The sequence below is a fragment of the Brassica napus genome, chromosome C7 (genome assembly GCF_020379485.1).
Source record: "Brassica napus cultivar Da-Ae chromosome C7, Da-Ae, whole genome shotgun sequence".
In the NCBI taxonomy this organism is placed as follows: Eukaryota; Viridiplantae; Streptophyta; class Magnoliopsida; order Brassicales; family Brassicaceae; genus Brassica; species Brassica napus.
In genome coordinates, this window is record NC_063450.1 from 19,930,243 (window position 1) to 20,074,421 (window position 144,179).

Here is a 144,179-nt window from a genome sequence, read left to right on the forward strand (position 1 = left end):
TTGAGGGTGATGCCATTAATGTCGCATGCCAAAACACCAGTTGGGTGATTGATAGTGGAGCTACTACTCATGCAACATCACAGCGGGATTTGTTTTCTACCTATACTACGGGTAATTATGGTTCTGTGAAGATGGAAAATGATGCGATGGCTCAGGTTGCTGGCATTGGCGATATATGCTTGGAGACTAGTCTTGGGACTAGGTTGGTGCTTAAGGATGTTAAGCATGTTCCTGATATTAGGATGAATCTGATATCGACGGGAAGACTTGATGATGAGGGTTATTTCAGTTTGCACGGTGGTGGTAAATGGAATCTCTCTCGCGGTTCTTTGATTGTGGCTCGAGGTGAGAAGTCTTCATCCTTCTATTGGATGCAAGCTAAGGTCTCTAAAGACGCTGTTAATGCGGTGGAGAATGATGGTGTCATGGAGTTATGGCATAAGAGACTCGGTCACATGAGTGAGAAGGGAATGTTTGTGTTGTCTAAGAATGAGGTGATTCCAAGAATCTCTGGTTTGCACCTGCAGAAGTGTTCGCATTGCTTTGCGGGAAAACAACACAGGGTGTCTTTCAAGTCTTCTGCGCCTTCTAGGAAACCCGAGGTACTGGATTTGGTACATTCAGATGTGTGTGGTCCAATGAGGACAAGATCTCTTGGCGGCGCATCATATTTTGTGACTTTCATTGATGATCATTCAAGGAAGTTGTGGGTATTTCCTATGAGGACGAAGGATCAGGTGTTGGGATATTTCAAGCATTTTGTGGCGTTGGTTGAGAGACAAACGGGGAAGAAGCTGAAGTGTATCTACAATGATAATGGTGGAGAGTATTCTGGACCATTTGATGCTTATTGCAAAGAGCATGGAATAAGGCATCAGTTCACGCCACCTAAGACTCCACAGTTGAATGGGTTGTCTGAAAGGATGAACATGACGATTGTCGAGAGGATGAGATGTTTGATCTCACAGTCAGGCTTATCGATGATTTTCTGGGGAGAAGCTTTGAACACGGTGGTTCATGTGCTGAATTTGTCATCGAGTGCTCCACTGGATGGTGATATTCCAGAGAGGGTTTGGACTGGTAAGGATGTTTCTTACAGTCACTTGAGAGTCTTTGGGTGTAAGGCATTTGTTCATATTCCCAAGGATGAGAGATCGAAGCTTGAGATGAAGTCACAGCAGTGTGTGTTCATTGGTTATGGTCAGGATGAGTTCGGGTACAGATTTTATGATCCCGTTGAAAGGAAGCTCGTAAGGAGCAGAGATGTTGTGTTCATGAAAGATCAAACAATTAAGGACATTGACAAGTCTAAAATTTCAGCTCAGGTTTATGAGAGTTTGATTGATTTAGAGGCTACTCCTTCTACATCGGTCCACGGTGAGGTTGAGGTTGAGGTTCAGGATGATACACCCAGTGCAGATGCTCCCGCACATGAAGATGGCAGTGGTGATCATGATGACGATCATGGTGAGACACCAACTGCTGAGAACCAACCTACTGTTGTTAGAAGATCCAAAAGAGGTCTTAAACCGTTGACAAGGTATGATCTTAGTGAGTATGTTTTACTTACTGATGGGGGAGAGCCGGAAAGCTATGATGAAGCTTTGGAGGATGAACACAAGGATATGTGGCTTGGAGCCATGGATGAGGAGATGGATTCTTTTGAGGAGAACCATACTTTTGAGTTGGTGGAATTGCCTAAGGGCAAGAAGGCTCTTCTTAATAAGTGGGTGTACAGAATTAAGAATGAGGATGACAATTTTACACCTCGACACAAGGCTAGATTGGTTGTGAAAGGCTACAGCCAAAAGAAGGGAATTGATTATGATGAAATCTTTTCTCCTGTTGTGAAGATGTCATCCATTCGGGTTTTGCTTGGATTGGCAGCGAGCCTTGATCTAGAGGTTGAGCAAATGGATGTGAAGACTGCGTTCCTTCATGATGATTTGGAGGAAGAGATCTACATGGAACAACCGGAAGGCTACGTGAAAAAGGGCAAAGAAAATTTGGTTTGCCGCTTGAAGAAAAGCCTTTATGGATTGAAGCAAGCACCAAGGCAGTGGTACATGAAGTTTAAGTCTGTTATGGGGGAGCATGGTTATGCTGAGACTGATTCAGACCATTGTGTATTTGTGAAGGTGTTTGGTGAGGATGATTTTATCATCTTGTTGTTGTATATGTTGACTGTGGGCAGGAACATGGACATAATTAAGGAGCTGAAAGAGCAGCTCAGTGAGTCCTTTGCCGTGAAAGATATGGGTCCAGCGAAACAGATTCTCGGTATGAAAATTGTTCGAGACAGAGGTGAGAAGCTGATTCACTTGTCTCAGGAGAAGTACATTGAAAAATTACTTAAGCGGTTTCACATGGACAAGTCTAAAGTGTTGAGTACTCCTCTTGCTCCACACTTAAGACTGAGCAGTCAACAAAGTCCGAAGACATATGCGGAGAAAGAATATATGGCGAAGGTTCCATATGCTTCGGCAGTGGGTAGTTTGATGTATGCCATGGTCTGTACAAGACCGGATTTAGCTTACGCCGTTGGAGTTGTCAGCAGGTTTATCTCCAATCCAGGAAGAGAACATTGGAATGCTGTGAAGTGGATTTTGAGATATCTCACAGGGACTTCTGATATGAAGATTACAATTGGGGGTAAGAAGCCTTTACTGGTCAGTTTCACTGATTATGACATGTCTGGAGATGTTGATTCTAGCAAGTCTACTTCGGGTTACTTGGTAACATTTGCGGGTGGAGCTGTGGCATGGCAGTCAAGGCTGCAAAAGTGCGTTGCACTATCTACCACTGAGGCAGAGTTCATTGTTGCAACTGAAGCTTGTAAAGAGTTGTTGTGGATGAAGAACTTCTGTGATAGTCAAAGTGCCATCTGTCTCGGGAAGAACCTTACATTTCATTCGAAATCAAAACACATTCAGAGGAGGTATCATTGGATACGAGATGTGGTTGCTTCTAAGGAAGTGGAACTTGAAAAAGTTCATACGGAAGATAATGGAGCTGATATGATGACAAAGTCTTTGCCGAGGGGGAAGCTTGAAGTATGCCGAGGGATAGCTGGAATGGTTGTTTCCTCCACCTAGTCGGAGGGGGAGTTTGTTAGGTTCCTTCTAGATGGAGGAAACCCATTGGGTTTGGTTGGTGATAACCAAACTTGGAAGTTGGGCCATTAGTATTAGTCCATGAGATTAGTATTGGGCCTTGGAGGTTCTTAGGGTTATTGAGACACATATATATAGTCTCTTGACCTAATTTTTATGCTGAGATTTACTAGAATCAAAAAGAGAAAAGAGAGAAAAGAGGGAAGGACGCAGAATTTCGTATGGGTTTGTCAAGGAAGATTTGGAAGGTCAAACGGATCTTGATCGGGCTGATATTTTGTGGGAAGCTTATTCAGTCAGTGGGTTAAAGGTTTACCGAAGGGATTTGGATTTCAACGGTTAGATCTTCTGTTGTCTAGGTTTTAGTGAAGCTGGTCGTCACAGTTCTTCAGCAGTGCTGTCTTGAGTGTTTGGTAAATCCGACGGTGAGAGCTTCTCTGATTGAGCTGAAATTTGGCAGAGGTGTTTTTGACTGGTTTATCTTGGATTTGTACGGTGGGAGTAGTCTCTGGTTTCTGGAATCCTTGTGAGCTGAGGTCGTTTGGTTGCTGCTGGTTTTGAAGCTTTGTGTTGCTCTCTTGTTGTTTTTGTTCTTGTGTTGGAGATAGTTCTTTGTAGCTTGAGTGTCTGTTCTGTTCAGGTTGTTGAACATGGAGGACGTGGTTGTACTCACATACATTTATATAGTGGATTGTTGAGTGGACTACGGTCCTGTGGTTTTTTCCTTCTCACATCGAAGAGGTTTTCCACGTAAAAAGTGCTTGTCTCATTTAGTTATTGCTTATACTATATCCTGCTATCGTCGAAGTATTTTCTTCACAGGTTCACACAAGGTCAGGAGAACACGATCGATCATATTCCACTGCGCTCGTGTCGTGTGTCCATATTTTTCCCCAACATGGGAGCCAAATAATAATAGTAAAGGAATTTGTTTAAAAAATAACCGTAAAGGAATGTTAATTATTTTCCAGTTTTGGCCAACATTCAAAATACTTAAAAAATTGTTATTGGTGGAGAACCGCTAAAAATGATCCGATATGATATTTGATGAATAAATAAAATAAGGGACCAATGACATAATTATATAATTTTTTAAAGAATATCAAATGAAGTAGTATTTATTTTGACAAAATAAGAAGTAGTGTACTATAAGATTCTTTTATAAATAGTCTTCCTCATCATCAGAACCATAATCATCTTTCATCGTATTGCCTGACCACCAAAACCTCTTCGTTGTCTGAAGAAAAGGCACCATCTCTGATTGTGGGTTTTCACCGTCACGATCAACATCTTATTCCCTTCTTTCATTGTTTCTTTATTGAACAAATATAATCTTCTTCTTTCAAATCCTCAAATTGTTCTACATCTTATTCTTCCTCCATTGGATACCTTCGGACCACCATGTTCCTGCATAACCGGAGAAAGACTCATTGAATAACAGGAGGAAACACAACGATAAAAACAGAGGTGGTTGTGCCTTTGGAACCTCAGAAATAAGGAAAAGACATCCATAAGCGTCTGTGGTGGCTGCTATAACACGACATAGTCAAGTATATAAAAGTAATCTTAATTTAGAGATAACACGCATATAATACAGTGATTTGACACCATCAATCTTTTTACGTGTTAACATCACAAATCAAGATCAGTAAAAGGAGTATATAACATTTAAAATCAACTCTGTGGTCTACCAAATTCGAAGGGTAATAACAGATTGATGAGCTAAGATTAAAGTGACGTGATGGAAACATGGGAAAACAGAAGCCTTAAAATTTAGCTTGCCTTGGAAGTAGAAGTTTGGAGTATAATGCACGGTAAAAACTATCACTGACAATCTTCTTCTTGGAACGGAGGGGAACCTCCCGCAAATTGGGTAATGCTAGTAATAGAGGTGGTAGAATGTGTTCTGGGAATGGAAGAACCTTGGAAAAGAGGTGAATGAAAACAATAAGAGTGTGAATATATGTGTGTGAGTTAAAACGATTGTAAAAGCTTATCAAGCAGACACATACCTTTCATCAAGAAGCTGCATGTCCATGACCATGAGCTCACCCTCTTTTTACATCAAGCTCCTCTAAGAAGACGTGTGACAGCTGAGAAACAAATGGACAGCTTGTGGTGGGTGTTAAGCCGATGCACATTGACAGAAACTTGCAGGAGAGTGGAGTTTGAAGAGTGAAAACATGAACCGCTTTTGTAAGTATATATGGACGAATGGAAAAAAGATAATGCATAATCAAGGAGAAAATATGAGCCTAACCTTCTCATCAAACAGAAGCATGTCAACTCCCTCCCTCTTTGCTTCACGTTCCGAGGTACCCAGAAACGCAGAAGAGGTGTTACCACTGCCTGAGAACAACGACCGGACTTCAAATCAGTAATAAATTTATGGGATGGTACTATTGTTGCAAGTTGTCTTTGTAAGGAAGCAGAAGGGTTGATATACCATGGATTTTACCCACTTTCAGCCATGGTATATAAGTGTTTTAAGATATAATTTTTGGAGTCTTTTTAGAGTATTTACAGGTTCATGTATGTTCTGGAGAAATATGGTGATTTTGGAGTCTTTTGAGGTGCAGAGCTGCACAGACGCGTCAGATGTTTAGCGATGGATGGAGACATTCCCACTGTTATATTGAGCCCATATTATGATACAATATATAGCTTTGAGTTAGCTTTCCAATGCCGCCAGTTTGAGATCAATCTGCATCCTGTATCAAACGTTATGCATGTTTTACTGAAGATTGGTCAGTCTGCCTCGCGAGAGGAAGCTGTCGAGGAGATGAAGAACTGTCGATCGATGAAACAGCATTAGTGTCGATCGACGGTGATGACATAATATGGGCTGAGCATATTTTATGACTCCTGAAGCCCAGAAGCAACAAAAAATTACCAGAATACCCTTGGACAACCTAAAACCCTATTTATGTGTTTTCTAAGCCATTGTTGACGGCTAAGCTTTATTTTTAATTCATAGTTCTAGGTTAGGAGAGAAAGGATGAACTCCTTTAGAGTCCTCCTGGAACTCCTTTGGTTTTTATATTTTATTCTATTGCAATTTCATCTACGATTTCTGTGACAAACTTCACGCTTGAGTAGATCCACCTGTTAGGTTTAGGGTTTAAATAGGTTATGAGGGATTATTCCCAACTATAGATTGCTAAGTTGTGATATTCATCATTAGGATTGTCATTAAAGCTTAGCTACCTAGAAGTTGATCTATGAGTTTGAGGTAAAGAACATCACTTGCTTCTCATCCTGAATTCATCCTAATTGAGCTAAGATTGCTAGATGATAGACCATGGATTTGACCAATTTTCATCCATGGTTTATACGTGTTTTTACTAATAATTATTATATTATAGAGCCTATTTATTAAATTTATAAGATGAGGAGTGATTTGGAGATAAGGATGATTTTGGAACATTTTGGAGATATTTGGAGCAAGCACCCGAGATGACCATCGAGCTCGACCATCGGTCGATATTGGAGAGGAATAATCGATCGATGATCATATCTTGACATCGATCGACAGCGAAGCGCGCAGAAATCCCGTTTGGTCACAGCCAACTTGAAGCCCAAGTCTTCACCAATTGACAAGATTTCCCCTGACGAGTTTTAACCTAATTATATTAGCTTTGCCACCATGTTAGTGGCAAAGTGTGCTTTTCTAGTTTTATTATTTTCACAGCAAGGTTTTCTAGGATTTTGATAGATTGGAGAGAAGATCAAAAGTTATAATTTGTGATTGAAACTCCATTAATATCTATTTACTATTCTAATGAAGTTTTCTTACCTAATTGTTGTTATGAATTGCTTAGCCATGTCTGAGTAGTTCTATTGTTAGATTTTAGGGTTTAAATAGGTTAGGAGGGATTAGCCCCAACTATAGATTTTTGAGTTGTGGTAATTGTCTTTAGGATTGTTCATTAATGTCTATCTCTAGATTAGCTACGTAGAACCTGCCCTAGGATTGTTAGATAAAAGCGAGAGCTTCATTCTCATCCTGAAAACATTCTACCTGAGCTAAGTTTCTTGCTATGAGTAAGGCGAGAGCTGATCTAGTGAGCTTAGTAAGCATTCATTCAACCCGCACATAAAGCTTAACTAGAAGCGCGTCGATCAATATCATTATTGAATAATCAATCGACGGAGCGAAAGGTGTATCGATCGATATCCCTATAGGATCATCGATCGACACTTTCTATTGATCGACATACAATAGTTGAGATCATTAGATCTAGTTAATAGACAAGTCCAAACATTGCGAACACTGATGGACTTGTTGACTAAGTAGTTGAGCTTTACATTATCATGCATGCAACTCATTAGGCATCTGTAGGATTATAATCCCAAGTTTCCTGAATAAAAACCTAAGTCTAACTATTTACTTTTTAAGCACCAAAACCTCAATCAACCTATTGAACAAATACTTGTTCAATATAAAACTGCAATTTACATTTAAATCTCTCGAACCATCTAGCTTAACAAATCATATTAGATTTCTTAGGTTCCCTAGCTCCCTGTGAATTTGATCCCTAAGTACTACAACTCAACCTCTTATTTGAGAGAGTATAAATCACTCCTTAGGGTAATTTGAGTGATATCAAATTTGGCGCCGTTGCCGGGGAGCTTTGATCGCCTAATCGATCTAATTTTTGTTAAGTTTCTGACACAAAATTTCTTTTCTTGGATATTCAGGTACATGTCCACCAGCACTCGAAGCAACAAGGAAACCTAACTACTATTCTCACCAGTTCCTGCAAGTTTGGAGCGTTCAATCTGCAAAGAAGCGCGCTCCTCATCGACCGACAACAACACCCGTTCGTCGCTCGATTTCGTTTAATCACCGTCGACCCAGACACTAGTCCCATCGACCGATACTCGTTCACCACTGTCGACCGAAGACACTCATCTTTCATCGACCGACATCGTCCATCCGACATCGATCGACACTCCATCCCAGACATCGATCGATACTGAACCGCGAGACATGGTTGCGACTTTGATACTGGTACGAGATGATAATGGTGACCTGCATGACAGGAGGGTCATCTGCGTAATGCAGCAGGCCAGAGGATATATGCTCAGGGGGCTGCAATCCCTGAGTCTGATGCTAATGCTACAGGTGCTACTTTACCTGTAGATGAGGCTGTGCGACCCAAGACATTGGCTGACTACAACCGTCCAGATCAGTTCTACACCAACAGATCAGCCATTCGTCCTCCCACTATTCAGAGGGATTTTGAGTTGAAGGCGCAGTACTACACACTCGTGGGACAGATACCCTACCATGGATTGTCTCACGAGCATCGTATTGACTATCTGGAGAGGTTCGAGGATCTGATATCTGCTACTAAAGTCAAAGGAGTCCCAGAGGACTATCTCCTATGCAAGCTCTTCAAGTTCTCTCTTGCTAGAGAAGCTTCGCATTGGCTTAAGCAGCTACTGCCAGAATCTCTCACGTCCTGGAGCGACATCAAGAATGCAATCTTAAGCAATTTCTTTGATGAAACACGCACTGAAGACTTGAGGAGCAAGATCGCTACCTTCTCTCAGGGACCTGCAGAATCATTCAGAGGCTCTTGGATCAGATTCAAGTCTTATCAGAGAGACTGTCCACACCATGGATTCAATGAAGTACAACTGCTCAGTACTTTCAACAGAGGCATCGCGGTGCAATACCAGATGGCTCTTGATGCATCCAGCAATGGGAACTTCAACACCAAGAATCCAGAAGAGGCAGTAAAGGTGATTGAAAACCTAGCATCTAGCAACATCACCTAGAACACAGATTTTGAGAGAAAAAAGTATGCCACCATCCTTGGGAATGATCAGATGGATGAGGTGAAAGCAAAGCTGGATAGTGTTCACAAGCTTCTCAGGAAGCAGGTTTCCTTGGTTGAAGATGCAGAAGTTGTAGACACAGAGGGTAGAGCAGAGGAAGAAGAATAAGTGAACTTCATTGGTGGAACTGGATTCCAAGGTTCTGGAAACCAGGGTGGAAACAGAAATTCCTATGAAAATAGGGGAAATTTCAACCAGAGTTCGCAATACCAGAAACCCTACAACAGCAACTACAACAACAACATGAATTATGGAAGTTCCTACTACCAGAAGCCACCGCCGCCTACTCAAGAGAGCAAGATTGAAGAGATGCAGGATAGAGTTCTTGAGACACAACAGCGAATGACAGTGGACTTCAATGGGAAGATTGACTCTGTCTACACCAACCTGAACACAAAGTTTGAGACTTTGAGCACTCATGTGAAGAAGCTGGAGATGCAGGTTATGCAGACAGGAGGTGCTGTCAAGAGGCAAGAAGCCTCGACAAGAGTGGTAGGGGATGATGTGATGAAACACCACGTGAATGCCATCATTGAGGATGATTTTTGGCAAGTGGTGAAGGAAGAAAAGCTGCAAGAAGGAGATTTCGAAGTAGAAAGTTTGATGAGTTTCGGCGGATCGCATTGGTGTCGATCGACGCCAGACTTAGAACATCGATCGACTTCAGCTAGTCCAAATCGATCGACAGGATCTCCAAAGCATCGACTCATGACACCAACGGAGTCAACCGCATCTTGTAATGCCGTAAAGATTCTGACTCACAAGGAGTTCGCAGCGAAACACCCACATCCGCCCAGCCCTGATAACGTTCGAATCGCTCGACGAGCTGATACCTCCATCGATCGACATGGAAAATATAATATCGCTCGACAAACAAAGGCCGCCATCGATAGACAACCTCCAGCGCCTATCGATCGACGAGCACCTATTACCTATCGAGTGCAGATGCCAAAGATAGATGTTGCACGTCTTAATGCACTCAAGCCCAAACCAAAACATTCAGAAAACCCACCAGAGACAGTCAGAACACCTTCAGATGATGGAGAATATCCTACGGAAGAGGATATGGTTCCTACTGGAAGAACCCTAAGGAGAAGAAAGGAAAAAGTGGTGAAACATCTGAAGAGGGGGGCTAATGAAAAGGAAAAGGAAAATTTCCGAAAGAGAGTCTTCAGAATTTCTATAGATAAGCCATTCGAGGATGCTTATTATACTAACAGATTGTGGATGTTCTTCAGAGAAACTAGAGAGAAAGAAGAAGACATCAAGAGAATGTTATGTAAAGCTAGAGAAAACATGAGAATGAGGATTACATTGAAGAAGAAGAGTGATCATGGGCAATTTGTAATACCATGCACGGTGAAGGGTATTGAATTTCTACATGCCTTGTGCGACACTGGAGCGTCAGTCAGCATCCTACCTAGGATTATGGCAGACCATTTGGGTCTGCAGGTGGAGCCTTCACAAGAACTGTTCACTTTTGTGGATTGTTCCCAAAGGAACTCAGGAAGAATTGTAAGAGACCTAGAGGTGCATATTGATAATTCTCTAGTTCTAGTTGATTTCCATGTCTTGGACATCAAGCTAAACAGGAACTCTTCTCTACTACTTGGGAGATCCTTCTTATCAACAGTGGGAGCAGTGTGCAACTTGCAAACCAACCAGTTGTGTCTAACACTCATAGATCCTAATGCCCACTATGACCCCATTCCAGTCAAGAAGCCACAGATGTCCTCCAGAAGAATCAATGAGCCAGGAATCACTGTAGCTTGCCATTGTGGAGTCGAGTACGAGACGGAATACTCAGCATCGATCGAGACTCACACAGCAACATCGATCGACAATGGCCATCAAAAATCAACCGACATACCACATAAAGAATCGGTCGATAGTCGTCCAGATGATTGGGAGAACGACTACTACAATCCCACTATTGCCGCATACACCAGACAACACATGCATACAGAAGAGTATGATGAAGACTATGAGGATGAACGAGCTACCGAGTACAAAGCCATCCTTGATGAGGAGGATACACTTCTACATCATTCCTCTTGGAAAAGGAATGCACCATCGATCGATACTCAACCTCCTCAGAGAAACCGAAAACGTGCATCGACCGACATCGCCAACTACTCATCGAACGACGCGGAAGTGAACCGAGTAAGAGAGGGAGACTACTCGATTGGCAATTGGGCAGATGATCACCATCACGAAAGCTATGCAGTAGAAACAATAATTGAAAAGCCATGAGCAGATGAACTACATGAAGGTTTCACTTATGGGGAACTTCTCAACAAGCAAAGACGAGATCAAACAGCTAAATATCAATCAGAAACTGCTTGGGGAAGAACATGATACACGTATCCGATCGACAGAGCACACCTTCCATCGATCGACATAAACCCTTCAACATCGATCGACAGAAATCCTTCAACATCGATCGACATCCGCTCTAAACCAATAACCATTGTAAGCGAACGAGATAAATTTAATAACGAGTATCTAACTCCAGACGAATTTGGTATTTTCAGGGACCCAGATGGGCATGCAAGAGAAATAGATGAACGTATATTGAATGTATCTCGAAAAGATATTGCAGACATCTTTCAGACAGCCAATGGAGCAGAAACTTTGTTCGTTCATCAACGCAACATTCCAGAATACCAACAGAATGATACAAAGGAGTTCTATGACGCAGCTGGTGGCATAGACAAAAGCTTCAAAATAAGGTCTCGCAATCCCACTCGACCATCGACCGACATTGCCATCCCAGCATCAATCGACAGACAGCCAGAATTCTGCAGAAGAGCTTTTGATTCCCACGGTACCAGGAGATTCTACTGGGAAGAAAAGGATCAGTATGGCGTCTACAGAGATGAACAGGGATACACCAGAGATCTAGATGGAAACATCATTCGTCTTCATAACACGAATATCAGAAGAGTTCTGGAAAGAGCTTCGAGAGATTAGCCAAGCTATATATGTCTTCCTGAACATGCTAACCTATTCACATAGAAAAAGCTGGTACCAGAGATCTACACCAAGGACGAGATCAATGAGATGATCTATGGAGTCTGTGGAGAACAAGAGAATAACAAAGAAGCTTTCCAGAAGAAGCTTGATGGTGTCTACTATCCATTGAATGATAGTATCAGTTGGCTAACTACTTGCATGGAGAAGATGAAGCAAGACATAGCCAGAATTCAGAATGCGACTGACGTTGTTCGATCGTCATTGATCGTCATCGATCGACATAGATCAACATACATCAATCAACATTCGTCAACGAACATCGATCGACAACCTGATGCCAACATCGGTCGACAATGATCCACCACGCCCATATACGATGAAGTCTCAACAAAAATTTCACACCAGGGAAGAGATAGATTAGTTGGTAGAAGAGATCTATAGAGCTCTGGAAACTACAGAAGAGAGGCTTGATGGGAGATGTGATGACATCTATTTCCCAATGGATCTTAACATCAGTGCTTTGACTTCCAAGATTGAAGCTATGCAAGGGTAATTGGTGGAGATTCAGAGTTACATTTCCCGTCGACCAGAGGGATCGACATCAATCGACAGAGGCAACAAAAAATCAACTGACATTCATCATAGAACATCGGTCGACGACGCTACAACCGAGGCCGGCTAGTACCAAAGATGACATCAGACATGTCCGACACACATTACCATGGAGAGGAGATCTCAGCTGACACTTATGCCACACTTAGGAGACATCAGTTCGACGTGGAGAGTCTTGAAGAAAGATTGCAGAGGATGGAAAACAAACTACAACAATGAAAGAAAAATGGCGAGAGGGGATGAAGCTATGAGAGACTTCACTGGTACATGGTTCAACAACCGCAAAGAAGAGATGGATACTTGTCTTCCAACAAGTTCCAGCTTTCAACACTACTAGCCCAATCACCTCCAAAGTCAAGCTAAATGACTAGAACTTGCCTATTAGGTAATATTTATTCAGTTTTTATTGATATACTATTTATGTTGGTTTTTAATTATTGCAGGTCATAAAAATAAAAAAAATAGATCCAAGTAGACGATTTCCGTGAGTATCGACCGACGAGAAGTTGTCGACATCGATCGACATTGCCTAACCTGCCGCGACCGATATCAACATCCCTACATCGGTCGACATCCATTCCGGTCTGGTATATCGTTCTTACTTGTTACATTGAGTCCTTATGATTTAGTTTTCACCATAACTCTGACTGAATTTACACTGGGGATAGTGTAGTTTAAGTCTGGGGGAAGGTTTACTGATAGTAATTTATTTATGAGTTTTATTAAAAAGTTTTTCAAAAAGTTTTATTGAGTCAAGAAGAGGATAATGAACTTATAGATTTTGCTTGTTATCTAACAACTCTTTAGCACCATTCTAGATTTACTGATTGCAGATAGTACTAAAGATACTAAAGTGGATCAACCTGTCAACTATTCACACTTGCTGAAATTTTTTGAAGGAACCAAAGCTGACCTCCAACACTAAACTTGACACAACTGCTTGTCTTGGGGCTTGGTATGCATGGGATCAGATTCTTCAAACAAGTCTGGAAGGTAAAGCCTTGTGTAGATAGATTAATCACCCTTTATCTCTCTATTTTTGAAATTATAAATAGATAGATAGATAAAAAAAAAATTATATATTATCATTATATTAGAAATTTATTAGGAAGGAATTCGAACATGACTTTGTGGCTACAACCATTAAGGCTTGCTTCGTAAGAATTCTATAGTTAAAAGATTAGAATATGATTTGGTGGCTACAACCATTAAGGCTTGCTTCACAAATAATCTTAGGATATAGGTCAAAAAGAAGTGAACAGGACTTAGTGGCAACCACCATTAAGGCTTGATTCATGGAAGTCTGTCCAATCTTGGTCAATGATCTTGCTAAATAAGCAGATTTTGACTAAGAGAGAAAATTAGTAGAAAGAGAGGATAAGAACTAATGTTTACCTGCAGGTCCAGATACTTGTTTGAAAGTCCTTGCATCTTGTGATCGATACTCCCAAAGTTAAGCCTATACTTTTATTTATGCTAAGAAATGAGGTTGGTAGAGGGAAATGTCAGACAAGATTTGCTAAGTTGTTGGCTAGATGAATTTGGTTGCTAAGCTAGGATATGGTATAATGTGCTTTTGTGATTAGGACTTTTTAGATGTGGATTGCAATATTGTAGAGATTATGATTCTGAGTTTTAAATCATGTGAGTCCCTGCTGTTTTAAAACCTTTTTCAGAGAGGCTACCTGTTTGTTTTGCTTAAGGACAAGCAAAAGGGTAAGTCTAAGAGAGTTGATAGACCATGGATTTGACTCATTTTCATCCATGGTTTAAATGTGTTTTTACTAATAATTATTATATTATAGAGTCTATTTATTATATTTATAATATTAGAAGTGATTTGGAGATAAGTGATGATTTTAGAGCATTTTGGAGATATTTGGAACAAGCACCCGAAATGACCATCGAGCTCGACCATCGGTCGATATTGGAGAGGAATAATCGATCGATGTTCATATCTTGACATCGATCGACAGCGAAGCGCGGAGAAAGCCCGTTTGGTCACAGCCGACTTGAAGCCCAAGTCTTCACCAATTTACAAGATTGCCCCTGACAAGTTTTAACCTAATCACTACGGGAAATGTGGGTATTAGTAGCATTAGATCATAGCGTTTATGACATTTTTGCTATTATATAACAATACTTGCTTTTTTTATAGCGTTTTTCAATTCTAAACGCTATATTTTTTTATTGCGGGAAAAATAATTTTTTTAGCCGCCTTAGCGAAAATTTGGCTTTCACAAAATATTTCGATATGATAAAAATTACTTTTTTTTTTCTTAAGTCATTTTCTTGGTGCTGGTTATGAACGAGCCTCGAACGACGGCGTACAGACTGGTGATGATAACGACGCACGCCTCCATCCTCTTTCACTGAGTTTGCGACCATCAACTCAGATCTCGCCGGTGACGTCCCAGCCGCCGCTTCGTCTAGCAGTGGCACCACCATCAGCCGCTGCTCTCTCTACCACCGTCTGAACCTCCAGAGCCACCAATGTAAAAGTTTCTTCAATCCCCTGTTGATTCAACCTTCGGGATATTGATATTTGGGTTTGGATTATCTTATTGTTGTTTGTGGGTTTGATGCAGCGGAACCATAGGAGATATTGAGGAAGTTCTCGGAGAAGAACACTCGGCGTTCAGGGACTTACTTATGTGTTGACAAAGGAGTTACTTATGTTGTCATTAAGGTTTGTAAAATAACCTTAAAAGTTTCCAACTTTCTGGTGAGTTTCTCTTGGATGCTTGATGGCTGATGATATGATTTGTGGGTGTTTTGTATGTTTGATTTAGAAATGGAAGTGGATGATATAACTATGCACACAGGCTGCAAAGGTGGACTTGAGACAAGTAGGTTTCTGAGAAGCAGAGTTGGAAATGGTTGTGGACTGGTAATGGGTCCACACAATAACAAGAAGAAAGAAGGATCCAGAATTCATCAAAAACATCTCTTGTTTGTCTTTAAGTTTCATATGACACAGAATTCTCCGAGAACAGCTTGCTAGTTGCTAAGTCTTCCGGCAATGATCATGGTTTGTTCTCTCATCTTCCATATCTCAGTTCAATAATTTAATCATTTTCGAAGTCTTACAAACACCAGAATCTCTGTTTTTGGCTAAAGTTTATCTTTTTGCCCTGTTCTTGGCTAAAGTTTGGCTTTTTCCTTGTTTTTGTTTCACCTATATTCTCTACGTTACGATTTTAAGTCTTTGCTTGGCAACATTTTATGTATTTACTCTGTTTCTTGTCTGTTTTGGTCATGAAGAACACCTGACCAAAGTTTTTTCTTTGCTTTATTCTTGTCGTGTTCTGGCTTGTAGTGGCGGCTTCAACTACGGATAAAGCTGTAGCTAAACTGCCAAATGCACCAGTTTTCTCATGTTAAGTCTGGTTTAGATAAAAGTATGGTGCTTTGATTGTTACGACAGCAGAGAGGGAGCTTGGAACCATGAGCTTGATTCATTGACACAGGTTGATCTCAACAACTGCGAAGTTTCTTTGCTTTCATTTTAGTGGTTTGCCTTTTCCTTATGTGAGAAAGTGGGGTTATGGTTATGCTTAAGCAAATCCATATTTGGCTTAGGTATGTATTGAAGCGAGATGTGGGACTTGTTTTGGTTAACGTAATAGTATTTTTTTATGTATTTTTAGATAATTTATGCATAAAAAAGTTAAATGTATATTTTGGATAATTTATAGACAACTATATCTTTGCTGAATCTTTCTTCCCTTTAAGGCCGGGTTGGCTCGAAAAGAGGCTGAAGAGAAGAGCTTGATGCTTTTAATTCATGTTTTCATGTATTGACTTTGTGTGTTTTAAATTTTTAATGGAAAACTATATGATTGTTCAATAAGTGGAATCAGGCTATATTTAAAAATTTGATTGTAAATAACATTCTTTTATGATTTTTCAATGAATTTGAAATTTCATAATAAAATAAAAATAATGTTTAGGAATTAAATTAGCATTTGTGGTTTGAGGTTTAGATTAAATATTTGAAACTAATTTTATAAAATATTAAATTTTGAATTTAAACTTAAGATTTGAGATTAAAATAATAAAATATCTAAGTTTTAAGAGTTGTGTTTAAAGTTTAGGGTTTCAACCCTAACCCCTAAACCTAACTTTAAAACTTCGATGTTTTCATGATATAACTTTAATCTTAAATTTGAATTCAAAAATTAATCATTTTAAAAATACAATCTAAACTTTAAATTATAAACCTAAAACACTAAATCGTAAATTTACACCATAAACATTGCATTTAAAACTCAAATCTTTTATTATTTGACTTTAAATTTTTAAATTTAATCATAAAGTCCACTATTAAATCATAAAATCTAAAGATAACACAAAAGTAATATGATAAAAAGAAAATCCAACACTAATAATAAATTATAAAAATAAAATAAAAAACCTATATACTTTAAGTTCTAAACCTAAACATGCCTTAAACCCTAACTACATATCTCAAACCCTATATCTTAAATTCCATTTTATACATAAATCTTCAACTTTAATCATTTTAATTCAAACATTTGGATTATGTATCATACAAATATATTTAAGTTTAAAGATTATAATACAAACCCTACATATACATACCCCTAGCCCTACTTATAACTCCAAACCATATATCATATTCTAAACTCTATACAAAAAGTATTAAATCATAACACTTTAAAATTATAACACTTATTTTATACTAAATTATGAAATTATACAAAGTATAAAATCTAAATAAAATCAGTATATTCATAATATAACTTCAATCCCTAAACTCCAAAGCACATATTCATAAGAAGATAATTTGTACTGTTTTTTACGAGCTATTGATTGATTTTTAAATCAAATGTCCAAAATCAATCTCCTATCTATCTTTCCCCCTTGTTTTCTATTGGTTTGGCGCGGATCACCCTCTGCACCGTTAGATCATAACGAACCAACGCTTGAGATTGTTTTTTTTTTTCAATTATTTTCTGAGAACAGATCGCGTGGGTGATGTGCTCGACGCCCTAGCAAACCTCGGCCTCCTTCACTTCTTCTTCCTCGTCGGCCTCCTTCTCTTCTTCTCTTCTTCTTTCTTTAAACTCTCTGATTTTTAATTTATCTCTTCATATTCATGCTAAGAACTGATAGATCTGTGTTGTGGTTGTCGAAATCTGATAGATTAAGGTTCTCTGATTTTGTTTTTGTGTTTAATCTGTTCTCACAAGTCTGATCGAAACTTCTCTTCTTCTCGAAATTTCTCTTTGATTTATACTTGTCTTTGGTTGAATTCGAAATTGATCTGAGAAGGGTGGGTTTGATTTTCGTTTTGATCTGTTTCTGTTAAAGTGTAAGATTGAGCGCTTCTTTTCTATTGTTTCTGTTTCTAATTATCAACTTGTTTCTGATTATCAATCTGATTTATTAAGATTTGAATTTCGTTTTGAATCTGTCTCTGTTGGTGTTTTCTGTTCTCTCTGAGATTATGTAAGAATCAACGTCCATCTCTGTTTCTTTTGTTCTTTACTCTTAAACTGCAGAAACTTATATTATGTGTTTGTGTGTTAATTAATAGGGAATGCTCAAAGGTTCGTGCTGTGTACAAGAAGTACTCAAAGATCGAGAACGGAGGCGTTGCTTTGGTTTCACCAGCCAAGTCGCTATTGGGTTCTGCTGCTGCTGATTCGAAGAAGCCTTGAGTGATGGCGGAAGAAGGCGATGGACAGGGCTAGAGAAGAAAGAGACAGGAAGAAGCAGACAACGTAGAGTTTAGGTTTTTGGTTTATTAGGTTTGGTTCAATGTTTTTGGTTATCAAGTTTTGGTTAATTAGGTGTTGGTTTAATTTTTTTTGGTTAATGTATAAACTGATTTTATTTGTAAACAAAATTTTAATAATAAATAAAATTTAATTTTTAAATTATAAAGAATTCTCTATTTAATTATAATCTGATTAATTGTTTTTATTACAAAAATTCAAAATAAATATTACATTTTAAAAATAAAACCAATTCATTATTATAAATATTAACAATTACGTAGAAATTAATGCTATTATTGTACAATTAACTATAGCATAAACGGAATTCACTATTAAAAGTGTTGGACCTATTATAACGGACACTGTCAGAGCGGACAAATAATCGCTATTATTCAGGATTCATAGCGTTTTCCGTCCACTATTACTACCTTTATTTCCTGTAGTGAATTATATAAGCTTTGCCACCATGTCAGAGGCAAAGTGTGTTTTTCTAGTTTTATTATTTTCACAGCAAGGTTTTCTAGGATTTTGATAGATTGGAGAGAATATTCAAAGTTATAATTTGTGATTGAAACTCCATTAATATCTATTTACCATTCTAATGAAGTTTTCTTACCTAATTACTGTTATGAATTGTTTAGCCATGTCTGAGTAGTTTCATTGTTAGATTTTAGGGTTTAAATAGGTTAGGAGGGATTAGCCCCAACTATAGATTGCTGAGTTGTGGTAATTGTCATTAGGATTGTTCATTAATGCATGTCTCTAGATTAGCTACCTAGAACCTGCCATAGGATTGATAGATAAAAGCGAGAGCTTCATTCTCATCCTGAAAACATTCTAACTGAGCTAAGTTTTTTTCTATGAGTAAGGCGAGAGCTTATCAAGTGAGCTTAGTAAGCATTCATTCAACCCGCACATAAAGCTTAACTAGAAGCGAGTCGATTGATATCATTATTGAATAATCGATCGATGGAGCGAAAGGTGTATCGATCGATATCCCTATATGATCATCGATCGACACTTTCTATTGATCGATATACGAGAGTTGAGATCATTAGATCTAGTTAATAGACAAGTCCAAACATTGCGAACGCTGATTGACTTGTTGAGTAAATAGTTCAGCTTTACATTATCATGCATGCAACTCATTAGCCATTTGTAGGATTATAATCCAAGTTTCCTGAATAAAAACCCTAAGTTTAACTATTTCCTTTTTAAGCACCAAAGCCTCAATCAACCTATTGAACAAATACTTGTTCAATATAAAACTGCAATTTACATTTAAATCTCTGAAACCATCTAGCTTAACAAATCATATTAGATTTCTTAAGTTCCCTAGCTCCCTGTGAATTTGATCCCTAAGTACTACAACTGAACATCTTATTTAAGAGAGTATAAATCACTTCTTAGGGTAATTTGAGTGGTATCACTAGAGTAAGCGAGAGCTGATCTAGGAAGCTTAGTGAGCACATTTAGCATGTGCATTAACGCTTGACCAAAAGCGTCGATCGATATTCTAACCGAATAATCGGTCGACGGTTCAACAAGTGTATCGATCGATATTCCTATAGAATCATTGATCGACACTGGTCAATAGACAAACCTAGAAAGCGAAAGCCTAATGGTTTGTTTATAAGTGTTAAGTTCTATAATATCATCCATACAACTTGTTAGGCATCTATAGGATTATAATCCTGATTACCTGAATATAAACCCTAAGTCTAGCAACCATTCTTCCATCAAACCCCAATCAAATCAATCGAGCAATTACTTTGCTCACAAAATTTCAACTTTACATTTAAAATCATTAAATCAACCTAGCTAAATCAATTTGATTAGATTTATTTTGTTATCAAGCTCCCTGTGAATTTGATCCCTAAGTACTACAACTCGATATCTTATTTGAGAAAGTATTAATCACTCCTTAGGGTAATTTGAGTGATATCAAATTTGGCGCCGTTGCTGGGGAGCTTTGATCGCCATTAGGTCTTGTCTAGTTAGATTTAGTCTAGGTTTTACTATTGTTCGAAAAATTTATAAAAAATTTTCTTTTGTTTCAGGTACAAACATATGAGTACCAGCAGCAACAAGGGAATAGGGCTCTTCCTAGTAGAGCCACTGGATTTGGAACGAGTGATCCATAAGCCTAAGAGGGCAGTCGACACCCTCCAAGCAGCGTAGATATCCAAGCATCGATCGGCACTGTTCATCTCGCGGCGATCGACTGTTCATTCGGTACTGTTCATCCCGATCCTATTCATCCCAGTACTATTCATCTCGATAGTATTCATCTTGACACTATTCATCCCACGTCGATCGACACTGTTCATCAACCGTCGATCGACACTGTTCATCAACCGTCGATCGACACTGTTCATCCACCGTCGATCGATATTGTTCATTCCCCGTCGAGTGATACTGTTCATCTCGCATCGATCGACATTGTTCATCGCGACACTGTTCATCATGGTAATGTTCATCATGGTATTGGTCATCCGATAACCGACACCACTTGTGTGGAGACAGAGAATGTCGAAGTGCTAATACTTAAAGTTGGCGAGAATGGGATGTTAAGATACGAAGAAGATCGCACTCGCAACAGCGATGGACAATTGATTAATGCTCAAGGTGCTGTGATCCCTGATGTTATTGTTGTTGCTAAGATGAATGACTTTAACCTGAGCCGAGAGTGGTATGATAGGGTAGGTCAAGACCCCTTCCAGGGTCTTCCTCACCAAGATCCCTGAAACCACATCGAAGAGCTTGAGGATCTCGTGTCAAGGAGTGAGCAGAATGAAGTGTGTGAATACTACATGCTCTACAAGATCTTCCCCTATTCTATCTCTGGGGATGCATTCAGCTGGTTCAGTCAACTACAACCAGGATTTCTAACCCGCTGGGAGGACATTGAAAGAGCATTCCTTTACAAGTTTCTTGATGATGCTGAAGCAACTCGAGAAGAGGAGAAGAATGATAAGTGGGACAAGCTTGTTGAAAGTTGGCAGATAAAGAGGGAAGATCAGATTCCGAGACAGTTGCTCGACTACATTATGATATAGGGTGATGAACAACATGCATCTGGAGAGCTGAGCAGAGTAGAAGAAGCCGACATTAGTGACACGAGCTGAGCATCGATCGCCATTACAACCATAACGTCAACCGATGGTACGACTTCAACATCTACCGACAGCACGACCTCAACGTCTACCGACGGCACGACCTCAACATCTACCGACGGCAGGAATTCAACGTCTACCGACGGTAGGACTTTAACGTCTACCGACGGCACGACCTCAACGTCTACCAACGATACGACCTCAACGTCCATCGACGGTACGAACTCATAAACGATCGACAGCACCTCAGCAATGATCTACACAGAATTTTGTCATCGATCGATACCACTCCAAATCCCTGAAAGATCGATTTGTCCTCAGGACATTGCAGACTCGACACTGAAGAGCATTGATATATCAAGTTGTGATCCTACCTCAGATGGAGAAAGAGAAATCACCATGGAAGATTTCTTGGAGCTAGAAGAGTTCTTGAAGTTGGAGGATGGAGAAAAGCTTGAAGACTTGGATTCGAGTAGAGAAGTCATTATGGAAGACTTCTTAGAGCTGGAGGAATGGCTTGAAGATATGGATCAGATGTCGAAGAAGAAGCTTGATGACGATCAACATACTTCGAGAGGAGATTTGGAAACTTCACCAAAGGCTAGCATCGATCGACAACCACCCTACATCATCTATCAACGCCCACCTTATATCATCGATCGACAACCATGGTTGGATGAACTGCCAAGATACATAGTCAAGCTGGAACAAGTTAAGTAAAGGATGTACATGTCTAAGGCCTCACATCCTGCTGTCCACGAACATCAGAGACCACCTATCTGTGCAGAAGAAGCTGATGGGTTTCACAAAAGAGTGAAAAAGATACATGACCCTGTGAAGATTGTGGTTCCTTGTGCAGTATTTGAAGTTTAATTTCCTATCCCACCAGATAAAGGTGCGCATCTGAGTTCTTACATTGAGGTATTGGATGATCATCAGCACGTAGAAGCTTCTCAGACAGGACTACGATTTAGAGATGAAGTCGATAAGGGCCCAGCAGAAGCAGCATCGATCGACACCGACCGGATACCATCGAACGACACCAAAGATGCAATATCGAACGACATCAACAAGCCGACATCGATCGATGCTACCACTTCTCCATCGATCAACACTGGGTGCGTATCAGATCAGAAAGAGTATGAAGTGTGTCAAAATCTTTTTGATGGAGGCACCACCACACGACCAGATAAGTCTGGGAGAAAGAAGAGGAGGAATTGGAAGAAGAGGAAAAGGACCAAAGGAGGTTCTTAGTTATCATTGATTCCTCACTTCTCAGATGGTGTCAGGAAATCTAGAGTGTGCAGCAGATGCTTCTCAAATCCATTTGCAAAGCTTTGAGCACTCCTTATTGCTGAGATGATAGACAAAGGAGAAGAATCTATGGAGGAGGCTTTCACACAAGAATGATAAAGCTTCAGAGAGAAGACATTGAGACTTGTTTTGGAGCATGTTTTCATTCTCATCCGAACTAAATCAGATCTCCAAAGTTAGGCTAAATGACTATAACAAAGCGCTGAGTGAGAGGCAACACACTATTAGATAATTTTATTCAGTTTATGTTAGATTGTTACTGATTTTTGTTTTTATTTTCATGCAGGTCAAAAAAAAAAGTGAACTGTAACAACGGTACTGTAGCAAGAAAATCGAGCGACACTGTAGCAAGAAAATCGAGCGGCAATGTAGCAAGAACATCGACCGACACAGTAGCAGAAAATCGGGAGTTACTATAGCTGCGATATTGTAGCAGGGTTAATATATCAATCACTGTTCATTGAAAAAAAAATAGATAATTGGTCTTATTATTTATGCATTACTGACTTTTAGTGTTTTATTTATATTAGGTAAAAGGAAATACATACGAGGAAGATGAGTTTGCACGATGATCGGTGATGGTTGCGCAGCATCGACAGAGCATCACTAGCATCGATCGATCGCCACTTAACTGTGTCGATCGACAGAGCTTCAATAGTATAGATCACCACTTAACTGTGTTGGTCGACACTCGCATCAAAGTCAGATCCGAGTAGACGTTTCCTTAGCACATCGACCGATGAGACCAGCTCGATATCGATCGACAGCACTTCAGATCCAACGATCGATTGTCTCTTCATTGTGTCGAATGATTGCTCTAGCCATCGACCGATGAGACCAAGTCGATATCATTCGACAGCACTTCAGCAACAACGATCGATTGTCACTTCATTGTGTTGATTGACGCTGAGCATGTCATCGTTCTTACTTGTTCAATTATGTACGTATGATTATTTCTCACCATAACTCCGACTAGATATACACTAGGGACATTGTAATTTAAGTCATGGGGATGTTTACTGATATTAGTATGTTCATGAGTCTTATCAAAATGTTTTCAAAAGAGTTTTATTGAGTCAAGAAGGGGATAATGAACTTATTAGATTTTTTATTGTTATCTAACCACTCTTTAGCACCATTCTAGACTTACTGATTGCAGATAGTACAAAAGATACTAAAGTGGATAAACTTGTCAACTATTCACACTTGCTGAGATTGTTTGAAGGAACCAAAGCTGACTTCCAACACTAAACTTGACACAACTGCTTGTCTTGGGACTTGGTATACATTGGATCGGATTCTTCAAACAAGTCTGGAAGGTAAAGTCTTGTGTAGATTATAAAAAAACAAAAAAGAAAGAATGAAAGAAAAAAAATATATATATATATATATATATATAATAGGTGTTAGTTAGGTGGAATCCGAACAGAACTTGGTGGCTACAACCATTAAGGTTTGCTTTATAAGGATTCCAACAAAAAGAATTCGAACGAGACTTGGTGGCGGCAATCATCAAGGTTCGATTCACATGAATTCTTGGATATAGGTCAAAAAGAAGTGAACAGGACTTAGTGGCAACCACCATTAAGGTTTGATTCATGGAAGCCTGTCCAATCTTGGTCAATGATCTTGTAATGGAAGCAAACTTTGACTAAAGAAAGAAATTAGTAGAGAAAAAAGATAGGAACTAACTTTTACCTGCGATCCAGGTACTTGTTTGAAAATCCTTGCATCCTGTTATCGATACTCCCAAGGTAAAGCATGTACTTTTATTTATGTTAAGAAATGAGGTTGGTAGAGGGGAATGTCGGACATGATTTGCTAAGTTGTTGGCTTGGTGAATTTGGTTGATAAGCTAGGATATGGTATAATGTGCTTTTGTGATTAGGATTTCTTAGATGTGAATTGCAATATTGCAGAGGTGATGATTCTAAGTTTTAAATCATGTGAGTCCGTGCTGTTTTCAAATCTCTTTCAAAGAGACTGCTCGTCTGTTTTGCTTGAGGACAAGCAAAAGGGTAAGTCTGGGAGAGTTGATATACCATGGATTTTACCCACTTTCAGCCATGGTATACAAGTGTTTTAAGATATAATTATTATGTTTTGGAGTCTTTTTAGAGTATTTACAGGTTCAGGTACGTTCTGGAGAAATATGGTGATTTTGGGGCCTTTTGAGGTGCAGAGCTGCACAGATGCGTCAGATGTTTAGCTATGGATTGAAACCTTCGCACCGTTATATTGAGCCCATATTTTAAAATAAGATAGATATTTGAGTTAGATTTCCAATGCCACCGGTTTGAGGTCAATCAGCATCATGCAGCAGAAGTTATGCATGTTTTACTGAAGAGTGGTCAAACTGCCTCGCGAGAGGAAGCTGTCGAGGAGATGAAGGACTGTCAATCGATGAAACAGCATTGGTGTCGATCGACGGTGATGCCAGAATATGGGCTGAGCATATTTTATGACCGCTGAAGCCCATAAGCAACCACAAATTACCAGAATAGCCTTCGACGACCTAAAACCCTATTTATGTGTTTTCTATGCCATTGTTGAAGACTAAGCTTTATTTTTAATTCATCGTTCTAGGTTAGGAGAGAAAGGAGGAATTCCTTCGGAGTTCTCCTGGAACTCCTTTGGTTTTTATATTTTATTCTATTGCAATTTCATCTATTCATCTATGATTTCTGTGACAAACTTCATGCTTGAGTAGATCCACCTGTTAGGTTTAGGGTTTAAATAGGTCATGAGGCATTAGCCCCAACTATAGATTGCTAAGTTGTGACATTCATCATTAGTATTGTCATTAATGCATGTTTCTAGTTTAGCTACCTAGAACTTGATCTAGGAGTTTGAGGTAAAGAACATCACTTGCATCTCATCTTGAATCCATCCTAATTGAGCTAAGATTGCTAGAGTAAGCGAGAGCTGATCTAGGAAGCTTAGTGAGCACATTCAGCCTGTGCATTAATGCTTGACCAAAAGCGTCGATCGATATTCTAATCGAATAATCGGTCGACGGTTCAACAAGTGTATCGATCGATATTCCTATAGAATCATCGATCGACACTGGTCAATAGACAAACTTAGAAAGCGAAAGCCTAATGGTTTGTTTGTAACTGTTGAGCTCTATAATATCATGCATACAACTTTTTAGGCATCTGTAAGATTATAATCCTGATTACCTGAATAGAAACCCTAAGTCTAGCAACCATCCTTCCATCAAACCCCAATCAAATCAATCGAGCAATTACTTTGCTCAAAAACTTGCAACTTTACATTTAAAATCATTAAGTCAACCAAGATAAATCAATCTGATTAGATTTTTTTGGTTTCCTAGCTCCCTGTGAATTCGATCCCTAAGTACTACAACTCGACCTCTTATTTGAGAGAGTATAAATCACTCATTAGCGTAATTTGAGTGATATCAAGGGTCGAATCAGGTAACACTGTGAGATTCTGAGTTTGCTGCATCTCTATTTATAGTGGAACAAATTAGGGTTTAGCTATAGAGGTTAGGAAATGGGTAATAACATTCAACGTCATGGTAGAGCTTGAATGAGATAATTAATGGTGAATCGTAGTGATAAAGTTTCAATAAGGAAGAAAACCGTTAGGCAGAGCCGGTGGAATATAGGTGAATCGAAAGGTTGACCACTGTCGACGAAGGAGACATGTTATTAGGGCTTTTTATTCAAAAGAGAGACGGGACTTGTTATCTCAACACAAACATAAACAGCCCAAATAGTCATAAAAAAATGGCTCACGGAAATAGGAGATGGACACGTATAGAGGTCTCCTTCCCCTATTTTCTTAGGTGGCAAGAGGAGAAGAGAATAAAGCTCTACTTTATACTAATAGATGTCTCATTCATTCTTTGATAGCTGGTTTAGAAAAAAGTGGGCATGAATGTCCGCTTGCATGCTTCTGCAATTTACCTCTAATTAAGGAAACATGTTTTGATTAAAATAGGAAACATCATCAATACATTGAAGAACAGTAAACAGATAGATCCCAAAGGTTTTTCTAACAGCTTTACAAAAAAAAACTTCATCTCTATGCCAGGTTAGTCAGGTATCTCACCAGGTACTGGAGCTAACTCGTTCATACTGAACTTCAATTCATCGTAGAAGGTTGCACGTACCGTCCTCCCTCCAAAGAATCTCCCATCCAGCTGGGCAACAAGGGCTTTCGTTGTTTCCTCGGGTCTTGAAAACAAAACAAAGATCCTGACTGCTTCGTGTGTTGGGAAGTTGGGTTGAGTGATCTCGAATATGATTACACGAGTAACTGTTCCGTATTTGCCACACTCGGATACCACGTCCTCTTCTAGTTGTAGCTCGTCATCTACTTTTCCTGGTCCAACCTTTTTAAGCCGCAGAATAAAATAGGTCAATCGAAAATTGGAGAGCGCAGTAGATAAGAAAAGATATATGCAACAAGAGAGTAGTTGTTTATGGTCGACAACAATCAGAATCACAAGTGTGATGCCAATGTGAAGAAGTATTCAGATTACAAGTAAGTAAGAAAAAGATACCAACAAAAATTCCTTCAAACACACAATGCCAACTCTCAAGTTTCGTTCAGTATTTTTATTGATTCAACATGCTGCCAACAATGAGAAGTAAACAAGGACATCATTTGTTGAAATACAACATATCATTCTGACACAAGCAGAGACCGTACTAAATGATTGTAGCAGAGTGTGTGCCTAAACGGCATACCATGTTTCTAAGAAATCTAAACGGCAGTCACAATCGAGAAGTCTAAATTCAATACGTTTAGAAATTAGAAATGTGGTACCATATGTTTCTAGGAAGCAGAAGAACCCTGGTTGGTCCTCCATTCTTGAACTTGTTCTTCTCAGTAGCATTAACAATGTCTACGATCAGTCGAGGAGTAGTGATTCCTTTCACAGACTTTGTCCTTGTTTCTATCCCAATCTTCTCCTAAACCCACTCGTCTCCGATGTTCGTTGTGCTTAACCTCAGCTTCCATTGCTTGCTTCTTCTGTAATCGTTGGGTCTCGCTGGATACTACTTCTTCAATCACTGAGTAGGAGCAAACAGATTGGGAGTGCTTGACCAGACGGACAGTGGGTTGGTAATCATCTGACGGCGGAGGAAGATCTCCGTACAATCCACCTACCATTTTCCAATTGAGAAATCTGTTGGGTATGGGCCTGACCCTCCCAAAAGGCCCACATGATAGTTGTCCTAACTCGTAACCGTGTAGAAAAGACTAGGCTCACCGGCTCGTGAGCGACCGATCGGCTCGAATCAAGACTACTTTTAGTCGATCAAGCGAGCGACTGAAAGCAGTCGACTCGAAGACTCGAAGCAGCGGCCCGACAGCTCGGCCCAATCAACGAAAGGCCTATCTGGTGAAGGCGAGCTAGGTTATCGAACGACCGCCTATATAAGGGAAGCAAGAAGCAACGAGGAAGGGATCCAAAAAATCACCACATACTTACTTTCGGCTAGAATTAGGGTTTTACATCTTACTCTCGCTGACTTGTATCTTCCGGCGAACTAGCTTTCGCCGCCTTACTTTCTTCCGCATCTTTCCCCTTTTGTAACTCAACCAAATGATTCCCTGATCTAATAAACGCTTTTGTCTCGACCCACCAACGAGTTCTCGTCTCTTCTCTTTACTAGTTTATCAACTTCCGGCGAACTAGCTTTCGCCGCCTTACTTTCTACCTCATCTTTCCCCTTTTGTAACTCAACCAAATGATTCCCTGATCTAATAAACGCTTTTGTCTCGATCCACCGACGAGTTCTCGTCTCTTCTCTTTACTAGTTTATCAACTTCCGGCGAACTAGCTTTCGCCGCCTTACTTTCTACCTCATCTTTCCCCTTTTGTAACTCAACCAAATGATTCCCTGATCTAATAAACGCTTTCGTCTCGATCCACCGATGAGTTCTCGCCTCTTCTCTTTACTAGTTTATCAACTGTTCTCGGTTCAAACAAAATCTGATGAAATTAGGGTTTTCATTTTTTTTATCCTCCGTATACTAAATCACAAGTCACTCAACCACTCAGAATTTACCACATAATTAAAAAATAAAACTAATTGAAACTAAGGAAAGCAGAAAAAAATGACATCAATCTAATAGTTACCAGACAAAATCAAAAAAGAAAAAAATCACTCCACCTTCCCGTCGGTTATTCTTTCTACAAATCCACGATCACCGTTACTAACTACCTATATTTTACTATTTATATATATTTGTACGAGGTTATTCTACGACTGCGCATTTGTGAGAGAAATTTCTTTGATAGTTTTTTTAAAATTTTTGTCATAAAAATAACTTTGAATGAAGAAAATGATCAAAACAAATTTTATTAAAGAGAGGAAAAAATATATTTTTATCCTAGGGTTAACTAATCTAGACGTAGGGTTTAAAGTTAGGGGGTGGGGGTTTGGAGAGAGGGTTTCAATTTTTTTTTCAAAAAAAAAATTAAAAATTTCAAAATAAAAAAAACTATTTTGATCATTTTCTTTTTTTGAAAGCTATTTTTGTGACAAAAACTTAAAAATTGTTATTCAAAAATTCTTCTTTTTATTTTTTTGTAACTGAAGATCTCTCTTTTCTTTTCCTTCTTGTTTTTTATGCTCGACTGTGGCAAAAGATCCATTCAAGCTTATGATTTGCGTTTATGCATGCAATATTTATTTGTTTCCTTCTCGGTTTAAAACTCTTTAATTTTTTTTACATGATTCAGGGTAAAGGTTGAAGATAGGTCTTATGTATTACTCATGTTTCAAAACTCAATTCTTCAAAAGAAAAAGAAAAGACTCAAAAGTTTTGTCAGCAACTTAGGTAACAAACTAACACTGAGTATGTCGTAATCTACTATATGCAAATTTATTCAACTATTTTACAAATCTGTTTATGAGTATTATATACAAATTGACAATTTTATGCATGTTTTTTTTTTTTATCTTTGAAGTTTCAAGTTGTGTCGATGACGGCACATGAAGAGGAAATCGAAAAGAATCCTAAAATGTAAGTTCAAACAAAATATCCTAAATGCATATTCTTAAAAAAAAAAAAATAGTTTGCCATTTATCTTTCTACTGCATCACATATACTAATTTTTTCAATAAAATTTTAATGGTTTTCATAATTTATTGTTGGTTCACTGTTTTATTATATCTAAAATAATTAGATTGATATTTTAAAGAAGACTTATATATAAAAAATAGAAATAAAATTGAATGAATAAAATGTAGATTTTTTTAAAGTATAATTAAATGCTTTATAAAAATTATTATCTCTATTCGAAAAAATTATAATAGGTGTTTTAGCCCTTTTGCGTTCTAACTGTTGTTTGGATGCAACACTTCTAATTATAGGTGTCCATTTTATTCAGCTCTAGAATGTGATTAAAATAATGTTTAGCTTTGATCAAACAGAATGCTAGAATTTTACTCCCTTTGTTCCTAAAAGTAGGATTTTCTAGATTTATTTTTTGTTCCAAAATGATAGATTTTCTAAAATTTTAAGGTACTTTTAGTAGTTAATGTTGAAAAGTTATACTTTTAAGAAACATTAATTGAAAATATTTGAATTGGTTGAATACTATTGGTTGATATTTATTGGAAAATATATATTAAATAAATAATAAATTTAATTGTAAATATTTATTATATTTTTAATATGCGTGAATACTATAGAAAATATTTATGAGAGAATATAAACAAGATTATTTAAATGAATCAAAAACTGACGCGTGCTTAGCACGGGGTCATAATATTAGTATTTAATAAAACACCAAATACATAGGGTAGGGTCCAAATAAAATAAAAACTTTATTTTCAGTAGTATTTCATAATAGTAAAAAAAAAAAAAAACAAATATCAGTTTGTTCAAAAAACCGACCTACATGGAGAATTGATTCTGTTTTTCTAAGACTATTTTTATAATTCTTGCAAAGCTTTAATTCATAAATTTTGCATAAACCCTAGAAAAGTCTTCTTCTTCAGGTGCGATTTCTCTCTCTCCCTCTTCCTAAAGTATTTGCTTTTCTTCGTCGAGGCTAAATCCCAGATTTTCCTTAGTTTACTTTCCGCCGATTCTTGATGCTTTTAATTAATAGAATTTTTGAAAAGTTATGAAATCCTCCAAGTTCGTATAATCGGTGCTCCTTTTAAAGATTTAATATTTTCTTGGTTTTGATTGTTTATCCTTTTGCAGATATGCGGGTGGTGAATCCATCCTTGTGTATCGACGGTGCACAACCATTGGTGTACCTCCCTCCTCCTCCTCCTCCTCCTCCTCGCTCTATTCATTTTCCCGCTAATGGTATCTTCACTTTTCGATTGCTTCTTGGCAACTTAGTTTATTGAATTGTTGGCATTGAGAAAGTGGTTTTTCATCGGTTTTGAAGTTGTTACTGATGTCTGAGAATTGAAGCTGTTTTATTTTTTGATCACCTAATGATTATTGCTCAAGCTTTTGATTTTTGATTTTTTTCATTTTTGTTGTGCCTTGTAAGTGTTAAAAGCTCTTCTTCTACTTGTCTCCTGTGGTAGGAAAATTCCATGGGCGTTGTTACTATCCTACGAGCGTTTCTATGCAATCCCAGAGCCAGTCAGTTGCAAGTACAGGAGCCAAAAGATTTGGTTTCAGCTCTAAGAGCAAAAGATCTGTCTTTGCATGTAAAGCTGCGCTGGTTGGTTCTATCCGCTAGTTACAATTTTTTTTTTTTTTTTTTAACTCTTTTCATCAAACACCGTCTCAGTTCTCTCTTCGTTAGGTATTTTACTTTGTCTGATTTAATTTGTTTGTGCAGAATGCAAAATGCAGTCAAGGGCAAACACAGACTGTTACTCGGGAATCACCGACAATTACACAAGCTCCTACACATGGTAATCCTTCCTTCTCTTTCTTGACTTGTATTCATGCTTCATGTGAAATAAACTTTGTTTTATTGTTTCTAACAAACAATAAATCTAGCTAATAACCAAACACTTATTCACAACACATTCTTGTTGATAACCTGATACGGGAACATGCTTTGAACAGAAACCTGACTGTTCCTAATGGCTTCTTTTTTTTTTTTATTATTATAGTTTGCATCCCCTAGAAATAAAGCCTTTTTAATTTGATTGAAACATCAGGAAAGGAGAAATCCCCAAAGCTTGATGACGGTGGAAGCGGGTTCCCACCCCGGGATGATGGTGGTGGTGGGGGCGGAGGAGGCGGTGGAGAGAGCTTCTCAGGTGGATTCTTCCTTTTCGGGTTTCTTATGTTCATGGGTTACTTGAAAGATTTGGAGGGCGAACATGAAACCAGCCACTAGCTAGAGAGGGGAGGAAGGGGAAACATGATGCTCCAACAGACAGACAGACAGACAGATCTCTAGACGAAGTTCTGAAACAGAGATAGTGCTAGTATGTTTCATCAATTTTGATCATGAATCAGACAGATTTTTGTTATCTCGACATAAAACAAAATGCTTCATCTTTATAACAAATGTTCAAAGATTTGGAACTGAGGTTTAGGAGATGCAGAGTTTCGAACTTGAATGAAAATATTAGAAGTGTATATATATTCTCTTCTTTGTTAACAGGTTTGGCCTAAGACTTTGGAAATGTTCAATGCCTGCAATTGGTGGTAAAAGTGACAACAAGTCCACTGAAAAAAAAAAAAACCATTCGTTGGCTTTAGTATAGTAGCGTCAACGGAAACAATAAAGAGAATAAGTAGTGGAAGCCTAGGTGGGCTATAAATCAAAGCGGTTCGAGTCACTTGTTGGATCAGTTTTCACTGGCTGCATGTTATCATCATCATCATCATCTGATATTGAATTTATTGTTCTTCTTGTGGCGTGATTGGTCCATGTGGAATCATCATATGAGGTGGAGGTCGCCTGTGGCAATCTAGTGGTGGCATTGGCTAAAGGATTGCAATGATCATTCAGAACCAAGATGAAAAGACGCACATCTTTAAAAAGCTTTCAATTTTTACATTTTCTTTGGAGTGCTTGCTTGACCTCTTCTTCATTTGCTCTTTTATCTTCTGGTTTCAACACTACACAATTATGACAAGTAAAAATGCTCATTTTGCTAGCAATGCTCTGTGTACTATGGCTTACACTTGACTTCTCTGTTTATATAACATTCTCTTGTTTCGTAATAAAGAAAGCATCAAGTTCATTTTAAATCTATTTCGTAGGAACAAGAAGATGCAAGAGACATGAAATTGATATCTGATTGTTTTACCGTGAAATCATTATCTGCGGCTCGCTCAGGAACAACAACTTTTATAACATACTACTACTTAATGAGGTAAAAAGAAAAAAAAACTATATAGAAAAAAATGATAAGCTAGTGACAATTTTGGTCGACAAGAATGTTAGACTGTGGATTTGGAGATGAAAGAAAAGAAAAGAAAGAACAATAAATGGTACCCGTAACAGATAAATGCCCTTTAACCAAAACTATAGCATCTTCAAGAACTTTGTTCGACTTTAGTCCCGGTTTTTGAGTAGGGCTCACACTACCTTCTCTTCTTCCTTCACAGCCTCTTCCGTTTCTGCAGCAACATCTGCTTCCTGGCTCTTCTTTGTCTCCTGCGTGATTGCAGGTTCCGAGCTTTGAGCATTCTCATGCGACTCAGCAGCCGCTACTTCTGACGCATCAGGACCAGAATCTTTCAATTTCTCGGCTATTTCATCCCCACTTGCTGCATCTGGTGACTTCTCTGCGGTTTCATCGCTACACGCACCTGTTGCTGAATCCTCTGCACTTTTTTTATCCGTATCATCACCAACACCCTCTTTGTCGATTTTAACCTCGCCATTGGGCAATGTCGTGGCTTCATCTGGGTTTGAAGAAGGCCCAGTCGACTCGGATGTCTCTCTCCATTCGACCCAAGCTGCTGATTTTTCTGCTTCTGGTTCACTCGGATTTTCAGAAGGATTCTTTGTTGTTGTAGAATCCTCTGTTTCCATACCAACAGGCGGGGAAGAGTCTACAGTGTCCTTGAAGTCTTCATCGGCTTCACCTATGACAACATCATCATCATCAGCATTGGGTCGAGGGGAAGCCATTGAGCCTTCATTCGCAGTTTTTTCATCATCGAAAGCAAACCAGTTTGAGTTTGTGAAGAGAGAACTGCTACAAAGACACCATGTTACAATTCGTAAGTGAAGTGACCCCGCATCAACGATATGATAAGAGTCAACGGAATTGAAATTCTACCAGAAAATAAAAGTGGAAACCGATTACCTCTCCTGGTCATCTCCAAGGCGCAACGAAGATATGACGACTTCTGCAGATTCGTCATCAAAGTAGACATCCTGCAACATAGACTTCATATGAGGCTTTCATGTCTACCTTAATCACTAAAGCTTTCATATAAATGCGAGTGACTTCTCAGCAATAAATAACACAGAAAGGACATATGGGGTACGAAATTAAAACTTGTTCCACATATGAAATCTTCTCGTCAAAAGGCCTAAAACAGAAAGTCATGTCTCAGTTCTTCATGATAAGGAAAAGACAAATAGTACCTCATCATCGCGTTCCACAGAGCCTTGGGTCTGCAGTGGATAAATAAAAGCACGTAAATGGTAGAACAAATGTTCACAGCACGTAGTCTTCTAACAGCTTCAGGAAAAGGATGCAACCGAATATCAAAAGCTCTAACATAATATAGTTGCTCTGGTAAACCGACTTAACCAAGCTACATCTAGACTAGGAAAAGATGATATAGGAAGAGACGACTCTAGGAAACCCGCATGCTAACTATACAGAGGTCAACCAAGTAGAATGATTGGAGAAAGAAGTGACGGTTTAAACTATCCACCATTTTAATAACTACATCACTCCCCGTGGTCCAAGACATCATCAGAACTCTAGACACTCTTGCATCAGATTTCACTATATACCATCATATTTTAGGAACTATAGCAGGATTAAAGACAACCAAAAACAAAATGATTTTCTAGAAAATTCCTGAATCGATTTCCCGGGGCTTAAATATATGATAATAGTAATATGCAAAAAATGATCACCTAGCTGCTATGACAAGGAAACACGAAAACATCACCTCTTCCATGTCGTCGTTGCTGTACATGCCGAATCTAAAGGCCTGGCTCAGGTTGTTTGCTAAGGCAGCCACATCATAGTCTCTATCGTGGTAATCGTCATCATCACTATCTCTATTACGATCATGGAGTGAACTTGGCCTCCTGTTAGGGAGGAGAAATTAGCGAAAGGAATGATCTATTTACTACACCAACCAACCATCACCAAAAGAAAGCTCTTATTAGCATCTACCGGGAGTGTGCAATCACATTTAACTTCTTATTAGCATCTACCGGGAGTGTGCAATCATATTTAACTTATCATATATCTTGATTACTATTATGGCAAATTCACACAAATGTTACAAAATTCTACAAGAAAAATACTATCTATAATGGTATAACCTCTGCTTTTGGTGATAAATTAAAAACAGAACCATGTTTCATAAAGTTTCTTTCAGCCAGCAAATCTTACTAAGATAAAAAGTACATAGCAAAACGCACACTAAGAGAAACAATACGTACCCGCAGGCCCAAGAGTAGACATTTTCCAGTGTATTACGCTTCGACAGGACATCTGTGTGCCAATCCACCCATTTGCTATTTTCCTGTTAAAAATGTAAAACAAAAAATAACAGGAATTGAAGGAGATTGGAAGAGATTGATAACAAAGACCAGCGCCCTACAAGGCGAGAACCCCTCTGAACATTTCATATGCCACCAAGCTATCAAGGAAGTAGCTTGAGAGAAATCAAACAGGTATAAAGTACTGAGCAAATTTTTTTTGACCATCGGATCTTCTATAAAAATTAGACAGTAACAACGAAGTACCACACTCTCATAAAAACTCAGAAAACTAGAATACAAATAAACAAACAATTTGCGCTTCATATGGTATACCTGCAAATGTGACTGAATTTCGGCGTTGCTATTAGCTAGTTGAAGAAGTTTGTTTGAGATACGAGTCAAATGACCTATGTTTCCAATCCTAAGTGGCTTTCTACCCTCCGCAGGGACTGTAGGCTGAAGCTGAGACATCACATGTAAACCAAGTTAATTGATAATGCCAACCCCTCACATTAGGAATTAAGTATCTTCACCTTATCAGAATCAGCAGCAGTTAGTATGGAGTCTTTTTCCGCCTCCAGTATACTCCCAATAAGATTGCACTCACTGAGAAGATGGTCAAGAAGTTGAGAGTTTTTGCTCTCCAAACATGAGAGGATTACATTCTCCACATGGTGATGCAAGAAGTTATTGTAGGGATACCTGAGAAAACATTGCACCAAAACTTAGCATGGCAGGCTGTATATCAGAGAAAATATAATCTCCCACTTACTCGAAGAACAAGTCCAACACTCTTTTCACCGCTCCAAGTCGAATTACTTCCTTCTCTGCTGCTTCACTACCGACTGTGAGTAAGACTGAAATAAACTCTACAACCTAGGAAAAAAAAACAGAGTCATATTTTTATTTGTGGTTGAGGTATTTATAACCATTACAGTGAAACATACTTTTTATTTCGGAAAGCAAATCAGACAAATATGAACAACAGAAGTACCTTTAATCTGTGTTTTCCAAGAGGTGGTTGCAACTTGCCATACGTTGTTAACAGAACACCCTCAGAAGATGATACATTCAAAAGCACGAGTAAATCACCTGCCCAGTAGAAGCATATTACTTGGTGTTCATAGCAGCCAAGAGAGTAATTAACATTGCAGATCACAAATTAACAGGAAAGACCTATAGAAGTTGTGAAAGCAAAATGCCATAAATGCTATTCTAGTACGCCTCGATACATCATTTGTAGATAAAGGTTCACCAATTTCTATACAAACTAGCAACAAATGTGCATAGAAATATGTTGGTAGGATTTGAATCCTACTTACAAACCTAATATTACTTCTTCCCAACCTAACCACATCCCTCACAATAGGAAAATAGCATTTAAGAAGTCAACACAACAACACACAAGCGCAACTACGTATCAAAATTTAATAACCATACGTATTTGCCCACCTAGACTACCAAGCATTCCCTCCACTGTCTCGGGATTAGGTACCATGTTTCCAAGGGTTAGTTGACGACCATATATAGGATAAGTCCCCAATGTAAACCTCTTAGGATCGAGCAGAGATATGCATACGGACAACGAATTAACCAGTACAGACTTAGGCCGCGAATCTTCTAACGTATGTTTTAGCAACCTTCCAGTGCAGCTGCATCAAATTGTACAGAGATGAAAACAATAAGCCAATAAATTATAAATTATGAAGTGTATCAACGACTAGATGAAAACTATAGCCAAAGCTGAGAAAGTCTACCTGGGGCTGGAAAGTTTTGTTGCAAGACCAGGGGGTGCGTATCTTGCTACAGTACAAAGAATTTCGGCTACGTTGGCATGTACCTCGGGACAATCCTACAAAACATAATATAAGCCTCCATGATATCAGTAAATAGCATTAACTGGGACGATATAATAAATCTAAAATAAAGGAGGAAAGCCATAAGACTAGCCCATATTGAAAGAGAAGTAATCTACTGAGTGAAACTTACGGAGGAGCCAAACTTGTCCACAATCATCTCTAAAATATCTGTATCTTCCACCCACTGCATTGCACTTGTGTAGTTGGCATATAGGTGTTCATCAGTACCCACCAGACGTTTTACAACCTGACCAGCATCAATAAGTTAGGGTCTACAAAAACTGGTATTTTACAGATATCAAATAATCTACAACTTATGAGTATCTCCTGTAAGAATTACAACCTTCATTGTTCATAGAAAATAATAACTGAAAAAAAAACTCGTGTATAAGTAATTATTAAACAGCAAAATCACCGTGACAATGATGAGAGCAACATCAGCAGTATTTACCATTGTTCTCACCGTCATAACCGGGTATATTACTATTTCTGTCGTAAACAGAATCATAAGTACTTTGAAGGAGAGGAAAACATGACATTTTTCCAACTATTCAGCGTGTTCTCACGTAGATGTGTAATAAACAAAAGCCGAAATCTTGAGTTCCTAAATAACAAATAAAAGTGCAAACTAACCTCCATTATAGATGTAATACCAATCAAATCAACAAGCTGCTTCAGTATTTCTTGATGATCCTGGTAGCACGAGAAAGTCAAGGTCAATATTAAATGATTTCTTTATGAACTCCAGATGGTTAAATGTTGTTTAACGGATTGTTAACTTGTGTGCCAGTTCTCAAAACTGTATCAACAGAGTTAGATTGGATAATGTTGATTAGGAAAAAGCGCTGTCAGAAATCAATAGCAATACATAGCTTTATCAATATCTCTGACTATTCGACAGCACTATCCCAAATAACACGAACAAGAAAGCAACTAGCTAAAGGTTTAAATTTTTACAAAGTCATATACAATACAAAGCTTTATCAATAGCTCAGACTAGAAAGATAAGGATAATAATACTATTATGCTAGCTAGGTTATCCTTAAAAAGATATCCTTGTTCGGGAAACAAAATCAACTTACTTTTATGAATTGCATGAACGGGATGGTCTTCCGCACCAGCAGACAAATGACAACCTAGTAATACAAGATGTAAGAGAAAACACGTAGAGGAAAAAGAAATAGAGCCCTATATATGAGCTTTCTGATATAAAAAAAAAGCATCGAATGCTATCTACCTTGCTGAAGTAACCGGCAAGCAATGAGTTATGGGTTTCTTTAGCTTCCAAAAACGAAAAAAGTAATAACATCAACTGCAAAAGGAAGACATCACGAGAGGTAAGAAACGCTAGATCCCTAACCATTATAAAGTAAAAATATAGGAGGATGTAATAGAGTCAATGTCTACCTCCTCATCCTCGACTAGTGTTTTCAGTATCATTTCAATCTCACATGTGAAAATTTCACAGGCAATGAACGGAAACCTGGAACACAAATATAAAATTGTTTATTCATCAAAAACAATCAGCAAAAAAAAAAAAAAGAAATAATAATTTGTTTAAAAGACTAACTTGAATGTCCGCTTCTTTTCGACATCCTCGGGAGGCTCCTCAATTATGTACCTAATGAGTTGTTCAACTTGGACTCTTTCTCTCAAGCTGAAAAATAACGAATCCAACAGTCATAAATGATATAAGAGAATATAGTTTAAGACATGAGGTTTGAACATCCAAAACAAGAAGATGAAGATTATTATGCTCACCCTGATGACAATATATTATATGTAATGCAAAAAAACTAGCGGCCGTAAGTAATGTGCAGACTTGGAAATACTGGTTGCAAAAAAAAAAAAAAAAAACTAAAAGTGTATTTAGCCAAGCATACATCATATTTCAGGTAATATATTCAAGACTCTAACGCAATGCATTGCCACCTCACGTCCAAACTTGACTGGTGGATAAAAAGTGCATTTTCTTTTCGTCTCCCAGAAAAGCAATGAAGCAAGAAACAAGGTGGTTAGAGAGAGAGAGAGAGGGAGCATACAAATTTAAGAGACGGCCATTGAGGGCCTTGCATTCTTGGATGAGTTCATCCTCGTCGAGAAGATCCTCTAATGTAAAACCATCTCTGTCCAAAATTGCCTCAACCTGCAAACAAGAAGGAACAGGAAGGCACTTAGTTACTTATAATCCAAGAAACGAACAATTACAAACCCTATGCTCTAACTAAATCCATCAATCAACAAGAAACGCGAAACAAACAGCCAAAACTCGTTTCAGAGATATCGTGAAAAGAGGCTACGGAGGAGAAGAAACTCACGGCGGAAGCCGTAGACAAGCCCGCCATTCGCCAGAACATCTTTCCAGCTGAAGAAAACGTCGAATTGCTCCCGTCGACACAGAGATTCGGATCTCCGAAACCCTAAAACGAAATGAAAGAAGAAGACTCCACTGGAAACAAGTAATCCGAACTCTAGAATCTGTCGAAGAAGAAGAAGAAGAAGGAAAAAAATCGGAGGAATTGGAATCTGAGATGGGGATGGGAACGACGAAGAGGCACCTTCGATTGCGGGAGGGTAGTGACGAGACGAGACGACGACGACACACCCAAAAAAAAAGTAGTTTTATTTTATTTTATTTATTTATTTATTTTGCTATTTCCGTCCCAAGTAGTGGTTTGTATTCAACATTGCGCGTTCGTTAGTTAGTTAGTTATGAGACCAATTATAGTTTACGCATGTAGTAGGTTTTATTATAAACAGACCACATTACTCTATGTTGACAAAATAGATTTAGAGACCACATCTACTTCTTTTACAACCATATTAATCTTAGATAATATCAGAGGATAATGATTATCCATATTCATTTCTTTATTATTTTTCAAATATCTCAGTCTTGATCGACTAAGTGTTGCTATAAATAAACGTATGTTTGAAAGATATAACTAAGACAAAAGTCTTTATTCTCTCTACACGTCCAACTCTCTTTTGTTATTTATTTTTTTCATAAACATAGATCAGAAGTTGATTGATAATCAACATCAACTCTCTCTCTCCATCACATCCCTACTTATTTTACAACACGTTATCAGCACGACCTCTCATATATCAATCCAGAAACTCTAACCAACCGAAACTTATCAATCCAAAAGTTCTTAAACCAGTTGAGGTAATGTTTAAATTTATGTATTTCAATATACTTAATTTATTTAAATTTTGTTTTTGTTCCAGAGTGAGAGGCTGGGTCTTCTCCGTTCATTTTTCGGGATGATAGGCGCTGCCTTTCCCGACTAATCGTTATGGTAGGCTATGCCTTCACGATCAGAGAAACATGTGGTAGGCTTTGCCTCCGTGAATAAAAATAAAAGGTCAAAAATGGTAGACTAAGTATCCTCAGACCTTGAAATAAGTAAAAATCAAAATGGTAGATCATGTCTCCTCGGACTTTGAAAAATGATCAATATGGTAGTCTAAGACTCCTCGGATCATGTGGCAGGCTAAGCCTCCAATTTTATTTATTGCTCTTTAAATTTTTGCAATTTAATTTATGCTTTTAATTTATGCATTTAAATTTCCGTCTTTATATATTATTATTTTATGAATACGGTTATCATGTCAAATTTGACAAAACTCAAAATAAATGCCCTTAATATTATGAGACTTGGGCAGTGGGTGCAAAGATGTACTTGAGAGAAAATGAGCTTTGAGAAATCATCGATAAGTTGAAACGATATCGGATGAGAAAAAGAAAAATCATGATATTTTACCCCACTTCAATGATGGTTTATAAGATGAGGTGTATCATGAGAAAAGATTTAGAACATCTCTGATAGTTAAATCCTTGAAAGAAAGGATCGAAGTTGATGTAAATCCTCCGAGTAACCTTGAAAAAAAATGAAATCATGATACTAAACCATCAAGTCGGTCCTACTAGAAAAGGACGAGGGTGTAGATGCGGTTGAAACCGCTATCATGGTCGTGGAAGAGGACGAGGAAGAAGATTCCGTCCCTATGAGAATAATGAGAACTTCCACGAAAATGAAAGTGGTCGGGTGATAAAAGGCAAACAGAAAAGGTTTGCCATAGATACGGCCAGAAAAAAAATTGGGTACGTAGTTGTCGTACGCCAAATATTTAGCCGATCTATATCGAGAATCAAAAAGAAAAAGAGAAAGGAAGTATATTAAACTTCGTCTCTTATGAGCCCGAACCATTTTTCGTAGCTTGAATACTCATCTTGATGATTCAGATTTTCTAGTTGGTCCAGAAAATGAAAATAAAATATCGATGTGATATGAGAATTATCTTCCTGAATAAGATTTTGAGATTCAGGATGAAGATAGATATACCTGGCAGATATTAGGTCATCGTACATGACTACTAAAGGTAACAAATAGTAAGTATAATATCTATTACTATAAAAATTATTATTGGTTCTAGAGGAGCTTATGATGAAAAGACATGCATAAGAAAAGGATGGCAAAAGTATAAATGAGTGGTAAACTTGAAGTTCACCGATATATAGCCGTCTCCAATAATGTTATCAACATTATTGTGAAATGCTGAAAAACTAGAAGTTCACTATATGTGATTTCTTTAAGCAGATCCCAAATTAAGATCTCAATCGAAAGGATTTGAAACTTAATTCATCCCAAATGGGAAAACTGAATATGTTATTGGTTCTAGAGTGGAATTCAGTACGAGATTTTAGACATGGAGTGTCATCATCTCGAGGGGGAGAATTAAAGAATCCTAGTAAATGGAACATTGAAAAAATTATGTTCGCACTCGAAAAAGAACTTGATAAAGTAAATTCAAGTAAGATGATCCCTATGATCGGGTGTAAACATGCAGTTGTGCATGTAATAAAGACATATACAATCCAGAAGGATAAAGTATATGGATACTTAGAAATATGCTCGCAAGTTTGCTAGAAGCATATGATAAGCTGATGTAATGAGATATGTGAAATGGATTACAATGAAAAGTAGGATAATCCATTTATAAAATGGCTGCCAGACATTTTGATGAAATAATGATATCTCATATTCCAGCCGAAAATGCTCCAATAAGAAAATGTGTCCTAAAAGGACGATATATGAGTTTATAACACGCAGGAGACGTGATAGACCACTTTGGTTCGAGAGAATCTTCGAAAAGGAGCAAATATATGAATAGAGGATGAATCTCGTGAAGAGACCGTTGATATGGTTAATATTACAGTCAGGTACCTGGGTAAATCATCGATGATGATAAAGAGATCTCGATTAACCATATCAGTACAGGTAAAAAGATGGAACCAAAGACATAATAAATTGTCGACAATAAATGAGAAAGCGCTATATAAATAAGGATAATGAATCTACTTCTATGTATGAGGGTAGAGTGAATTGATTGGCCATCAATTCGATATAAAGCTCGTTAGAAAAACGAGAAATTTTTGGACCATAAGTCCAAGGTATATATTTCTCCAGAGAATGAAATGAAAGATGACCTTGAGGTATGAAAAACAGCTTGTTCTGAGATCATTGGAGAAAATTTAAAATAGATGCATTATATTGAGATGTCTGGCAGGACAAAAAAAACGACTTGAGTTGCATCTTGATATTTTAGTAGTCCCTGGAGAATTAATGATGTTCTCGGGAACGATAATACTCTGGAAGAGTTAGAACAAGCCGTATATAAGGTATCTTGAACCAGTAACTGGTGATATGTTTATGGCACAGTTCGCCGATTGCCATTTTAGTGAGAATGAATTTCCGGTGTTTGGGGGAGGAATTAGAGAAATTCCTAAAGATATTATATGGTGTACACAATCGTTGTTACACCTTGACTCCCCTATGAATTAAAGAGAATAGGAAATTCAGGAAATTGTGCATTTGCATAATTTGGCAAACTAGTTACCAAATGTGTTAAATCTTGTTTATAACGCCTGAGAATATAAATCCTTTTGGGTATAAGTGGGTAGTTGTGAGAAAAGTAACACGATATAAAGCCTGATTAATTGCTCAAGGTTTTTCTCAGAGACCGGCAATTGATTTTGAAGAAACGTATTCTCCGGTAATGGATGCAATTACGTTTAGATTTTTGATGAGCCTAACGGCGTCTAAAAATCTTGAAATGCATCTCATGGACGTTGTGACTGCATATTTACATGGATCGTTGGATAACGATATATATATGAAACTCCCTGAGGGATTGAAAATGCCAGGGGCATTGAAAGAAAAATCCAGGGAAATTTGTTCGGTCAAGTTACATCGATCACTATACGGATTAAAGCAATCCGGATGCATGTGGTACAATCGCTTAAGTGAATATCTTTTGAGTAAAGGATATGTGAATAATGCGATATGTCCATGCGTTTTTATAAAGAAATCGTCAACTGGCTTTGTGATCATTGTTGTATATGTAGATGACCTGAACATAATTGGAACTCGAAGGAGGTTGATGATGCTCGAACTCATATGAAAGAGGAGTTCGAAATGAAAGATCTCGGCACGACAAATTTTTGTCTTGGGCTCCAGACAGAGCATCTCCGAGAAGAAATATTTGTGCATCAATCAAACTATACGAAAAGGTTATTGAAACGCTTTCGTATGAATAAAGCGACTCCTTTGAGTACCCCAATGGTAAATAGATCTCTCGATGTTGAAAGAGATGTTTAAAAGATCCTAGTAAGATCTTATATAAATAAATACTTTGGAGATGCTAATGGTAATAAAGCATATATGAGCTTATATATCTTGCGAGTTGTGTTTGATTAAATATACTTTTAGACACTAATGTCTTTGCGAGATATAGCTCATTTCCTATTTATGGAAATTAAAACGTCGTCGAGAACATATCCGTTCTCTCCAAGGTACGTATTGATTTATGATTGATTTATCCTAGAAACCCCGAGTTTAGTATGGTTTTGCAGATACATGATATTTATAAAGTCGAACACAAACCGGCTATGTTTTTACAATTGGTGGAACCGTGATCTCTTGGCGGTCCCATAAACAAACTTTGGTTGCGACATCTTCGAATCAAGCATAAATTATTGCGCTTCACGAAACATGTCGAGAATGTGTGTGGCTTCGGTCAATGAGTCACCACATACAAGAATCAAGCGAAATAGTTAACAAGAAAGAGCCGGCGATAATATTTGAAGACAATTTGGCTTGTGTCGCTCAACTCAAAGAAGGTTAGATCAAAAGCGACAGAACAAAGCATATCCCTCCAAGATTTTTCTCGTACATACGAGAATTCGAGAAAAATAAAGAAGTGGACATTGAGTATGTACGGTCATGCGACAATCCATCTCATTTATTTACAAAAGCTCTTCTGACTACAACATTCCGAAAACACATCTATGGTATCGGAATACGGCATTTGCGTGATCTGTGACAAGAAAAATATGTCTAATATTCTCAGGGGAAGATTATGGGAGTGTACTCTTTTTTTTTTGTCATGGTTTTTGTCCTAAATGGTTTTTCTATGACTAGGTTTTTAACTAGTCACTACGTAGTATAAGATGGATAATCAAGGGGAGTCTTAGATAATATCAGAAGATGATAATGATTATACATATTGATTTCTTTATTATTTTTTTTTGGAAAATATCTCAGTCTTAACCGACTAAATGTTGCTATAAATAGACCCATAAACATTTGTGTGTTACGTATGTTTGAAAGATATAACTAAGACAAAAGTCTTTATTCTCTCTGCGCGTCCAACTCTTTTTTGTTATTTATTTTCTTCATAAACATAGATCAGAAGTTGATTGATAATCATCATCAACTCTCTCTCCATCAGATCCCTACTTATCTTACAACAATTAACTAATTTTATTTTATTTTTGACGTAATAGGGAACTTACATTGTGTACCTTAATGTAGCTTATTTTAGTAACTAGTTCTTATTCTCGTTGGAGTTGGATTAAGCACCGGTTTACTAAAATCTATTCAAGATAAACAAATTTAACAAAATATCTATGATTCAAGGATTAGCTCAAATCTTTGAGGTACCGAACTTCAGATCAAATAGATAATGATCATGATCAAGTTACTTTGAGAGAACCACATGAGGTGGTTTAGTGATTTCCACTAAAGGAGGAGTTGTCCTATTAGTTTAGACGAGAGATATTGTTCTCTAATGCGAAATTATTAGCTCTACATATGGTTACGCAGATATAAACTCATTGTTTACGGCCTATTTGAATAATCGGAAGAGAGTCTATCTGTGGGCTACACCTCCCACCTAGAGATTAAGTTTGTGTTTTTAATAGACCTCGATTTAACTATTTTTCAGTAAAAAAAATTACTTCGAGATCAAGCGGTTACTCCGTAATCCAAGATATGTAGAATAAGGTGTGCCACATGCACCATATATATATATATATATTAATTTGATTAAGTTCACTAGTATTAAAGACAAGTCAAACTCATCACATAAACCATCCTGAAATTATGAGTTTAATAAGATATTTAGATATACTTTTTTTTTAATTGTATTATCCATTTTGTTGTCTTTGGTATTCTTTCTTAAGATATATTGTTTCCACAAATTTTACATTTTGCTATACTTTTTTGATTGTGGATCTTAACTCCTACATCCGTCTAGTTGATTTGGCAACCTAAATAACTCAACGGTGACCAACCATGCCAAATCGGAATTATGCAGTGAGTTTTTTTTTTCTTTTAAGTTAAATTGTTATTCGTTTCAATCTATAAACCGAATAATCCAATTTTTAAGAAGTTTTGACAAAAACAACAAGAAAAAGCTACAAAATGTTAAATGTTAAAATTTTCAAGAAAAATTTATGAGAAAAATTAAACTAATGTTAAGCATTTTAATACTCAAACTTTTTGTTATCCATCTCAAGAAATTATTTTGTTCAATTTAATTCACTAACTTTAAATTTGTGATAATTTTAATAATCAAATTATGCTTATTTTAATCAAAATTTAATAAGTTTTAAACGAAATTTAAAAATCCCAAATTTGAAAACAAATCTTAAGATAACTAAGTTAATTTTAAATTTTAGGAATAAAAGTAACTACATTTTAGATGTAGTTTTAAATTGAGAAATTCCATATGATACTTTTTTTAGCTTATTTTCATAAAAATGACATTCAATGAGGAAAATAACCAAGACATGTTTTATTAAAAGTTAAATACATATTTATACCTTATGATTAACTAATCTACACTTACGGTTTAGAGTTAAGGGATGAGGTTTTGAGGGTGAAGTTTCAAATTTTTTTTAAAAAAATTAAAATTAAAATTTTCAAAATAAAAAGGATTATTTTGGTCATTTTTATTTTTGAAGGCTATTTTGGTAACAAAAACTTTAAAATGACTATTTGAGAGAATTGCCTTTTTAAATTTTAGAAAAATTTAATTTCAAATGAAACAAATTATTTTTGAGTTTCACAAAATTAATTAAATTTGATAATAAAATAAAATTCAGTTTATTTTATTCTTAAAACTTAAAATAAAATTAGAAATTTTTAAGATTTTTTTTTGAGTTTTGAATTTTTTTTTTAAAAATGTATAAAAATTAATAATATTTTTTAATATACTAACATACTTAGAATATTAAAGTGGAAACAATTTAAAGGTTAATTTATGAAAATCAAGAAAATAGTTTTTTTATCAACATCAAAATAGTTAATTAAGTATTAAACTGGATAGTAAAAATGTTTGGGTCTTATTTTTTTTTTTTAAATAGTTGGGCTATTTTGTATGAAATTTTCTTAAATTAATTTTAGGAACAAGTTATTCTTACAAAGCTACATACGTATTACCGCTTCAGTATGACTTAACTGATCATCCGATTCAAACTAGCTCTGAGCGTTTGGGTCGGGTTCTGGCCGGTTCCTTTCGGATCCGGATATTTTGAGTTCTAAATATTTAGACCCAATAGGTCTTAGAAATTTTCGGTTCGGGTTCGGATCGGTTCTTCTCGGATCCGGATCGGTTCGGGTATATAATTAAAATACTCATAAAATGCCCGTAATTTTTCGGATCCATATCGGGTTCGGGTATTTAAGATCTGAAAATGACATGACATACCCAATTCCATCAAATTTAGTTGATATTTGTCATATATATCTAAAATATTACAAAATAACTTAAATGAAACTATTAATAATTAAATTAAAACATTTTTAAATTCTTAATTTTACATTTTAAAACTTCATATTACTTCAAAATATTAAAAATAATAACAAATGTTGTTAACAGAAGATATTTCAACTAAATCATAAAATAATATATATAAAATAGAACGCAAAGCATCATAGTTTTAGATATACATGTTTTTAAATCGGATACAAATCGGTTTTTATCGGGTCGGATCTATTTGGGTCGGTTCTTTTCGGGTCCGGGTCTATTCGGGTCGGTTCTTTTCGGTTCCGGGTTTTTTGGGTAAAAAAATTTAGATCCAAAAGGTATTTGTAAATTTTCGGTCCAATTCTGGATCGGATATTTTTTGGTCGGTTCCGGTTCGGGTCTTCGGATCCCGATTAAAATGCCCGGGCCTAATTCAAACCTCGGCTAATTTTCTGAACATGGGTTAAATATAAACCACCCGGTTCAATCTCCGATGATCAGAGCTCCTAAGAAGCTCAAAACTCCGAGATTGATCTCCGTTGGCTTCTTCGATCGAAACCCTAAACAATGGAGGACGCGGACGGTCTCAGCTTCGATTTCGAAGGCGGTCTCGATTCCGGTCCCGTCCATCCCACAGCTTCAGTCCCGGTTGCTCCACCCGAAAACTCATCCTCCGCCGCCGTAAACCTGACACCAAGCTACGATCATTCCTCCGCGACGGTTCCCGGAGCTGGAAGAGGACGGGGCTTCCGTCAGACTGTTTGCAGACACTGGCTTCGAGGTCTGTGTATGAAAGCCGAAGCCTGCGGGTTCCTCCATCAGTACGACAAAGCTCGTATGCCTATCTGCCGGTTCTTCCGGTTACACGGCGAATGTAGAGAGCAAGATTGCGTCTATAAACACACCAATGCAGATATTAAAGAGTGCAATATGTATGTCTTGTTGTTTGATTCTACTCTATGCAATGAATCAGATTGTGTTTGTTTCTTAGTTTGGTCTTGTAGTCTTATGAAAGCTAATGGGTTATATCTACTTATTCAATGAATGAGATTGTGTTTGGTTCTTAGTTTTGTCCTGTTGTTTTTTATAGGTACAAGCTGGGGTTTTGTCCGAATGGTTCTGATTGTCGGTACAGACATGCGAAGCTGTCTGGACCTCCACCTCCAGTTGAGGAAGTTCTTCAGAAGATACAGCAACTGACTTCTTACAATCATGGGCCTAACAGGTTCTATCAACCGCGGAACGTTGCTCCGCAGTTTGGAGATAGTAAGCCTCAGGTGCAAGTTCAGACGCAGGGACAGCCACAAGAGTCAGGTAACTTGCAGCAACAACAACCTCAGCAAACACAACATCAGGTCAGCCAGACTCAGACACCAAACCCTGCTGAACAAACATCTCATGCTCATCCGTTGCCTCGGGGGGTAAATAGGTGTGTACAGAGCCCCACGGTTTTTAATTGGGTTTTGTAAACTGTATATCTATCAAGACGTTGGTTTCTTATTAGAGTGATCAGATACAGATACTTTATATATTCAGACACAAATGTATATAGCTTTTATCTTTATATATACACATATACAAGTTTAACTTCATGTTATATATTCTATCTGATGTTAGGATACTTTGCTTTGGTAGATAGGTAGATTCAGAGATTGTTATCTTCCTCAATAAAATTGACCTGCGTCTGGACTGTCTTTGCATTCTGATCTTTCTTTGACCTATTACTAGTCTCCCTCTTTCCATCAGTTCCCCTTCTTTCTTCATTTGATTTGTGGAATTAGGCTTTGAAATGGTAGCGTATCCATATAGTGTCTTCATGCATAGTAGATTATAGTTTGTTAAGATCTATTAAGAAGCATATGAAACTTTAGAACCATTATCTTTTATTTAGTGCTCTGGCTCAGTGGTTTAGCAGGAATCATGCAACCGTAAGAGTCATGCTCTGTCTTGTTGTTTCAGGTTTACAAATTATACTAACAAACATTCAGTGGCTAGAGGTATTAATAATGATTATGATGTGAGCTGTTATGATTACTGCTAAAAGAGATCCAAAATTTGGAGGTTTCATCTTTCTGTTTTCTAGCTGAATAATAATTTGTTGGCCTCTCTGGTTGCTTGTGTGAAATAGTTAGTATTCATTGTCAACATTGATGTATTTTCGCTTCTTCACGAGTATCCCTTATGAGCTTCTAGTCAACATAAATTGTCTTGCTTCCTTTGATCTATATGGCTTATTTTAGTCATCCTTTTAACCTACACTCTCAGTTGCTAACTTTAGGCATAACTTCTTGCCGAACTATTGTGCTCGCAGTTGTACGTTATGCAATTTTATCAGCCTTTATTTGAAAGAACTTTCTTCCTTAATATGATGCCACTGAGAGTTCTTTCGTAATTGGTCCCTAAGAGTTCATTGCCTAAGTCTTTGCATTTGTACATTAAGATTTTATTCACTTATTGATTAGAAGCCTTGTGATTCATGTAGAAGTATCTTCTGGATTCACATTCAGTTGATGTTAAATTCTTAAAACGTTGTTTAGTGTTTCATCTTTTGAAAATGCTTTACTGGGGTTATAGTTTGATGTAATTATGCGAACTCCTCAACGATATTTTCCCTTTACTACATTCTCACTAAGCTTCATCTGCCATATCTGATACTTTTTAAAAAAACTTGGAGTTTTCAGGTATTTTGTAGTAAAAAGTTGCAATCTAGAAAACTTCGAGTTATCTGTGCAACGAGGAGTATGGGCTACACAGAGAAGCAATGAAGCGAAACTTAATGAGGCTTTTGACTCTGTGGCAAATGTGATCTTGATATTCTCTGTCAACCGGACACGGCATTTCCAGGTAGTTCATTGGGCTAAACAGGAACCACTTTACTTATGTTGAAAGACTTATTAATTACCTTTCTTCATCTGTATCAATGGTTTCTTTCTGTAACCTTCTTCGTCCTAATTGTTGTATTTGGTAGGCAGCCTTATGAGCCTAACTTATCTTTCTTTTCACATGACGCTATAGGGCTGTGCTAAGATGACATCCAGAATTGGTGGTTACATTGGTGGAGAAAATTGGAAACATGAGCATGGGCACAGTTTGGCCGCAACTTTTCAGTTAAATGGTTAAAGGTATAATGTTTGCTAGTTCTTGCTCTGAATCCCGGTTTTGTTTACTTCTTCCCTATGCGATTGAGCCTATATGGTCTTGCAATTATGGTGCAATATTCTTATACAGAAGTCTTGCTTGAAATGTTAGTGTGCCCTTTTACACCACCGATCTTTATACACACTTTACTACTTTTTCTATTTTCTCTGTTCTCTGTTCTGGTATTGTTAACAATGAGCTCTGGTATATGGTACTGAGAGCTAATGGAGTTCTTAACTTGATTTGCAGCATTCACATGACTTATCTGAGTGATTGTAATTCTCATCATTGTAGTTGTGCGAACTGTCCTTCCACAAAACTCGGAACTTGAGGAATCCTTACAATGAAAACTTACCTGTCAAGGTACGTTGTTACGCTCTCATAGCTGGTCTCCTATTCAGGAGTAGTATCGTGTTTTTAGATACAATACAACTCAATTACTAAAAAAGGGATGTTTATATCAATACACTGGCTGCAATGGCTAAATTGTCCCATGCTGACCATACTTGCACGATAACACAAAAGACGTTTACTAGTCATTACAAGTTACTATTGGTGCAGTGAGCCAGTGATAACGAAGTATTAGCTAATGGTCGTTGCGTAATAGTCACCTTTATCTTACTGTTTTGGTGTTCATTGTTCAATGATTGTAGATAAGCAGAGATTGTCAGGAGTTAGAACCCTCCGTTGGCGAGGAGCTGGCTTCTTTGCTTTATCTAGAACCAGATAGCGATCTTATGGTATATACTCTCTTTTTGTTGCTCGCTTTTGTTCTTTTGATGGTTCTTAAGCGTTTAATTTATGATGACACATGGAAGAACTAAGCTCCATGTGTTTTTACTTTTTACTAATGAGCTCTGCCTCTTTTAGGAGTTTAGTTACTTATGGTATATGCTCTCTTTTTGTTGCTTAATCATATTTTGTTTTGTCTTACATTCAAGGCAATATCCATAGCTGCGGAAGCCAAACGCGAAGAAGAGAAAGCAAAGGGAGTGAATCCAGAGAGCAGAGCTGAGAATCCAGACATCGTCCCATTTGAGGACAATGAAGAAGAGGAAGAAGATGATGATGAAAGCGAGGAGGAAGAAGATGGCATGGCAAACGGTCCCCAAGGCAGAGGCAGAGGAAGGGGAATGATGTGGCCTCCTCAAATGCCTCTAGGACGTGGAATCAGACCAATGCCTGGCATGGGAGGTTTCCCTCTCGGTGTAATGGCCCCTTCCGATGCTTTTCCCTATGGACCTGGTGGCTATAACGGTATGCCAGATCCGTTTGGTATGGGTGGTCCAAGACCTTTTGGACCGAGGTTTGGTGGTGATTTCAGAGGACCTGTACCGGGGATGATGTTTCCTGGTAGGCCTCCCCAACACTTTCCACGTGGAGGTTATGGGATGATGGGACGTGGACCGGTTATGGGAGGAATGGGAAACGCTGCTCCTCGAGGAGGAGGAGGCAGGCCAATGTATCATCCACCAGCGACAACAACAACATCAGTACGTCCTGCCTCTTCTAACCGGAGAACACCTGAGAGAAGTGATGACAGAGGAGTGGCAGTGGATGAACATACATCTCATGGGATGGAGCAGTCTGAGGGTGGAAACAGTTTGAGAAACGAAGAGAGTGGAAGTGAAGATGAAGACGAAGCTCCAAGACGATCGAGGCATGGAGAAGGAAAGAAGCGTCGGTGAAAAGTATTTTCCAAAGAGTTAGAGAGACTTACAGAAGTTACGGTTTTCAATATTCTTATAAAAAAATTGTATTTTCAGACAACAGACAATAACTCTCACGCCTCTAGTGTGATTGAAAAGTAAACAAGACCCCATAGTCTTTTAACAAATTCACAGCAAGTTATAGTTGCGCCCATCTTGGGCTAACAAAACCAGTTTCTTTCGGGTTTCGACCGACGGTGAGAAAGAAGAATAATTTGCAAATTCGTTTCACTTCTGGATAATTATCAGTGTAAGAACTTAAATTCTGTAATGTTGAAAAGATTTCTTTTTGAATGAGAAAAATGATAAACTAGTGAGCGGTGTGTCACCATATATAGTGTATGTGCATAACCAAAAAGTATAAAATGAAGCTAACCATAACAAAATTTGAAGGAAAAAATCTATAGCTCGCCGGAATATCCCAATTCAATCATTTTCAACAAAATGGAATTATCTGTACTACAAGGTTAAAATTATATATAAACTGTAAAAAATATATAAAGAGGAGAGGTTGGAAGAGGAAAAGAAGAAGCTGGCCTTGAAGAAGGACAGGGTCTTTGATTTTGTTGGTGGATATTATCAGGAAAAGATATGAAACTAAGTAAACAAAGTTACAACATCTCTGTGATACCCTCTCACGATCAACATCCTTGGAACATTCTCCACCAGCAAATCCATATACTCCATGTAGAAATACGCCGGGTGGTTCAACGGAGGCGGCGGGAGACTCACCAGAACCACCGCTGCCATCCTCGAGTAACTGAGTATGGTCGAGTTCAGTTTCAGCATTGTATACAGAAACTTATCCACTTGTTGCTCATTCACCACCATCGCTTTCCCATTCGCCAACCGAGGAGTCGAACCTTGACTCTTTATCTCTCCCAAGTAATCTGAGATTCGTCTCTGTGCAGCATCAAACGCTTCCAACGAATCTTCTTTGCTGTTTCCTTCTGATCTTATGTCCCATGATTTCATCGTCACCACGATTACTTCTGCTTGCATTCTCAGGTCGTAGAGGAACTTCTTCACGTCGGCTTTTAGTGCTTCGGCGTCTGAATCCTCTTCAGCTATGCAGAAGAGTTGGATCTTGCAGCTCTCGAAGCTTTCTTTTGTCAGAAGAAGCTGCGAGAGGAGAAGCATGAGACCACCGTCTCTCACAATCCAGTACAAGTCGATTGTTCCGTACTGTCTTTGGTACTCGTTTGGCCATTCGTCTAACCCTTTGATGATGACAACTGCTTTGTTTGCTGTTATGCAGTCGTTGATTATCCCAACGAATGTGGATGGAATCTCTGTTAGATTTTCTCGCCGCCAGATCTCAGGGTAACGCATTACCACGATGTTGGGTTTGAGATTCCCGAGTCCCATCGTCTGGATGATCCCACGGAACCCTTCGGTCATGTTTGGGGCTACAACGATTTCAGCTACACCTTCACAACGCTTATACTCTATGTACGTGGCTAGTTTGTTGCAGGCTTCCTTTGCCTCTTCAGCACATTCATAGTAATCACCATCTAATATGTCGACAAAGATAGACATTCCACGACCTTTTTTCTTCATACAATTGGCAAAATCAGCCAGTTTAGGGTGGCACGGAACATTCTCTGGGAGCTGTCCCCATGGTCTGCAGAAAACAAGAGGGATTGGATACCAGTTCTTGGGGTGCACTTGATTCGCTGCAATTAGGAGAGAAGACAAAGCATGAGAAAAGCTTAGATAAATGGACCATCTCATATTAGATAAGGCAGGTTCGGTGTAACAACACATAGAGAATGTAATTATGTAACCTTACCTCCGAGTGACCTGAGACTACGAAGAGCCAGCTGAAAATATGCACTCTTGAAACCATCTCCCCAGTCCCCGGCCTTCCCTTTTAGCCCAACGTATTTGTATATAAGACTTGCAAGAGCGATGGCAACCACAGTGAATGACCAAGAAATCAAGAACATGATCACTGCAACCGTAGAGGAAAAAAAACAAAGGAAAAATCAACAAGAGTCTTCACAATAAGACATCTCAAGCTTCAGGTGTGATAAGACAGTCGGTAGAATCAATTAGAATTTTGTTTTATAGGAATGGACTACAAGACTGCGCAGAAGGCATCTTCTCGAGCGAGTATTTTAAAAACTCATACCTATGCAAAGTGCGGCTCCGACAAAGGAAAGGCTCCAATGATGATATTTCCACCGTGGACGCCAACTTGGAGCATCAAGAATATCGAGCAGGAAACAAGACAAGTTTACTCCCGAATAGCATAAAAGATAGAACATAGTCACAGTCGGTGTGATAAGATCCAGATTTCCGATAACAACACATCCGATGCAGATCAATGCAGTGAAAAGCGTAGCTATGTGAGGTTCACTCGTATCTGCAACTTTGAAATAATTCAGGATGGGGAGTATATCATCATTTGCTATAGCGGCAAGTAACCTAGGGGCCCCTGTCAAACTCTGGAGAGCAGCCCCTAAGGTTGAAAGGATGATCCCAACATGAACAATGACAGGCCACGGCCAAGCAACTGTAGCAGTAAGTAGCCTGCAATGGTGGAAAATAATTCATTGCATGTATACTCCATGATATAAGCTAGGCGTTCAAGTGCTAAAAGAACAAGTCTCAGCGAGCAGTATCAAACATAAATATTCTACCCTGACATAAACTAAGAAAATTATAGCTTTTGTAGGCCCCTAATGAATTTGCGTAGAATATTCAGAACTTGAATTCCTTACTAGTTTCTTTCAAATCATGATAAAAATAAGAAACTGCAAGCGATAAGTGGGTTTTTATTTTCTCCAGGACACTTAACAAGATATAACAGATCAGCTGTAGAACATAAAAAAAGTAACCACGCGAGGAGTAACAACGTTACCTATCAGTCAAAAGTTTGTCACGGGTCGCAACAGCTCCAAAAAACAACACAGAGATCACATACAGTGAGGTAGTAGTCAGAGTGGCAGCCAACGTTCCAACAGGAATTGATCTTTGTGTATCTTTCAGTGAAGCTGATCGATTTGAACCAGCCATTATTCCTGTTACAGCAGGGAAAAATAGACCCACCAAATCACTGAAAATAAAACAAACAAAGAGAAGTATAAATAAATTTCAGACTAAAAACTGAGCAAATAAACTTAAAACCAAAACTAGAGTTTTACAATCATAGGCAACACTATTTCTGAAAGTGACTCACTTGAAACTCCAGTATGTGCCTCCAGTTGGATCAGGAATTCCCGCATTATTTGTCATCTGATAAGCAGAACTCCAGTTATCTCTAAAACTTTTAAAACGCAAGCCCGTAATTCCAGCTGGTCCGATCATAACAGGGTAACAAAGTGAAGGTTAAAAATTTGGGGAAAAAATGAATCTATTTCCAACAATATTCAGAAACGGCTTACTGTCAGGATCATCTGTCTTTGCCAAAAATATCCCGATGAATATGCAGAATATAGAGAGCAAAACCGGTATTAGGAACGCAGGTGCAACCCGATTAATCATCTGAACGCCGCCAAACACAATGAAGCATAGAAGGATAGTCACAACAATTCCATAAATCTGCAAGTCATGTGAGTTTGGGCTTTGTATTGGTTCTGCAACTGCTGTTCCATTAACCTTCGTGATAGTTTCTGCCATTAGAAATAAGGCACAGCTAAGTGACTAAATGCGAGTAATTGGCTATAGATTATGTCCTCAGGGAAAACAAGTAAACGTTTTTGTTAAATAGAACTCAGAAGTTGGTAGGCAAGAATATCGTTCTTGCAAATCCTGTTTTGCATATACGCTTTGCCACTTCCAACAATTGATGAAACAAGTCTTTCGAGTCAAGACTAGCATGATAAAGTGGTGACAAAAACTGACAGATTACTAAAGGGTTATATGTCCTAGAAGCCCTTTGGTTTGGTTCCAGGTTTCAATTCTTACAAGTTCCACAGTAATACCTCTAAAAATCCCAGCAGCCGGAAATGCTTTTAGAAAAGTCTCCACAGCACCCAAAACGTACCTACAGTTATAAGGAGGAAATAATATAAAGTAGTTACTAAAAGCAACTTGGAGGCCATGTGAAACTGAAGAGAGCACCAGCAACTCAAAAGAATGGGTGTTGGGCTTAAGACTTTCTGCAAGAGAGTTTCCTTCAAAGGATCCAGAATTTACACTTACAGAGCTCCAGCAACTGCGTTGCCAAGGAAGAAGCATAAACCTATGCTAATCCCAACCTCCGGACCAAGAGCACGACCAATGAGGTAATATGGTCCACCACCCTGGAAGTAATGCAAAAATTAATTACAGAATTAACTTGAAGTCCTGACTATTGTTCATCACACAAGAAAGAGAAAAGTAATAGGGGTGCCAACTATGGACCAGAAACCCAACGCACGGAAGGCTACTTATAACTATAGTTAAAGAAAATTCAAAACAGAAAAATTAAGAATTACCTTCATTGCGCCATTTGTCGCAATAGCACTCAAAGATATCGTCGTCAAGAATGTACATAATCCACAGAGCAATACCAATACTAGGCTTTGTCCAATACCAGCCATGCCAACAATCCTGAAAACTGAACAGCTTAAGACCAGCCATGATGACTTTGCAGACTGGTGTACAACATCAAGGACTTTGCAGTCTTACCATGTGAAACGGATGTAGTATATAATTCCTAATATGTTTTGTAAGCAGGGAACGAAAACTCCCATCATTGTACCCATCTTGAGAGCAGGCTACAAGAAACATGCAGATATAGTAACATCGTGAAAAACCATAAATGCAGCGATGGATGAAAACCGCCAGACTATATTACCTAAGAAAACATTAATTTCGCAGCACCATAATAGACAGAGTCAACAACAGAACAATGAAGGATATTTTCAGACGAAGGAAAACAATCTAATCACCCTGAAACAATGATTGCTAAACACAGAGCAGTTAAACAAACAGATAAAGGAACGCGACCTTTGCAATCTAACAGATTAAACTTCAATACAGAAAATGTTCACCCATCTACGTTTAAAATTGTATAACAAAGGAGAGAAAACTGGAGGAGACAAGGGGTAATTCTAGTGCATGACACTTGAACTCCTGGCGTGCCCCTGCACCGCCAGTGTTAGAGAGGTATTAACTTTTTGAGTTATTTTCGGTTATTCTCTCATATCGCTCTCTTCACTAAGCCTGATGTGACTCGACAGTTATGTTCTAAGAGAAAACAAGAGAAGCGCTTGGCTGGAACAGCCTGGCAGAGATGATCGAATGCATGATTTACAAATAAGTGAGAAGCTAATGGGAAAATGAAGATACCTTTGGGTGCCCTTGCGTGATAGAGATATCCTCCCCATCCCTAGGGCTAGATGGTGCCGCAACTTGCTCCCCCGTCATACTGAAGGACATATTCATCACATATAAAATTAAGAGAATGTGTTTCTCAAAGAAAAACACATACACAATACGCATTTACACATCAGGGTGATGAAAGCACATCAATGCTATTAGAATCATGAACTGTATACATAGTCAAGGGCAGGAAGCTTGTATCTTCCATTGATATAATTTAGACCAAAAAGATCACGCTGAAAGAAAGACACCGTTTCAAGTATTTCTAGCTACCACTTAATGCAGTCAATAAAGTCTTTTTTTTTTTATCTTTCTGATGTACATTTCTACATGTAGATATCAAAATCAAGATCAAATGTACCTCTTCAAACCAAGAATGTTGACAAGAGAATCAAAACCAAATAATTCGAGCTTGGACTCCTTCTGATGGCCATTGACACCATCTTCTGGTCTTGGAACCTCCCTTGCACCAGCGCCCAACTCTCCTGGCGTAACTACTTTTATGTCCCTGTCAAAAAACCTACAAATGTGAGACACTCACGAGGCACAACTCCGATACAAGCAAATTCTCAGTAACATGTCTACTGATCACGAGATCTTCATAAACGAAAAGAGCTTCACATCCTAAAAACACACACTTCAGGAAGGGATCCGATTATGAAATTACTTGAGAGTGGGAGAGGAGGAAGATCCAGGTTCGACTGAGGACATTTCGATAACCGCCCTATCGTGCGCCACCACCGGCCTGTATCTTCCTCCGCCGAGACGCGGGAAGTCCTCTTCGCCGGCTTCTTCAATGTCTCCACTATCCATTTCTCCGGAAGAATCTGGACAGATCTCTTCCTCCTCCTTTCAACAATGAGAAGGATATCTCGTCGGAATTAGAGATCGGAGAGTTTGAAATCTGACGAAAAAGTGAGATCGAGGACTCGTCAAATTAACGGAAAGAAAAAAATATTATAAACTGAGGAAATTAACAATAAAGGGTTAAAATATATAATTTGGGCTTCTTGGGTCAAGCTGAAATGTCCAATTCCTTAGCATAATAGTCTTGGTCACTTCTAGATTTTCTTCTTCTTTTAATTTAACTTTTTATTTAACACTAACAAACTACTTTATGTTATGAAATAACTTATAATTTATAGTATCGGGAAATTTAAATAAGAGTAGAATTCAATACCCGTAGGAAGCAAATAACACTTAATATGAGAGAAAAAGTTTATTATAAGGAAGAAGAAGAAGATGTAATTGTGTACAAAAGAGTGAGATGAGTGATGGTATTTATAGTGAGCAACAATACATAAAATATCAAAGATGGTGCTTGATTTGGTAAATGAGTGGGTGATCATAGTGCTTGATGAGTAGATGATCATAGTGCTTGATGAGTAGATGATCATAGTGCTTGAGTTGGTAAAGGAGTGGAGGATCATTTCAAAGTTTATCTTATAACACTCCCCCTTGATCATCCATCTTGTATTAAGTTTCGTAACACTCTCCTTGGGGACCGGTGTCACTCTCCGCTCTCGCTTAACGTCTTTGTTGCCTCGTTAAAAACCTTTCTAGGAAAACCCAATGGGAAAAACCATAGTTAGGTAAAAAGAGTACAACTACGTAAGCTCCCCCTCGATTGAGCAGTCATAGATCCTTCTGATGACGCATTCCAATGTTATGGACATGTTTTCTGAATACCGAAGTAGGGAGTGATTTTGTGAAGAGGTCGGCTGCATTGTCGCATGATCGGACATATCTTACTTCAATCTCTTTCTTCTTCTCGAGCTCTTGAGTGTATGAGAAGAACTTTGGATGTATATGTTTTGTTCTATCACTTTTGATATATCCTTCCTTCGTTTGAGCAACACATGCTGCATTGTCTTCATATAGAATAGTTGGCCCCGTACTTTTGTCAATCCCACTACTTGAACAAATGTGTTGGCTTATTGATCTTAGCCATACACATTCTTTACTTGCTTCATGGAGTGCGATGATCTCAGCATGATTTGAAGAGGTAGCCACAAGCGTTTGTTTCTGAGAACGCCAAGATATAGCAGTGCCTCCGATCGTAAAAACATATCCTGTTTGCGATCGGGCTTTGTGTGGATCTGAAAGATATCCTGCATCTGCAAAACCAACCATTTGACCATTTGAATCTTTAGGGTAAAATAAGCCTAAATCAATAGTCCCTTGTAGGTAACGAAAGACATGTTTAATTCCATTCCAATGTCTTCGTGTTGGAGATGAGCTAAATCTTGCTAGAAGATTAACAGTGAATGATATATCAGGCCGTGTACAATTTGCAAGGTACATCAACGCTCCAATTGCACTTAGATATGGTACTTCCGGACCAAGTATCTCTTCTTTTTCCTCAGGTGGTCGAAATGGATCACTTTCAATGTTAAGTGATCTAACGACCATTGGGGTGCTAAGAGGAGTTGATTTATCCATGTTAAATCGTTTCAACACTCTTTTAGTGTATGTGGATTGATGCACAAATATACCATTTTGTGAATGTTCTATTTGTAGGCCAAGACAATACTGTGTCTGTCCAAGATCTTTCATCTCAAATTCTCCTTTGAGATAGTCTGATGCCTTTTGTATTTCTTTTTGAGTTCCAATAATATTTAGATCATCAACATATACCGCGATTATCACAAATCCGGATGTTGTTTTCTTGATGAAAACACATGGGCATATAGGATCATTCACATATCCTTCTTTTGTTAAATGTTCACTGAGACGATTGTACCACATACGTCCAGATTGTTTTAACCCATATAATGATCTTTGCAATTTTATTGCACATAACTCTTTAGGTTTGGAACTTAATGCTTCTGGCATTTTAAATCCATCAGGGATTTTCATGTAGATATCAGTATCTAATGATCCGTATAGATAAGCTGTAACAACATCCATGAGACGCATCTCAAGATTTTTATCAGCGGCTAGACTCATCAGGAATCTAAATGTGATCGCATCCATTACAGGAGAATATGTTTCCTCATAATCAATACCAGGTCTTTGAGAAAATCCTTGGGCTACAAGGCGAGCTTTATACCTTGTAATCTCATTTTTCTCATTTCGTTTTCGAACGAAAATCCATCTGTACCCAACTGGTCTCACATCTTCAGGTGTGAGTACAATAGATCCAAACACTTTTCGTTTGTTAAGCGAATCAAGTTCGATTTGTATTGCTTCTTTCCATTTATTCCAATCATGTCTCTTTTGACATTCATATATGGATTTCGGTTCTGGATCATCGGTATCTTCATTTACCTCACTTGACACGATATATGAGAAAGCATCATCAAGGTCATTTTGTTCATTTCTATTCCATATCCTTTTATTATGGATGTAATTAATAGAAATCTCATGATTATCTTTCGATTCATGATGCTCTGATTCATCAGAGTCCTTATCATTTATTTCTTCCAAAATATTTTCTGCTATTTTGGGTGCATCATATATTTCAGCTTTCTTCTGTTTCCTAGGATTCTTATCCTTAGAACCAGCAGGTCTACCACGCTTCAGGCGTGTTTTTGGCTCTCGTGTGTCATCCTCCTTTTCTTGTTCATTTGGCATTTTGATACGAGCAGGAGCATTTGCAGCTGGTATATGAGATTTAGTTACCGTCTTGGTATCTGCAAATGCATCAGGTAGCTGGTTAGCTATACTCTGTAAATGCATAATTCGTCGAACTTCTAGTTCTGACTCTTTAGAAGGAGGATCAAGATATAACAATGATGGTACACTCCATTTTATATCACTTCCAACATTTTTGTTTTCTCCCCCTAGAACTGGGAATACATTTTCGTCAAAATGACAATCAGCAAAACGTGCTGTAAAGACGTCACCAGTCTGTGGTTCTAGGTATCTTATAATTGATGGAGAATCACAACCAACATATATTCCCAACCTTCTTTGTGGTCCCATCTTTGTTCGTTGTGGTGGTGCTACAGGCACATATACCGCACAACCAAAGATTCTAAAGTGGGAAATGTTTGGTTCTCGACCAAACGCTAACTGTAGTGGAGAATACTTATGGTATGCACTCGGTCTGATCCGAATGAGTGCTTCTGCATGCAAAATGGCATGTCCCCATACAGAGGTTGGAAGTTTTGATCTCATGATCAATGGTCTTGCAATCAATTGCAGACGCTTAATTAAAGATTCAGCCAAACCATTTTGCGTATGAACATGAGCAACCGAATGTTCAACTTCAATTCCCATTACCATACAATAGTCATTGAATGCTTGGGATGTGAATTCACCAGCGTTGTCTAGTCTAACTCTTTTAATAGTATAATCAGGAAACTGTGCTCGCAGTTTGATTATCTGAGTTAGAAATCTCGCAAATGCCACATTTCGAGATGATAATAGACAAACGTGTGACCATCTACTGGATGCGTCAATTAATACCATAAAATAGTGGAATGGTCCACATGGTGGATGTATCGGTCCACATATATCACCTTGAATTCTTTCAAGGAACTTTGGTGATTCTTTATCGATTTTGGTTGGCGATGGCCTTACGATCAATTTTCCTAGAGAACATGCAACACATGTCATTTTATTCCCTTGAGAAATCTCCTGGATTTTCAATGGATGACCATGTGAACTTTCTATGATTTTACGCATCATTGTAGTGCCTGGGTGGCCAAGGCGATCATGCCATAACGTGAACTCTTCTGGGTTCCGTTTTACTACAAGATTTGATTCGATCTCATCGATATAAGTATGATGTAATCCCGAAGGAAGTTCTGGAAACTTTTCCAATATGTGTTTTCTGCCACATTTTTCAGAAATTACATACATGTATTTCTTTCCATCCTCAGTTGCAGACTGAGTATCATATCCGTGAAGATATATGTCTTTAAAACTCAACAAATTCCTTTTAGAACTCGGAGAGTATAAAGCATTATTTATGGAAAATTTTGTTCCATTCGGCAAAGTAAAGTTTGCTTTACCAGTTCCTTCAATCACGTCTGCAGGACCTGATATTGTATTGACGACAATTCTTGTCGGTTTTATATCAGAGAAATATCTCTTTTGTCTCAGAATAGTGTGCGTTGTTCCACTATCTGGTATGCATATTTCACGAATCCGTTTCTTGGATTTTGCTCCATTAGTATTTTGATCCATTTCTGAAATTATCATAAACATTAAATAAAAGTGAAACGTGAAATTTATTCATTGATTATATAAAGAAAACACACAATAATTATACAAATATTGTTGTTAAAACAACATTATTCTTTGAAAACATAATTATTATACATTACAAATGAGGACTATTCAGCAGTCTTATTAGAAACATTTCCGTACTCTTCAAGAGTATTCTAGTCCAGCTCATTTGCGAAATCAGAGGATTCAAGGTATGAGGTCCCTTCAACGTTTTCCGTGAGGTTCACCTCTTTAGCCTTTCCTTTTATGGATTCTTGATATAACTTGCACAAATGTGGGGGAGTACGACAGGTACGGGACCAATGTCCTTTACATCCACATCTGTAACATACAGTCTCACTTTTCTTTGTGGTATCCTCTTCGGTTTCTTTGCCTTTATGAGGTTGTTCAGATCTAACCCATTTGTTAGATCTAATACTTTTAGGATAGTAAGGCTTTCCACGTTTGTTGTTGAAACGCCGACCACGACCTCGATTGGTATGGTTTCTCCTTCCCGAATATTCTACCGCCGTAGCATTCACTTCGGGAAATGCCTTGGCTCCCGTGGGTCGGGAATTATGGTTTTTGATTAGTAACTCATCGTTCTTTTCAGCCAACATGAGTGTTACCATCAATTCAGAAAATTTGGTGTACCCACATTTTCTGTAAATTCGGGATAAGACGTTGTGTTCTTTGTGGAAGGTATTGTATGTCTTGTCAAGCATTTCTGCTTCGGTGACAGGGTTACCACAATATTTTAATTGTGCAACTATCCTCAAGATAGTGGAATTGTAATCTCTAACCCTTTGGAAATCCTGAAACCTCAGGGTTTTCCACTCTTCAAGAGCGTGAGGGAGATTGATTTCCTTTTGATTATCGAATCTGTCTTTCAAGGCTTGCCATAGTACAGCTGGGTCCTCAACGTCTCCATAGTCGTGAGTTAGATTCTCATCTAAGTGCTTCTTCAGGAAGATTATCGCCTCGGCTATATGCTCGGGTGGCGATTTGTTACCGACTTTTATAGCTTCAGATATCTTTTTTATTACAAGATAAGGTTTCACATTTGTGACCCATCTGACATAGTTTTCGCCGGTTACTTTTAGAGCCGGGAACTGGAGTTTCTCGATGTTTGCCATTTGTATTTCTAAAACACAAAATAGTAATTTTATTAGAACTTCATAATTTAAAAACCGTTTACATTAATCATACAAGCAATTACAAGGAGAAGCGATGTAAATAAAATTAAACCGATATTCATCTTAAATTCACTCGGAGTAAATTCTCCAACGAATGAACCATAAATAGAAACACAAATAAAAATGGCACATAAAAACAAAAGTGCGCGAATCATCTTTCTTGAAATGAAAAATCGGAGGAGAGCGATTTGAAATTTTTGAGAGAAGATGAAATGTTTTGGATGATGAAATGGAGTGAAAATGAGTTGTATTTATAGATGAAAATTACTGTTCATGACCGTTGGAGAAAGGGGAAATTTTTGAAAAATTTTCTTTGTGACCGTTGGGGTTAAATCGAGTGCACCAAAAATTAGTCTGAAAATATCGTATTAAACGGTCAATCAAATCTATAAAATTTCATAAAAGTGAAAAATTATGACAATGAAATATTTATGTTATATGACAACAAATCATGCGACGGCTCAGCCGATCAATGCAGAATAATAAATAAATTATACGGCGGCTCGGCCGACCAATTAATAATAAACAGAATATAAGGCGGCTCAGCCGACCAATAAATAATAAACAGGATATAAGGCGGCTCGGCCGACCAATAAATAATAAACAGGATATAAGGCGGCTCGGCCGACCAATAAATAATAAACAGGATATAAGGCGGCTCAGCCGACCAATAAATAAATTAAATTACTAGTAAATAATATAGGCGGTATTCCGGCCATTATAACATGATATAAATAATAGTAGAGGCGGTATACCGACCATTATAACAGGGTATAAATGATACAAATAAATTTTACCAAATCGCAGAGTGATCGTGCTGATAACGTGTTATGAAATAACTTATAATTTATAGTATCGGGAAATTTAAATAAGAGTAGAATTCAATACCCGTAGGAAGCAAATAACACTTAATATGAGAGAAAGAGTTTATTATAAGGAAGAAGAAGAAGATGTAATTGTGTACAAAAGAGTGAGATGAGTGATGGTATTTATAGTGAGCAACAATACATAAAATATCAAAGATGGTGCTTGATTTGGTAAATGAGTGGGTGATCATAGTGCTTGATGAGTAGATGATCATAGTGCTTGATGAGTAGATGATCATAGTGCTTGAGTTGGTAAAGGAGTGGAGGATCATTTCAAAGTTTATCTTATAACACTTTAATCATTTTCCACTTTAATAAACCAACTTAAGTAATATAATTACGTTCATCAAAACTATATTAAAAGCTCTAATTCTAGAGCTCTGAGGGTGTCCACATCAGATTGGAAATTCGTCCAATCAGGTTTTAACGTTTTGCCACGTAATCAAATGATTTCAGATATTGGATTTAACTTTTTTAACGAGCCGGCAATTTAATCTTAATGGCCCAGTAAGCCCATTTTGTAGAAGGCATTGTCACCTTAATCTTCACCGAAGCGAGACGCGAGATCTGCTTTTTCATTTTGTCCAAACCCTAAATTTCGTGAACCCTTTGCTCTTCTCCTTCTTCTTCTTTGTTTCTGTTTCACAAATCTGTTGATCAATCAATACACTTTCCACTTCTTTTTTCCCTTTAATCTCATTTATGTCTTCCTTTCGCCTTCCCCCTCTAAGACTCTTTATAAGACTCTTCTTTTTTACAGATTTGTTACATACAAAGATATACTCTCAACCGATGAATTCCATCAGCAAATCCCCTGTTTCCGGCGATCTTACCTCGAAAACAGATGGTTTGTAATTTTCCTCCTTTCACCGTAAACACATCTTCAGAAGCTTAATTTAGTGTTTTTCTTCCAGATTTTTTTCCCGGAAGCTTCTTAGAGGTGTCAGACGTCGGCAGCCATGGCGATTATCGAGCACCAACGTTCAGAAGATTATGACCCAGCCATTTGTAACAAAACTTGGATCTTCTCTATTTCATATAGTTGTTGTTTGACTACTTTTGTCTCTCTCTATTCATTGACATAATTCAGTTTTGTTGTGGTTTCAATGCATCTAGAACTTGATTTTCTTCAAAATGGAAGCTTAGAACCACTGATTTTAGGATTGTGGTACATGCTCTGATTCATGCTCTATCCATTTAGTATTTGTGAAGTAGAAAGCTCAGATCCAGATTTGGCTATTTGAGCAGAAATGAGGATACAGAAGAATTAATGTAAGCAATCATATTTTCTTCTGTGCTACACATTTTCCAGCGACTAATCTGTTGTTAATGACATAAGTATGAACTATGTAGTTCCTCAGTTAGTTGTCTTGGAAAATCGAGTTTGAATACATCAACACTATGACTAACTCTCTAATTCAGTTTTTAGAAAAGAATGGGTCAGTTACTTAATTTCACTTTCTTACGGTAGGACTCCTACCTTGCCAGGTCTGTCAAAAAAATTCAAGGATTGATTGTTTCAATTTTTTTTTGGATTGTTTATATTTACTATGTTGGCGTTTGGATCTAGAGAGAACATTGATCCTTCTGAATACCAAGATTCTTTGCTATATTAACTCTAATCTGTATTTTGTCGGTTCCATAATGTGTTCAGTTGTTTCCATTGATTAAACATTTAGGCTGTCAAAAGACTTTTCATCTGGCTACTGTGAAAGGTTAGATGAATAGATTTTTTGTCTGTTATTATTTTTTTTTCATTAAAATTTCTACTTAAATTATGTTGTGTTAAGGTTGGACTTTTTGTGATCCCTAGGAAATATTTCTGTGAGACTTTCGTAAAGGAGCATCTTAAGGAACCAATATATTGCTACTTGCTGTGAGTGGCTCCTTTCACTTTGAAGGTTCTTTTATAACTTAGCTTTTGATCTTGAAAGGCACACTGACGTTGAATTTGAACGGAAAAACAGGTTAGAAAATCTATGGGACAATGCTGCAGATGCAGAAGAAGACACTTTATGTTGCTAAGGCTGAAAAGTGCAAAGTTGGCTATGAGAAGAACATGAGAAACTACAACATATTATCTGGTAAAACAAGTGTCAATCGAGTTTCAGTTTATATATTGGTTATTATTTGAGTCGTTGACCATATCTGATTTGTTGTTACTCTAATGAAGAAGGTCGAAAGGAAGATGAGGCCTTCTACCAATACAAATCTAGAACGACCGTCATACTCCTCCTGCCATGTTCAGGCTGCATGTTTCCTCTTCTATGTGACTCTTGATTTCCTAAGCTTTCATTCATGTTCTTGTGTTACAGTAATAACTCTCCTTATCCAAATGTTTCATGTGTTGCTTTTCAAGTTTAACTTAAAAGCTTTCTTCGCATATACCTTATTTAATATTATACCTTAAAAAAAAAACCATATGTTAAATGCTTACAAAAATCTCACAAAAATTATATTACGGAGGAATTCAATGCAGCAAAATTAGTTACAGATCTAAAGATTACTTGGCAAACAAGTTACTAATCAAACCAATGTAAGAAAACAAGAAAAGGACCCAAATCTAATAACATAATTTACCAAAACAAATTAACCTTACCGTCATATAGTTAATTCATTACAAATTTACGGTATCTTTTTATTTACGGTACTTATTAGTAAATTTTTTAATTTATATTATGAAAATTAATCTGTAACATTTTTTTTGCCAACTAATCAGTAATATTTATTTCAAAAATCATAATCAGTATATGATAATATGGTTTACTTGAATTTCAAATATAAAAATAGAAAAAGTTATATCAAACGTGTAAATTTTTATTTTCGGGGTCAAATATATTAACTAAATAAATAATATTACATAAATAATTTTATAATTAATTATACATTTTAACTCAAACTGTTGCACAAAAAAAAATTAACTCAAACAAAATTTTAACAATAATCTATCGTAAAAACTAAATTTAGTAAAAACATGAGATAATCCACTTAGGTATATAAAATTAAAGGAAAAATATGTGAAATTTATTTACAAGTTTGTTTTTTTTCTACTAACAAAAAAGATATCACAGGCTTTTTATGGTCATCCAATTCCAAGAATCACAAGAAATGATATAATGCCACTTCCAATTCTTAATATATAATTAAAACATAGATTACTAAACAAAAGAAAAGTATCTTAAACATTTTAACAAGAAAAAAAGAAAATCATATTTTGGAAAATAAAATAATATTTATTTTCAAAAATTATAGCTAAAATTTTAAATAACATGGTTTATTTAGTATTCAAATAGAATATCATGTACAAAATTTAACTAATTGCATATTTTACTACAAGAAAATACGCATGTTACTCTAACTATTTAAATTATTTGTTAATTTTTATCCCGCCCGTAGGAATTGAAAATAAAAAGAAGTGAAGATACATAACTGAAAAGAACAATAGATCCAAGAAAATCAATATGTAATACCAAATAGATAAATGTAAGTCAAAATCATATATTCTCATATCTTAACTGCACCGTTCATATTATGCTCCTTTAATTGGGAAAGTTGTGTAGAGTCAATACGACTTATAATTAGACTACTGTGAAGAAATTCTTAAAGGTCGGTGTAATATTCAAGACTATTAAGTTTGATATTAACAACAAATCAAAGTATATGAGGACTTCTCATAAGTTGGTAATCCAATTCACATATAAAATTATGGGACATTAGCAAAACTTAATGAAGCAGTTAACACAACACAGAAAAAAATCCAAAAGAATTTTGGTAAATAAATTAAAGAATTTTGGTAAATAAGTTACTATTGAACTTAATTTATAGGATATATGAAAAATACAGAATCCAGATTTTTTGGGTAAATAGATTATTTGAATTTTATAATAGAAATTCGAGAAACACCGACCATAAAATATCATTTGAACACCAAAGAAAAATATACATAAAATAGTTAAATTAAATTCAAAATTAAAATTATAAATTTCATATACGCGCGGTAAAATCTCTAGTATTAACTAAAGGCTTGTTAATTTACCTTCATATTAACCCATGTTCGAAATTGCGCTAGGCGTGAGTCGGGCGGTTGGTCTGGGCCTAGCGAGTTAGCAAAATCTCGGAGATTACTCTGGGATTAATCATGGATTAATTTTTAATATTTTTAAATATATATTTTTATTTATATTAAAATTTTAAATTTGAAGGTTATATATTTTAACAATGAGAACGATAACAATGTTTTTCCGCAGCTAGAATGATAAATGCACCCTTTTACTAGGCATAGGACTTAATATCTGAGATCCAGATTTGATCCGAGATCCGCTCCGGGTCCGCTCCGGATCCGTTCCGGATCCGTTCCTAAAATAGGATATCCGGGGTGCCCGGATCCAAATCCGAATTGTAAAATCTTGGATCCGTGCAAACCGAATTCGGATCCGGATATCTTAATTTTTAGGTCCGGATATCCGGATCCGGATCCGTATTTTTAAATACATTAAATTTTTAAATTTTTTTAATATTTATATTTGATATATTAATATTTATACATGAATTAATCTTATAATTTTATATTTTAGTTTTTACAATATTATAGACATATATAAATATATTTATAAATCTTGTATAAATATTTAATTTATGTATTATATTATAAATTAGTATTTTTTTTAAAAAAAATATATTTTTAATTATTTTTACCGATCCGGATCGGATCCGGATATCCGCGGGTAATAGAATATCGAGACGGATACCCGAAATCTAGATATCCGGAAACCACGAATCCGAATCCGAATATTAAATCCACGGATCCGATGGATCCAGATACCCTAAATTTCCCGGATATCCGGATCCGTCCCACGCCTACCTTTTACAACTACCAAGTGACAAGTTCGATACCCCCTTCAATCTATTGTAGACCTTTTTTACTCATTTATATTAAATAGGGGCACGAACGTGATTTTCAAATCTTCTTCTTCCTGACCTAATTATTTCCAAGCGTGCTGCCATTGTTATCATGAAAGTTTATACATATCTCTTCACTAAATTAACTCGTTTACTTCACAAAATCAACTCGATATCTACTTAAAAACACTAAATCATGTGTTCAACACACGTTTCGACCCAAAAAACATCAAAGTTGAAGATTTTTTTTATTTCCACGTTTTTTCCCGAGTTGGGTAAAATCTCCACGGTTCTTCACCGCCTAGCGCGTACTCGGCCGTTTAATGGCCTCCACGGCCGCGTTTTAGAACATGGCTTATTAGTTTATCTCTAAAAAATAATCTATAGAAGACAACCAATGAATAATCCTCTTTCTTAGAAATTAATTATGATGAAACAAAAGTAGAGCATACGTTCATAATATGATACATTCTTATAATATAAAAACTAGATGATAACCCGCGCCTTGCGCGGAATGAGATTATTAATTTCGTTATTTATAAGATAAGAAAACATTAGCTCTGTTTAGTGTGGACATCGATTTGGTTCTAAGATGGATTTTTTATAAGTTTAATGTGGACATCGATTTGGTTCTTTAAATATAAAATGTCTTATAACTAAAAAGCTCGAATTTACTAAGATGCATAATTATAAAACATATAATAAGTAGTTCTTTAGAAAAATTCTGAAAGGCAAAACAACATTATTAGGTAAAATGAAAATATGGTATTAAGCAAACGAAAAAGTCTTCAAGCTTGATCAACTCTCCAAGTCTGAATTCATTATGTTGTGATAGGACTCATGTGACAGCATACAAACACAAGAATATAGAAATTAGCGTAAATTCTAATTAGTTTTGAGCTAGCCAATAAATACATATGCAGTTATTAACCTACTATACTTACTTCTATTTGAAATTTTGTATTTCTACCATGTTAGGATCAAATAAGACTTGAGAACAACCTTCTAAGTCAGTTACAAATGTGAAACCACCTAATTAAGAAGGATAAATGTTACGATTCTAAAGAAATAAGTAAGAAATTTTAATCTACAATATTAGATTGCTAACCTCGTCCCCGTTGGATTCTCCATGACCTCAAAACACACAGATCTACTATAGGTCCTAGAGAAGTCTTGCTTGCAAAAGCACAAGCTAAAGATTCAATCCTTTTCATGTAAAACCGGCTTGATTTAGAAAACCCAAGTGTTCATCCGCAAGGTTCGTCTGAGTGGGCTCCGTAAAATCCAAAAATCCATCCCTAAAACGTAAGAACGATAGACTTTGTGGCAACTCGTAAACTAAAACTTCTCGAACATCAAAACACTCCTCATGGAGATGGGTTTCTACGTACAGAAGAAACACATAATGGTGAGAGTCTGTTTTTGCTCTGTCATATCTGGTACTTGAGATGTTATAAGTAATTTAAGTGATGAGAATTGATGTTGCTTCAGATAAAGGCAATCCGAGAAGAGAGTACTCGAAAAGGGCAAGGCGGGTTATCATTTACGGCTGAGGTATTCGAGATAATCACATTAGTGAAGTAAGAAAATCACATGGCGTTTCATCTCTATATAAACAGGTTATATATTCTTCTTGTAACAATTAATAGGTATGTATAACATTCGGTAGTTCGCCCTAAATCTCTCCCAATCGAGACCATCTTCCTCGGCGCCGGGGAGGCCATTGGCCGCCGGCGTCGGGCCACTTGTACCGCCGCTCTCTCTTCACCATCCTATGCTTCCTATTTCGTCGTCCTCAGTCTCTATCTCATGTTCCTCGTCGCCTCTAACATCATCATTTCGTCGAGATTCTCCGTCACCATCGCCCCTGTTCTCAGCTCCACTTATCCCCCTCCGCTTCTAGCAGTGAAGAAAAGTTCCCCCCCCCCTTCCACCCTTCCCGAGGCCATCTCCAACCGCTGGCGCTCTCCACTGCTGTCGCTCTCCATCTATCACCACCATCGCTCTCCTAGACCGCCATCTACCTCTTGCGTCAGATCTTCAACGCTGTCTCCCTGTGTCGTCGACCTGCTTACCATCGTGGTTCCATCCCATTTCGGGATAGTCAAGCCTCGAACCTATGGATCTATGTTCTCCATGACAAATATTCAGTCATTTCCATCGTATGCAGAGTCCCACAAGCCAGATCTACACATCAGCCTCGTATTGGACTTGATATCGCCAGTTCAGAGGTGTGAACAGATGTTGTGTCAGAGCACTCATGTATCTCGTCTCTCCTCCTGGCCGGTTCGAGTCACCAACTCCAGCCACCGACCCTTTCCAACCCTCTCTAGCTTCCTCGCAGGTTTTCATGCCACCGACTATACACCTGACATCGAGGCAGCTCCATCCCACCAAGATTTCTATGGAGCTAAGCTACATCGTTCAAAGCGCTGTCTCCTAGTGACCGTCGGATCTATTGTGCAAGAGTGTTGTTTCGCCAGAGTTGCTCACGACTATGTCACCGCTGCGTCTCTTTCACATTACGCCGTCTCAAGCATCGACGGTTCTTCACAAAGCCGGATTGGTGGCCTACCCGATCTCCTAGTCGCTGGAACTATTGTGCAAGAGTGTGGACTCGCCAGCTTTTATAACTCCATCACCGTTGCGTCTCCATCACATTACGCTGTCCCAAGCATCGACGGTTCTTCACAAAGTCAACTATGCGACCTTCATACCGGATTTGTTGCAAGGAGATCCAGCCATCCCGAAGCTTTTTACCTCTTATCCGATGTTTGCTCACACATGTGCTGGTTGAATGAGTGTGATTACTGTACGCTTAGGTCTCCTTCGGTTACAAATTGTTGGGCTCAACACGGTAATGTTGAGTTCCGAGGTTTGGATCCAATTAAACCATCAGTGCTGTCATCAAACTTCATCCTAAGCGCCTCTTTGGAGGTGAAGTTAGAGCTTGAGATTCACCTAGTCGCTTCGGTAAGCCTTGTCGGGTTTAAAGCTGATTGTGCTTGTTTCAGCGCCAAATCAAGTCAGATAGGACTTCGTACTCTCAATGTTGTCTACGGTTCTGGAGCTTCTCACTTAAAGTTCTTGCCAGTCAACATTCCAACCGCTTCTTATAGGTGTATCAACGTCGTTTTCGACTATCAATTGTTCTTTCGAACAATCGCCATGGGATCAAAAATGGAGCTTCTCTTTGGGTTTCTTCATTTCGCTGAGCGTGACTCGCCCCTATATGGTTCTATCTCTAGTTGTTTTGTAAGGTTTTCTAGTTTCATTCTACCGTCGAGCTTGGCTCCGGGACTTTCTACTTCAGTTGTAAACGTTTCTCTTTGAGCCTTTTATAATATAAGTTTGTGCACAAAAAAAAAAAGATATGTATATCTTTCTTCAGTCCTGACCTAAAGCAACTTATTTGGGTTGGGGCAGTTGTGTGAGAGATTACTAAACGAACTGGATGATCATCCCAAAAAGAAAAAGCAGAAGCAAATCTTTTGATAGAGGATTCATGTGAATAAGATTTTAAATTAAAAACAGATTTGTATATAACAGATTGGTACAGCCAAAAAGAGTTATGCATTAGATTTGATGAGTTCACGTAAACAACAGTAACTAAGCTTGGATTTTGATAGGAGAGGGGATGATAATGATGAGAAAATGTCTCGTGTTTTTAAAAAACTTGTTAGCAAAATAGGAAACAAAATTTTGAGGAGTTCTATTTAGGCATGGGCATAATATCCATAACCCAAAATCCGAACCGAACCCGAACCGAAAAATTCGATCCGTACCCGGTCCAAAATGTAAAAAATATCCGAATGGGTCGTGTAAGGTGGTACAAAACATATCTGAACCCGAAGTGTTATTAACCGAACCCGAATGGGTAACCCAAAAATCCGAAAAAACCGAAAAATCCGAAAATATATCCGAAGAAACCAATCCGAATGTCCAAAATAATATACAATATAATTATATGAAACATGAATATATACTTCAAATATTCAGTTTCATATTTATTTTGATATGTTATCAAACAATAAGTATAGAAAATTTAAATAACTACCTTAAATACTTAATTATATATAAATAATATATATTTCTTATGTTTTACTTTTAAATTTTAGATTTTATTTCAGGTATATCCGAACCGATCCGATATAACCCGAATCCGAATGATATATGATTACTTTATGGATTCTACGATGTAATATAAAACCGACCCGAACCCGATGTGTTATATCCGAACCCAACTCGTACTTGCAAATTTACTAGAATGGGACCTAGGAGATGTTATAAAAGAAAACCAAAATACGAAAAACCCGACCCGAACGCCAACGGGTACCCGAACGCCCAGACCTAGTTCTATTACAGCGACACGTCAGAGTAAATTTTTTAAAATGAATGTGAGAGCGCCACGTGGCAAAGGTAGTGTGAATGCATTAAAGCCAATGCTTCTCTTTTAATATATAAGAGATATTTCATTCATAGACAATTTTCATCTTCCTATTAACACAATAGGCTACATTCTTCTACTATGACACTTTCCTCACATATTCCCTAATATACAACTAAATAAGTTTATTTGTAATTAAACTGATGACTAACCAAACAAGTATATTGGCAGGAATTAACTACACATTTCTCCTCCCACTCGACGGTCCTATTAAGGGTCTGACTGGTTCAAATGCAGCGGTTGCGGTTGCGGGAGTTTGTGGATGCGGGCGGTTGCAGTTTCTAGCGGTTTTAAGAGATTTGTACGACTGGTACTGCGGTTAAAAATTGGTGCGTTTGCGGATGACTTATGAATGGTTAACTACCAAATGCGGTAACAGTCAAATAATAAATTAACAATATTTACATTTAATATAATTATAAAAATATCAAAAATCATGAAATTATAATAAATATAAAATTTATATTTAAAAAGTTATAATTTTAATTTTTGAAAATTTATTGAAATTGTTTTTATTATAAAATTTTATAATATTAATTAAAATATAATAGATATATTTTAATATTTTCATAATTTCAATTTTAAATTTTTTATTAAATAATTTTACTTTTGTATATATATTGTTTTCAAATAAAGAAAAAAATTTTACCTTCCCGCAACCGCCCGCAACCGCAAACGCTAGCTGGAGCCAGCTTTTGAATTTATGAGATTCGGAGCGGTTTGAAACGGTTTAGAGCGATTTGAGTGATTGTTGCAAACCGCTACCAACCGCTACCAACCGCAAAAGCTGCGTTTGCGGATGGTAGCGGGAAAACCAGTCGCCCCCTAAATCTGACACACTTGACAAAACTTACTTTATCTAAATTTCTAACAACAAATTACTTATATACTTTTAATTTGAATGGTCCAGATTCATTCTATTTTATAAAGACAATTTTCATCCATCATTTTCATCTGTATTTTTTTTTGTCCAAAAAAATCTAAAAACTGTTATAAATCATTATGTGGATGACCCATAACCAAAACCAAGACAAGGCCCAGCCGTGGCCAAAGGAGGAGAGAGAGTCGGCGGCCGAAGAGAGAGAGTCGGCGGCCGAGGAGAGAGAGTCGGCCTATCTCTTGGCCGACTTAGATATATGATGTTTTCCATTTATCTGTTTTAGATCTTTTCCTATTTCATGTTGTATTAGGTTTTGGATAATTTACTTTTTCCTATACTTTGTAATCTTTATATAAGGAACCTCTATTGTTCATTAATAATACACAGACAATCCCCCATTCTTTTACAACAAAAACCTTAATCTTTGACTCTATTCTCTAACAGATTATTGTTTCTAAAAAACTGCTTAATTTTCTATCATCCACTAAACAAATCAGCTTAGACTATAACCTAACCCTTCTAGTTATTATTTGCAGGTTCCTCATTGCGGATCACTGCATTATTATCCCTGATGAATGGACTTTCGCCGACTCTCGTTAGAATTTTGTATAATTGATAAGGATAAAATGTCAGAGATTGTACATATTCGCCCTGGTATGGCCTTGCTTGAATTATAAAACAATGTTGTCAAGGAGTTCTTCACTGTCAAGCTCCTGCAACTCATGCTGTCTTGAGTTATTGGCTTCCTAACACTAAAAATCTTGCTACCGGACTCACAACACCACCGATTATACTGACCAATGACAGGCCCTCTCTTATTTCTTCCTTCACTTTGAAGCTCACCACGGCATGAATTTATTTGTCACTTTTGACACTAAAAGAGACACACGTCAAATGATCTAAGTAGATGAAAATCCTTTACCAATTTACAACACCTAACCAACCTATAAAGCACAATCTCAACCCCTTTCGCCTCCCTTCAACAGCTTCTTCGAAAATTTCCTCTTTCTTCTTTTTCGATGAAGATGAACTCCTATAAGATATGCCTATCCACCCACCAAATGAGAATAACTACCCTTTACATTTTGCTGGGAAATGTCCTTCTTTCACCGGTCTTTCAAAATCCATCGATTCTTCCTTTAAGAGGAAATAAAATGCTAGAAAAAAAATGTTCAAAGAAGATCTTGACATCATTCTTGACAATTGGTTGATCGATGAGGAAGAGGAGACTGCTTTAGAAAGTTCTCTTTTTAGAGCATTTGTGAGGGGACACACTTTCTGATGCAGCTGAGATTATGGTGGTATCAAAGTCCCTAAAACAGCCCCACAAATCATCCATTGCACCACGGGTGATGCTTTTGACCACAAGTAGAGATAATTTAAAATCGTTAATAGATGTCGCATAATTTGCTTGCCTTTTAGACAAAGGCGTGCAGTTCTATTCAGGCACATGGGAAACAAACTCACTACACGCCTCGGCCTTCGCAAACGTCACGCTTTTTGACGTCAATTCTTTTAACTTTTGGCTAAAGGAGGCACCCAAACAAATAAAACTAAATAATGAGTTAATCTTGTCACCTAACAGCAAAAACAAAAAGTCTCCGTCGCCGGTACTAGAACCCGGGTCTCTCGGGTGAGAGCCGAGTATCCTAACCAGCTAGACTACGACGGATTTTGTATGTGTCTGTATTTTATAGTTTCAGAATCCACAGATATTTAGTTTTGGGCAACCTTTTTTGTGCGTTTTCTGTTTTAACAAAACGGGTTATTTGTTCACATTAGAAGCGGTTTTGAAAGGCGAATGTCGTATCTTTATTGTTTTGCAGATCATTAGTTTTATGAAGACCTCTTACATATATATAAACACTAGCGAATGATACATCATTACCAAGATAATTTCGTGTAAAGCTCTAAAGAACAAAGGAACATTTATTCTTTCTTACTTCACCACTGTCCCTAAGCCCTAAAGAACAATATAGCATTTGCAAGAATCAGCATCTGTATCGGCCAAATATCCAAGACGATCGCATGTACACAAGAGTACCTAAGACCATCTATCACCTTCTAGTTTTGGTACTCTGTAAATGGCAATGATGCAAATTGCATCAGCAAGCAAAGGGATGACTGCAACTTTCCATTTGCGTTCTTCTTGTCACAATACAAACTTCTTGAAAGGCTGATATACCATTTCTATCCACCTAGCCCCATTCCATTCACTCTCCCTGCAGAGACCAAGTTACAAAGGTACTGAGCATTTGCTGGTCCGGTGCTGTGAACCATCCTAAAGAAGGCACTGGTATCTCTTGACAGCAGCTCTTGTGGACTATCATACTCCAAAACCTGAAAGTTTTGACAAAGTTTTATGTAAGCATCAAAAGAATGTCACTACTCTGTACAATAATCCTGGCATTACCTGACCAGAACTAAGCACAAGGATCTTGTCACAGTCGATGATGGTATTCAATCTGTGAGCGATAACAAGCATTGTGCAAGACTTGAATTCCTCACGGATTGTCTTTTGTATTAGAGAATCTGTTCTGACATCAACAGATGCTGTTGCTTCATCGAGAACAAGGATCTTAGATCTTCTTAACAACGCACGCGCTAGACTCAGAAGTTGCCTTTGCCCCACGCTGAAATTCTCACCTCCCTCAGAGACCTTCAAAGACTCAAAAATAAGTAAAAGTTAGATCAATAGTCCCAATCACAATAAAAACAAAGAATCTATGTATTTGCTATAAACTACACCTCTGCATCTAGACCAAAAGGGTTCCTGGCTATGACATCTTTTATATGGGCCCTTTGTAGAGCCTCCCAGAGGTCAGCATCATTGTGCTCACTAAATGGGTCAATGTTGAATCTCACCGTCCCTAAAATAGAAGCAATGGTGCTCATAAAGAAACAACAGGAACACACTTAAAATGTTGTCTTAAACTACACACTGACCTGAGAAAAGAACTGGTGACTGTGGAATGATACTTAGAACCCTGCGCAAATCCATCAGTCCGAACTTAGCAACATCATAATCATCAATCATGATTCTTCCCTTTTCCACTTCCACAATCCGAAACAATGCATTCAACATGGAAGACTTCCCTGCACCAGTTCTTCCCACCACTCCTACTTTCTCACTGGGAGAAACAGAAAAGGACAGTCCATGAAGTACTGGAGGAAGCCCTGTTCTATAACGCAGGTAAACATCTTCAAACTTAATTGATCCTCTTGAAGGCCAGCCAGATACTGGACGATTGTTCTCGATCACATCTGCAGCCTCAGAAGGTAGATCGATGTAGTTACCCACACGCTCAACGGAATTCAAGCTGTTCTCTGCTCTGCTAGCTTGCCTTAGAACACCGCTTAACAGAGAAGTGATATTCAGTGTGTAGCTAAGAAGGAGACCCATCGTAGACGCAAAACCAGCTTGGTTCTCTGCATTCCCGTTCCTCAGAACGGCGAAAGTTGCGGTTAACCAAATCATGACACCACCGAGAGTTTCCAGTCTTATAGTGAGCCAACGATTTGAGCTAGTGTTTGCAAGAGTGAACCTTATGTTGTTGTCCATGGATTTTCCATTAATCTTGGCCATCCTCTCGTATGCTTTATAGGCTCGGATGCTTGACAAACCATTCAAAGCTTCTCCAAATTGAGCATAAATAGGCGATCTTGTGACCGAATCTAAACGTTTCACTTCACGGGATGTGTTCTACAAATCACAAAGCTGATATCAGTTTCAACTGGATCACAATCTTGAAAACTATTCTGCATAGAACAATACCTGATAGTAGAGATATGCTGCATAAAACAGTATCAGGAGCGGCATTATTGCCCACAATGAAATTGTACTGACAGTACCTATAAGTGCAAAGGTCGAGAGGAGTTGCCAGAGCTGGTTCATGAACATATTCATTAGGTTGGCGACATTTCTATCTATATCACCAATGTCCTTAGAAAACCTGTTGATTACACGCCCAGTTGGGTTTGTGTGGAAAAAGAGCATAGGAGCTCGCATTATAGAATTCAGCATAGCGTCATGGAGTTTCTTGGCGGCACGTAAACTTGATGTGATCAGCCAAAACGAGTTGGTAAACGTCACCGCAACCTAAAATCAATGGATCATAATACACATTAACTTAATGAAATATATGACCGAGTTTATCTATTTCACTCAACAAACCTGACCAAATCCGAGAAGAGCATAGACGATAATGTAGAAACCTGGACTATAACTCTTTGAAGTGCTTTGATCGGTCCAGAAACTTAGCCATGTGCTACTTGAAACCCGGAGAACCTCAGTTGTTAAATAGCATGCAAAGATGATCATAACCACCCATAAGCCGCCCACTGCCTTTTTATACCTCATCAGAACGTTCCAACTTATGATGCCAGTTTCCCGTTCTTCTTGCTTTACAAGCACCGATCTTCCTCGTCTTCCTTGCTTGGTACTGCCAACATTTCTTTCACTCGCATCAACCGTGAGAGTATGACTCGGCTTCGAGCTTTTCTGGTCATTTTTATTCATCTCCTGGGTTGTGTCCATTTTCCCAGCGTTCTCCATTAGTTTCTGGAACAAACTCCCATTTTTTGACAACTCTTCAAAGGTTCCTTCCTCTTTGATCATTCCCTCGGACACTAAAATAATTCTATCCATCAAAGGAAGAAAATGTAGCTGGTTTGTGACAAGCACTCTCGTTTTCCCCTTCAGCTCATCTTTCATGCAGCTATCAAACACCTGTTACTTGGTTCAAAAAAAGTCTATTACCTTCAAGAATAATTAATAAATCAAATACGCTGTAAAAAAAATGGCTGAATACAATTTGATTAAATCATCCGAATTCAAGTAAAGGTAGTTTGACCATTGATGAAATGGCTGAACATTCACTGATTATACTATATATGTCAGCCTTAAGAGTAATCAATATGATCATTTATGTAATGGATCAACCTCAAAAGTCAATACCTGCTGAGCAACATGAGCATCTAAAGCACTCAAAGGATCATCGAATATGTAAACATCTGAACTGGAGTAGACTGCCCTAGCCATTGAAAGTCTCTGCTTTTGCCCTCCACTAATATTCACTCCCCGTTCTCCAATCTCTGTATGATCACGGCCCTGAATAAACAAATTCAAGAATTTACTACTAAGAAATTGTTATATCAAGTAAATGTAACTGGGTTGTGTAAGCCTTTTCACTCCACCAACCGGAAGCAAATCAAGATCGTGTTGTAAGGCAGTAGCATCAATAGCCTCCAATATCTTTCAGCTTCAAAACCCGACCCAAATAATATGTTATCACGCACCTGCACAACATAGACACTTGTATTGGAACACTTCCTGCCGAACTAGTTGGCCAACGAGAAGTAAAGGTGACTCACCGTGGCATTGAAGATCCATGAGACTTGAGGAACATAAGCTACTGAGCCTCTAATAATGACGCTTGAGGTTTCGGTACGAGATAGCTCCCCCAGCATTGCCGAAACAAGTGATGTCTTGCCTTCTCCGGTTCCACCTACAATGGCAACCAAGCTTCCGACTGGAATCTCCAAATTAATATTGGATAATGTGGGCTTCGTTGCCTGGAGAACATACAACCATGAGTATCATAGAATCTAATGTTGCAACTCAACGTTATCTAAACAAGAGGGAAACTTTAGAGGATTCACCTTTGAATCCCATGAAAAATATCCATTCTTAATGGAAATGGCTGGAGCCCCTGGTTGAAGAGGTGGGTTTTCTGCTAGAATTCTCTCTTCACTTAGAAGTAGTTCCTCAATCCGTTGCAGTGAAACGTTTGCGGTGACAACCTAAGTGGAGAAGCAGCAAACAGAAGACAACTACATAAGATGGAAATGCAATTCATTTTACAGATGCATATGATATTACTGAGGAGATGACTGTTAAACTAACCTGACTTAGAAGATTTGGTAGCATGTTGAGAGGAAATCTTAGAACTGCGAATAGAGAAAGAGATGTGAATGCCCTTGCCGGTGTCAAATCTCCTCCAAGCAGAACGTAAACCCCAAATGAAACCACAGTCACAACTACTGGGATGCTGTTCAGTATAAAACTGTTAAACTGCAAGAGCAAAAACACCCTGTTAACTAATTGAAGACGAGACAGATGCATCCTATTAACTACAGGCAATACAAAATCAACGATAATTAGCCATACAGCTGATAGTAGCTGCGCTTTACGAAACCATGAGAGCTCTTCATTTCTAATTCCTTGAATCCGCGACTCAAAGCTCTTCTCCCATGCATAGCATCTAACAAAGTTGGAAAATGCCACAAATGCTTTTAAGAATGTGACATTCAGAAAAGCTGGAAAAGAAATGATTATGAGTAACAGTCATACTTTACAGTATCCATGGCTGCTAAAATCTCATTCATGATACCAACTCTTTTGTCAGTCCACTGGAGCCCTTCTTTAGTCAGCTTCCGCATTTTGCTTATAATCAGAGTCTGTTTATCACGAACCAGAATAAATAGAACTGTGTGAGTTTATATGCAATTACCACAACTTGTACAATTCAAGAATAGGCTAAAAAATAATAAAGAAGCTTAATACCTGGAGGGGAATTAGGAGAAACAAAATCAATGAACCAAAAAGCGAAGCAACTCCTAGTTGTTGATAGAGAAGAATCATAGACACAATGATGCGAAAAGGAGCTGACCATAAGCCATGGAGCTGTTGTGATATTTGCTGGAAAATAAAGAGACAAATCATTAGTTGTGCAAAAGTACAGTATGGATCAAACTGAGAAGGAAGATTGAACACATAAGTATACCTGAAGTGCATTAGCATCTGTAGTTATCATGTTTGTGACCTTCCCAGATGCAAAATTCTTGCGAGCTTCATGAGTTAGTCTTAAAGATTTATGGAATATAGCTGCAACCTAGGAGAAAAATATCATATTTAGTTGGAGATTAAACATGACTAAAATGATCATATACAATGGGAGAGATATGGAAGTTTTACAAACTTTACCAAAGTTGATCTTAACCGGAATCCCACACGCCAAACATTCTGGTAGTACTGAGCTTCACAGAGCACTCCAAGTGTCTGAAAATAAATTTCGAAACGGAATAGCTTTTCAGAGGTTATAACAAGAACAACAACAATGTGAGAGGTAGAATGGTGAGAAAGTTCAGTGTATTCACTGGGTAATAGTAGAAAAACAAGCACGTCAGTTGTAGAAAAAGTATTCTAGAGAACAAAAGCAAACTTTTTGATACTTACCACCCCAACGAAAATTAAGAAAGCATAGACATAGCCAACCCAAGCCGGATCACCTTCTTGCATTGACTACATAAAATGATCAAAGATTCAGTTAGCCGAAGAAGCACAGGGGTATTAGGAATATTTTCAGCATGTTACATAGATCTCATCACTCATGTATGATAAATATATGTAAAGGCGTTTTTTCTCAAGATTGAAAAAGCAATAGAAGATATGTGATGACCGTAGAGAACGTGTGAAACATAAAACATCATGTAGAAGCATAAGGCAGAAACAAATTAGACAATATTAGTAAGGGCTAAGTAGAAGCAAAGCTTACCCGTAATAGGTGGCTCAGTACAACCGGTCCAACAAACTGGGAAAGATCATTTCCAATCTACACCACGCCAAAACATGATGAATAAACTGTTTGAGACTTGTCAAAAACAGAACTGAAAATTGCTGTGGATGCACGGGAAAATAACAGCCAATAGACTTTGTAGGATCTATAAGAGCCAACCGAGAGGCAGAATATGAGTTTTAACTGTTTAAGCAACCATAATTTGAGAGCACTGAAATTAAACGATAAGATAATTACCTTAAAGATACCACCCAACCAGAACCTACAAAGAGAGTACACAAGAAACTTAATCTCTAGCTGAAAAGGAAACTAAAGTGCCATCAGTGGTTTTTAGAAAAATCATCAGCCTATACCTTCCACCAAGGCTACTATTCAGTGCTCGGAGAAGCCACGGCTTGCGTCTCTGCGATTCTTCTGTCCAGCATCTTTGGAATCTGTCAGATAATTTATCCAATAAATAAGAGTGTTCTTGATTCTAAACAAAACTTTCTACCATAAGAAAAGAGAGAGAGAGAGAGTTAATGCAGAAAAGCAACAAAGTTTCTGTACCTTGTGAACAGAGTTTCTGTTTGATCCCATTTGTCTAATTGCCAAACATCCTTTTCAGTTATGGGTTTTCTGTAGCCTAACTGCATAAGCGGCGTGATCCAACCAAAGTATATTCCTAAGAAAACAAATCAAAATCAATGGAACAAACATGAAGCTAATCTATCTTTCTTAGACTGTTATATATTTGCCAATACACTGAGCACTGAAAACCTTTGTTTATGGATTCAGTGGCAACCTACTGGAAAATATGCTGGCATGTCGCTCGGGACATATGTTTTCTCCCCCGCGAAGTGCTTCATATTCAACGTTTTCTAGCGGTTCGTTGTTTAGAATATGGTATCCTGGATAAGGATCTAGTTCCGGAATGTAAACAAGTAGAAGAATCCCAAAAACAGCCTGCAACAGAAAACAAAATAAATACTTACAAAACAGTGAGGCCAAGCATTTGATTGCCTTAGGGATAGTTCAGAAAGTCTGAAGCAATTAGATGTAAGTTCTAAGTGTTGGAATTTTGTTAAATCTCGTGTCAACTATATATTGTCCTATTAGTACGATATTGTCTATTTTGGGCCTAAGACAAACCCGCATGGATTTACTTTTGGTTTCCATCCCAAAAGGCCTTAAACTAATTAGAGTTGGACATCTCTTTATATATTAGAGACTTCTTGTCTAAACTTCCAATGTGAGACTTGAATTGACATCTCTCAGTCTCCCCCTCAAATCAAGGACCACACACCTTGTGTCCTTTCCTTCGGCGAATTCCTTGGCACCTATCGCGTCTTCGACATCTGGCACCCAATCGCAAGGTTACTTTGAGTTGCTTTGAGGATGCTCTTCCCACAATTCCAGGATCTTCTGACTAATCTCTGCCGAACTTCCCTTTCCACCTTGAAGGGTCTCATTCCTATTCGAAGAGTATTTTGGTCTTCTTGTAAATCTTCGTCAAACCGCTCTGATACCAATTGTTGGAATTTTGTTAAATCTCGTGTCAACTCTATATTGTCCTATTAGTACGATATTGTCCTATTAGTACGATATTGTCCATTTTGGGCCTAAGACAAACCCGCATGGATTTACTTTTGGTTTCCATCCCAAAAGGCCTCGAACTAATTAGAGTTGGAGATCTCTTTATATAATAGACACTTCTTGTCTAAACTTCAACAATGAATTGCAAGCTTATACAGAAGGACCATGTTCTAACAAACCTGAGAACATCTTGAACTGATATAGAGATGTAAGGAACTTCTGCAATAAGAAATAGATGAAACTTATTATGACATTCAGGGTTAAAGTTACCAAAGCTCAAAAGTTTTTGTTAGATTTTTCAACCTGTTGACTGAGTTCTTGAGAGGCAACACAAGGTCGAGTAGCACAGCATCAGCAACCAAAACATAAACAACACCAAATCTCACGTACAACCGGAACTCTTTGATATATTGTCTGGTTTCCAGCCCAATCAAAACAAGCATGGAGAACCAAGCAAATGCCTCAACAATTAAAGATGCAACCTGCCATAGTACAACACCAAAACCACACTTCATTTCTGATCTTGAACAGCATATGAGTTTAATCTCCATACAATTAAGAATTAGAGTTGGAATTTGAAATTACCTCAAAGGGAGGAAGAAGACCAGTCTCTCCATCCATGTCAAAAAGTGAAACCCCCAGGACCAATCTCAGCACCGGCTCAACAACACAGTAACAAGCTAATATCCCTAGCACACAGTTATACCACTTGTTCCTCAGAACATATATCTGAGCTTTGGTATTGCGGAAGATGATCCATATCCGGTAGAGACACAAACTAAGAAGGACAAAGTGAGAAACAAGCATCACAAGTGAGTCAATAGCGCATGGCGTGTAGGAACCAAACGCGGCGTCCGCTGCTTTCTCCCAAAACCCCTCTGCAACTGGCTTGCAGTACCAAGTCAAAGCCTCAAAACCCATCTTCTTCGATACCCAAAACTGGAAAACAAGAAAAGACATCAGCTTTAAGAAAGGCTATGCAACACACAGTAACTATAATCAACAAGCAAAAATAACAAAGGAGCGGACTTTTGTTAATCCCATCAACTTAGAAAAGCATGTGTTTCGGGGGGAAGAAGAAGAAGAAGAAAGGCATTACCCTTTTGCTTCGTGATAGTTCCAAGTTTGGAGCTTTGTCAATAAAACTATGTAATGCCTAGATGTTTTGTACAAAAGTGGGAGACTTTTTGAGTAGAATACAACTCGACAAAGCACTAGGGGAAGCCTAAACGTCGAAGTCGAAGTCGAAGTCGCAGCAGTCACTCACTGTTTGGGTTCACAAATCATAAAATCACTCCCAAAAGAAAAAGAATAAAAGGATTCTCTTATTAGATAAGAATCGCAAATTCCGATCTCCACATATGTTAAATGTATTCACGTGACTTCATTTTTTTATGCTACGTTTACCATTGACGTGGCTTGAAGTTTGTTGGACGAAAAGAGATTATCTAGAGCTCGGCATTTTACTCTTTGTTTTTTCAGGTTTTTCGGTTTTGAAAAAATGCTGCCGAAGTAAACTGAACTATATTTCGGTTCGATTTCATTCAGGACTGAGGTTATTTGGTTCAGTTTTCGGTATTATTATTTATTTCGAACTAAGCCCAAACTAGTTTACATATCGGTTTATTCGATTAATTTGGTTTAAAAACAGTCATGTAAATTTTGATTTTTTGATTTTATTTATTTATTTGGTTTGTTTCAAATTTTTTTAGTTTATTTGGTTAATATATTTCAAACCGATCGGTTTCTTGTCCGCTGAACCGAACCGAATCGAACCAAAAAATAATCGGTTTATTGGTTGAAGCGGATGTTAAACCGAAACCTGAAGATTTTGCTTTGGCCGGTTCGGTTTATTCCAATTCACACCGAATGCCCAACATTAAGATTATCAAACAGATGTAAAGACTAATTCGGATTATTAAATTGGCAATCCTTTAATATTTTTTTGTAAAGATTTACAAATGTTTAAGAATCAGAAATTGATTTCATTTTTATTTTACTCCAATTAAAAATGAATGAAATTTGAGTTGTTGTTTGTTTTATTTGGCATATAAAGATAAATACTGGGAACGAAAACTAGTTTCATCGTCACGGCTTACGTGTGAGTGAGTCAACCCAATCAAATGATTTTGGCTTGATGTGTATGTTTTTTAGTTTATGTGTGGAGATGGGATCAAACACATGCCAATCGAGAATATCACCTTCTCTGCAACCAAACACACTCTGTTTGCCCCTAAAAAGTCCATCATATATATGAGCATTTTCCGTGTATAACAAGGAACACAAAGAAGTTCATCAAACTGAGATCCTTATGTCTAATGAAAACTTTTCTTCGTCCTCATCCCAACACTGCGTAGATTTACACAAGACATATTTTCTTCTCTTTTAATTGAAGGCTGTACAAAGACTAAAGAAACACTCTTCTATTAGGAAAGGGCATAATAGGCAAAATTGGATCAAATTGTATTTGTTTTTTTAGTCTAAAAAAACAATTTTCCCTTTTTAGTCTATATTTCTCGATAAATTAGTATTTCACAAAAATAATAAATCAAGAATGATCAAGGGATGAACCAAAGATCTGTTGGGTCCCTCCTAGATGGAGAGAACCAAGTGGGCATGAGACATAATAATAATTCTCATGACCCTTTGTCACTAGACTCACAATAATAGAGTTTAGAGAGAGAGACAAAAGAGAGAAAGAAGAGAGAAGGAGGAGAAAACTCGTCAGGCTATTTCAAGACTGGTTTTGGAGGATCAAACGGAACTTGATCGGGCTGATATTTTGTGGGAAGCTTCTTCAGTCAGTGGGTTAGAGATTCACCGAAGGGATTTGGATTTCAACGGTTGGATCTTCTGTTGTCTGGGTTTTAGTGAAGCTGGTCGTCACAGTTCTTCAGCGGGACAGTCTTGGGTGTTTGGTAAATCCAACGGTGAGATCTTCTCTTCTTGAGCTGAAATTTGGCAGAGGTATTGTCGACTTGTTTATCTTGGATTTGTACGGTTGGATTAGTTTCTGGAAGCCGGAATCTTTGTGAGCTGAGGTCGTTTGGTTGCTGCCGGTTTTGAAGCTTTGTGTTGCTCTCTTGTTGTTGTTGTTTGTGTTGGAGATAGCTATTTGTAGCTAGACTCTCTGTTCTGTTCAGGCTGTTGAACAGGGAGGACGTGGTTGTACTCATACCATTTATATAGTGGATTTTTGAGTGGACTACGGTCCCGTGGTTTTTCCTTCTCACATCGAGGAGGTTTTCCACGTAAAAATTGTGTGTCTCATTTAGTTATCGCAACTTTGATATCTTGCCATCGTCGAAGTATTTTCCTCACAGGTTCGCACAAGGTCAGGGGAACACGACCGTGACATTCCGCTGCGCCGTGTGTCTTTCCCCAACAGAGTGGTATCAGAGCTTCTGGTTTTAGAGCTTTGGTTTTGATAACTTTGGGTTGTTATTTGCTTGTGTGAAAGATGGAAAATATGAGCAGGATGATAAGCTTGAATGGTGCTAACTATCATCTATGGAAGGGCAAGATGGAGGATTTGCTCTTTGTTAAAGAATTCCATGTTCCAGTCTTCGAGGAGCAGAAACCTGAGAAGAAGACGGATGAAGAGTGGAAGCTGCAGCATCGCCAAGTGTGTGGGTTGATAAGGCAGTGGGTAGATGATAATGTGTTGCATCATATTGAGACTGAGACGGATGCTCGTTCTTTGTGGAAGAAGCTGGAGCAGTTATATGCTAGGAAGACCGGAAACAACAAGATGTACATGATCAAGAAGTTGATTGAGCTGAGGTATCAGGAGGGGACTCCGATGACAGATCACTTGAATGCGTTTCAGGGATTGCTCAACAAGTTGTCTGATATGGGCATCAAGTTTGATGATGAGATTCACGGTCTGTGGCTTCTCGGTACTTTACCGGACTCTTGGGAGGTTTTCAGGATGTCTCTTTGTAACTCTGCATCGGAAGGTGTTATTTTGATGGATTCAGTGAAGAACAATGTTCTTAATGAGGAAGCAAGAAGGCAGTCGAATGCTAGCAGTTCGCGTTCAGATGTTTTTGTTACTGAGTCAAGGGGGAGAAGTACAAGTAGAGATCCCAAGAGAGACAAGAACAGGAGCAGGAGCAAGTCTAATAGATTTGCTAATATGGAGTGCTACTTCTGTCATAAGAAAGGGCACATGAAGAAGGATTGCTGGAAGTTGAAAAACAAGCAGCAAGGAAATCAAGAAGAAAAGGTGGATCGGGTGACTCTCACCGAAGATCAGTTTCTCATTCTTCTTGAGGGTGATGCCATTAATGTCGCATGCCAGGACACCAGTTGGGTGATTGACAGTGGAGCTACTACTCATGCTACATCACAGCGGGATTTGTTTTCTACCTATACTACGGGTAATTATGGTTCTGTGAAGATGGGGAATGATGCGATGGCTCAGGTTGCTGGCATTGGTGATGTTTGCTTGGAGACTAGTCTTGGTACTAGGCTGGTGCTTAAGGATGTTAAGCATGTTCCTGATATTAGGATGAATCTGATATCGACGGGAAGACTTGATGATGAGGGCTATTTCAGTTTGCACGGTGGTGGTAAATGGAAGCTCTCTCGCGGTTCTTTGATTGTGGCTCGAGGTGAGAAGTCTTCATCTTTCTATTGGATGCAGGCTAAGGTCTCCAAAGATGTTGTTAATGCGGTGGAGAATGATAATGCCATGGAGTTATGGCATAAGAGACTCGGTCACATGAGTGAGAAAGGAATGGTTGTGTTGTCTAAGAATGAGGTGATTCCAGGAATCTCTGGTTTGCACCTACAGAAGTGTTCGCATTGCTTTGCGGGAAAACAACACAGGGTATCTTTCAAGTCTTCCGCACCTTCTAGGAAACCCGAGGTACTGGATTTGGTACACTCAGATGTGTGTGGTCCAATGAAGACAAGATCTCTTGGTGGCGCATCATATTATGTGACTTTTATTGATGATCATTCAAGGAAGTCGTGGGTATTTCCTATGAGGACGAAGGATCAGGTGCTGGGATATTTCAAGCACTTTGTGGCATTGGTTGAGAGACAAACGGGGAAGAAGCTGAAGTGTATCCGCAGTGATAATGGTGGAGAGTATCTTGGACCATTTGATGCTTATTGCAAAGAGCATGGAATAAGGCATCAATTCACGCCACCCCATACTCCACAGTTAAATGGGTTGGCTGAAAGGATGAATCGAACGATTGTCGAGAGGATGAGATGTTTGATCTCACAGTCAGGCTTATCGATGACTTTCTGGGCAGAAGCTTTGAACACGGTGGTTCATGTGCTGAATTTGTCACCAAGTGCTCCATTGGATGGTGATGTTCCAGAGAGGGTTTGGACTGGTAAGGATGTTTCTTACAGTCACTTGAGGGTCTTTGGGTGTAAGGCATTTGTTCATATTCCCAAGGTTGATAGATCGAAGCTTGAGATGAAGTCGCGGCAGTGTGTGTTCATCGGTTATGGTCATGATGAGTTCGGGTACAGATTTTATGATCCCGTTGAGAGGAAGCTCGTAAGGAGCAGAGATGTTGTGTTTATGGAAGATCAAACGATTAAGGACATTGACAAGTCCAAAAACCCAACTCAGATTTTTGAGGGTTTGATCGATACAGAGGCTACTCCTTCTACATCGGTTCACGGTGAGGTTGAGGTTGAGGTTCAGGATAATGCACCCAGTGCAGATGCTCCCGCACATGAAGATGGTAGTGGTGATCATGGTGACGATCATGGTGAGACACCAGCTGCTGAGAACCAACCTACTATTGTTAGAAGATCCGAGAGAGGTCTTAAACCGTCGACAAGGTATGATCCTAGTGAGTATGTATTACTTACTGATGGGGGAGAGCCTGAAAGCTATGATGAAGCTTTGGAGGATGAACACAAGGATAAGTGGTTTGGAGCCATGGATGAGGAGATGGATTCTTTTGAGGAGAACCATACTTTTGAGTTGGTGGAATTGCCTAAGGGCAAGAAGGCTCTGCTTAATAAGTGGGTGTACAGAATTAAGCATGAGGATGATAATTTGCCACCTCGACACAAGGCTAGATTGGTTGTGAAAGGCTACAGCCAAAAGAAGGGAATTGATTATGATGAAATCTTTTCTCCTGTTGTGAAGATGTCATCCATTCGGGTTGTACTTGGATTGGCAGCGAGCCTTGATCTAGAGGTTGAGCAAATGGACGTGAAGACTGCTTTCCTTCATGGTAATTTGGAGGAAGAGATCTACATGGAACAACCGGAAGGCTATGTGCAAAAGGGCAAAGAAAATTTGGTTTGCCGCTTGAAGAAAAGCCTTTATGGATTGAAGCAAGCACCAAGGCAGTGGTACATGAAGTTCAAGTCTGTTATGGGGGAGCATGGTTATGCAGAGACTGATTCAGACCATTGTGTATTTGTGAAGGTGTTCGGTGAGGATGATTTTATCATCTTGTTGCTGTATGTCGATGATATGTTGATTGTGGGCAGGAACATGGACAGAATTAAGGAGCTGAAAGAGCAGCTAGGTATGTCCTTTGCCATGAAAGATATGGGTCCAGCGAAACAGATTCTTGGTATGAGAATTGTTCGAGATAGAGGTGAGAAGCTGATTCACTTATCTCAGGAGAAGTACATTGAAAAAGTACTTAAGCGGTTTCACATGGACAAGTCTAAAGTGTTGAGTACTCCTCTTGCTCCACACTTAAGACTGAGCAGTCAACAAAGTCCGAAGACATATGCGGAGAAGGAAGATATGGCGAAGGTTCCATATGCTTCTGCAGTGGGTAGTTTGATGTATGCCATGGTCTGTACAAGACCGGATTTAGCCTACGCCGTTGGAGTTGTCAGCAGGTTTCTCTCCAATCCGGGAAGAGAACATTGGAATGCTGTGAAGTGGATTTTGAGATATCTCAGAGGGACTTCTAATTTGAAGATTACATTTGGAGGTAAGAAGTCATTGCTTGTCAGTTACACTGATTCTGACATGTCGGGAGATGCTGATTCTAGCAAATCTACTTCGGGTTACTTGGTAACATTTGCGGGTGGAGCTGTGGCATGGCAGTCAAGGTTGCAAAAGTGTGTTGCACTATCTACCACTGAGGCAGAGTTCATTGCCGCAACTGAAGCTTGTAAAGAGTTGTTGTGGATGAAGAACTTCTGTGAAGAGATCGGTTTCAAGCAAGAAAAGTATGTGTTGCTTTGTGATAGTCAAAGCGCTATATGTCTCGGGAAGAATTCTACATTTCATTCGAAGTCAAAACACATTCAGAGGAGGTATCATTGGATACGTGATGTGGTTGCTTCTAAGGAAGTGGAACTTGAGAAAGTTCATACGGATGATAATGGAGCTGATATGATGACGAAGTCATTGCCGAGGGGGAAGCTTGAGGTATGCCGAGAGATAGCCGGAATGGCTGTTTCTTCCATCTAGTCGGAGGGGGAGTTTGTTGGGTCCCTCCTAGATGGAGAGAACCAAGTGGGCATGAGACATAATAATAATTCTCATGACCCTTTGTCACTAGACTCACAATAATAGAGTTTAGAGAGAGAGACAAAAGAGAGAAAGAAGAGAGAAGGAGGAGAAAACTCGTCAGGCTATTTCAAGACTGGTTTTGGAGGATCAAACGGAACTTGATCGGGCTGATATTTTGTGGGAAGCTTCTTCAGTCAGTGGGTTAGAGATTCACCGAAGGGATTTGGATTTCAACGGTTGGATCTTCTGTTGTCTGGGTTTTAGTGAAGCTGGTCGTCACAGTTCTTCAGCGGGACAGTCTTGGGTGTTTGGTAAATCCAACGGTGAGATCTTCTCTTCTTGAGCTGAAATTTGGCAGAGGTATTGTCGACTTGTTTATCTTGGATTTGTACGGTTGGATTAGTTTCTGGAAGCCGGAATCTTTGTGAGCTGAGGTCGTTTGGTTGCTGCCGGTTTTGAAGCTTTGTGTTGCTCTCTTGTTGTTGTTGTTTGTGTTGGAGATAGCTATTTGTAGCTAGACTCTCTGTTCTGTTCAGGCTGTTGAACAGGGAGGACGTGGTTGTACTCATACCATTTATATAGTGGATTTTTGAGTGGACTACGGTCCCGTGGTTTTTCCTTCTCACATCGAGGAGGTTTTCCACGTAAAAATTGTGTGTCTCATTTAGTTATCGCAACTTTGATATCTTGCCATCGTCGAAGTATTTTCCTCACAGGTTCGCACAAGGTCAGGGGAACACGACCGTGACATTCCGCTGCGCCGTGTGTCTTTCCCCAACAAGATCTTGGTAACTAAAAGATGGAAAAGTCTTGGTTTGATTCTTGAATGTTGGATGCTTAGCTTGGCTACGAAACGTAGTGGTTGTGGGGGGTTACAAGATAGGATTGAACAAGGAAACGAAACGATTGTCAAGGATGGTAAGTAGATGTTAGCTATGTGAATTGGTAGAATAATGGAAGAAGAAACTTGTATGCACACCCCGTTTTTTTTTAGTGTTAAGTTGATGGACTTAAATTAGAGAGAATGGGCGGTAAATAAGTGGTTACGTACAGTTGTTATTGGTACTGTTAGCAAGCTCGATTGTGATAAGGAGCCTTTTCGCAAAGATGAAAGCGAGAAGACACAAAACGATAGATGGTGTAACTTACTTTAGTTTGCAGGAAAGGTTTAGACATTTAATGATACAAAGAGAGAGTATGTGTCTCCAGCGACATGGCAGCAAATGTACAGTAGGCATTTGAGAAACAAAATTTATTGGCAAACGGTACATGTTTGGGAATATATATATATCTATAACAGTTTTGAAGAGAAAACAGAGCTCCATGGCATCTTTTTGTTCCACTGGAATATAATCGTGGTTTGATCACGCTTCTTATCCAGTACGCCAAGATACATAAAAGGCGCACGTCAGAAGGATGTTTGGCAATTAGACGAATGGGGGCACCAACGAGGAACTCTGCTCATAATAAATGAAAACAGAGAAGATCCCTAAAATAAATGAGCTTGTTTGGTGTTTTATAAAACCAACACTTGAAAATAAAACAGAAAAATGAGAGTTTATACATGATTATTGAGAAAGGAAGGCAATACTGTCGACGTGATGAGGTGCGACACGGACAAAACATTCATACCCGCCTAGGAATCCATAAGAGCGTTGAAACTCTTCATTGTCACCAATTCCTAGGAGCCTAACTCTTCTGACATTGTAGTAGAATATGTAGAAGGGTTGGACCTCGAGTGTATTAACCACGCTTGGGACGATAATGATCTCACCAGCTTTATTGGTGCCTTGGAAAGACATTCTGCGGCAAGAAACGGACTCCCAGGCAGAGGAGGGAAACACACATGTTTGCTTTGACCATTCATGTTTCTGGGCGTCTTCTAGTATCCATAAATCAAAAGGGAATGGAGCGAGCAAGAGGTGGATGCACAAGAATAGAAGCTAGCTTCCCATTGTATTCTATAAATATGGCATTCTTTCCACATAACACGACAGCACTAGGTGCTTGGATAAAACTTACTTTCTCAGATCGAACATCAAAACACATCACAACTGGATTCTTATTCTTAAAATCAGTAGTGGAGTTATACTTATAACCGCCATAGTAGATAACACCGTTGATACATACTCCCACTGATACAGGTATATAAGGAACAGGGGTACCCTTCAATGTCTCTCCAACCTCCTCCTTCTCCAAGTGTTAACACCTTGTGCAGTAGATGAGGATGACCAGAAGAAGGATCTCTCAAATGCACAGATAATGCTTTGTGTTGGCCACCAATGGGATCGTACCCCACGAATTGGGTGTTCTTGGTCAAATTAAAGACTTGCTCGGTGCCGGGGTTACAAACCATCAAACCATGATCAGTGTAAACACTGAGAAACCCATGGAGAGAAGCGCAATACTCTTGGCTGGCTCGCAATCCCACTGGTAATGCCATCTCGAACCTGGGTACCAAAGAAGAAGAAGAAGAAGAAGACCCCTCTGGATATGACAAGAGGAAGGTAAGCTTCTCTTCAGGCTTGCCGAATGCGCTGTTGCTAAAAGAGACTATAAACCGTGGTTGCGCTGAGGAGACAGCGAAGAAGGAATCCACCAACTCTTGCCTTCGGATGAAGGAACACCACATCTTCGACACGCATCTAAGAGACTTGGCAGGCAATCTAGTCATTATAGCCATCTTAACATCATCATGCAGCGAATCTAACTTACTTGGGGTTGTGTCTTTCTCCTCCTTAGATTCGACTTTGCCAAGGAGTTTTATCGCAGGCAATCTCGTCACTGTAGCCTTCTTTAGATCATTAGGGATCCGATTCCGATCTCCGCTGCTGCACAGCCTCTCCTTCTCTTCGCGCTTGCGTTTCATGGCGCCTCCTCGCTTAGCCCCTCCCAAGTTCTTTTTTTTTTTTTTCTATTGCGCAGCAAATCCAGACACAACCGCAAAGACATTCGAGTTGAGTTGATTTTGATTTTAATTGTCGTCGACCCTCCTTTTTTTTTATTTTCCCTTTTTTTTTCGTTTTCTTAAGCTTCTTCCTTTTTTTGCAGTGATCAGAGCAAGTGTCGCTGAGCTGCCTTTTGATTATGTCTTCTCTGCTTCATCAAGCCACCACCGGAGCTTCTCTGCTTCATCAAGCCACCACTGGAGCTTCTCTGATGCAACGGATCCAAGTCCAGAACCTCCTGAAGCAAAAATAAACTAAGAGAAAATCTGTTGAGAGGCTTGTCCCATCTTCATCAGCTTTTTCTTGGCTGTAAAATTAGTTTGATCTCACTTGACTCTCATCATTGTTTTTTTGTGCGTTCAATGATTGATGCTTTTGTCTACATACAGATCAGGAACATGACTGAGAAAGTACCGTCATTTAAAACCGGTGGAACTTTTTGGTTTACTGATCTCACCACTGCAGATACTACATATATCTTGCCACTTCTCACCGCCATCACTTTCATAATTACGGTGGAGGTAGTAGGAGCTCTTTACATGTGCTTATCTTCAGACCTAATATATATTGAAAGCAAGTCTTGTATTGTTTTTCTGTCTCTAGTCGAACATGCAGGAAGGTATGGAAGGGAATCCAGTAGAAGGGAATCCAGTAGCTGGAACTATGAAGAAATTCTCAAGAATCATTGTCTTTCTCTCTATTCCAATTCTGATGGGCATTGAAAAGGTAACATGAAAGAGATTTTGCTATTATCAAGTCAGCAACAAGACTAAGCTATATGTAGTTACAGCCTTGTCAATTAATCTATATATGCATATAACAATGATACATACAGCTGAAAGACTAATCTCCATAGCTACACGTACACGTATTGTTTCTTCATGGTATTATGCTTGATAATCAAATTGTTCTTGATAATCAAATTGTCCTAGACACGTATACGTACACGCATTATGCTTGATAATTAAAATATCCCTTCATGGTATACGTATACGTACACACAATAAAAAAAATTGTCTTAAGTGAATGAAATAGACTTTGCTATGATCAAGTCATTCTTGTTTGGTGTTTGTTCCTGCAGAAACTCATTCTCGTTTATGTTTGTTCGTGCAGGAAGAAGTAGACAGTGTAATATCCGATATCCCGCGGGACGGCCCGCGAAGGCCTACAAAAAATGCGGTACGGGATTGGGCAGCTTTTTCAGAACCGCATCCCGCGCAGGACAGGCCCGCCGTGTCCCGCCCGAAGATAAACCTGATATCTTGCATATTTCCATTGTTTTATCCATTCACCCATGTGCATTTTGATCATATAGACTAGGATTTAGCCATGTTTAGGTTGCATTTTGCATACATAAGTCTTTATCAGGTATTGGAGTACCACATGTAGTTCTCGGAGACATTTGGGTGTGTTTGGAGCTCGAAAGAGGTGTAAAGATGATCATTGGACGAGCAGAGCGTTGGGAGCGACTTCCCGGAGCGACACCAGCAAGTCGCTCTGACCTGCCTTATCAGAGCGACCTTACCAGAGCGATGCGGAGAAGTCGCTCGCCATTTCATCCTGTGGAAGCCGAAAACTGACCCGGAGCGACCTATCAGAGCGACCACTCCAGGTCGCTCCCGAAGCCCAGAGCGACTTGGTCAGAGTGACACCCCGAGGTCGCTCGCATTTCTATCGCGTGACGACAACACAATGGAGACGGAGCGACCTCTCAGAGCGACCCACTGAGGTCGCTCCCGAAGCCTGGAGCGACCTTACTAGAGCGACGCAGAGAAGTCGCTCGCGTTTTCATCGCTCGGAGACACGAAAACGGGCCCGGAGCGACGTCTCGCAGCGACCCCTCCAGGTCGCTCCCGAAGCCTGGAGCGACCTCTCGGAGCGACTACTGGAGGTCGTTGCGCGCCTATTGTTTGCTCAAATTCAGTTTACTCAAGGGCCTTTTGGTCATTTCATTATGCACGTTTTTACTTTTCAAAACCTATGTTTTAAGTACCTTTGGTAGCCACCAGACAGATTTTTTTTTTGGATCTATTGAGAAATACACAAAAACTCTCTTGAGAAGTTCATCTCTTGGATTTTGATTGTTATGTTCTTGTGTTATTGTTGATTTCTTATCTATTTCTCTACATGATTAATCTGAAATCCAATATGGGTTTAAGAGGAATCATAGAGATTAGTGAGTAATCACCTTTTGAATTCATGGGTTAGGGAGATTAAGTGTGATTAGGTTAGTTCTAGGATGTTTTAGTGTATATCATTCTTGTTCCTTGCTAGTAGAGTATTCTTAATGCATCTTCTGAGTTGGCCACTCAAAAGTTGATCAATAGGCATTTCCCACCCGAAAGGTGACTCTCCTAAGCTTTTAGTATACTTTGCCGAAGACATTTGTTGTTAAAGGTGCTAAGATAGCTAATAGACTTGTTAGTAATGATTGCTTTCATATTATTCAACCAAAGACATTTGATGTTTGAGATACGTTAGCAAATGAGCATTCATCTAGACATAGAGCTTGCTTAGAATTGTGTCTAGGCTTAAGGTTGATAGTTTGATTGATCATTTGCCATCCTTAGTTCGATACTTGATCACCCAAGGTCTAATCCCTATGCCCATGAGTTCTCTTTTCCCTTAGTCAAGAAAGTATCATTCTGTTATTGCTTTCTACTTTTAGTCATAGCTTAAAACCCATCTAAATCATTGGTTGCACTTAGATTAAGTGAGTACTTGCATTCTCATTGCTTTGATATCCCTCAGAACTGGTTCGACAATCACTATACTACAACATTTGTCTTAGGAGCCTTGAAAACTCCTAACATCAAATTGGCGCCGTTGCCAAATTCTGAGCAGATTTAAACATTGAGATTTAGTCACTTGCTTGAGACTAAGTCATTTTATTTTCTTTTGTTACTGATTCTCCTTTTTCACCTCCCTTTACTTTACAGGTGTATGAACTTGAGGAGCAAGGGTCCATCAAACCTAGTTCCAAGAGCCGCAGACATCAGAGCTTTAGAGAGAGAGTGTGCTAGAAAGAGACGAGAAGAAGAGCAACAGTCTCACTTGCAGAGATTGGATACTGATATGGGAGACATACCTCAAAATGATGCCAACAACGTTCCACACAACCAACAGCGAGCAGCTCGACCCATTGGCACTTACGACCGCCCCAACATTCTTGGTCATAGACTAGGAATCCGAGCACCGGCTGTGGAAGCCAACAACTTTGAGGTCAAGTCAGGACTCCTCAACGTGATCGAGAACAACAAATATCATGGCTTGGCTTTAGAGGACCCATTCGATCATTTGGACAGGTTCGACAGCTACTGTGGGTTGTCAAAAACCAATGGTGTGTCAGAGGATGCCTTAAAGCTGAAGTTATTCCCTTTCTCTTTGGGGGATAAGGCACGTCAGTGGGAGAAGTCTCTACCCAGCGACTCTATCACTACTTGGGATGACTGCAAGAGAGCATTCTTGGAGAAATTCTTCTCATCCTCAAGAACTGCTAAGCTGAGAAATGAGATCTCCAGTTTCCAACAGAAGAACCTGGAAGGCTTCAGTGAAGCCTGGGAGAGATTCAAGGGCTACCAAGCTCAATGCCCACACCATGGTTTCTCTAAGGAGAGCTTACTGAGCACATTCTACCGTGGTGCTCTTCCTAAGTACAGGGCCAGACTAGATACAGCTAGCAATGGGTTCTTCTTGGGAAGAACTGAAGATGATGCAGAAGAGCTGGTTGATAACATGGTGAAGAGTGATGCAGTCTACAGTGCAGATCATGACAGGGGCAGTAGGGGTGATGATAAGCAGACGAGGAAAGAGATCAAAGCTCTCCAGGATAAGATAGACATCCTCCTTGCTGATAAAGCCACACAAGAGCAGCTGCACTTTGTTGGTAACCCAAACCAAGAAGCAACACATGTTGTCCATGAGGTTGAGGGTTTGGAAGGTCAAGAAGAGATGTGTTTCATCAACAACAATGGCAGTTGGTACAAGAAAGAGCCCAACTTTCAGTACAACAACTACCAACATAAATCTTATCTCAACAACCAACAGAGTGGTTATCAGCCTAGGAACAACCAGCAAGGCAACTATCAACCTCAGCAAAACCCTCCTCCTGGTTTCTCCAACAAAGGGAACCAGTCTTCTCAACAACAAGCTAATCCTTCTACCTCTACTCCTCAGGAAAGCAGCACTGATGTTCTACTGAAACAGATCTTGGAGTCTCAGACTAGAAGTGAAAAGCAGGTTGGATATGAGTTGAAGAACCTTCACTCCAAGATTGATGGAAGTTACAATGAGCTCAACAACAAGTTCATGGCTTTGGAAAACCAGTTTTCTTCCATGACCACTCACCAGAATCGCCAGCAAGGGTCTCTACCTGGAAAATCTGAGCAAAAACCCAAGGAGTATTGCAATGTTGTCCTCTCTACCACTTCTTCAGGGATTGAATTGAGTAACCACAAGAAAGAGGTAGATGAAATTGAAAGATTGGTGTTTGGAACTGAGATTGAACAGGTTCAGCATCTGATTGTAGCAACAGCTGAAGCAAAGATTGTGAAGGAAGCTGACAAAATGGTTGAAGTAAAGATTTTGAAGGGAGATGCACCCATGGCTGAGAAACCAGTTGCGAAGAGAGCTAACCGGAAGCTGAAAGACGTCAAGCTGGAGGACACCACTGAGGTTGAGCAGTCACCCTATGACAAGCTCCCATTTCCACAAAGGGTCCTCACCAAAGCTCAAAAGAAGGTAATTTCCAAGTTCAGAAAAGACTTAAGTGATATTGGAGTTAAGCTTCCAGAGATCTCGGGTATGCGTGAGGCTCATGTCCAAATGATGCTCATCAAAGACATTGTAGACCACCAAGCAGAAGTAGCAGAGCTCCTCAACATTTCAACTTTGAAACTTGATCTAGCCATCACACCAAAGTCTCTCCCTAAACTAGAATCCCAAGGGAAGTTCACCTTGTCCTGCTCCCTTGGTAAGCTCACCTTTGATGATGCTCTTGTTGATTCCGGTGCAAGTGTGAATGTGATCTCAATGGAGATGGTGAAGATTCTTGAGATTGAATACATGGAGTCAGATACTTCCTCTCTCACGTTTGGGGATTCTTCTTCTACTACCCCTATTGGTCTCATCAAGGATTTCCCTTTGAAGATTGGATCTTGCACCATCCCTATAGACCTCACTGTCTTGAAGATGGCAACTGAGAAGAGAGTTCCATTGATCCTGGGCACACCATTCCTTACTACTGTGGGTGCTTGCATCGATTTCGCCAACAAGAAGGTCACACTCCTCAATGTCAACAAAGCTGTCTCTTACCCAATTCAGTCTCCACTGGATGTTGAGTATTGTGGAACCATCACTTCTGGAGACCCCTACATTGAGAAGGATCCTCCTTCTCCACTTTCCACTTGAGGTACCTCTCTACTTTCCCTTGTGTATACCATTTCATTTTTGCATATTAGCTTTCTCTTTTGGGTATCTCTCTCTACTTGACAACACAGAGACTGTGTCATTTAAGTTTGGGGGAGGTACCAAGTATTTGATCATGTTTGCTTTGATGTTGTTCATTGAGTCATGCATTGCATACCTATTTGCATATTAAAAAAAAAAAAAAAAAAAAAAAACAAATCATACAGGTTACATTCACTTGCATTGGGAGAAATGATTTTAAACGCCTTGTAAAGAACACTACGTTGCACCTGAGTAGCTTTTGCACCTCTCAAAAATACTTGTATGTTTCGAGCCTTGAAAACTCTTCCTGAAACTTGTTGATTGCTGAAACTCAGTCTTTGAAGCCAACTACAAACCCTATTTGAACTGAATGAACTTAATGCTTCTTGCTCATGGTCTCTTGTGTACTGAGTCATGGCTATACACACTTGAGTTGTCACATCCTTTATGCCAATCTTATTTTGACAAACTCTAGTGGTAGACCACTCCCAAAACCTTTCCCTTCTTTTAAGCTTTCATTGTTTGATGAGTGAGGCCTTCTTCGGAAAGTCTTACATGTGCATAATGTTGAGAGTATCGGGAACGACAATGCTTGATCTTCATTCTTGCTAGATTGGGCACTCTATTGTCTAGCTATAGGTGGGGGGTGAGAGTTGTGATTATGATTTGGGAGCAATGAAAAAGGAAAAGAAATGACTCTTTGTGTTTAAGTGAATTGTCTTATTGGGATAAGTAGAAAAAACTCTAGCTCAAGTTATGAAAAGTCTTGGCCCCCATCTAAAAAAAAAAAAAGAAAGAAAATATGAAAAGAAAAGAAAAAGAAAGAAAAAGGGGGCTAGCAAAGTTGTTAGGAGCTAAGTAATGTTTTGAGGTTGTGAAAAATCCCTTGTAGATTTCAAAGAGAAGGAGTTAATGTTCTTAGGATCTTTCGGTGAGAGATGTGAGTTGGGTTTGACATTTGGGAATGATTGTGTAATTGTATGTTTGGGAAAAGGGTAGAACAATGGAGATTGAGCATTGTATGCATGAGTTGATCCCTTTCTTAGATATATTATGTGCAATGTCAAGTCTACTTGTTTCGAGAGTAAACCACCTTAAAGATCATATGTTTTGAACCTCTTGAATCACTTGAATAAAAGCCTTCCCTTACCCAACCAAATGATTTGGACCAACTGACCATTTGCAAGAATTCACCTAATGTTTTGTGCTTAACGAATGTGAGAGTTGGTTGATTTGAATGTGTGGATGCTTGATGATGAGTATAAGGGCAAAAAGGAGTTGAGATAGGCCTAGAGAAACTAGAGTGTAATAAGAGAGTGAGCTCATGTTGGATTAGATGTTGAATTGAGTGCTAGTTGTGTTTCTTTTGGCTATGAGCTCCCATCTTCAAACCTCTCTCCCTATGAGTTCTAGAAAGTTCACTTGTGGACAAGTAAAAGAACAAGTTTGGGGGAGTTGATATCTTGCATATTTCCATTGTTTTATCCATTCACCCATGTGCATTTTGATCATATAGACTAGGATTTAGCCATGTTTAGGTTGCATTTTGCATACATAAGTCTTTATCAGGTATTGGAGTACCACATGTAGTTCTCGGAGACATTTGGGTGTGTTTGGAGCTCGAAAGAGGTGTAAAGATGATCATTGGACGAGCAGAGTGTTGGGAGCGACTTCCCGGAGCGACACCAGCAAGTCGCTCTGACCTGCCTTATCAGAGCGACCTTACCAGAGCGATGCGGAGAAGTCGCTCGCCATTTCATCCTGTGGGAGCCGAAAACTGACCCGGAGCGACCTATCAGAGCGACCACTCCAGGTCGCTCCCGAAGCCCAGAGCGACTTGGTCAGAGTGACACCCCGAGGTCGCTCGCATTTCTATCGCGTGACGACAACACAATGGAGACGAAGCGACCTCTCAGAGCGACCCACTGAGGTCGCTCCCGAAGCCTGGAGCGACCTTACTAGAGCGACGCAGAGAAGTCGCTCGCGTTTTCATCGCTCGGAGACACGAAAACGGGCCCGGAGCGACGTCTCGTAGCGACCCCTCCAGGTCGCTCCCGAAGCCTGGAGCGACCTCTCGGAGCGACTACTGGAGGTCGTTGCGCGCCTATTGTTTGCTCAAATTCAGTTTACTCAAGGGCCTTTTGGTCATTTCATTATGCACGTTTTTACTTTTCAAAACCTATGTTTTAAGTACCTTTGGTAGCCACCAGACAGATTTTTTTTTTGGATCTATTGAGAAATACACAAAAACTCTCTTGAGAAGTTCATCTCTTGGATTTTGATTGTTATGTTCTTGTGTTATTGTTGATTTCTTATCTATTTCTCTACATGATTAATCTGAAATCCAATATGGGTTTAAGAGGAATCATGGAGATTAGTGAGTAATCACCTTTTGAATTCATGGGTTAGGGAGATTAAGGGTGATTAGGTTAGTTCTAGGATGTTTTAGTGTATATCATTCTTGTTCCTTGCTAGTAGAGTATTCTTAATGCATCTTCTGAGTTGGCCACTCAAAAGTTGATCAATAGGCATTTCCCACCCGAAAGGTGTTTGATGAAATGTCTGAGACAACTCTCCTAAGCTTTTAGTATACTTTGCCAAAGACATTTGTTGTTAAAGGTGCTAAGATAGCTAATAGACTTGTTAGTAATGATTGCTTTCATATTATTCAACCAAAGACATTTGATGTTTGAGATACGTTAGCAAATGAGCATTCATCTAGACATAGAGCTTGCTTAGAATTGTGTCTAGGCTTAAGGTTGATAGTTTGATTGATCATTTGCCATCCTTAGTTCGATACTTGATCACCCAAGGTCTAATCCCTATGCCCATGAGTTCTCTTTTCCCTTAGTCAAGAAAGTATCATTCTGTTATTGCTTTCTACTTTTAGTCATAGCTTAAAACCCATCTAAATCATTGGTTGCACTTAGATTAAGTGAGTACTTGCATTCTCATTGCTTTGATATCCCTCAGAACTGGTTCGACAATCACTATACTACAACATTTGTCTTAGGAGCCTTGAAAACTCCTAACATCAAAACCCACAGCGGTCCGGGACGGGGCGGGACGGGAGAACCCAATTGACATCTCTAACAAAGACCTATATATATGTTTGTTTCATGACGTCTTCCTTATTTTTTTCCTCTTTTCCTTTGTTTTTAGTGGTTTCTTTCTTATATCATAAAGGAAGAAAAAAAACAGGGAAAATGGCATAGATAACTATAAAAATATTGTTGATCAAATAAACCTAATCTAGTAGAGGCTGAGATATAATTATTACGTATATAATCTATTTATGACAATTTTCTCTATACATTCATTTTCAGTTTTATTTCTTCAATTGATAATAACTATGTTTAATATAATTTTTGAATTTTTAAATTCAATTGATTCATCAAAATTGATTGTCCTTTTTTCTCCTTTGAAATTAGACTCCTAAAAGACTTGTTTGAGCCTCTGACGTTTCCCCAAGTGAATGTCTATCTTGATAAGAGTCACATGGATTAATAGCCTTAACCTACTACATATATGACTATGGTAAACAAACACAGACAACCATTGATACAACACATTTGAGGATACTTTTTTCGTGTACCGTGTCCAAGATTCAATGCAAGATATAAGTAAGATAAAGAAGTCCACAAGAAATATCTATGTATCATCTCTCTTTGAAAATCAGCAACCTTTTAAGAAAATGACATGGTTGTGGTTTCTAAACTTAAACATATCACGAGGAAAACATACCTCAAAGGCTCCATTAAATTAGCTCCATTTCTGCTGATTTATCTTGACCCTGGTAATGACTACATAAATAACTGGCATTGTTTGCCTATATTTGGCAATCAACCTGCAGAGAGATCAATAAAAGAAAATTCATTAGACAACTATAAATAGAACAAACAGTAAAAAGTTTGTAAGAAAAAGAAGGCTGTGAAACTGAGTGCTCTTCCAGAAGAGGAAAAGTATATAATGACTGATGCCTTAACCTTTTTTTTTGGTAGGATGCAGGAGACAATGTCTCCTACTATTTATTCAAATAAAACCCAATCAAAGGCAGACTTGCCTAGTTCTCGACACACCATTACAATCCTCCAATAACATATGAGCAACAGGCTCTGGAATCAATTCAAAGTAATGCAAACCAAACGGTAAAGAAAACGCATAGTTAGCTAATCCATCTGCTAGATGATTAGCCTTCCTATACACGTGAGAAAATTTGACTAACCAGTCTCTTGATATGAAGCCATAGCACAAACGTACTAGGAAGGACAGGGGATGAGAGTCTTGAATCCCTGTCTGAAGAAATCCCACCACACACGCCGAGTCCACTTCCACCTCCACTCGTCGAAAGCCTCGATCCCATGCTATGCACAAATCATAGTACACGCCCCCACAATTCCACCAAAGGAGCTGAGCAAATGCCAATGTTAATCGCAAATCCCCCTCTCCACGTACCATATTCATCACGCACCACCCCACCTGCAGTAGCCAGCCCCGGGTTCCCTTTAGCTGCTCCATCAGTGTTCAACTTAACCCAGCTACTTTCAGGTCGATGCCACACAATTTGCTTCTCCACCCTTAACCCACCAAAAGAGTGAACCCGCAGATTCTTATATGCAGCTAGTACTTCCTTGGCCTTGTCCCTAACAAATTCTACTCTGTCTCGACACTTCCCTACTTCACCAAACACATACCCACAACGCCATTTCCAACACCACCACACCGTAAGAGCAAACAGCGTCGGCCACTGGTCTCCTCTAACTGAGCTTCCACTCGCAAGGTTCTCATACAGCCATTCTAGTAGAGATAATTCGAAGAAACGCTGTCTTCTACAAAAATAACTGATGCCTTAACCTTATGTCCCTACAAAAATAAGAAAAGTAAACAGCTTCATGATCAGTTTTAAGTCCCCCATTGTCATAATCAAGAAGAGTGCAAGCAATAGTAGTGATCAATTCCACCAAACCCCTATTCTCTAAACCCCGGTTTCTCTGGACAAATTAATCTAACAAAATCAACACAATAATAGCACAATGTTCTCTCCAGGGAATGACACATCAGATTTTTAGAAGCTTGTGAGACTGCCATGTCAATAAATGAAAAAAGTTGAAAGGCCAATAAAAACATTTCAGTTCTACATGTCATTGTATACCTAAGCTTCTCTAATTTTCCAATTGTGTTCGTCATTATATTCATATCGCCACTCCAAATACCCAAAAAACCCATTGTCGTTAGAATCATGTTGTCCGTCGTTAGGTTTCCACAAGATAAAGTGAGAATCAAACGGCTATTGGCAGCTGAAATATTATCTAGTTCATGATTGAAGATGAAACTCGTGGGTTTTGTAGATCCAGAAGGATCAGTATCTCTGGCATTTGCTTCGTGTCTTGTTATAGTTTTTGGTAAGGTGATTGTTTTTAGATTAACTTCATTAACGAAATCAATATAAGGTTCATGTACCAAATAGTTATCAGAAGTCTGAATCTAAAGGTGACTCCTTTATTAGGTTTTTAGGTGGAAAATAATATATTTTGTTTGTGGTTGTGTTTTGGTTTTACATTTAGTATTAGTAAGGATGATGTCTATTTGTGTGAGAAAGCTTTAGCTGTTAGGGAAAAGCTTTTGGCTTTGTATCGGTTTAGCGATTACTCTTATTTCAATTAATAAGATGAGTTTTTGCTTTACGGAGGAAAGTGACACACTGACTTTTGTTTATGGATTGTTGAACTGTTTACTCAACGAAGATGGTTGATCAACAAGATGTTAGTAATCTATATGTTGCATGACCTGAAACGTTTCTTGCTCCACTGAGATGATTTACCAGTGGGCGATAGCATCAATTTCATTATTTTTGTTCCGGTACCTGTGTTTATGAACTGAAGGATTCTAATAAGCTTAACATATGTTCTTTGCTGCAACACAGAAGGTTCAGAAAAGAATAAACATGAGAACATGGAGATATGTTAATGAATTGTTTTTTTTTTGCTTGATAAGTTTAATGAATTGTTTCCAAAATTTGTTGATTCCTCTGCTTATTTGAATCTCTCACTCCCACAAGGATCTCTTTCAATAAGATATTTCAGTTCTTACAATCATAATCTTTTAAATTAGAAAACTCACCATTTTGGATCGTACTGGCCTGATCATCAGCGGGTGTTGGTGCAGCTACATGAGGAGGAGGAGGAGGAGGAGGAGGAGCCACCGTAATAATATCAAAAGCCTTAAAGTATATATACAATTTTCACCTAAAAAGGCAGCTTTGCCGCATAACAAGGACTCCTTGTTTCACATCATGACTGGTAGTGCCTTACGCTTTCTCGTAGACAGATATCACAATCACCTGGGGAAAGATCAGGTGTGCATTGGATCAAAAAATATATGTTGCTGAAATATATCAAGGCTGCCGCATCGGCCTAATATAGCTTTTGTGGCCAAAATAGACGGGCTAGATCTGCAAATCCTTATAAAAAAGTGTTGGAGTAGTGCACAAGGCAAAGCGTGGGATCACCTGGCCACGAATACGCTTCTGTTTGGTTAGTAAAACTTTGTATCAAACCATCAAAACTGATCTTAATACAATCAGAATATTCCTTAGATCAGTTTGAAGTTGATCCTGTGAGAACATTCTTATTGCGTAGATACGGTTTGTCTCTTGTCCGCTAGAACCGTTGAAGAGGAAACCCTCTTAAGCTGTGACCTTGGAAGGAAGAGAAGAGAGAATGAGACGGCGATTTGTGGAAGTACCAATCGGTCTGAAATACGTACCCACTGTCAGTACATCTTTGTGCTGAAACATAATCAATAGCAAAGCTTATGAGAACAAAACAGAGGATTCAAAATATACTCCTCCGCTGCATTTTTTTTTTTGTTAAGATGGTAAAGCAAAATCATTATCTTGTCATTAAGTACATCTGTCCGTTTCTTTAAGTATTGCTTCGTGACCTTATGGTCTTTGCTCCAAGCTGTCAAAGACATCTTTCAACTCTAAACAAAAGTAAATTATTAAATTTGTGCCAAAAAGAGAAGTGCCAAAACAAAAAAGATAAATCACAAAACAACATATTTAAAGATAAGCTAAAAATGTCTGATTATTCAAACGAAGTAAACATGAAATGTTAGTTGCATCAAATAACAGAATCCTATAGACATTTTCTCGCGACATAGCGCGGGTGTCAACCTATTATATGTTAAAAGCAGATGATTTATTTAAAATTGTACATACCTTCCATTTCACTAGATTAGAGCAGTGATTTCCGAGCCTCGTCCCAGGACGTTCGTCTGTCAAAGCTTTCCTTGCATCTTTGTTGTGGAGATAATTTTTTTAAACAGTTAGAAACTTCTATAAACTGAAAGTTTATTATACACTTGAGTCACATTAGCTTTAGGTTCGTACCTGAATAGAAAGAATGATGAAGCAAGCTTCTTGGGTTTGTTAGGGTTAACATTTTTGTTCTTCTTTTTATGGGTCTCTTTCTTCTTCTGCAAGAGACTTGATTATGATCATGTTATGTAATGCATTTTAGTGAGTTAAAAGGGAAAAGTGTGACCTTGATGATCAGATTGCCGGTTTTCTCCTTTTTCTTAAGCAGTTCGGGAGCTTCTTGTTTATGGAGTTTCATGAGCTCATCTTCTTCTTTCTTTTGACTAATGGCCTCTTCTTCTTTCGTCCTTTTGTATTCCTCCATTGCTTCAAGGTATGTCTCCTTGTTCTTCTTTTCCACCTGTTTAATATCACACATCAGTTCCTTCACTATCAAGCCTTTATATAGCTGTGAATGCAAGTATATACACGAAAAGAAACAGACTACTTCGTATGGTGTTTTTTGTTTATCTGACCCTTCTTCCACTCTTCTTTTGTCATCTCTGCGATCTATAAAAGCAGACCTCTTTGTTAAGTTCAACGTTTTTTAAAATAATAGACCACAAGCAAACGTCTAAAAGAGCAATACAGAACAATCTTGAATAAGAAAACAGAAACCAAACGAGTACTATGTACATCAATGATTAGAACATCCTCAACAACAAGCACGCCATACACACAAGGAGAACCAACCATGAATTTGTGCTTGATGCCAATCTCAAACCTAAAGGAAAGTTATATCAGATTTCAATATCTGCAGAATCGAGATCTAACCAATTCCCAATCTAACCACAAAACCTAACCAAAAGCTAGATCAAGATATATAGAGATTGTACCATGTTAGGTTTGAACTCCAAACTCATATTGTTACCATCACGACCGTTCATATTGTCTTCTTCCTGATCATACTTGTCATGTATTGGGGTTATCACCAAGATGATAACTTATGGTCTATGTTTTGGTGTTTATTTCTGTACATTATGACATTTAGATAGTGTGATTTTCTATTTATTTTGTTGGTGTAAAAATTTGATAAGTGGGACAGAATACTGTTATGCGGCAGTCTTATTGTATTGTTGTGTATTTTATCCATGAAAACTCATGTGCCATATACTTTTTGTGCTCTTTATATGGTTACATATTGTGTTTGTGATATTTATCTTTGTAAGTCTGTGTTTTGTAGTCTAACATATCTTTTCTATTGGCGAAAGAAAATAAAATATAAGTTGTATTACACACAGATCCGTAAATGATCCAAGTATTTGAAAAAGAGGCTCCCTTACCAAACAAAGGAGACTCCATTATTTTTTTTTCTTCAGATGACTTAAAAAGCTTACTTTTTTTTTTTTTTTGAAACATCTTAAAAAGCTTACTTAAACACACATATTATGAGACAACATATTTTTCTCTTCAACTAAGACATCTGAAAAGACCATTTTCGCCTTACTTGGTCCCTTTCATTCATTGTGTTTATACTAATGGATGTCAGCGTTTTTTTCTATTTCACATTTTACAAATAGTGAATAAAATATGTTTAAATTGTTGAAAAAGTTATTACGAAAAAAAAAATTTCTTTTACCAAAATCAAGATTTGTTTATATTCTTTTTGGATGCTTAAAAATTTACTTTAAGAAGTTATCATGAGACAATAAGCTTATCTTCGATAAATAAGACTGAAGAAACGATTTCACTGACAATCAAGACACTAAAAAAAATTACTTAGAAAAAATATTAAAGTAAAAAAAAATACTGTTTTAGAAAATTGACAAAACAATAAATTAAAGGCGCCAAGAAATCATTTTGAATTATGGTTGATCTATTTCATTCATCAGGTGTTAAGTGATGCCATCGATTATATATGACTTTCTCTCTCTCTTTTATTTGATAGAGTAACTCATCTTAATTGGTTTTATAAATAATATGAAACAGCAACTGTGGAATTCATAGTTAGAGATAGAAAGACAAAGATAAAGATTCAATGATGATATTAGGAGGATTATTTCGAATTTATAATATCACAAATATGTTTATCATATTCTACTTGATTCTACTATACATTTAAAGCCTCCAATTCTCTCTCTACAAACCATTCAGTTGCTTGTTTATAAACTTTACTTCTGGCAGTTCACATTTATGATTGTTATGAGTGCCTTACTATGTACTAAAAACGCTCTTTTAGGAAAATTATGATGTTCTAAGCGTATGAAAGCAATGTTTCATGACGTTATCTTACAACACTTTGAAGACATGCTCGGTGATGGTATTGATCCCACACTTCTGCAGGAACAGCCTATGTAAGATGATGCTCTTCCGATTTCATCACTCTCTGTTGAAAACATGCTCAGTCTTGTGGTATGACTATGCAGGAAATAGAAGATGTTGCTAATTCTGATAATCACAATATGGGTCTTCATCCCTTGCCACTGGTTTTTAGGCAAGAACTTCGTAATGATAATGAAAACGTCGACTTTGATGCATGATATATTTGTTGCTGGTCTTTTGAAGGTTTGAATTTCTATTTAAGCTTATGTTTTTCTACAACTATTTTTTTTTGTTAATTTTGAAGTACTTTAAATCAAAACATGTTTTAAGGGCTTTGAGAGCTCATTGGACCTTAATATATAGTTAATCAATTGTGTGCTTTATATATGGTCGTGTATTGTATTTTATGCCTATTTTGTGTTCCACTACAAGAAAGCAGACGGATACTGACGGACAAAATCGTCAGAAGTTCGTCGAAATAGAGACAATTTGACGAATTTCTGACGAAAGTGGTCGTCGGTATCATTTCGTCGGAAAAAAAAAATTTGTCGGAATTTCGTCAGAGTTTCCGACGACTTTCTGACGAATACCGATAAACCACATTCTGACGAACTTCCGACGACACTCCGATAACATATTCCGAGAACAGAATTCATCGGAAACACTATATTCCGACGAATTAGGTCGTCAGAATATACTGACGAATCAGAGTCGTCGGAATATAGCGACAAGCAGGTTCATCACAATATTCCGACGACACAAATTCGTCAGTATATTCTGACGACTTGTACTCGTCGGTATATTCCGACGACTATGATTTGTCAGTATATTTCGGCGAACCGGTTTGTCGGTATATTCTGACGACTCAGATTCGTCAGAATATACCATTTTTAAATATGAATAAATTTTGCATTTATAAATATTTATTTTTATTAAAAATTAATAAATACACAAAATCTGAAATTTAAAACTAATTATATTATAGAATTTAAATTCATAGAAACTTAAATAGAAAAAAAAAACATTCATCAAGTTTTAAAATTCATAAAAAACTAAGAACCCGAAGGCAACAAACGATCTAGCTTTTCCAATATCTCGGCGTTGGTCTTCTTTTGGGATTCCAGCTGAACAAGGATAGTGGCATTCTCAGAAAGGATAGTGGCGTTCTGCTCCTCCAATGCCACAATCCGTTCATCTTTGTTCTGTAGCTGCTCCAGAATCATGGGATCGGTATACGGAACTTGCGAAGAAGACACCGGATACGAAGAAGCACGGCGGGCCAACCCAACTAAACGTCCTCCTTTCCTTTTAGGAACCGCCTACAAAAATATTTAAAATTAGTAAACTACATTATAAAATAAATATATTAATAAAAAAATTACCTTTTCGACCATCTCATTTATTTGCAATCAGAACATGTTGGTTGAAGCTCCCATAGAATCGCCGTCATCAGAGAGAGGCTGAGAAGATAGAAGAGCTTCTTTTTGAGTTTCCACCAAGTCAACGACGGATCTGATCACGGCGTCCTGAATTTGACCCGTCTTCTTGTTAGTGTGAGCCTCCTTAATAAGTTGAAGACGATCAACGGGATTACCATCATTTGCTTCAATCTAAAAAACAGTCATTAGCCAAAGAATATATAAAAATATTTATTTAAATAAATATAAAGATAAAAAAAATAGAACTTACAAGTTGATCCTCCTTAGAAGACATAGAGCAAGCGCCGAAGTTGTGCACATACATACCTTTCCCGCCACGATCGCTCTTTCGGTTCTTGGAGTTCTTACGAGACGTCGCTGCAGTGTCGTCCTTCTCCCAATAGACTATCAACTGCTCCCACACCGTCCTGTTGATGTACCGTGGCCTCTTGTTCTTCTGCCATACTGTCTTCCAAGCGTTGATCTGCTTCGTATAAGAGTCCATGGCCTTTTCGTTAAATTTCTGACGGACTGTTTCCGTGAGACCGGACTCCCAAGTGAACTCTTGCTACAAAACACACATAATTTAATTAGTAGATATATATAAAAAAATTGAAAAATGCTTTAAAAAAAACTGAAGAGTTACCGCAAACTGACGAAACGACAACTCCTGGTCCTCGCGAGGAATCACACTCCACTTCGAATATCCGGTATGGAGCATGGAATACATCATATTGTTGATGCTCCTGCTAATGCCATTGCTCGACTTATATGACAATCATGACTCTTCAAGCCAGTAATTACATGACAATCATGACTCTTCAAGCCAGTAAACTTTCCTTCGCTTCTATCAACGCAGTTTCGCAAATTTGATGAATAACCGTCTGGAAATTTCACTCTATCTGTAATCCAATCAAAGAATTCTTCTTTTCCAGCACCATCCAGCCGATAAATGGAAAAGAGGCCGTACCGTTCTCATCAACGTGAAGTTCAGAACGATCACAGATATCGACTAAATCCAACCTTGACTTCAAATTATCCTTCGTTTTACCTTGGATGTTAAGGATTGTGTTCATCAGATTGTCGAAAAAGTTCTTCTCGATATGCATGACATCTAAATTATGCCGCAATAGATGATCCTTCCAATATGACAGATCCCAGAAAATACTCTTGTTGTGCCAGTTATGTAGCTCTCCAACCGCATCGACTCGAAGTTTTCATGTCCACCTACGTCTGGCGTCCTATCTGCACCAAAATCCCTCAACTGCTTCCACAAATCTTCCCCACTAACTTCCTCAGGTGGACCATCAAACACCTGCTTGTTCTTCGTAAACAAAGTCTTACTCCTACAGTATGGATGATCAGGTGGTAGAAATCTTCTGTGACAGTCAAACCAACACGTTTTCCTTATGTGCTTTAGTTGGAAAGCATCTGTGTCATCTTGACAATATGGACATGATAGCCTCCCATGTGTTGTCCATCCGGATAACATACCATATGCTGGAAAGTCACTTATTGTCCACATAAGTACTGCCCGCATATAAAAGTTTTCTTTGCACGAAACATCGTATGTATCAAAACCATGCGCTCATTGTTTTTGCAACTCATATATCAGTGGTTGAATAAACACGTCTAGTGATCTCTTAGGATGCTCTGGCCCTGGGACGAGAATTGAGAGGAACAAAAATTCTCGTCGCATGCACAAGCTTGGCGGTAAGTTGTACGGTGTCACAATAACTGACCATAGAAAATACTGTCTTCCACTCTTTCCAAATGGGCTGAAACCATCAGTATATAATCAAAGATAAACATTTCTTCCCTCTTCCGCAAATTTTGGATATGTTGACTGAAAATGTTTCCAAGCCTTCGCATCTGAAGGATGTCTAATCTCACCATTTGTGGAATGCTCTGCATGCCATCTCATTGCTTTTGCTGTGCGCTCACACTGATACAACCTCTGCAATCTTTCCGTCAAAGGCAAATACCACATCCTTTTGAACGGGATCGGAACTCTTCCCCTCGTCTCCTTATAACGAGGTTTCCTACAAAATTTGCAGTTATCTCGTTCCTTATCCGCTCCCCAGTAGATCATGCAGTTGTCAATACATACATCTATCACTTCGTACGGTAGTTGAAGACCCGCAACAAGTTTCTGAACCTCGTAGTATGAACCCGGTGCAAGATTATCTTTAGGTAGAATACCTTTGATAAAATCAGTAATCGCATCCACACATTCTTCAGCCAAATTATAGTCTGTCTTAATACCCATCAATCTAGTTGCAGATGATAAGGGTGAATGACCATCTCTACAACCTTTATACAAAGGTTGTTTTCCGGCATCCAACATGTCAAAAAATCTCCTAGATTCGGGATTTGGTTCTTCCCCTCTATAATGATCATGTACCATCTGCACAGTACCTACACCATAATCTATATCTGTTCTAGGTTCTTCTAACCGAATATCAGGCTGAGGTTCGCTAACAGGCTGAGGTTCGCTAGTACTACCATATTCATAACCAGTTTCCCCATGAAGATACCAAACTTTATAATTACGTGAAAATCCTCTCATATACAAATGAGTCAAAACATCAAATTCTCTTATAATCCTATTATTATTGCAAGTAGAGCATGGACATCTTAACATACCGGTTTTTGCATCCGGTTGCTGTTCAACAAGCTTCATGAATTCTCCAATCCTTTGAACGTATTCTTCCGTAAGTAAATTGGTGTTGGGATCCATATGAGGTTTATCCATCCACGAACGATAATAAACTCTTGAAGACATGATTTTCTCGGAATTGTTGTGATTAGAGAGAGTGAAGAGAGAATGAGGAGTGAATGAGGAGAGGTTGTATTTATAGGAAATTGCTTACGGCAGTCCGACGACATTCCGACGACCCTAACGGTCATATCCGTTGGAATTCCGTCGGTATTTTCCTATCTCAACGGCTATAAAGCGGTCATATGTATTTGTAGGCAACGGTCAAAAGGTTCGTCAGAAATTTAACGGTCATATCCGTCGGTATTTTCCTATCTCAACGGTTATAAAACGGTCATATGTATTTGTCGGCAACGGTCAAAAGGTTCGTCAGAAATTCGTCGGTATATACCGACGAACTTCCGACGACATCGACGGTTATATTATTGATCGCAACGTTGTCGGTATATACTGACGAATTTTTGACGAACGTAACGGTTATATATTTAATCGGAATGTCTTCGGAATTGCGTCGGTATATACCGACGCACACTCTTTGGTCGGAAAGTCGTCGGTATATTCCGACGAAGTAGTATTTTTTGTTTTCGTCAGAATACCGTCGGAAAATCGCCAAATATGTCCGACGACTTTGTTGTCCGTCGGAACGTCCGTCAGAATATAGCGTGTTTTCTTGTAGTGTTATCCTTGTTCAATCGATCTTCACCCAACCGATTCTTACCAAGCTCGAATCGTCCAAATCGCCAAACTCATATTGTTACCATCGCGACCCACAATCAAATTGTCTTTCCTGATCATATTTGTCATGTATTGTGTTTATCACCAAGATGATAATTTATGGTCTATGCTTTAGTGTTTATTTAAGTATATTGTGACATTTTGATAGTGTGATTTTCTATTTTATTTTGTAGGTATAAGGATCTGGTAAGTGAAATGTAAACCTTTTATGCAGCAGTCTTATTATATTGTTTTGTATTTTATCCATGAAAACTAATGTTCCATATACTTTTTGCGCTATTTATATGGTTACATATTGTGTTTGTGATATATCTATTCATAAGTTTGTGTTTTATAATCAAAATATATATTCTTTCAGCGAAAGAAAAAAATATATGTAGTACTAGTGGTATTCCGATGCTAAGCGCCGGGTTCGTACTTTATTTCTTTAATGTATTTTAAAATAATATTATGGTCTTAGTATGTAAAACAATTTCAAATATATGAAGATGCAAATATGTTTAAAGAGAATGATAATTTTTCCAATCCATTTGATAATGGTTAGTGATCTTAGTGTATCACTTTGTTTCGAAGTTGCTTAGGTCAAAGAGAAATATCATATGTATAGTATTTATTTAATTTAAAATTAAATTAATTTTCAAAGTCCATTGAGATGGTAAAATCATTGACAACAAATATCCACCAGTTTTCGAAGTTGTAGTTAATTTTATTGTCTTTTATAACCTTTAATTAGTCGTCTCCTCTCGTGAAGTTAACAGCTGTAAATTTAAAGGTGGAAGCAGAGAAAGTGGTTTTGTTTTATTTAGTACTAGGATAAGACATGCGTCTTGCGCATGGTAAATTTATATGAAAATTATTTAAGAAATATCGTATGGAAAAAAATGTATATTATTGATCGAATTAATATATTTGGCTCTTAAACAATTTTAAAAACTTTTTTTGTTAATTATATAATGCGTTTACTGATGAACTGATCTCATTTTAAAAAATATTTTTCGTCAAAAAATTATTTATCGCATAAAAACCTAACGTTTAGGCCGAATAATCTTATGCCTACTATTTGGTTACAATGAAACTATGTCAGCTCAGTTTTATATCATGATTTAACAATTTAAAAATTAATTATGGTTATGAAAAGTTTACGTTCACGTGTCAATCCTATCTATCTTCGATATTTTTTTCTTTTTTGTGTCATTTTGGTTATTGCTCGATATAAATATTGATTTTTGAGTTTATTCTCATTTCTTTCTTTTATTTTGGCCTCAGATATAGAAAATGTTTAAGATTCAAAATTATTAAAGAGATACATACTTAGGTTAAGGTCTGCGCCTTGTGCAGAATAAATACTTATTTTTATATTTTCTGCATATTATGAAATAATAAAATAATTATTACATAATAAATAACTAAGAAATCAGTTACTATTATGTAATAAGTTAGCTTGACCGCTTTTGTTTATTCACAATTATTTTAGAATAAATAAATCAAAACAATCAATCTTATCTATCGTATATGATATATACTTAAATTTAAACGATATGAAGTATATATATATTAACATAAATACCTATTAAAATAAAATTATTTGCTTATATGATTTTATTATCATTGTATCTTATTATAGAAAAAATTTAAACATTGATCACAAAAGTTTATGTGAGACTATTAACAGTTTCAGTAATTTATACTCGTTTTGAAAAATTCAAAGTACAACATATACAAAAAAAATCTAAAATTTTAATATATGATTAATGTAATTGTGTAATTTATTTTAATAGTAAAGAATTAAACAAAAATGATAGAAAGCATACAAATTATTTGTAAATCTTCATTTTTTAAAATCATTAATTACTATATATATCATAATCACATTAGGTAATTCTGTAACTTTTATTTAAGAAAATAATATATAATAAATAGCCACCTTGCTTTAGTTAATATCATATGATATCATATACAGTATAACCTCTTTAAATTAATACTTTATAAATTAACATACACTAAAAATCTCTATAAATAATATAATTTTATAGTCCCAAATTGAGTTTTTGGTTCAATTAGTGTATCGATAAATTAATATCTCTATAAATTAATAAAAAAAATTATAGTTTTGGTGTAGTCCCAACATTATTAATTTATAGAGGTTTCACTGTAGTTGGTATTAAATGTTTATACTGAGATATAAAAATCGAATTGGACAAACATGTTTTTCAATTTCAATGTGAGGCTGACACGTAGGATTAATTAACTACCTAATTGATTGACACATAAGCAATGAGTCTTTTTAATTATTACAAAATTGAAATTATATATTTTCAAATGTTCCTCAATTAATATATAGGGGATGATAATGGTTTTATTTACTTGAATTAGTTCTAATTGGCAATTCTTATAGTTTTGGGCCGAGGAGGCTTGCGTGAGTCTAAGCACATGTTTGGTCTAATTAAGGACGTCTCTCTTGTATTTTGGTGTGTATAATTCAATTGTCTTTAGGGTTCAAAAGTTCTTTTTTTCTTTGTATTAGCCTATTAGGTCAGTAGAATATAAGGTAGGAGCTAGCAAAGCATAAGGTATAATACTTTCGACCAAAAAAAAGGGATAATACTAAATGGAACGAAAGATGCAATTCAGATAATGTATTATTAAAATATTGGTTATTACTGTTGATCTCAGCACGATTTTTTTTTGTACACACCAAAAACCGCAGAATCTTAAAGTAAATATGGCCAGCTATGGATTATTGATGATATATTGCGAAGGGAGCAGAGTAGGAGAGGAGTGGCAATAATCTATTACAATAATGAAAAATTAGTGTATCCTTTCGTAATGCCTGGGAAGCTTAGTAAAGGCAATACTGGGAAGCTTAGTAATGCCTTTTGTATCTCGGGTCTGAATCGCTTTCTGTCATGAATGAGCACAGTGTCATCTCCTTCTGGAGTAATCTTGCATTTCTGAATCATGGAAATTTCAAGCTGACAAACTGCTCTTACCTTATCCTCTCCCAACAACCGAGCATCCTTAACTTTCCAAAGCACAAACGAATTCATAAATGCGCACCATGCCTTATCAAATAAGTCCAACTGAGATCTCAACGTCCGAAGCTTTGATTCCCCAACATACATCTTAACAGGACCCTCTTTAATAACCTTTATCAGTAACTTAAACTCCCTCACAAACCCCTTCGTTGAGTCATTAAGAGCAGCCTCTTGATCACTTTGACTGTTAAACATAGCGTCTGGATGACCAAATATCATAAAAGCAGAAAGGACCACTCTGACAGGAAACTTCGACATCTTCACAGATGTCACCGCCACCCTCCTACCAGGAGTAACTCTCTTTCCTTTCCTGATCCTTACGAGTACTTGGCGTCTTCTTTTTCCTTGGGGTGGCAACTCTTCTAAGAAGATGATCAATGTTATCCATTATCGACAGTTGAGAAGAAGCGGTAACGTTTTAGAAGCTTCTAAGCGAACTTGAAGGCTGTCAAGCACAGAGTTACCAGATTTAAGAGTAGCAGGATGACTTTATTAGCACCGCGAGTAGCTCAAACGGAAGTGACTCATTAATCTTCAAAGCATCATAATATTCAGCCAAGTCCAAGGTTGTCTTCTTCTGACTCACAAAGCACTTCCAACACCTAACAAACAACACAAGAACAAAAGCTGTAAGGGAGATTATTAAAGAAACAGATAACTGGTAGTGATTTATAAAAACTACCTTGACAGCTTTCTAGAGAGAAGATCACCATCTTGCTGCATCATATCGCAGTAGAGACTAATCGAATCACGCTGTCTTCTTCTCTGACAAAGAAACTCCGATCTATGTCTCTTCGCCTAGATCAAAAAAAAGAACAGAATAAGAGAAACCAAAGACCAAAGCTTATGTCTATATATATAGTTGTTACCCTCAGCAATTTGTCTTCAAGTTTGTCCCTCATTTTACTCAGAAAGGGAAGAGACTGATTTTTTTTATTTTGTGGAAGTTTAATATAAAGGAATATGATCGTTAAGGAGATAGTACCTGGTGAGAAGTAGGCATGAAGTTTGGGCTTCAGAGAGAATGTGTTCATCATGTTTGCTCAGTGAATCTTATAGCGATAGGAGAATCACACAATCTGAAGTTCTTGTTGCTTCTTGCAACATCAAAAACACTGAGCTCAGTTAAGCCTGTGATGATTAACATAAGTTGGTTCATTCTATATGCAGTACTACTCATTAAGTGTTTTAACTTATACTCTGTATACTAAAACGCAAGTCGCCTGACAAATCAAAGACTGCCATGTGGAAAAAGAGTTAATAAAATTATGAGAAAAAAATCATTTAAACAAAATAATGCTTAAACCATAATTTAAAAAAAAAAAACGGAAACTGTATAACAGTTTTATTGAGACAATCCATGATTCTCTTCTTTGCCCACGATCCTTTTTTCTTACTTTATAATCTCTCAAATTCGTTAAACAAACAATAGAGAAATTCCCAACTGATTTGAAACAGAGAATATCAAACTCATTTGATCCTTCTTTCATCTGAAAATCCTAATTCATAATTGGGGCCGTACATATGAAATGTCCCGAGCCAATGCAGAGTTCGATTTCTATTTAATTGGATCTTCTTCTTTTTAACATTATGTAACTGGATCTTAACAACCCATATTTTCCAGTGACACTATTTCCCTTCTTTGTACATATTTGTTAGCTTCAACGGAGCACTACATGGCGAAGAATATTTCTTGAAAAAGTGGGTGTGGTGGATATGAATTGCTGGAGATTCAACCAGAAAAAGAGACTATAGGAAGAAAAGAGAGAGAAAGAAGAGGAAGATAAAAAACATATGAAACATGGAAACGTGGTAATCGAAAAAGGTAAATACGTTTTATTAATTCACCACGAAAGGATCAGACTGATAAATTGTTTTCCTATTGGTTTATGCTTGGTCATAGGGGCGAGAGGAATGTGAAGTCTTGGAGATGGAAAAACCGCTGACATGGGAAGGTTAATTCAATTCTAAGACAAATTAACAGAGGTATATTTTATGGTAACTATATTTTTGTTATCTTACCATTTAGACAAAAAACTATATTTTTTATTATTGCAGTGGTTTTTTTTTGCTTAATATTACTGCAGTCTTGCAATACACAATTTGTTTTTTTTTTTATGTTCGGCATAACAATACACATGCAATGATAAATATGTTATTTTCCACTCTATTGCATCAATGAGACAATCAAATTCGTCAACGATTTTGTTGAAGTCTTTGTTCTTGAAATATATATACATGTCCCTTTTTAGTTATATAAAACAGAAAATTGGTTTTATTTGTAAGCAAAAAAAGAATCCCCATGCGAAGCATGGGATCAATACTAGTCTTAAGATAAATTGACAATTTGGAGAAAACTTGGAAACTGAGAAAAGAATACCCTCCGGTAATTCTTGACTTGACAGTAGCAAGTGGTAAAATCAGTCAGCAGAGGAGGAGGATTAAGTTCCATCTCTAATGGAATCATTTGGTTCCTCAGAGCACTCTACAACAACACCAAACATTCAAAAATCTTCATAAGAAGTTAAAGCAGAAGAAGTGAGAGATCAGAGATGTAACGTGCCATTCCTGTGATATATGGTAAGAGAGCTAAAGTGATAGTTGGAGACGCCGAGAAAAGGATGGAGCGAAGACGAAGCCGATTGGTTTTGAGCGCGAAGATCCATATCGGTCGGATGCATGGCAATTGGCAAGTCTCTCGATCTCTCTCAATAAGGTAATGGAATCGGTGGACATTGTCTATAAACCAATAGCCCTATACTGATTTCAGGATCTAAGTTTGTTGATCATGTAATTGATCTCATTCGTTGGAAAAATCTAAGCACGGATTGAGAAAGTGAGAAATAGGTTCATCTCTGACTTGGTTTGTATAGAAAGTAAAGAAGAATTGAAGATGATGTAGCGGGATGACGTTATTGATTGATATTTCAGAGGATCATAACGGTGATTGAGAAGATGAAAACGTGACTATCTCTGGCCAAGTAAGAACCTAGTGCAACGAAAGAGAGTAACTCGGAACTGGGCTTGAACAATATGGGACACTTTAATTTACAAATAATTGTTTTCTGTAAGTAATCACTTGCGTTTCCTAACTAACAATTTCGGTAGAGCTAGAGGAGTGCGACACGTGGCAACTTTTTCCTTATGCATATTGATGACGTGGCAGCAAAAATTTATTCTTAACAAATTATTATAGTAACATATACTATTTTAAAATGAATTGTTAATATTCTTTTTGGATGCTTAAAATTTTACTTTAGAAAGTTATCAGTGGACAATCAAGACATTATGTAAACTTATTCTTAACAAAATATTATAGTAAAAAAACACTATTTTAAAAAAAGGTCAAGACAATAAATTGAAGGCGCCGAAAAACCAATTCACTATGTTTGATCTATTTCATTCATCGGTTGTTAAGTGATGCCATAGATTATATATGAGTTTCTCTCTCTTTTGTTTCATAGAGTATTAATCTTAATCAGTTTATAAATAATTTGAAAAAGCAACTGTGGAATTTATAGTTAGAGAAAAGACAAAAGAAAGATTCAATGATGATATTGTGGGGATTATTTCGAATTTATATCATCACAAAGAGGTTTATCGTATTCTACTTGATTCTAATATTATAAATCCCCCAGTTCTCTCTCTACACACTATTCAGTTGCTTGTTTCTAAAATTTACTTCCGACTGTTCACATTTATGATTGTTATGAGTGCCTTACTGTGTACTAAAAACGCTCTTTTAAGAAAATTATGATTTTCTAAGCGTAAGAGAGCAATGTGTTTCATGATGTTATCTTACAATACTCACGATGAGGATGTGATCGCCATCATCTCTGGAACTGCTGTTGAATAGGACGAAGATTGCTATCCATATTTCCACTGTGATCACTATTGGTTTGTGCATAAGCGGCAGCAGAAAAAGTAAAAGTATTGACCGTTCTCTTGGGGTGCTTGGCAATTGGAAACCTCTAACACACTCAAAGAATATTATGTTAGGTACAACTTGATTGGTTTCAAGCAAAGTTTTCAGCTTGTGAAGGTGAAGTCATGAAGAATACATCCGATACTCCACCAGCAACCTATTTGAATCATTCTTTGTCTGTCATTCATTCTTTGATGCATCTCAAAAGGTTAACCCAAGATTCCAGAGTGGTATAGCACAATATACTATTCCTCAACAGCCTCTTCTGAATGATGATGTCTTGCTTGGGGAAGATACTGCTCTTCAACAATCTCTGCTGAATGATGATCTCCTGTGATGGTCGCCATGTGTGAAGTTTAACCATACAAAGAATAATAAAAGGTTTAGATCTCTACAGTTAATCAACAAAGAATAATAGGCTTGGCTCAGAGGAATGACGTGGAGAAACAAAATGTTTTGATTGGTTTGTATGTTTTTTAGTTATTGTCATAATATGATTTTCTAAGCTTAAGAAAGCAATGTGTTCCATGACTTTATCTTACAACACTCACGTACTAAATATTATTATATTGTTAGGAAAAATGAAGTGTTGATCGTTCTCTTGGGGTGTTAGGTGACTGGAAGCTTCTAACTCCTCCAAAAAAAATAAGATCATGGTTTGGACAACTTTGCTTGGCTTTAGTCGAAAATTACAGCTCGTAAAGGATAAGATGAAGACTGGCTAGTTTCAAGAGGAATATGTTCATGTTTCCACCAGCAACGAGTTTGAATCATGGGCAATTTGCCATTTGTATTTTGAATGCAAAAAAGAGGGATACCAAGGATGAGAGAATGGAGTAGCACAAGATACCGCTCCTTGGTGGATCAAATTTCTCCACTCACCGTTGAAGAGATGGTCAATGTTGGTCTTGATCCCATACCGCATATAGACTACGCTGAATGATGAACACAATTTTCTAGCATTCTATTCATGTATCATAAATTTGCCATCTTGTGAAATTAAGAGTTTCAACTAATCGTTAATCGTTAATAAAATAGCATCTTTCTAAGTTTATATCACAAAAATAGCACTCAAAAACTAAAATGACCAAAATAGCATTTTTCTAAGTTTATCCTTTGAAAATTTTAATTTTTTTATTTTTCAAAATTTGAAATCTTATCCCCAAAACCTCATTTCTCAACTCTAAACCCTAAACCCTAAACTCTAAACCCTAAACCCTAAACCCTAAACCCTAAACCCTAAATCCTAAACCCCACCTTTTAACTCTAAACTTTAAGTTTGTGACTTTTGATAAAACATTAAGTGCTATTTCTATGATTTTTGACCTTGAGTGTTAGTTTGGGAACAAAAACTTGATTTAGTGCTATTTTTGTCTTTTTGTCTTTTTTCTATTCTAAATATAACTTAAACTTTTCACCCATAATCAACTTATTAAATAACTTGAATTTTATTTTAAAAAAATAAATTATTTAATAAAAATAAAATGATTTTGCTAACCAAACTGATGAAATATGATCCACATAAGTATTGTTGATGGAAAACTATAAACATTTCATATAATTTAAATGAATGCTCAAGTTGTGTTAGAATATGTAAACTAACCACAGAAAAAATAGAAGCTAAATTTAATTGCTTTCTGGAATCTCCAAAATTAAAGATTAATTTTTAGTCAATTAAGTCAGACTGGTTGGTCAGAAATCCATTCCAATATACGTACGTACATTTCCATTCAATAATATGTGTGTGTTTTATGTAAATGGTCCTATCCATATATAGGAATAACAAATATATTTATAATTTGTAAATCATCAAAAGTGGACCCGTTATTAGGCAGTAAATTGGACTTATGTAACCTAACGCCAAAGACGACATGGTAGACTCTTGTTCTTGTATGCATATAGAGCTGCCGTAGTTATTAAAATCAACAGGCGTGTTATTATTACTTTGACCAACTAATTAAAGAAAATAAGAGGGTTGTTTCTTTCCAAGAGAAGATTTAGAATATTAATTTGATCTAGATCAAGTTGTTGGACCTGGTTTAGCTGAACCGGCATTCTGATTCTATTAGCATTTAGCAACAACTTGGGAGTGCGATTATTCACATTCAAAGCTAAACCGAATGTACTGGGAATCAAAGTCTGCTCCTATAAATTTAATAAATTGGAGCGGTCAAACATTTAGAACCGCTTCACCAGTCTTCGCAGAAGTTACATATGCGTGTGTGATCATACGAAATTTTTTCATATATATAAACAACAGATAGAGATCAATTCCAGAACACATCGATCTGCTTCTTGCTACAACACACCACAACTTTAATTATCACTCATCATATACTCAGAAATGGAGAAGTCACTGGTCAAAACTCCATTGAGAAAGCTAAGAAGAAGAGGAACGAAGCGGTCCTGGAGATTGAAGCAGAAGCTCAAGCTGACATGGAAGTTTATCAAGATCCAGGTAAGGTCACATCTACCTGGCGCCTTCTTGTCAACCAAGAAACGCCTCACGCACGTGAAATCAAGAAATCAAGATCAAGAACTAGCTCAAGTGGCCAGGAAGATCTGCAAAATCTCCAACGACTCCACCAGTTCGCTGGCGTTTCTTCTTCAGCTTCCGAAGTATTCAGCAACGGATTTTCTAGACCGCGGCGATCTGATGACTCCAGCTGCGTCTCCAAGGGAAAACATATCCAAAATGTGGCGTGAGCTTCACGGTTCCAAGAACTGGGAGAATATTCTTGATCCTCTACATCCATGGCTGAGGAGAGAAATAACCAAATATGGAGAGTTCGTGGAATCAGTCTATGATTCTCTCGATTTTGATCCTTTATCTGAATTCTGCGGAAGCTGTAGATACAACAGGAACAAACTCTTTGAGGAGCTTGGTTTAACAAGACATGGTTACAAGGTAACCAAATACATCTACGCCATGTCTCATGTGGATGTCCCTCAGTGGTTCTTGAGCTCATCTTTGGGTGCGACGTGGAGCAAAGACTCTAACTGGATGGGGTTTGTCGCTGTGAGTGGAGACAGAGAGTCATTGAGGATCGGCCGGAGAGACATTGTCGTGGCCTGGCGTGGCACCGTGACTCCTACTGAATGGTTCATGGATCTTAGAACTAGTAAAGAGCCTTTCGATTGTGAAAGTGAACATGGCAAGAGGGTGGTGAAGGTGCAAAGCGGGTTCTTCAGCATCTACAACTCCAAAAGCGAGCTCGCAAGGTACAATAAAGAAAGTGCATCTGAGCAGACAATGGAGGAAGTGAAGCGGTTAGTTAAGTTTTTTAAGGAAAGAGGCGAAGAGGTGAGCTTAACCATCACCGGTCATAGCCTTGGAGGTGCATTGGCGCTTATGAACGCTTACGAGGCCGCCAGAGATGTTCCGGAGTTATCTGGTAACGTTTCTGTGATCTCTTTTGGTGCGCCGAGGGTAGGTAACTTGGCATTCAAGGAAAGGCTAAACAGTTTAGGTGTTAAAGTCTTGCGTGTGGTGAACAAGCAAGACATTGTCCCTAAGCTTCCTGGTATCGTGTTCAACAAGGTTCTAAACAAACTCAACCCCATAACGTCGAAGCTAAATTGGGTCTACAGGCACGTCGGAACGCAGCTTAAGCTCGATGTATTCAGTTCTCCTTACGTAAAACGTGATTCGGACTTAGCGGGATCTCATAACCTCGAGGTGTATCTCCATGTTTTAGATGGCTTCCACCGCAAGAAATCAGGGTTTAGGGTTAACGCCAGGAGAGACGTTGCGTCTGTGAACAAGAGTACAGATATGTTACTGGATCATCTAAGAATACCTGAGTGTTGGTACCAAGTGGCACATAAGGGTCTGATTCTCAACAAGCAGACCGGCCGGTGGGTGAAGCCAGTCCGGGCCCCGGAAGACATTCCCTCTCCTTTATCGACCGGACAAAAACCTATGTATAGCTCGTGAGTTTAAAATAATAATTATATTCCTTCCATTCATTCGTTTCATAAATCATTTGTCTTTGTGAATTTTGATTACAAAATTTCAATTTGATGTACATATATCAAGTTGTGAATGCATCTGTGTTTATAGTACATTTTATACTAGTTACAACATCTAAAGGAAAACCGAACGTGTCAACATACAATAGATAAGAACTAAAACATGTACATCCTTTAGACGAAGCTAAAACAGTTTTGTATTTACTCTCCTGAAGAGAGCACACCCTATAGGATTATGGAAAGTGTTATTCATTATTGACATGGTACTAGAGTATATATACATGAACAAGAGACGTAGACTAGAGTATTCTATTTACAAAGTAGTCACTATACTTATATTATCTATATGCCCCCTCAAGATGGAGGGGCTGAGGACACTCCAATCTTGGAACATGCTTGCTGGAACTGGCTTCTCGGTAGTGGTTTTGTCATTATGTCTGCTAACTGATCTCGAGAAGAGACATGTGTGACCCGGAGCCTGCATGCTTGAATCATGTTTCTTGTGAAGTGATAGTCCAAGGCGATGTGCTTCATTTTAGAATGAAAAACCAGGTTAGCACACAGATACGTAGATCCAACATTATCACAATATATTGCCGGAGGAGAAAGCAGCTGAAACTGTAACTCTGAAAGAAGAGAGCAAAGCCATGTAACTTCAGACGCTGTATTCGCAACTGCTCTATATTCAGCTTCCGTAGATGAACGCGCGACTCCTTTCTGTTTCTTTGATGACCATGAGATTGGGTTCTGTCCCAAGTAGATGATGTATCCATTTGTTGATGTGTAGTCGTCTGTATCGCCGGCCCAATCGGCATCAGAAAATGCATGTAATGTCAGTGGCGTGTGCTTGTGTAGGAAGATACCATGAGAGCTCGTACCTGCCAGATACCAGAGAACCCGTTTGGTGGCGAGTCAATGATCTTCCGTGGGTTGGTGCATAAACTGTGAGAGACGCGCAACGGAGTAGGAGATATCAGGGCGAGTGAAGGCTAAGTATTGTAAGCTTCCCACCACTGAACGGTATAGTGATGCATCTTTGAGCGGGACGCCACTGTTGAGCGTGAGCTTGGGTGTTGTCGGAAGTGGTGTAGCGACCGGTTTCGCGTCTGTCATGTTTGCCTTGTGTAGAAGATCAGTGATATATTTCTTCTGAGACAGATGAATGCCAGCCTTTGTGTGCTTCACTTCAATACCTAAGAAGTAGTGGAGATCAACAGGATCTTTGATGGAGAACCGAGACGCAAAAGCTTGAAGAACAGTTTGAACATAACGATCATCATTCCCGGTGACAATGATGTCATCAACGTAAACCAAGACATATGTGAGTGTGTTTCCAGTGGTATGGACAAAGAGTGATGTGTCTACGGAAGAGTTAACAAAGCCAGCAGTAAGAAGATGTCGTTTAAGAGACATAAACCAGGAGCGGGGAGCCTGTTTAAGACCATAGATTGGCTTGCGCAGGCGACAAACATGATGAGGACGGTCTCTGTCAACAAAGCCAGGAGGTTGCATCATATAGACTTCTTCAGTTAAGTCACCTTTGCAGAAAAGCGTTGTTGATATCCAGTTGCTTCAGAGGCCACGACTTTGTTACTGCAATATCAATAACCAAGCGAATGGTAGTTGATTTAATAACTGGACTGAAAGTTTCAGAATAATCAACCCCATATCTTTGTGTGTATCCTTTAGCAACAAGGCGACCTTTGGGACGTTTCTCTTCACCATTTGCAAGATACTTTGTGGTAAACAACCATCAACATCCAATAACATTATGTGCTGCATTTGGTGGTTCAAGATCCCACGTGTGATTGGCAATATGGGCATCAAACTCGTAGATTGCAGCCTTTCGCCATTTATCTTCTTTCATGGCTTGATTAATCGTTGTTGGTTCTGCGGCTCTATGTTTCTTTCCTGCAACAGTAAGAGTTAGTTTTTGGATTGGTTTGGTAATTTTGTTTTTGGCTCGAATTTGCATTTTGTGGATATTTTGTGGCTGTTCTTGTACTGGTATTTCTGGTTCAGTGGGTTGAACATGCATGGCTGGTGAGGGAGGAAGATGATTTGTCGTGGGTACTGACTGAGACGTGGGTGTTGTCTCATTTTGAGTAGGAGCAGTAGGCTCAGGAAGTGTGGGTGATTGCTGAGTCATGGGTTGTGACTCATTTTGAGAATGAGCAGTGGGCTCAGAGGTTGAAGAAGAGAGAGATTGAGGAGTAGAAGGTAATACCTGAGTAGTCGGAGGTTGCGGGTGAAGGTCTGTGCCCGAGGGTCCCATTCTTTCCGTCGGTATAGTTGTTGCCGGTGGAGTATATGATGAAGAAGGTGAGGACTTGTCATCTGGAACCTTTGTTTCTTTGTTGAAAGGAAACTCTGTTTCCACAAATTGCACATGTCTGGAAGTGTAGACACGGCTTGTTGTGGTGTCAAGACAGTAGTATGCGCTTTGTGTGGGAGAGTACCCAAGAAAAACACACTCAGTAGAGCGAGGCTGCAGCTTATGTTTGGTGTATGGACGTAGCCAAGGGAAACACTTGCATCCAAACACTCTAAGCTTCTCATAGTTGGGTGGTTCACCAAACAACTTCTGATATGGTGACTGCATATTGTTGGTGAGAGGAGGCGATTAATGAGGTAGACAGCAGCAGTGAAAGCGTATGTCCAGTACTCTTTTAGCATAGATGAAGTTGATAGGAGGGTGAGGCCTGTCTCAACAATGTGCCTATGTTTTCCTTCTGATACACCACTGTGTTGAGGTGTATGCGGTGGCGAGGTTAGATGACTGATTACATACTCTGCAAGAAACGACCGTATAGCTATATATTCGCCACCGTTGTCTGAAAAGAGAGTCCCTATTTTCGCCTGAAATTTGTTCTCCACAAGAGCTTTGTATGCAATAAACACCTCCTTGACTTCTGATTACTTTTTCAATTGATATAGCCATGTATAGCGAGAAAAATGATTGATGAGAACAAGATAGTAGCGGTAGTTGTCAATGGAGGTTATGGGAGATGACCAAACATCAGTGAAAGAAGATATAGATGAGTTTGTAAAAGGTAATTTGTGGCTCTTATTAATCAAACATTGAGAACAAGAAAGCTGTTTTTGAGAACTTGAACAAATAGGAAGTGAAAACTGAGAAACAATAGTGTTTAAAATAGAAGAAGATGGGTGGTCGAGCCGGGAATGCCAAGAAAACATAGAGGTTTTGGGGTTTGAAGAAGTGACCATGGCCTTTTCTTGAGCATGAGATACTGACCATTCATAGAGTTCATTCTTAGTCTTGCCTTGGAGCAATGGGACCCCCGTACTGAGATCCTTCACCTGAAAGGAGGCAGGGAAAAATTCAACAGAAACTCCATTAGTATTGCAGAGCCGATACACCAATATAAGATTCTTATCAACATCAGGAACACATAAGATTTTATTCAATACTAATTGACGAGTAGGAGTTGAGAGAATAGAGGAACCGGTGTGTGAGATCCGTTAAGACAAACCATCTGCAATGAGCACATCATCTCCTCCATTATACGGCTGGTGTAAGGCAAGATTGTTAAGGTTTGAAGTTATGTGATGTGTTGCTCCAGAGTCCAGGAGCCAATTCGCTGCAGTGTATGGTGAGTTGACCGCAACATTTGCTCTCGGTTGCCATTGCTTGAACGGATTTGCATTTGATGAGTTCCCTTGTTGTTGAAGCCCTTGAAGTTGTGGACATCTTCTTGCACTATGTCCCTGAGTATTGCACAGCTGACACTTGCCCAAGTACGGTTTGAAGGGCCTTTGTTCCGGTCGACTCTGCGATTGTGTGTACTGCACGTTATCACCAGAGTAGAAGGAATGAGGGTTCTTCTTGTTGTTGTAGTTGTTGCGATGATTGTTGTAGGTTTGTTGCGGACGATGTTGTGCCGCATTAGCTGAGGTGGGGATGACACTGGATGGAGTCGACCTGCTGGAGAGAATCTTTGCCTCATGATTCAACAAGCGCTCATGTACTTCCGTGATACTTGGAGCAGTATCCTTCAATCTGATCAACCACCATTTTGTAGTCATCAGGGAGTCCAGCCAGAATGATTTCCACTCTATCCTCATGATCATAGGGTTTTCCAAGTATCGCTAGTTGATCAAGCTTGGACATAGCGCCTTGGAGGTATTCATCAATTGTTTTCGTTCCCTTGGTGTAGATCTTCAGTTGATCTCAGAGATGCTTGATGTGACTGCGAATCGGTTTGGCATATGTAGCCGTCAGCTTCTCCCAGATCTGAGAGGCAGTGGTGGTGCGAGACACAGTTGGCTGGATAGACGTCGAAATAGCTCCAAGAAGAGGATTGTAGATAAGCTTGTCTTGTTTTGTTCAATGGACAAACTCAGGGCTGGGGACCAGGACATCATCAATTGTGATGTTCTGGGCAGGGATCACAGCATTGGCATCAAGATGCTTGGCGAGAGCGGAGCCATCCAACAAGGCATGAACTTGTAAACTCCACATGAGATAGTTTGTGCTTGTGAGTTTAGAGACGTTGGACATGTTGGGAGAGAGTTTGCGTTGTTGGTGATGGAGATCACTTCATTGGTATTGGAGGAAGAACTCATGGCGGCTGGGGGGGGGGGGTTTGAGCGTGAAAAAATTTTAGTCTAGGAGTAAAGCTCTGATACCATATAGGATTATGGAAAGTGTTATTCATTATTGACATGTACTAGAGTATATATACATGAACAAGAGACGTAGACTAGAGTATTCTATTTACAAAGTAGTCCCTATACTTATATTATCTATACACCCTTCTCAAAAAAATTGAATAACCCATAACCCGATCTCAACAAAAAAATCCAAGGGTTTTAACCATTAGGCCACTTTTTCGCTGGTTTTAATCCCATTTCAGTAGTTTGTGAGTTCTATTCTTGGAATGCGAACTCCACCCCCACATCCTAGAGCCAGTTATTGATCACAAAATTTGTTGATCGGTGTTGCAAATCCATACAATAGAAGTACAAAAAATCTTGTAGATGATCTACCTATAGTTCTCAATTCTTCTTCCCAGAAACTTTCAGTAAATGATCTCCATTATCGATTACGCAGTTGAAATTTCTGAACAACACCAATAATCCTCTAACACACTAATAGAGAAATCAAAACATATCCAGAATCTCCCACATGTAACTTGTTACTAATTGTGCATACAACATATAATGTACCAAAAAAAAAAGAACATGTTTTTGGTAATCAGAACATTTTTGTTTTGAACCATAGTAAATGTTGTTTCTCTTATTCAATATCTCAAGGTAACAACTAAATCAACACAGTATTCATTCAATATTTACCGACTATCTTCTAATAAAAACTAGGTGATAACCCACGCGCATGCGCAGAGTGAGTTTTTATAATAATGTTTATTTATTAAATGGTTTTAACATTTTGCAACAATACAATTTTTATCGACTATATAATGACGAATACAAATGTTGGTTTCTTAAATAGATCATCGTTGTTGAATAGCTAAAATATTACATCTCATTTTAATTATTTTTAAAACTTCATATGCACAAAAAAAATTAAGTTTTGCGGCTGACACAAATCACCAAAAACAAATAGGCAACATCGATTATATAATGACGAAAGGGGATTAGGTTTTTTGCTCTCGATTTGTATACTATTGACTCTCCATAAGTGATTTCATTTTCTACCTCAATAAAATTGTACTTTCGTTCTCGTCTTTGTTTCAATGATATGAGTTAAGTTTCTTTTTTTAACTTCTTCTATGAATTCGGTGAATTACATAAGTGTCAATTTAAAAAAAAAATAGACATCTGTAAAAATTAGTTTCACTCGAGATATATATCTAAGAATCAAAATTTTGAAAAAAAATCACCGGAAAACTATATTAACAAATTAATGTTCAAATCTAATATATCAAGTTGATATAGAATATAAGTGCAGACTCGAAATATAAATGTTTGTCAAGTATATATTCACCAGTTCGGTTTAAAAATCATCTAATTCAAGAACAACAAAACAAATTACTTATTTCACCAGTTTGGGTAATATCTGAATCCGAACGGATAATATCTGAACCCGAATGGATATCCAAAGATAACCAAACATAAGTATACTTATACTTATATTTCTAATTTACTTTTCTCATTTTATTTAAAATATTTATATTAATGATGTTTAGTTTCACTCGAATTAATATTTATACACAGCGAGCTGCTCAGGCAAGATTGGTAGTGAATGTGACAGTACCAACTATTCCTGGTAGATGGTGTTATACAGATGGATTATGGAAAGAAAATGATAGATACTCGGAACAAGGGTGGTACAGTACTTTGGAAGGTTTTGCTGGTTTGATGGGAGCGAGGAACACTAGAGTGAGTCAATCACCCCTTCATTCGGAAGTAGAGACACTTATTTGGGGGATGAAATGTATGAGGAATTTAAGACAGCTTACAGTTACTTTTGCGACAGATTATTCTCAATCGGTGAAGATGGTTTCTGAACCTGAAGAACGGCCTGCATTTGCAAGTTATCTGGAAGACATCAAGGTCCTACAAAGCAGTTTCCATAGCTCAGAGCTCATCCATATACCAAGGACGCATAATTCAAGGGCGGACAGTCTAGCACGCAGTGCAAGAAAGCAACCCTCTTTTGTTGTCCATATGGATGCGGAGCTACCAGTTTGGTTTACAGAATCTATATGAGTCTGTTTGTTGCTGACAAAAAATAATAATAATAATAATGATGTTTATTGCTCAAAATTAGATAATATACATATAATTATGGACAAAATCATTTGCTACTTGCTTAAAATACATATCAAGCTCTTGTTTCTTCCATTAACAAAAGTTGCATCTAAAATTTCAAAACAACAACTAAATTAGTGTGTTTCTAATCTATTAATAGTTTAGTCTTTTAAGAATTAGAAAATCAGTTAAATTAAAATATATTTTAAATACAAAAAATTTAAACAATGAATAATTTATTTATTTTTCTTCAAAATTAGATATCCGAACCCAGCCCAAAATATCCGAACCCGAACATAAAATACCCGAATCCGACTCAAAATGTAGAAATACCCGAATGGTTCTATAACTTTATACTGAAATTGTGACAACCTATCCCGCTCACTCGGAATCTGACTCACAGCCCTGCAGGGCACTGACTCCAACTCCTCCATTATGAATTCTCTCTGACTCCATAATTAGGTTGTTGGTGAGGCTCGAACCCACCGCCAACCAAAAATAACCGATACGAGATCATGGGGGATCAATTGGTGACAACTCATCCTGGAGGAGTGTTGTTAAAGGGTGAGGTCATGGGTTCGAGACTCACCAACAACCTAATTATGCAGTCAGAGAGAACTCATAATGGAGGGGTTGGGGTCGGTGCCCTGCAGGGCTGTGAGCCGGATTCCGAGTGAGCGGGATGGGTTGTCACAGAAATACCCGATACGAACCCGAACGTGTATCCGAACGCCCACCCTTACAATATATGATCATTTGTATCTTGTTTGAACAAAAAAAGTTAAACCATTGATCGCAAATTTTTTAATGTATGACTTTTACCATTTTTAGTAATTTATAGTTGTTTTTAAAAATTCAAAATATAACATATAAAAAAATTAATTTTTTTTATTATATGCTTAATGTGATTGTTTAATTTTTTTAATAGTATAAAATTAAACAAATATGAGAAAATGTTAGAAAAATTGTTATCAAATATGTATTATTCGTAATCATTAATTGTCATATACTCCCTCCGTTCCTAAAAGATATATGTTCTGGAAAAAAAAAATGTTTCAAAAAGATACATTTTTTACTTTTTCAATGTATGATTTTATGAAAAATTGTAAGTTTCAAAAAAATTAAAGGTGTTTATTGAATTTCTATTGGCTAAAAATTATGAAAAATTGTTATTCACAAAAAACAATGCATATTTAATGAGTTTTCTTAATATATATGAAAAGTCTAGAATATGCATCTTTTAAAAACAGAGGGAGTATATGTTAATCATATTAGGTAATTCCGTAGCTTTTATTTAAGGAAAGAAAAAATATTATTTTGTACACTACTAATTAATTTGATAGTTAGTTTAATAAAAATCATATTATATGTTTATATGGATCAATTTATTATTTTAACAATTCTAAGAATCATTCTCGTGATAACACGTGGCTACGAAAATATGTTAATGTTCCAAGATTAATATAGAGGGGATGTACATATTGCGATCGATTATCTTTTCCAAAAACCAAACTTTGGTTGGGTTTAAGAACCTAGTTTATAGAATAAGTTTTTTTTTGGTATTATTTTATATTATAACATGAAAACGTAAACTTGAAATCTAAAATATCAATCGGAAGCCGTTTTGATAATCAATAGAAATTGTTGTGAATTTGGAAATGTCTTTTCTAGATAACCATATTTTCATTCTTATTGGACTTTTCATGACATTAGTATCAGGATGGGTATCATTACAAAATTGTTTGTTTATTAGAGTTTTAGAAGCAGAATGTAAACATGAAAAATTCTTTAGATTTTTTTTAGAATATGCATCAATTTATAACTATTTTTTTAATCAATCAACAAAAATTTGGAAGAAAACTTAAGACAGAATTTCAACTTCCAAAAAAAACTTCGTTTGTTAACGGAATGCATAAGTTTCATTTTAACTTTGCATTGAAGACCTAAACATTATAGTAGTACTATTTTTAATTCGATATAACTATGAATTATCTATTTATCTACAATAATAAATGAGATTTCTCTCTCTCTTCATGCTGAATGGGCAATTTGTGACACCTGATAACTTCTGTTTTCAATTGAGTTTAGAAATATTTGCTTATGGATTTGGGCTGATATAGACTTTACAAAAGCCCAGATTGAAGATTACCATATTCTCACCGGCCACCGTCTTCTTGTCTTCCTTTCCTCTACACCAAGAAGCTTATACTGTAACGCATTTGTATGCATTGATGCTATCTAATTAAATCCCAGAATTATGGTTTCATTGCCACTCCTCCCACTAAGTCTCATTAAATAACATGTATGTAACTAACCTTCTTCTTGTAGCTTGCCTGATATTGATCTCCTATAAATAGACATGAAAAACTCACTTATTTTCATCGCTTACACCTTCAAGCACCTCCATAAGGAGAGATAATTGTACGAGTTAAGCGGGTTCAAACCACCACTTCAAGCTCCACCGTCGCCATCCTCTGCACCGAGTTTGTTGAAATGACCGCCAATGTTCATCCAATACCCACACATATGTTCAGGTTCTGCAGCCACGACCAACTCATGCTGTTGGAAAACACAAACATCGACTTTCCAGGTTATGCTTGGGCATATAAATAATAATTGATTTCATCGGTCTTCTTAATCCCTCATCGTCTCGAGGAGAGGATTTAGAAAAATCAATCCCAAGGAAAGGCTCTCAATTCTAAAGCCTTGAAGCTTTTTCTCCAACTCTCTTCACTCTGTCTCAGTTCTAAAGCCCTCACTTCAAGTGTAAGCAGTCCTATCTCACTGTTCTTTACACTTACTGGAAAGGTGAATTGCTTGCAGATCTTCGATTTCACTGTGATTTATCATATATTCTGTTTTTAGATGAACGTATTGCAACTTCGATATCAAAACCGCTGACTCTTCTTTTTTCTATGCATGTGGTGTGTTGAAGATGATAAGGCTATCCAAATAGCCAGGAAAATCTCTAATATTAAGATTATTCATGTCTTTCTTGATTTTAATTTCAAGAAAGATAGTGAATTTACAGAATCTTCACTGGTTGTGGTTGTTAATGATTACTGAGACATCACCTCTCTGATTTTATCTCCTATATATGCCATATTCTTCTGGCCGAAATTTCCTTACGTATTGTCTTTTGTTTTGCAGGTGAATGTTTACTTGGAAGCTGGCTTATTCTGAGGAGCTTGACATCCGCAAAACGTTCCCAGCCTTGGACGCTAGGTATATGTTTGTAAGCTTATTATTGTGTAAGCATAGCGAGAAGAAACAAGGAATATTTTTTAGTCTCTCAGAAAAGAAATTGCAGAAATTGGTTTGGTATATATAAGGTTCATAGTGTTTTTTTTTATTTAAGAAACTGACCTATCAGACCTTCCTTGCAAGCGTTAGTCAAATAAAGCCTAAGATTATATCCACTGCACCTCTCTTTGAAAAGAGGTTCAAAGGATGTAAGCTGGGAGTTTTTATGAGAAGACAATCCTTGCAGATATTGGTACACAGCAAATCTAAACACTTTAACATTCATTTTCCTGACTCGCACATTATAAAAATTCTTTCACTCTTTTCCACACAGACAATTGACTTCCTATGAACCAGTAAAGTTGAGGCCATCAAAACTATCGATGGGTGGTGCTACATTTCATGTCCCAAATGTTCCAAAAAACTGCAGCCTCGAATATGATCCTTCAGTTGCACAACATGTTGTGACACCACCGCCGTTGGTGTCGTCAGGTAACACTTTACCATTATTGCATTTATGTTCCGTAAAGCTCCTATCAAGTGATTGTTGATCAAAAAAGGAACACGTTTTTTTGGTTTTTGGTTGGTAAGTTTGGTTGTTACACCAACTCACCACCAACTCACAAATCACCCTCCTATAAATACATGCATGAAGGAGAAGGGGAAATTCATCCCAAACAAGAAAAACAAAGCAAGAGAGAACAAGAGAAGAGAAGAAGAGAGAGTGCAAGAGAGAAAAAAAAAATATCTTTCTTGTGAGAAAATCTTTCTTTTTAAGAAATTACGAATAATTTCTTGAGTGTATTTGGGATCGGGTGTGAGTTGAGAGTTTGTAAAATTTCCCGGGTTGATAATAAAAGATCTGTAGCAGGTCCGGAGACGTAGGCAACATTGGCCGAACTCCATTAACAATTTTGTGTGCGTTTTCCCGCTCCCATAAATTCTGGTTTTTTCCGCAAAATTTGACCGCGTATTTCCTAACAACTGGTATCAGAGCCTGAGTTACGGTGATCGGTCAAATTTTTTGCGGGGTTACTATTCACGTGAACAGTACTTCGTGAATAGTGAATTTTCTCGGTAACATCGGTTTGTCGACGAAGGTGTTCTAATACACGGTGGTTCCAGAAACGATGGGAGGCGAAGACGGTTTGGCGCACAGTATCGGGATTATGCATTTTGGAGAATGCAAATTGAAGATTATCTGTACGGAAATAAGCTTCATCAACCGCTGAGCAAGAAGCCTGAGAAGATGGATCAGGATGAGTGGGAGCTCCTTGACAGACAAGTTCTGGGTGTTATAAGGTTAACACTGTCGAAAAACGTTGCTCACAACGTTGCGAAGGAGAAGACCACAGAAGGGCTCATGAAAGTTCTCTCTGATATGTATGAGAAACCTTCGGCAAACAATAAGGTATTTCTCATGAAGAAACTCTTTCATTTGAAGATGGAAGAAGGTGGCCTGGTTGCCGCACATGTGAACGAGTTCAACACGATTGTCAACCAACTGTCATCGGTTGAAATCGAGTTTGATGATGAAGTGCGAGCACTGATTTTGTTGGCATCTCTGCCAAATAGTTGGGAGCCGATGAGGGCAGCGGTTAGTAATTCTGTGGGTACTCAAAAGCTTAAATTCAATGATGTTAGAGATCGTATCCTTGGTGAGGAAGTTCGAAGGATAGACTCTGGGGAGGCATCAACGAGCTCTGCTTTCAACGTGGAAAACAGAGGGAGAAACCCAGATAGAAATAACCGGAGTAATGGCAGATCGAAGTCAAGGAATGGATGGGGCCAGTCCAAATTCAGACAGCCTGCAGAGTGCTGGAATTATGGAAAGACAGGTCACATTAAGAAGAATTGTCGAGCACCACCGAAGAAGGAAGACAACAATAGAGGCGGAGCCAATGTAGTGACACGTGAAATCGCTGATGCATTGGTAGTGTCTGTTGATTCCCCGAGGAAAATTGAAGCTCGTGATGCAACTGCAAATACCACCAAAGCGTCAATCTCCTATGTCGATAGCCCAGTCGATTCATGGGTGCTTGACTCAGGAGCGTCGTTCCACACCACACCGCACCATAACATCATGGAAAATTATGTTGCGGGAAATTACGGAAAGGTATATCTTGCTGATGGGTTACCTTTGGACATAGTTGGTATTGGAGATATCAACCTACAAATGTCAGACGGACGTGTGTGGAAGATTACCAAGGTCAGACATGTGCCAAAGTTGATGCGAAATCTGATTTCAGTAGGTCAACTTGATGATATGGGGCACGATGTTAATTTTGGTGGTGGAGCCTGGAGAGTCAAGAAAGGTTCCATGGTGGTGGCTAGAGGTCATAAAAGAGGCACTCTTTATATGACGACGAGTTATCAAGACACTGTTGCTGTTGTCGAGAATGCCAAACATACCAAGTTGTGGCATTGTAGGTTGGGGCACATGAGTGAGAAAGGGATGAAACTCATGGTGGAAAATGGCGCTCTTCCGGATCTGAAGACGGTGGATCATCAGATGTGTGAAAGTTGCATCCTTGGGAAACAGAAACGAGTTAGTTTCTCTAAAGGAGGAAGAGAGCCAAAATCTAAGAAGTTAGAGCTGGTACACACTGACGTGTGGGGACCCGCTCCTGTTGCATCGCTGGGAGGTTCGTACTACTATGTGACCTTTATCGACGACTCCACAAGAAAGGTGTGGGTCTACTTCATGAAGAACAAATATGAAGTGTTCTCGGTTTTCAAGAGATGGAAAACCATGGTTGAGGTTGAGACGAATCTCAAGTTGAAGTGTCTAAGGTCTGATAATGGTGGTGAGTATATCAGCGGCGAGTTCACGAGATACTGCGCTGATAACGGGATCAAGATGGAGAAGACTATTCCTGGAACGCCTCAACAGAATGGAATAGCGGAAAGGATGAACCGAACCTTGAACGAGCGTGCAAGGAGCATGAGATTGCACTGTGGATTACCAAAGACATTTTGGGCAGATGCAATCAGTACTGCAGCCTACTTAATCAACAGAGGACCGTCTGTGCCGTTGGGATTTAAGATCCCTGAAGAAGTTTGGAGCGGAAAGAAAGTAAACCTTTCTTATCTAAAGGTGTTTGGTTGCTTAGCTTATGTTCACATTGACGATGCTGCAAGAAGTAAACTTGACTCGAAGTCTAAAAAGTGTTACTTCATCGGTTATGGTGACACGGAGTTTGGTTACCGGTTTTGGGATGACGAAAATCGGAAGATCATCCGCAGCAAAAATGTTGTGTTCAACGAAGAAGCGTTGTACAAGGATAAGCTAAGAGAAGGCTCGGAGAAGAAAGAGCCTGGAGCTGTTGACTTAGAAGATATCCTGACACCGGAGTTGCCACAGGATACCGCAACAGCAGAAGAAGAAATCTCTCAAGACGAGAGTGGTGAGGCTGAAGAAAGTGATGATTCTGAAGTGGTCCCATATACACCAGTCACGGAGTTACGACGGTCAAGCAGAATCATCAGAAAGCCAGTAAGATTCTCTCCATCGCTCAACTACATTCTGCTCACAGACAGAGGCGAGCCTGAATGTTATGAGGAAGCTATGCAAGTTGATGAGTCGATCAAGTGGGAGCTTGCAATGAACGACGAGATGGACTCGTTGTTATCCAATCACACGTGGGAGTTAGCAGATTTGCCTAAGGAGAAAAAGGCATTGCATAACAAGTGGGTCTACCGAATAAAAGAAGAACCTGATGGGAATAAGCGCTATAAAGCGAGGCTTGTTGTGAAGGGATTCCAACAAAAAGAAGGCGTTGACTACACCGAAATCTTCTCTCCTGTAGTCAAAATGGTGACCATTAGAACGGTTCTTGGGCTGGTAGCACAAGAAGATCTGCATCTTCAACAGATGGATGTGAAGACGGCATTTCTTCACGGTGATTTGGATGAGGAAATTTATATGAAGCAACCCGAAGGCTTTGAGATCAAAGGGAAGGAAAGCCTTGTTTGTAAGCTGAAAAGGAGTTTGTACGGCTTAAAACAAGCTCCAAGACAGTGGTATAAACGGTTCGACAACTTTATTAAAGGCGTTGGTTTCTTGAGGTGTGAAGCTGACCACTGTTGTTACTTCAAGACACTTGAAGAGTCCTACTTGATATTGCTCCTATATGTCGATGACATGCTGATAGTAGGAGCATACTTGCACGAGATCAATAGCTTGAAGACGAAACTCTCAGAAGAGTTTGCGATGAAAGACCTTGGAGAAGCAAGACAGATTCTAGGGATGAGAATCAGTAGGAGCAAGGAAGGTCTTAAGCTATCACAAGAGGAGTATGTGAAGAAAGTCCTCAAGAGGTTTAACGTGGATGACGCGAAGCCAGTTAGTACTCCCCTGGCAAGTCACTTTCGGTTATCCAGAGAACAGTCTCCAAAGACGGAAGATGAGATGGCATGTATGGATAAAGTTCCATATGCTTCTGCTATAGGAAGCCTGATGTACGCGATGATATGTACAAGGCCAGACATTGCACATGCAGTGGGAGTCGTTAGCAAATTTATGAGCAATCCAGGGAAGGAACATTGGGAAGCCGTTAAGTGGATTTTTAGATATCTAAAAGGAAATCCAAGTTTATCGCTACGTTTCACGAAGTCTAAGACGGGATTGCAGGGATATGTTGATGCTGACAATGGAGGTGACATTGACAGCACGAAGAGCACAACCGGGTATGTCTACACCTTTGGCGGTACTGCAATTTGTTGGGTTTCAAAGTTGCAGAAAATTGTATCTCTATCAAGCTGTGAAGTTGAGTATGTTGCGGTAACGGAGGCAACAAAAGAGATGATATGGCTACAGTCTTTTCTAGAGGAGCTAAGCCATGGCCAAGAGAAAAGTGTGTTGTACTGTGATAGTAAGAGTGCCATCGACTTGGCAAAGAATCCAGTTTACCATGCTCGGACGAAGCACATACATCGTCGATATCATTTCATCAGATCAGCGTTGGAAGATGAAATGTTGGTGCTTGAGAAGATCCCAAGAAGCAAGAATCCGGCAGACATGCTAACGAAGGTCGTGCCGTATGATAAGCTGAGGTTGTGTGTAACCTCAGTTGGCTTGTCAGAGTAACAAGCTGAGAAGACCTGCTACATCGATCAAAGTGTGAAGACAGATTGAAATCAGTCTTCAAGTGGGAGATTGTTGATCAAAAAAGGAACACGTTTTTTTGGTTTTTGGTTGGTAAGTTTGGTTATTACACCAACTCACCACCAACTCACAAATCACCCTCCTATAAATACATGCATGAAGGAGAAGGGGAAATTCATCCCAAACAAGAAAAACAAAGTAAGAGAGAACAAGAGAAGAGAAGAAGAGAGAGTGCAAGAGAGAAAAAAAAAATATCTTTCTTGTGAGAAAATCTTTCTTTTTAAGAAATTACGAATAATTTCTTGAGTGTATTTGGGATCGGGTGTGAGTTGAGAGTTTGTAAAATTTCCCGGGTTGATAATAAAAGATCTGTAGCAGGTCCGGAGACGTAGGCAACATTGGCCGAACTCCGTTAACAATTTTGTGTGTGTTTTTCCGCTCCCATAAATTCTGGTTTTTTCCGCAAAATTTGACCGCGTATTTCCTAACAGTGATGTCATCGGGCTAACCATATGTCCGCCACTCAAAATGTTTATGTCTTCTAGGTAACGGTCGAGATGGATGTCGATGATGGGACAAAGTCAGCCGTGTGACACCTTCGTGTGTTAACCAAACAAGAATTCCCACCTTCTCATTTACTCTTCTTAACCAATTTTAGCCATGATAAATTTGACATGTACGCCTATATTCAAGCTTCCGTGATATGGTGACAGCCAGACATGGTATACACTAGGAGCTAAGCCTCAAACAACTACCTAAAACATGAGATATGTGTAACTTCTAATCGAAACAATTACACATGTATGCCTATGAAATGTTGAAACACCACTGGACTTCTTGACCTGGCGTGCAAGACTGTGGCGGATATGATGATAGGAAAGACTCGAGTAGGGATGTGCACGCACTTCAACATCAAGAACGACTACACACCTGAGGAAGAATCTGAGGTTTGCAAGGAGAATGTGTGAGCCTTCGAGTGACTTTTGCTCCCTGGTGGTTTAGAATAGTCTTCTATTAGATGTATTCTTTCTTTTCCCCTTTGGTTTGAAGTTTGTCATATGTCTACGAACACCTAATGCTTTGTTCTATTAACAAGTTCTGTTAGTTTTTATCATAAAGTTTGGGTCTTTGTGCTATCTTTTGATCTATAGTTGGTCGCTATCATCATCGTTTGATCTAACTCTGTACATACCTTCACACCAAAAAAACTCTCTACTTACCAGTAGACCATGTTATTGATCCAAACGCACGTTCCTAAGTGTGGATGTTGATGATAAAAAGAGATTACTTATTATAATATACACATTTCAACGCATTCAGAACTAACATTAAAAGTCACTACAGTTATGTATCAACAAGTGTCACTTTAATCGAAAATATACAAAGTCACCGACCCCATCTTCTTTTATGTTAACTATATTTATATGTCTTGCTTTACAAGCTTTACCAAGAGATGTTTAAGAAAACATCAGCTGCGAGCAGTGATGCCCACGGCTGCCATGGCCAAAGAGTGAAGACCGGGCGTCAAAGCTTGATGGTCAACGACTCCCCTCAAGGCCTCAACAGTCACATAAATGCAAACAGATAGATGATAACATCAACAATAAATTCAACAAAGGTAAGAACTCTACATCTGAAATCATACTCAAAAAAAAAAACTACCAACATTACACTACTAACAATATTGTAAAAACAATTATGACTTAATATTCAATAAATTTAACTAACATGAATAAATTAATATTTTTTTGGTTTCGAATCACATCAGTGTAAAATATGAATAAATTTGGTAAAATGAATATATTTTTTTCGAAAAACCTCTTATAAATATGTGTTCATAATATAAACATAATTTAATAATTAGTGTATACAAAATTTACATTAATATAAAGATAATTTTTGATTGTTTGTTTTCACACAGTAGTCCATTTTTAGTTTTTTTTAAAAACCTCAACATATTTTGATGTTATTTTATTATTTTCCATGCAAAATTGCATCTGCATTTAAGGTACATAATTTCAATACATCAAATGGTCGAATAAAATAACACGAAATTTGCATTTGTAAAATTTAATTAATAAATATAATTTAAAAACTCTTTTTCTCTTTTGCATAAAAATATAATTCAAAATATATAAATCTATAAATTCTAAAAAACTGTTTTTGTAAACTAGTAAAATATTCTAGTTTGTAGTTTTAATGTATTTAACACTCTCAGATATGGAAACAACCATTATCATATAGTTTACCACCTAACATATACCCCACGTTATTTATAAAATTTTAGCTATTATTTATTTAAGAGAAATAAATTTGACGATTAAATTTTATTAATCCAAAAATATAGTAAAATAGTATTTTAACCCAACTATAAATAATACAATAAACATTCCGATGAGAGAGATCTCAACCGGTAGAACCACACGGTCAGCGATCCAGAGCTCTACCTCTTGAAATGTAACTTCAAACTGATCGCAAGGGGTAGCTTGACAGTCAGGGTAAGCCTTACCGGCGGCTGCCTCTGAATAAGCTTTGGGAACGCCTTGATACGCGACGCCTGGGTTAGATCTGTGCATGGGAGCCAGAGAGAGATCACTAACACTAAGAGCAATGCTAGACCATGATTAAGAATTCACTTACTGGATTCAATATCATTTTGAAGACAAAGTATTTAACTTATACGTCCATAATGAAGCTCCTACCATATTGTCACATCCATGAGATGGATAAAGCACACGAAGATTGTTACTACTTTAAGAGGATGAACGAATTTGTTATTATCATTAAAACAGGACAATCACAAAAAAACATGCATTTATGTGTTTCTTTTTGAAACATCGACTTTACTTTATGTTTTGAGTTCAATTATATTTATTTTGGTGCAACTATCAGCTATTTATTTTCTTTTTATTGCATTAATCTATGAAAATCACTTATGATATTTTTCTTTGGCCTAACAACTTCAAAATAAAGTAATATACTACTTTCGCTATCAAATGAATAAAACAATTCTGAACTCATTAGAAGGTAAACATATGAATCCGGCGCCGGAATACCACTAGTTTCTATTTAAAAAGTCATTACTCATAAAATAATGAGCAATTTTCTCAAATAAACGTTTTTAAGTTTTTGTCACAAAAATAGTCCTAAAAAAAATGAGAAAAATAGTCCTTTTTTATTTTGAAAATTTTAATATTTATTTTTTTATTTTTTAATATTTGAAACATTATCCCCAAAACTTCACCCCTCAACTTTAAATCTTAAGTCTAGATTAGTTAATCATAAAGTAAAAATGCATTTTATCCTTTAATAAAACTTATTTTTGTCATTTTATTCATTGAGATATATTTTTGTGACGAAAACTTAAAAAAAAATAATTTTTCTAAAACAAATGCATCAATACTTTTTTTTTCTTCTTATTTACGACCCATATAATTTTTAATTACTTTATTTGGGTATAGGCTCTGGTCAAGGCATTCCTGAACCTAAATAAATCAGTCTTTGACTCTCTCTCTCCGAACTCAAATTTGGAAGAGAAAAACCCAGGTTTGTTTCGTTCTTCTGTTCTCTCTCTGTATCTCTATTTTGTTTTCTTCGGAAGATGTAGTGATGAATTTTGATTTCCTGGTTCAGGGCTTCTCTGATTGCGACCATGGTGAATACCTCACCGCCTTCACATATTCTCCGCAGTAGAAAATCCAAATCCCCAGGGAAACATGCTTCAAAGCCTTCTCCTCCAGAACCAGAACACGTGACAAAGAAGAACA

The 144,179-nt window shown here is 38.0% G+C and overlaps 8 protein-coding genes, 2 long non-coding RNA genes, 2 other non-coding genes and 3 pseudogenes across 16 annotated transcripts in view; 8 read left to right on the top strand and 7 right to left on the bottom strand.

The window, feature by feature from the left end:
• The first annotated feature begins 14,444 nt into the window (after positions 1–14,444).
• On the top strand, positions 14,445–18,454 carry LOC125590237. Its single transcript, XR_007326539.1, has 2 exons — positions 14,445–15,043; positions 15,137–18,454. It is a non-coding gene; the product is annotated as an uncharacterized LOC125590237 (long non-coding RNA).
• Positions 18,455–30,544: 12,090 nt separating this feature from the next.
• LOC106436400 (protein YELLOW LEAF 1, choloroplastic) lies at positions 30,545–32,302 on the top strand. Of its 2 annotated transcripts, XM_013877367.3 has the most exons (6): positions 30,545–30,716; positions 30,928–31,035; positions 31,266–31,316; positions 31,368–31,405; positions 31,526–31,601; positions 31,854–32,302. In XM_013877367.3, exons 2-6 carry the CDS (start codon positions 30,930–30,932, stop codon positions 32,033–32,035), a joined length of 453 nt encoding a protein of 150 aa, XP_013732821.1. In that variant the 5' UTR covers positions 30,545–30,716; positions 30,928–30,929; the 3' UTR covers positions 32,036–32,302. The 2 variants fall into 2 exon arrangements, with proteins under 2 accessions (XP_013732821.1, XP_013732819.1); XM_013877365.3 differs by having other exon boundaries at positions 30,547–30,716; positions 31,266–31,405.
• Positions 32,303–33,024: 722 nt separating this feature from the next.
• LOC106436399 (serine/threonine-protein phosphatase 6 regulatory subunit 3) lies at positions 33,025–39,815 on the bottom strand. 3 transcript variants are annotated; one of them, XM_013877363.3, is made up of 19 exons: positions 39,510–39,815; positions 39,234–39,337; positions 38,762–38,848; positions 38,599–38,674; positions 38,429–38,503; positions 38,274–38,327; positions 37,825–37,884; positions 37,322–37,438; positions 37,090–37,184; positions 36,785–36,984; positions 36,327–36,424; positions 36,105–36,208; positions 35,866–36,034; positions 35,666–35,788; positions 35,291–35,373; positions 34,789–34,930; positions 34,250–34,279; positions 33,966–34,036; positions 33,025–33,854 (listed from the first exon to the last, which is right to left on the bottom strand). In XM_013877363.3, exons 1-19 carry the CDS (start codon positions 39,546–39,548, stop codon positions 33,230–33,232), a joined length of 2,352 nt encoding a protein of 783 aa, XP_013732817.1. In that variant the 5' UTR covers positions 39,549–39,815; the 3' UTR covers positions 33,025–33,229. The 3 variants fall into 3 exon arrangements, with proteins under 3 accessions (XP_013732817.1, XP_013732815.1, XP_013732816.1); XM_013877361.3 differs by having other exon boundaries at positions 35,666–35,794; positions 39,510–39,812; XM_013877362.3 differs by having other exon boundaries at positions 33,025–33,851; positions 35,666–35,794; positions 39,510–39,811.
• A 7,916-nt stretch (positions 39,816–47,731) lies between these two features.
• On the top strand, positions 47,732–52,264 carry LOC106436395 (annotated as a pseudogene).
• A 289-nt stretch (positions 52,265–52,553) lies between these two features.
• Positions 52,554–58,410, bottom strand: LOC106436401 (cation-chloride cotransporter 1). The gene is made up of 13 exons (XM_013877368.3): positions 58,117–58,410; positions 57,811–57,957; positions 57,417–57,495; positions 56,754–56,842; positions 56,561–56,675; positions 56,286–56,386; positions 56,066–56,127; positions 55,526–55,753; positions 55,321–55,435; positions 55,003–55,197; positions 54,271–54,671; positions 53,929–54,090; positions 52,554–53,812 (listed from the first exon to the last, which is right to left on the bottom strand). The coding sequence occupies exons 1-13, from the start codon at positions 58,260–58,262 to the stop codon at positions 52,734–52,736; spliced, it is 2,919 nt and encodes a 972-aa protein (XP_013732822.1). The 5' UTR covers positions 58,263–58,410; the 3' UTR covers positions 52,554–52,733.
• Positions 58,411–62,782: 4,372 nt separating this feature from the next.
• On the bottom strand, positions 62,783–63,742 carry LOC125590238. The gene has a single exon (XM_048763597.1). The coding sequence runs from the start codon at positions 63,740–63,742 to the stop codon at positions 62,783–62,785; it is 960 nt and encodes a 319-aa protein (XP_048619554.1).
• Positions 63,743–76,493: 12,751 nt separating this feature from the next.
• Positions 76,494–76,566, bottom strand: TRNAE-CUC. Its single transcript has one exon. It is a non-coding gene; the product is annotated as a tRNA-Glu (tRNA).
• A 162-nt stretch (positions 76,567–76,728) lies between these two features.
• LOC111211871 lies at positions 76,729–85,391 on the bottom strand (annotated as a pseudogene).
• Positions 85,392–92,639: 7,248 nt separating this feature from the next.
• On the bottom strand, positions 92,640–94,777 carry LOC106348578 (annotated as a pseudogene).
• LOC125590239 (mitochondrial inner membrane protein OXA1-like) lies at positions 94,573–95,904 on the top strand. 2 transcript variants are annotated; one of them, XM_048763599.1, is made up of 4 exons: positions 94,573–94,762; positions 94,843–94,974; positions 95,057–95,179; positions 95,567–95,904. In XM_048763599.1, the coding sequence occupies exons 2-4, from the start codon at positions 94,852–94,854 to the stop codon at positions 95,771–95,773; spliced, it is 453 nt and encodes a 150-aa protein (XP_048619556.1). In that variant the 5' UTR covers positions 94,573–94,762; positions 94,843–94,851; the 3' UTR covers positions 95,774–95,904. The 2 variants fall into 2 exon arrangements, with proteins under 2 accessions (XP_048619556.1, XP_048619555.1); XM_048763598.1 differs by lacking the exon at positions 94,573–94,762 and having other exon boundaries at positions 94,816–94,974.
• Positions 95,905–97,951: 2,047 nt separating this feature from the next.
• On the bottom strand, positions 97,952–98,058 carry LOC125590757. The gene has a single exon (XR_007326761.1). It is a non-coding gene; the product is annotated as a small nucleolar RNA R71 (small nucleolar RNA).
• Positions 98,059–98,188: 130 nt separating this feature from the next.
• Positions 98,189–99,862, top strand: LOC125590475. Its single transcript, XM_048764050.1, has 3 exons — positions 98,189–98,240; positions 98,889–99,451; positions 99,602–99,862. Exons 1-3 carry the CDS (start codon positions 98,189–98,191, stop codon positions 99,860–99,862), a joined length of 876 nt encoding a protein of 291 aa, XP_048620007.1.
• Positions 99,863–118,662: 18,800 nt separating this feature from the next.
• On the top strand, positions 118,663–119,593 carry LOC125590240. The gene is made up of 2 exons (XR_007326540.1): positions 118,663–118,979; positions 119,090–119,593. It is a non-coding gene; the product is annotated as an uncharacterized LOC125590240 (long non-coding RNA).
• Positions 119,594–123,465: 3,872 nt separating this feature from the next.
• Positions 123,466–125,420, top strand: LOC106394391 (phospholipase A1-Igamma1, chloroplastic-like). The gene has a single exon (XM_013834965.3). The coding sequence runs from the start codon at positions 123,700–123,702 to the stop codon at positions 125,290–125,292; it is 1,593 nt and encodes a 530-aa protein (XP_013690419.1). The 5' UTR covers positions 123,466–123,699; the 3' UTR covers positions 125,293–125,420.
• An 18,644-nt stretch (positions 125,421–144,064) lies between these two features.
• LOC106390612 (GLABROUS1 enhancer-binding protein) overlaps positions 144,065–144,179 on the top strand; it is a 775-nt gene continuing 660 nt past the window's right edge. Inside the window, exon 1 of the mRNA XM_048764051.1 lies at positions 144,065–144,179. This exon is cut by the window's right edge and continues 308 nt beyond it. Within this exon, the coding sequence (XP_048620008.1) occupies positions 144,065–144,179 (115 nt within the window).

Excerpts from the sequence above, each read along its gene's own strand:
- LOC125590238 (XM_048763597.1), bottom strand. The coding sequence starts at position 63,742 with ATGGCAAACATCGAGAAACTCCAGTTCCCGGCTCTAAAAGTAACCGGC.
- LOC106436400 (XM_013877365.3), top strand. The coding sequence starts at position 30,930 with ATGCGGGTGGTGAATCCATCCTTGTGTATCGACGGTGCACAACCATTG. Across the intron at positions 31,406-31,525 it reads TTGCATGTAAAGCTGCGCTG|AATGCAAAATGCAGTCAAGG; the intron begins GTTGGTTCTATC and ends TTGTTTGTGCAG. Across the intron at positions 31,602-31,853 it reads TACACAAGCTCCTACACATG|GAAAGGAGAAATCCCCAAAG; the intron begins GTAATCCTTCCT and ends TTGAAACATCAG.
- LOC106436401 (XM_013877368.3), bottom strand. The coding sequence starts at position 58,262 with ATGGATAGTGGAGACATTGAAGAAGCCGGCGAAGAGGACTTCCCGCGT. Across the intron at positions 54,091-54,270 it reads CGGAGCCGCACTTTGCATAG|TGATCATGTTCTTGATTTCT; the intron begins GTATGAGTTTTT and ends CTACGGTTGCAG. Across the intron at positions 53,813-53,928 it reads TAGTCTCAGGTCACTCGGAG|CGAATCAAGTGCACCCCAAG; the intron begins GTAAGGTTACAT and ends TCCTAATTGCAG.
- LOC125590239 (XM_048763598.1), top strand. The coding sequence starts at position 94,816 with ATGATTGATGCTTTTGTCTACATACAGATCAGGAACATGACTGAGAAA. Across the intron at positions 94,975-95,056 it reads CTTTCATAATTACGGTGGAG|TCGAACATGCAGGAAGGTAT; the intron begins GTAGTAGGAGCT and ends TTCTGTCTCTAG. Across the intron at positions 95,180-95,566 it reads TTCTGATGGGCATTGAAAAG|GAAGAAGTAGACAGTGTAAT; the intron begins GTAACATGAAAG and ends TTGTTCGTGCAG.
- LOC106436399 (XM_013877361.3), bottom strand. The coding sequence starts at position 39,548 with ATGTTCTGGCGAATGGCGGGCTTGTCTACGGCTTCCGCC. Across the intron at positions 37,185-37,321 it reads TGGACAAGTTTGGCTCCTCC|GATTGTCCCGAGGTACATGC; the intron begins GTAAGTTTCACT and ends TATGTTTTGTAG. Across the intron at positions 36,209-36,326 it reads TTGGAAAACACAGATTAAAG|GTTGTAGAGTTTATTTCAGT; the intron begins GTACTTCTGTTG and ends TTTTTTTCCTAG.
- LOC106394391 (XM_013834965.3), top strand. The coding sequence starts at position 123,700 with ATGGAGAAGTCACTGGTCAAAACTCCATTGAGAAAGCTAAGAAGAAGA.
- LOC125590475 (XM_048764050.1), top strand. The coding sequence starts at position 98,189 with ATGGTGAAGAGTGATGCAGTCTACAGTGCAGATCATGACAGGGGCAGT. Across the intron at positions 98,241-98,888 it reads TCATGACAGGGGCAGTAGGG|GGATTGAATTGAGTAACCAC; the intron begins GTGATGATAAGC and ends CCACTTCTTCAG. Across the intron at positions 99,452-99,601 it reads TCACCTTTGATGATGCTCTT|ATTGGATCTTGCACCATCCC; the intron begins GTTGATTCCGGT and ends TTCCCTTTGAAG.